This window comes from Zootoca vivipara, chromosome 3, assembly GCF_965207765.1.
Source record: "Zootoca vivipara chromosome 3, rZooViv2.hap1.1, whole genome shotgun sequence".
In the NCBI taxonomy this organism is placed as follows: Eukaryota; Metazoa; Chordata; class Lepidosauria; order Squamata; family Lacertidae; genus Zootoca; species Zootoca vivipara.
The window spans coordinates 116718572-116857847 of record NC_142586.1 but is presented as its reverse complement, the minus strand read 5'-3'; the positions used below and the strand labels follow the sequence as shown (position 1 = coordinate 116857847).

Genomic DNA, 139276 nt, shown 5'->3' with positions numbered 1-139276 from the left:
TATATTACACGGCTGAATTTAGCTTAATGCTGCTCGCGTTTTCACTTGCTTGGAGTTATTTTCCAAATACTCCCACAAAGTTTTTCTTTACATACTTGGTCAAACTGTGTTCCCGTGATGTTGGAGAATAAGCTTCTCCTAAAGGAGAATCGACATAATGTGCCTCTCCTAATTTGCTACCTCCAGTCATTTGTGGCTGCAGTTCCCATCAGCCCTAGCCAGTGGTCTATGTTTATTTTAAAAATCACCTCCTGGGTGTTTGTGAGGATAACTCCAATGCCCTCCTACCACCCACTAGCCTTTTAGCGGCTGCAAGCCAAGGCAGTGTGTCTAGAGGTCCTAGGCTGCCTAGATGACAAGAACTCCCATCTCTGCCTTGCCGATGAGATTCAAAGGAAAGCAGAGCCATATGTTTTTCACCAACTTGGCTTCAGGAGTTGCTGTAAAGAGGTGTTACAAGAATTTAAGGTCTCAAATATATACACTAACCAAACATACCAAACAATCCATTGTATATAGCCAGGCCCTACGTTACAGCCGCATCTGTTCCAACTCTACAGACAGAGACTCTCACCTAAGAGATCTACAGCAAGCCTTTTTAGAACTAAAATATCCACCCGATGAAATTAAACAACAGATCAACAGAGCCAGACTGATACCCAGAGAGAACTTGCTGCAAGACAGACCCAGAAAAGAAAATAACAGAACACCACTAGTAATCACATACAGCTCCCAAGTTAAAACAGTACAACGCATCATCAGAGATCTACAACCTCTCCTAGACAATGACAGCTCCCTTTCTCAAGCTCTGGGAGGAAGACCTTTTATTGCCTACAGACAGCCACCCAATCTTAAACAACTCCTCACCCACAATAATACCACCACCAGACTTAACATGGACACTGGTACCAGAGCCTGCAATAAACCCAGATGCCAACTTTGCTGCCACATACACCCGGACAACACCATTACTGGCCCCAACAACATCCAACATACCATCTCAGGACTATTTAATTGCTCATCTTCTAACATTGTGTATGCCATGAAATGCCAACAGTGCCCTTCAGCTCTCTATATTGGACAAACAGGCCAAAACATAAATCTGAAATCAGGAATTACAAGACAGAGAAACCAGTAGGAGAACACTTCAATCTCCCAGGACATTCTATACAAGATCTCAAAGTAGCTGTCTTATTACAGAAAATTTTCAGAAAGAGAAGTTGCTGAATTACAACTCATTACCAAGCTTAAAACCATGGATAGACCTGGTCTGAATAAGGACATTGGATTCCTATCTCATTATACATGATAAAGCTTTCTTTAGCCATCTCACCCCTTGCTTTTTCCTGCAAGACCAATTGCAGTCGTTAACAGTCGTCAACAGGTTTACTACTCCTATCAGCCAATCACCCATTCCCACCACCCTTCTTAGTAATACCCCTCCCCACCCTCTGACTATACATAAGGGTCTGGTGACTTCTGTTTCAGTGTATCTGAAGAAGTGTGCATGCACACGAAAGCGCATACCAATGACAAACTTAGTTGGTCTCTAAGGTGCTACTGGAAGGAATTTTTTTATTTTTTGTTTCGACTACGTCAGACCAACACGGCTACCTACCTGTAACATACATAAGTATGTAAACCATGTGTCTGAAATGGTACAGGAGAACAATCCTGAAACCATTTTGACTCTCCCAAATGTCACTGGAGAGAACGAAGAGAACGAGACTTCAAATGCCACTGGAGAGAACGAAGTTGTATTCCCTGCCTCTAAGCTTTGCACCCCAGTACCTCTCTGAGTGTATTTATTACACAAGGAGAGGCTGAAGCTTTGAAAATGGACAGTGGGGTGTGACCGTGGGGGGTGCCGGTAGTGCTGGCGGAAGACGTTGACAATCTCTGGGTCACACTGGACCAAGGCGAGGGTGGGCCCCATCTGCAACTCCCCCCCCCCCAAATGTCTCGATGCTTGGGACCAATCTGCACCAGGGATGTTTATGGCGAAGAAGAAACTGAGCCAGAATCAACACTCTCCTGAGCCTTTCGAGTTGGAGATTCCAACCCCGGTTTTGCATTTTGCAAGCCAGCCTCCTGCCTGAAGCAGATGGGGACAGGCAGCGCCCTCACAATTTCACACTCAAGGGGGACAGTCTGGATGGCAGAAGGCAGCCTTCCCCACCCCAGAGTTTTCAGTTTAGAGAGGTCCTGCCTCGCCCTGCGGCTGGCTGAGGTGTTGGCGGCCGCGGAGGAGGACAGAGGCGATGCTGATGGAACCCAAATCATCAGTGGCGTTGCAAAATGCGGCTTGAGGCTGACATCTTCACCCCTTCCGACTCCAGAGCGCCCTGTTCACACATGCGTGCTCGATTGGTTTTCAGTGGAAAGCGAGGAGCTGCCTCCAGGGCCTTCACACTTTCAGAGCACTAAAGGCTGAAGTTTGCTAGTGCTGGACGTCACATTGAACACAATGCTTTTTCAGGGAGCGACGAGCGAAGAAGCATCAAAGGAAGCGCATCATGTGTCAGTCGACCTCGCTCTTTATAGACAAAAGCACCAGGCTTTGTTGCAAGTTTAAACTCCTGTATGACCACCCTGTTCAAAGCATTGACAGTCTTTGCTGCGAGTCTCCTCCACTTCCCCTACTCCAAAGGAGAAGAGGCGAGTAAAGATAAGCTACTCAGCATTAGACTGCAGGCAGGCAGAGAGGTTTTTTAAAGCCTTCTCCTTATAAATCACCATTATATTTCTCATGAAAAAGGAATTGAATTAATACCGAGAGAGAAACTGCTCAGGAGCTAATTCTCCCCACCTCCACAGCAACTCCTCACCCCGGCTGCCAAAGCTATAAAGCGGTTGGTGGCAGGTTTATGCAGACTAAATCGCGCTTGACAGAGCTGGTGGCCTTTTCTTTTTATAGGATTGCACACAAAATGCGCAGTAAGGTGGGATTTATTTGGAAGGGTGTTAACAAAAGTGTTTGATACAACAGTTAGAGGGATCCGTCTTTGGGAATGAATTCAATTTGGCTCCGACCGAAGCACGCAGCCTCCAAGGGGTGGGAAAGAAGCAGGCGACTTGGGGACTTGGTTGGTGGGTCCAATCCATCGACATTGCCTCTCGCCTGCCTTTTCTCTGAACTTCCAGGAGGCAAGAAGGAACGGCCGCTTCATTGGGATGGGGCTGGATTTCCTAGCAAGACGGCGAGGCCATAAAGGGGAGATGAAACTGGAGCAGAGAGTCCATTTGAGAGCGGCACGTCCATTTTTATGCTCGTGAAAACCTAGCAAGAAGCCCCTAAGTACATAAGAATGGCCTGCTGGATCAGGCCAATGGCCCATAGAATCATAGAATAGAATAGAATCATAGAGTTGGAAGAGACCACAAGGGCCATCCAATCCAACCCCCTGCCGAGCAGGAAACACCACCAAAGCATTCTTGACATATGCCTGTCAAGCCTCTGCTTAAAGACCTCCAAAGAAGGAGACTCCACCACACTCCTTGGTAGCAAATTCCACTGCCGAATAGCTCTTACTATCAGGAAGTTCTTTCTAATGTTGAGGTGGAATCTTCTTTCTTGTAGTTTGAATCCATTGCTCCGTGTCCGCTTCTCTGGAGCAGCAGAAAACAACCTTTTCCCCTCCTCTATATGACATCCTTTTATATATTTGAACATGGCTATCATATCACCCCTTAACCTTCTCTTCTCCAGGCTAAACATACCCAGCTCCCTAAGCCGTTCCTCATAAGGCATCGTTTCCAGGCCTTTGACCATTTTGGTTGCCCTCTTCTGAACACGTTCCAGCTTGTCAGTATCCTCCTTGAACTGTGGTGCCCAGAACTGGACACAGTACAGATGCTGGGCCCATTTTGCCCAGCATCCTTTGCTCCCAGGGGAATCCCAGAAGCAGGATTCAAGCACAAAAGCCCTTTCCCCTTTCCCCTTTCCAGCAACTGGTATTGAAAAGCATCGCTACCTCCGACCGTGGAAGCAGAGCCTAGCCATCAAGGCTAGTAGCCAGCAATAGCCCTCCTGTCCAGGAATTTCTCTGATCCTCTTTTAACGCCATCCAAGTCGGTGGCTTTCGCTGCCTCCTGTGGGAGGGAGTTCCATAGTTTGATCATGTGCCGCATGAAAAAGGACTTCCTTTTATCTGCCCTACCATTTTGTGGGTGGATATTCCGTGTGCATATATTTGCAGGGGTTATGGAAGTGTGTAATCACAGAATCATAGCTCTGGAAGAGATCCCCAAGTTTCATCTAGTCCAGGCATCCCCAAACTCGGTCCTCCAGATGTTTGGGGACTACAACTCCCACCATCCCTAGCTAACAGGACCAGTGGTCAGGGATGATGGGAATTGTAGTCCCAAAACATCTGGAGGGCCGAGTTTGGGGGTGCCTGATCTAGTCCAGCCCCCTGCAGGGCAGGAATCACAGCTATCCTGCCCTTGCCCTCTTCCACTGCCCTTGACTCCACCCCCTTCCCCACCTCAGCAGCCTCCACCCCCCACTTCTCTGGGTCACATTCCCCTCCGTCTCATGCCAGGCCTTGATAGAGAAGATAATTTGAGCTCATTCCCCCCTTTGTAAATCTGACGTACAGCTATCGACTTCACTGAGGCTGTGGTTTTCAAATTTTATATCTGTGTGGGGATGTGACTGAAACAGATGACGGCCCTCCTCCATAAAATTTGCCTCTTACGCACTGGCCTGGGATAGCCATAAAAGAAAAAGAATAAAAACCGTCTCTTTCATCTGATGTATCTCAAAAGGCCTCGCCTCCAACAGTTCTCTCCTCTATCTTTGTACAGTTTAAATAAGCTGGAGGGTAATAAATCTGAACTCAATTCCTGGAAAAATGGAGCAATTTAATGAGCCTCGGAACCTGTTGTAACGTCACGCTGTAGCATTGATTCAGCCCGGACTTTTCACAGAGGATAAGTCTGTCAATGGCTATTGGCCACAGTTACTATGTCCGGTGAGCCTCTGAATATCAGGTGCTGGGAATCTCAAGTGCAGAAAGTTGTAGCTGACCTCAGATCCTGCCTTGCAGGCTTCCCACAGCCATCTGGTTGGCCAGTGTGAAAACAAATGTGAGGTTCTGCACTGAAGCAGGAATAAACAGGTGCACAAATATAGGATGGGGGACACCTGGCTTACTAGCAGTACATGTGAAAAGGACCTAGGGGTCTTGGTGGACCACAAGCTGAACATGAGTCAACAGTGTGATGCAGCAGCAAAAAAGGCTAGTGCTATTCTAGACTGTAACAACAGAAGTATAGTGTCCGGATCTAGGGAAGTCATAGTATCACTGTTCTGCCCTGGTCAGACCCGACCTGGAATACTGTGTCCAGTTCTGATCACCACAATTTAAGAAGGCTGTTGACCAGCTGGAAGGTGTGCAAAAGAGGGCGACCAAGATGATCAAGGGTCTGGAAACCAAGCCTTATGAGGAATGGTTGAAGGAGCTGGGGATGTTTAGCCTGGAAAAGAGGAGATATGAGAGCCATCTTCAAATATCTCAAGGGCTGTCATATGGAAGATGCAGCAAGCTTGTTTTCTTCTGCTCTGGAGGGAAGGACCTGAGAGGGCGCTTCTTAGCTGCCAAGTATCCCGTTTTTCGCGGGAAACCCCCAGATTTTAATTCGTTTCCCGCTGTTCTCCTGAATGGAGAAAATTCCCGGAAATCCCCCGGATTTCCTACCTGCCAGGGAGCCTCCATTTTGGGTGCCGCTCTGCCCATGTGTGGGCACCGGAAATTGGGCAGAGCAGCACCGGAAGTCGCTTCTACACATGCCTGGTGGCCATCTTGGTGGTGGCCGCCGCCATGCAGCCACCACCAAGGTGGCCACCGGGCATGTGTAGAAGCGACTTGCGGTGCCCACACATGGGCAGAGCGGCCCCGGAAGTTGCTTCTACGCAACTTGCGGTGCCGTGCTGCTGCTGATCCCACATTTTTCAGTGGGAGACTTGGCAGGTAAGGGGCGCTTCAAAACCTGTTTAACTCCACATACCAACGAGCCACCAGGGAATCTGCTGAGAGGCCATCGACATGGGATAAGACATCCCCTACCACTCTCTAGAAGCCATTTGGATCCATTAAAGTGGCAGGGGCAGACCATTTCAACAGGTCCCACCTCCCTGCGGAGGGGAAGGGTCACAGAGACGTCTAGTTGTACCAGGAAGTGCTCTGACCCCATGGCACTTTGTTTCACTACCCATAGAGGTGAACACCAGGTCTAAGACATGTCCACAGCTATGAGTCAGGCCAAACTTATTCAGGGACAGCCCCATGGAGGCCATGCTTTCTACGAAATCCCAAGCAGCTCCTTGTAAGGTTGTGTTGTCATGGATGTTAAAATCCCCTGGGACAACCAAACTAGGTGTCTCCAGGAGAACATCTGCCATGACCTGAAGCAGCTCGGGCAGGGAATCCTTGGTGCAGCGGGGAGGTCGTTACACCCAAAGGAATCCTGTACCGCTCCTATTGCCCAACTTCCAGAACTTGCACTCAGAAAACTGGGCCTCCCCCATCATCTGGTGAAAACTAATGATTTCCTTAAACCCCGCTCCCTCCCCACCCAGACGCCCTGGGTTGCTGTGCATAAGAGAAACTTGGCAGACAAGCAGTGGCAAGAACAGGCCAAATGTGTCCTTCGGCTCTGATCTCCCTCTTGTTAGGTTTCTGACAAGGTAAATGCATGCAAACACAGACCCATCCTCCTTTGTTGCTAGGGATATCTTCGAGCCACTTTCCTTCCTGCCCTAATTACATTCCTGTTCAATGTGGATCTCCTCCGTCGGCCAACTGGGGCTCCAGGTTTAACATAATTATTTTTCACTGATGGGTGGGCAGAGAACAAAAGACTCTGAGCACGGGCGAATGATTGAATCTGTCCGGTGAGAATGCAGAACAGTCCATTAGACACCTGTTTGACTGGCTGTCAGCCAGAACCTCCTAGAAGCTAACCTGGGCGATGGAAGCAGCCTGTGGGAAGCCAGGAGATAACCTTGCTTTGGGCTTTTAATCACATTAGAAGCTAATGCCCTGGCCCTGCATGCTTTCCATCTGTTTTACAAGGAGAGAAAATTAAGCAAACATGATGGCGAGGAAAGGATTGTCTGCCCTCCGGTCTGACACAGCAAGGTGTGAAGGAGGGGAGGGGGGGAAGCAGGATAGATTCTCTGCTCTGCGGAAGGGAAGGACTGGCTGCAATGTTGACTCTGCTTACCTGGATGTTTTCTGCAGTCATTAATCGAGGACAACTACGGCACCCCCCCCCCTGATTCTGCACTCGGGATCACAAGCGTTCGCAGAAGTTTGTCCTGCAGGAAAAGGACAGCAGCAGTTGACACTTGTGCCATCCCGATACAGGAGGGAGCTTAATAGGAATCTATGTCTTAAAAAGCAGAGACATCACCTTGCCGACAAAGGTCCGTATAGTTAAAGCTATGGTTTTCCCAGTAGTGATGTATGGAAGTGAGAGCTGGACCATAAAGAAGGCTGATCGCTGAAGAATTGATGCTTTTGAATTATGGTGCTGGAGGAGACTCTTGAGAGTCCCATGGACTGCAAGAAGATCAAACCTATCCATTCTGAAGGAAATCAGCCCTGAGTGCTCCCTGGAAGGACAGATCGTGAAGCTGAGGCTCCAATACTTTGGCCACCTCATGAGAAGAGAAGACTCCCTGGAAAAGACCCTGATGTTGGGAAAGATTGAGGGCACAAGGAGAAGGGGACGAGAGAGGACAAGATGGTTGGACAGTGTTCTCGAAGCTACGAACATGAGTTTGACCAAACTGTGGGAGGCAGTGGAAGACAGGAGTGCCTGGCGTGCTCTGGTCCATGGGGTCACGAAGAGTCGGACACGACTAAACGACTAAACAACAACATGTTGGAAGATTGGGGACAGAGAAAAGGAAGGCCATTTTCGCAGTGTTAAGCTGTGGAACTCACCCCCGCAGGAAGCAGTGATGGGCACCAGTCTGGATGGCTTTGAAAGAGGGTTAGACAGAGTCATGGAGGAGGAGAGGGCAATCGGTGGCTACTAGCCAGGATGTCCGTGCTCTGCCTCCACTGTCGGAGGCTGAGATGCTTCGGGATCCCAGTTTCTGGAAACCACAGGTGGGGAGAGTGCTGGTCTTGTGCTCCGGTCCGTCTCACTGGTTTCCCACAGGCATCTGGTTGGCCACTGTGAGAAGAGGATGCTGGACAAGATGGGCCCACTGAGGGACTGATCCTGCAGCGGAAGTTGGGGGTGGAGTGCTCCAACCAAAGTCCTGGCAGTCTTTTCAGCCAATTCCAAGGGCAGAGAAAGAAGACCTTCTGCCTCCTTTTCCTAAGGCCATTTTCCAGGATGGGCGAGGAAGGAGAAACTCTGTCCCATCTCAGTGTTGTTGTTTTTTAGCTCAGAGCATATAAACCAAAGAAGGATGTTCTTCTCATTACAGGGGATTGGAATGCTAAAGTAGGGAATCAAGAGATAAAAGGAACAACTGGCAAGTTTGGCCTTGGAGTTCAAAATGAAGCAGGGCAAAGGCTAATAGAGTTCTGTCAAGAGAACAAGCTGGTCATCACAAACACTCTCTTCCAACAACACAAGAGACGACTCTACACATGGATATCACCAAATGGACAGCATCGAAATCAGATTGATTATATTCTCTGCAGCCAAAGATGGAGAAGCTCTATACAGTCAGCAAAAAGAAGACCTGGAGCTGACTGTAACTCAGATCATCAGCTTCTTATAGCAAAATTCCAGCTTAAACTGAAGAAAGTAGGAAAAACCACTGGGCCAGTAAGATACAATCTAAATCAAATCCCTTATGAATACACAGTGGAAGTGAGGAACAGGTTTAAGGATTTAGATTTGGTGGACAGAGTGCCTGAAGAACTATGGATGGAGGCTCGTAACATTATACAGGAGGCAGCAACGAAAACCATCCCAAGGAAAAGGAAATGCAAGAAAACAAAATGGCTGTCCAACGAGGCCTTACAAATAGCGGAGGAGAGGAGGCAAGCAAAATGCAAGGGAGATAGGGAAAGATACAGGAAACTGAATGCAGATTTCCAAAAAATAGCAAGGAGAGACAAGAGGGTCTTCTTAAATGAGCAATGCAAAGAAATAGAGGAAAACAATAGAATGGGGAAAACCAGAGATCTGTTCAAGAAAATTGGAGATATGAAAGGAACATTTCGTACAAAGATTACCATAATCAAGGACAAAAGTGGTAAGGACCTAACAGAAGCAGAAGACATCAAGAAGAGGTGGCAAGAATACACAGAGGAATTATAATGGCATCTGTTGTCCAAAACAGCTGGAGCGGATGGCAACAGATTGGGGAAAACTCTTATGAATCATCAGGCTACTTCTTTTCAACTTAACATTCTGGTTATTTTCTCCCCATCTTTCCCCGACTTGTATGTTTTCCCAGAAGAAAAAGGGGATGGGCACGTAATTTCTGCCCTTCCACCCTCCCAAATTTCTGAGAATCGCATCTCTCTTTCCCGGAGAATCAGAGCGTCGCCGCCGTGTCATTTATTGGGTGTCGCGCTCCAGCTCCTCGTTGCTGCGTTTGTTCAGCTCATTTGCATACAATTTCTCAAAGGTCAGTGAGGCATAAATTGAGGAGGTTTGATCTCTTCTCTCCCCACCAAACTGCCCGATTAAATGTGCCGAGATTGCACGAAACAGCTGGCAATGAGCGCCCGGCAGTTAATTCTCCCGGCGCGGAGGTGGAACTCGGGCGACAGCGCGGAGCGGAACAGAAGATTTATCCTGGCACTAAACCTCGTATGCGGGAATAAACAGCTTCATTTGCCCCTTTATTCATTCTCCAATTTAGTTCATTGTTTAAAGCGGGGCAGAACGCAGGAGCTGTAAGCACTTGCAAAAAAAAAAAAGGGCAGTAAAAAGACGGAGTCCACCCCACTGGTTTCATAATTGCGTGGGTCTCTCCATCCCCTGTCTTGAAAAATGCCCCCAGACTGGAGGTTACATAAGGCAGCATGAAATGCAGCCACCGGGTCTTGTGGGCAAATAGGACACTCAGATTTCGGATTGATTGGGCTCCAGGATATTTATCATTTTTAAGACTCTTTCCCTCCCCTAAAAAAAAAAAGTTACATTGGTAATCAACAGCCCTTGCACCAGAGACCTAGTTCTCCCTTGGAGTGGGGCAGAGAACTCCCAATGCCAAAAAACCATAAATGTGAATGGGGAAGGAACTGTGAACATAGATGGCAGACAGTGCCTTTTCTGTGGTGGCTCCCTGTTTGTGGAAGGCTCTCTCCAGGCAGGCTCACTTGGCACAATCTCTAGGCATCAGGCAAAATCTTTCCACCCTAAACAGGCCTTTGGCCTTTAACTATCTGTGACCTTTCAGAAGTGCTTGGGATGGTTTAATGTATTCCGCTCACCCAGGACCGTCTTTACCCAGGTGGTGGAAGGGGTGTGGTGCACCCGGGCACAGAATTCTGGGGGGTGCCTGCCACTGAATCCACCTAAGCTCTTAATCGCGATCCCCGGGTGATTGCGGTCGATGGGTCATTTCTGCAGAATCAACGTATCCAGCGGTGCCCCCTAGTGGGTCTCATTTTCTCATGATTGCAAAACGGAAGGACGGAGTTATCACTGCCACTTTTTATTTCTTTTCATGCTCCCCTCCTTAAAAGCTCAACAACTTTGACCTCCCCCCCCCAAAAAATGGGGGGGCGCCGAGCGGATCTTTGCACCCTCCCGCCACATATGCTAAAGACGGCCCTGCCCTCACCCCCTGGTTTTAATGTCTCTATGGGGGGAGGTTGGGGGGGTGTAAGTTGCTTTGGGTTGCCCTGGACGACTAACAAATTGAATACATAATAATATATTGGCTGTGAGTCCCGGAAGACCTGTACCCTGCCTTGCAGGCTTTTCCTACCTGAGGTGGGAGGGTGGAGCCCGGACTGACTCCAGCTACAAAAACTGTTCAGCAAGCTCTTGGGGTATTGTTTAGGGGAGGTGGTTGGGGGCGGGGTTGTCGCCGTTACTGATATTATTATGATTATTTGCATTCCTAACCACGTTGTTGTCCTAGATTTGAAACTGGGCTGCACCTGACTTCATTCCTCAACCAAAACAAGGCTTTTATAGGATGCTCCTGGCAAGCCCAAACTGGCCTTATTTTCACAATGACGATGCTTCTTTAAATTCTCGGCTACTCTCTCTACAAATCATTAAGATGCCTTTTGGGGGGAGGGGGGTCAGGGTAAGGAGGATGCAGTTTGCCAAGGGAGAGAAGGCAGGTGAAGATGAACCCAATGCATACTGACAGGCGGGAGCCTCCGATCAGCGGAAGAGCCCGCTCGCAATTACTCCAATTTGTTCGAGCACCGCTGGCCGTGCCTCGTCCCCTTGTTTGTGTTTACTCTCCAACAAACAATGTTCAAATCCACAAAAGGAATCGGGCAACCTTGGACCTACTCTGGTCATGAGATGATCAAAGCAATTAAGCACATCAGAAGTGCCTGCTGGAACCAAGCTGGTCAGATGGGTGAGGTACAAATAATAAAAAATATTATTATAAAGGTAAAGGACCCCTGGACGGTTAAGTCCAACCAAAGGGGACTATGGGCTCATCTCGCTTTCAGGCAAGGGAGCCGGCGTTTGTCCACAGACAGCTTTCCAGGTCATGGGGCCAACAGGACTTAACCGCTTCTGGTACACAGAGGACTGTGACAAGTGCCAGAGCACATGGAAATGCTGTATACCTTCCCACCACAGTGGTACCTATTTATCTACTTGCACTGGTGTGCTTTCGAACTGCTACAGTAGGTTGGCAGAAGCTGGGACAGAGCAACAGGAGCTCACCCCGTTGCAGGGATTCGAACTGCCGACCTTCTGATCAGCAAGCCCAAGAGGCTCAGTGGTTTAGACCGCAGCGCCCCCCACGTCCCCATCATCATCATCATCATCATTATTATTATCTAGTCCAGCATCCTCTTCTCGCAGTGGCCAACCAGATTCCCCCAATGTTACATGACGAAATCCTTCCTTTTGACTGTCCTGGGTCTTCCAGCATTCAGCTGCATTGCATGTCCACGAGTTCTAGTGTTAGAGGGAGGAAAACTTTTCTTTAGCCCCTCTCTCCTTGCCATGCATGATTTTAAACACTTCTCTCATGTCGCCTCTTCCTCAACTTGCTCCGAAACTAAAAAGCCAGAAACGTTGCAACCTTCCTTCATAAGAGAACTGCTCCATCCCCTTGGTCATTTGAAATCATTTTTATTTGGTTTTACAAATTAGTGTTTGCATTCAAAATCACAAGTGATAACAAGTACACAAGGTTCTTCCAAATCTCTAGATTTGCCTCCACCCCTCCATGGGTTCTTTACTTAGCCTTTTTAGCTGCATACTATAATAAGTCGCTCTGATCTTTCAGTTCTCTGTTATGTCCAAAGTCTTGGTTGCATTACAAGAGATATTTAAGACCTGCTAAAGAGTTCAAATGTTTACAATGGTATCTCAGATCAGTTTCCTCCATTCTTTATTGAAGTTTTGATCCTCCTGATTTCTGATTTCCCCAATCATTTCTGCCATCTCTGCATAGTCCAACAGCATAGTCTGCCATTCCTTGTTGTCTTTCCAGCTCTGGGCTACCCACATCCTTGCAGCTCTCATATCTCCTCCGTCATTTGGGTTCACAGAACCTTTCCCAAGTCTGCAATATCCTTGCAGGCGACCAGAACTGGGCACAGTGTCCATTCCATTCTTATCACCCCAGTTCCTTCCTCCACGCTACAGCTATATAGACTCTTATCCGCAGATCGAACAGATTAATTTGGACTCACTTAACGAGGACAAACCTGCCTGATAGTCAGCCAGAGCTATTGCCTGTTTCCCTGCTGAGATAGAAGGGGCTTCCTTTGCAACAGAGTATTTAGCAAATGGTCCTTCGGCTATGGTATCAATAACTGCATTTAAACAACAACAGCCTGCAAGGTCTGAGGAGGCTCCAAGTTCAGACAAACAGCAGGTTATGCTCGGCCAACAAGTTGCGCGTAAACTTATCTTCCACTATGTGAAAGCCTCTGCTATTGAAGTTTCCCATATTGAAAGACACACACACACACTTTAGCAGCAGACATAATAGGCTGTTTGTAAAGATGCAAGACTTGCTTTCTGAAGATGGTTTATTTGAGCACTTTTGCTGCTCTGAAAACACAGGTGCAATGGGACAAGCTCTAGAAAGATGGGGGGGGGTCTATGCCTTTTCAGCCTGTTGAACAAAAGCTGGGTGTGGTTGGTACCTACTGGATAGTGCCTGTGACAGCACCCACCTCTCCTCTTCACTCCCACCTCTCATTTCCATTAAAAGAAGCACCTACAGTGCTTTTGGGGGGGAATGTTGAGGGGTACTTTCATTTTCCTAATCATACTGAAATTTTGTTGTTGTTGTTTAGTCGTTTAGTCGTGTCCGACTCTTCGTGACCCCATGGACCAGAGCACGCCAGGCACTCCTGTCTTTCACTGCCTCCCACAGTTTGGTCAGACTCATGTTCGTAGCTTCGAGAACACTGTCCAACCATCTCATCCTCTGTCGTCCCCTTCTCCTAGTGCCCTCCATCTTTCCCAACATCAGGGTCTTTTCCAGGGAGTCTTCTCTTCTCATGAGGTGGCCAAAGTATTGGAGCCTCAGCTTCAGGATCTGTCCTTCCAGTGAGCACTCGGGGCTGATTTCCTTCAGAATGGAGAGGTTTGATCTTCTTGCAGTCCATGGGACTCCATGGGATTGGTCCATGGGACCAATCATACTGAAATACTGCCCCTGAATGAGGCCAAACTTAAGATTCACAAGGAAAGATCGGGATTTTGAAGCATGGGAAGTAAAAAAATTTATGATTTGGTATAATATTCGGTTTAATAGATATGTATTTGTATAATTTGGAATAATTGATATGATATGATTGGTTTGTAAGTGAAAAATTTAATAAAATTGATTTTAAAAAAAACACCTTAAGATCACAAAATGTTTAGGGGTATGCGTACTCCCCCCCCCAGAAAAAAAGCACTGAGCACCTACATGTTAGCAACAACAATAAAGCGTAGAATGGAGTCAGCCCATTGCATCCTGACTCAGAAGCAGACGTCTCAGCATTCAATGTGAATAGCGTGGCTGGAACATCTACAGGTGGAGACAAGGATGCTCACAGTCAGGAGGGACTAGATCAGGCATCGGCAACCTCTGGCCCATGGGCCGGATGCGACCCACAGAGGCCATTTATCAGGCCCACGAGCCGCCCGGTCACCGAGCCACCCGCTCAGCAAGTCCCCGCACCGCACCACACTAAACCGGCGGAACGCAGCGCAGAGACTCACAGAGTGGTGCCAAAAACAGCATCTGGGCATGCCCAGACGCCAGAAATCACTTCTGCGCATGTCCAGGCATGCGCAGAAGCGATTTCCGGTGCCGCACTGCCCATGCCCAGAAGCTGGAAATCGTTTCTGCACAAGTCCGGAGTGTGTCCGGCCCACGGATCAGCATCAGTGGCGTTGCCGACGCCTGGACTAGATTTTGTCCCAGAATTCACAGCTGGGGATTATTAATAATAATATTGTATTACCATGAAATCACCCTTACTTAACGCTGTGGCATCTCTGGGTCCCCTTGTCCCCAAGTTAATGCACAATGTTACATGTCCCTGTGTGCATCCATGTATCAAATTGTGCATATTTTAGTTTTTAATCTGAACAAACAAGGCATTGTGCCATTTGCATCTTCTTCTGGGGACAGAGATGAGCCTGCTCGGTGTGCAATTAACAGATAATTTGTTGCAAATAACAAGAGCGATAACCTGAAGGTGCTCTGCAATTAGCGGGTTTAATTTCATCCTCTCCAACGAAAGCAGCACTTCTGGCATCTGTGTGTGTGTATGTGTGTATGATTGAGACAATTTGAGCCTTAGATGAACCAGAAGGGAAAAAATGTACAGACAACATGGGAAATGTTATTACGTGACGTGCAAAGTCCCAATCACACAATGCGATTAAGCTACCTTGGCATTGCCAAACCCCTTGTTGAATAAAGGAAGCTTGTTTCAAGTTGTAATCACAGTGCTGAGCCAAAATGGGGTGCATGTGAGCAGTTTGCAGAGATGTTTATCACAGATGAAAGAAGAAACAAGAGAATAGTAGAGTTGGATGGGACCCCAGAGGTCATTTGGTCCAGCTCCCTGAAATGCAGGAATCTCAGCTAAAGCATCCATGACAGATGGCCACAGTCCGCCATCTTGCGAAGGGAGTCTGTTCCACTGGCAAACAGCTCTTACTCTCAGAAAGTTCTTCCTAAGGTTTTGTCAGAATCTGCCTTCTTGACATGTGAATCCATTGGTTCAGATCTTACTCTCCAGAGCAGGAGAAAACAAGCTTGCTCCATCCTCCGTGAGATAGCCGTTGAGATATTTGAACTCCCTCAACCATTCCTCATAAGGTTTAGTAACCAGACCACAGTGGTACCTCGCAAGACGAAATTAATTCATTCCACGAGTCGTTTCGTGTTGCGATAATTTCCTCTTGCGAAGTGTGGTTTCCCATAGGAATGCATTGAAATTTAATCAATGCGTTCCTATGGGGGGGGGTGCAAAAAAGGCGCCGACTCACCCGCCATGGCCGCTCTGGAAGTTTTTAAGGCTCTGGGGAGGGGGAAGCAGGAGGAGGGCCAGGGAGAGGCTCCCTCCCTCCTTCCCCAGCAGCCGGGCAGGCAGGCTTAAGGTGAGTGAGGGGAGATCCGGCTGCTGCGGAAGCCGGGCGATGGCGGGCGGCGGAAGTGTGAGACGGCCGGGCTCCGGGTGATGGCGGGCAGCGGAAGCGCGAAGCGGCTGGGCTCAGGGCGATGGTGGGTGGCGGAAGCGAGAGGCGGCTGGGCTCCGGGTGATGGCGGGCAGCGGAAGCACGAGGCAGCCAGGACTTTCGTCTTGCGAAGTTTTCTATGGCATGGCCATAGAAAACTTCATCTTCTGAGTCTGCCAAAAAATCGCAAAACGTTGTCGTCTTGTGATTATTTCGTGCTGCGAGGCGTTCGTCTAGCGAGGTACCACTGCATCTTGATTGCTGTTCCCAGCTTGTCAATATCCTTCCTAAACGGTGGTGCCCAGAACTAGACACAGGACTCCAGTTACCCCACTACCAGTAATAATTAGATCCCTTGGGACGGGGGTAGCGCTGTGGTCTAAACCACTGAGCCTCTTGGGCTTGCCAATCAGAAAGTCGACAGTACGAATCCCCATGACGGAGTGAGCTCCCATTGCTCTGTCACAGCTCCTCCCAACCTAGCTGTTCGAAAGCATGCCAGTGCAAGTAGATAAATAGGTACTGTTGTGGCGGGAAGGTAAACAGCATTTCCGTGCGCTCTGGTTTCCATCACAGTGTCCCGTTGCACCAAAGGCGGTTTAGTCCTGCTGGCCACATGACCCGGAAAGTTGCCTGTGGACAAACGTCGGCTCCCTCGGCCTGAAAGCGAGATGAGCGCTGCAACTCCATAGTCGCCTTTGACTGGACTTAACCATCCAGGGGTCCTTTACCTTTACTTTTTACTAATTAAATGACCAGTTCTGTCCCATCCATGCATTCAAAACTACTGCAACAGCCAAGGGAGAGTCTTCCAGTATCAAACTATCCTCTGTCTAGACAGACACCTGCCTTTCTCTGCCTCTAGAGAGGAAGGTCTTCAAAATTAATTGAAAAAGATGTTTAAATCAGTCTTTCCCACATACAAAAATATTGAAGCATTTCTTTGGGGAATAGGGGCAGAGGTCCCCCCCCCAAAGTCGGTTAAATTGTTTATGGATGCTACCAGCCAGAAATATTGCATGTACAGAAATCAAAAGCCGTTCCAACGAAAGAGGAGTAGACTTCAAAGCTATTGGACTATGTGGAGATGGTGAAATTGATGGCGAAAAGAAGAGACCCAAAGGACGAAATGTTTGTGGGTGAGTGGAGACCCTTTTCAGATTATCTGAAAAAGTATTATAGGCAAATGAAATCGCAGGCAAGGCTGGAAATATAAGCAAAGGAATGTGAATGATAAAGGAATGTAATGTAGTATATATGTTATAGAAATAAGTATTAAAAGGTTTTTAAGAATTGCTAGATGGTTCCGTCCAGTCAAATTCGTCTATGGGGTGTGGCACTCATCTCCGCTTTCATGCCGAGGGAGTCAGAAATAAGGATTATATTTAAGGCCGTCGATAAAAGGTTTTGCACAGAAACATCATGGAAGTAAGGATGGGAAGTTGAAATGCTAAGGGAATATTGTATGGAAACTGAAGAGAGTTTGTTAAATTGTATAAAAATCAATTATAAAATTATGAGACTGATTAATTTTTCAGGTATCCAGTAGAAATCCCATTCATTTTTATTTTTAAAGATAAATTAATAACTCATCAAAGAGGGGGCGTTTGCCCTTCTTTGCACAAAAGGTCCAGACGTGTGGACCTGGCACATATATCCCTTTTGGAAATTGGAAGCGGAAAAAAAGGGGGCCAGGCCTCCAAAGAGATGTGCCATTTCAGAAACACACAGAGGTTCTGCCGCCGCGTCCTTGTACTGCACACAGCGGGGCATCGTGACATTTCCTTATCTTCAAGGCCGCTCTATCCCTGAGCAAATCATGTTTGTTTTATTTATTTATTTTCCCTGAGAGTGAGATGCCGAGAACCAAGCGAGATAAAAGGAGGAGGATGTTGCAAGGGGGGGGGAGAGGAGGAGGGGGCTTCATGATAGGGCCGGATTCCGCCGCTTCGGGTTAGCTAATAAATCCAGGGTGCCATCCACGGAGCATGATGCCCTTTCGTGCTGCCTCTTATCTGACGGATGGCGACACTCCTTAATTAGCGGGGGGGGGGCACCAGAGCCCTTTCTATTAGCCCGACAACTCTGCTGCTGCAGGGGACCAAAAAAAAATCTACCCACTGACATTTGTCTCCCAAGTCTTTTGCAATATGATCGGTGGCCTGGTTTAATAAGACGCCTCCTTTGTTAGCAAAACCAGGGCCATCAAAGAGAGATGGCATGGGCTAGTTCTCCAGGTGGCATCGCCTTCAACAAAGCAGTGGTATGAACAGATTCTCAAAGTTCAGAATCTCTCTCTTTCTGCCAACTTGGGGGGGGGAGAGCTGGATCACTCTGTCACTCACACCTGTGTGTGCCTGAAGTCTTTAAAGGAGTCAGGGGATATCACCTGACCTAGGCTATGGGTCAGGTGTAGAATATACTTCTGTGGGTGCAGTTCCTTCCTTTGTCCAGAGTTTGGCGGCAGCGCTGAATTCCTACCTCTCATCCCCTAGGTTACCTGTCCAAGACCTGCAGTGGGCTTCAGACTAAGGACAGCCAATGTAGCAACCGCCATAATCCCAGATCATTGGGCATGTGGGAAGGCTGACTGTCCTCACTGTTCTTTCTTCTTCTTTGGCGATCCCTCGTAGCCGAGTAAGATTGTCTTCCATGAACAAGGTCTTAACAGTGTGTCCATAAGTGACTGTGGAGGCCAATTCTGGATCCACACGTCCTTCCACAGTGGGGACATAGATTTCTGGGTGGGAGTTGATCATGGTGAGGGTTTGCCAAGCGTGCCTTCCTCTTAGCACGTTTCTCCCTTGCATCCTGAGTTTGAGTGTCCTCAAAGCCCGTGACACCTTTGGTAGAAGCTGTTCTCCAACTGGAGCGCTCACAGGCCAGTGTTTCCCAATTGTTGGTGTTTATACTACTGTACATTCTTTTAGATTTGCCTTGAGTCTTTAAACCTCTAAACCTTTAAACCTCTTTTGTTGACCATTACGCTTGGTTACGCATTACGCTTTCTACTTCCCCTCCCTGAATCCCAAAATGGTTTTAGACCTTCTAGGCAGAAAGTAGACATAGAATCATAGAATCATAGAGTTGGAAGAGACCACAAGGGCCATCCAGTCCAACCCCCTGCCAAGCAGGAAACCCCATCACAGCATTCTTGACATATGCCTGTCAAGCCTCTGCTTAAAGACCTCCAAAGAAGGAGACTCCACCACACTCCTTGGTAGCAAATTCCACTGCCGAACAGCTCTTACTGTCAGGATTGTCACTGTCCAGGTCTGTCCTTGCTGTACCAGACGAGGCACATGACAACTTTGTGAGGTTTTCTAAAACCATTTAGCCAACGAATGCAAGATTTTATTTCATGATTATCTCAAGGCTAATCCACCACAATGGGAAGGCAACGCGTCTTGTAAATAAGAACAGGAAAAGAGCCCGGTGGCTCAGGCCAGAGGCCCACCTGGCTCAGCATCCTGGGCTCACAGTGGACAACCAGAGCACCACAGCAACTCTCCCCTCCTGCAGTTTGCAGCAGCTGGTATTCAGAGGCTAGCCATTGGGGCAGTCGTCGTGTGGAGGTTTGCACAGCCATCTCTAGGTAAAAAAAGGTAAAAGGTAAAGGACCCCTGGATGGTTAAGTCCAGTCAAAGGGGACTATGGGGTTGTGGTGCTCGTCTCGCTTTCAGGCCGAGGGAGCCGGCGTTTGTTCACAGACAGCTTTCCGGGTCATGTCGCCAGCAAAACTAAACTGTTTCTGGTGCAATGGGACACTGTGACAGAAGCCACAGAGGTACCTGTTTATCTACTTGCACTGATGTGCTTTTGAACTGGTAGGTTACTACAATTAATCCAGAATGCAGCAGCTAGACTGGTGACTGGGAGCGGCCACTGAGACCACATAACACCAGTCTTGAAAGACCTACATTGGCTCCCAGTACATTTCCGAGCACAATTCAAAGTGTTGGTGTTGAGCTTTAAAGCCCTAAACGGCCTCGGTCCAGTATACCTGAAGGAGCGTCTCCTTCCCCATCGTTCTGCCCAGACACTGAGGTCCAGCTCCGAGGGCCTTCTGGCGGTTCCCTCATTGCGAGAAGTGAGGTTACAGGGAACCAGGCAGTGGGCCTTCTCGGTAGTGGCACCCACCCTGTGAAACGCCCTCCCATCAGATGTCAAAGAGAAAAACAACTACCAGATTTTTAGAAGACATCTGAAGGCAGCCCTATTTAGGGACCTTTTAATGTTTAATACATTATTGTATTTTAATATTATGTTGGAAGCCGCCCAGGGTGGCTGGGGAAACCCAGCCAGATGGGTGGGGTATAAATATATTATTATTATTATTATTATTATTATTATTATTATTATTATTATTACTAGTAGTAGTAGTAGTAGTAGTATTACTGTTATCATTATTATTAGGAGCTGGGACAGAGCAACGGGAGCTCACCCCGTCGCGGGGATTTGAACCGCTGACCTTCTGATCGGCAAGCCAAAGAGGCTCAGTGGTTTAGACCACAGCGCCACCCGCATCCCATCTCTTGATAGTACTTAGTGTTATAGAGTTGTATACAAACTTAATAAACAAACAAAACAAAATTAATGAAATTAACTAACTGTGTTTCCGCGCGCTGCTCTGGTTTCAGTGTTCCGTTGTGCCAGAAGCGGCTTAGTCATGCTGGCCACATGACCCGGAAAAACTGTCTGTGGACAAACATCGGCTCCCTCGGCCAGTAAAGCGAGATGAGCGGCGCAACCCCCGAGTCGTTCGTGACTGGACTTAACTGTCAGGGATCCTTTTACCTTTACCTTAAATATATACTCTTATGAAACTGCAGGTTATTACAACAATGTTGCTAATGTTTTCATCTGTTTGCAATTGTAAATATTCAGTAAAACATTTCCATTCTTACATTAAAATTTTTGTTATCTTGATTTCTTATTCTTCCGGTAAATTTTGCCATTTCTGCATATTCCATAAGTTTTTGTATCTATTCTTCCTTTGCTGGGACTTCTGCTTCTTTCACTTTGGGGCAAAAAGCGCCCAAGAGATTCTGCTCTCCTTGATGTCTTTGGGCTGCCCTCGCTTCAAGCCATAGCTGTCAAGTTCTCCCTTTTTTAAAGGGAAATTCCCTTATGCTGAATAGGCTTCCTCACGAGAAAAGGGAAAACTTGACAGCTATGCTTCAAGACAAGTCTGACATCTGAGGACTGTAGGAATATTCAGCAGCAGTCATGGCCCTCCCCAAATATATGCAAGTTGCTTACTTTGCATTGATTCAATCAATCAGTATCTCGTGCTTCTAATTGTCATTTGCATTCAAAACTCGCAGCCATCAGATCACTGACATCACTGTGCATTGGCAATCACTTGGTTGCGATCGCAACTGCCTCCTCAAAATTCCCATGTATTCTCATGCAAATTTGCATTTGCAGCCTGCGCCATGCATTATTCAGCTGCATAAAAATGCATCGCATTTTCATGCTCCTGACCTAAACCGATAATGGCAGGCCTGTCCGCTGTACCTGTTGAGCAGACACAATGGCCTTACAGATGCTGAGCACCAATCTTGCCTATTAGTCCAAGGTGATTGGTGGTGTCTCATCAATGAGGGCGAATGACAGAATACAGGCTCCTGGGAGCTGGGATTCTATCCAAAAACTTTGGAATGAGACACTCAGCATAGTTTGGAGAAGTTCATATTGCTGAAGCAGAGTGGGGGGTGGGGAAAGAGGGAGCAAAAGGTGATTAAATTGGGTCACAAGAGCTAAGAGTTTTCTAGCTAGAGTTGATTGGAAAGTAGATGGAACCTTGGAGGATGCTTAATATAATATAATATAATATAATATAATATAATATAATATAATATAATATAATATAATATAATATAATGGGTCTCCTTCATGGATCACTGAGGAAGAGTGGAGGACAAGTACAAGTAGATTCAAAGCTGATGAAGCGGCTGGGCCAAAGCCGAAAGGTCGCTCAGTTGCGGATATGCCTGGAAGCGAAAGGAAAGACTGAACGACTAAACAACAACAAAATATAATGGGTATAATAAAAGGAGAATTCCCTGGATGGCAAGATCCAGGTTTGGGGCAAGAACTCTTTGGTGAGAGAACCCCAGCAGAAATTTACAATCGCAAAATAGGCATCAAAGTAAAGCAAGGAAATATACTGTAAAACCTTTAAAATATCCCCTTCTAGGTAAAGGTAAAGGGGCCCCTGACCATGAGGTCCAGTCGTGTCCGACTCTGAGGTTGCGGCACTCATCTCGCTCATAGGCTGAGGGAGCCGGCATTTGTCCGCAGACAGCTTCCGGGTCATGTGGCCAGCATGACAAAGCTGCTTCTGGCGAACCAGAGCAGCGCACGGAAACGCCGTTTACCTTCCCGCCGGAGCGGTCCCTATTTATCTACTTGCACTTTGATGTACTTTCAAACTGCTAGGTTGACAGGAGCAGCGACTGAGCAATGGGAGCTCACCCCGTTGCAGGGATTCGAACCACCGACCTTCTGATCAGCAAGCCCTAGACTCTGTGGTTTAACCCACAGCGCCACCTGGGTCCCATCCCCTTCTAAGTTGCTTCCAAAGTTCCCTACTCTCCTTAGCATAGAAAAATACCACTCGTTTGGTGAGTTGAACATGCTTTCTTTACAAACTCTTCAAAGGTCAGATTCATGTGCTTTTCCATACAGCAGTCAGAAAACACAGACCATAAAACTTAGGTTCCAAAGTGGTGAGTGTATCTAAATTATTTGTATGGTAGGACAGCCTACTCTATGGCCTTAACCCCTTTCATGCATTAATGAGGCTTAAGCATGTATGAGGCTGCTTATCCCGCAGCTTCTGAACCCCAGTTGCTGGAAACCACAGGAGTGGAAGAGGACTCTTGAGCTCCAATGCTGCTTGAGAGCTTCCCATTGAGGCATCTGGTTGGCCACTGTGAGAACAGGATGCTGGACTAGATGGGCTGTTGCCCGGCCTGCTCCAACAGGCTCTTCTCATGTTCCTACGCTTGTTAAGCCACTTGTAGTCCCTTTGCATTTCCCAGTAAGACTCCTGTAAGCACTTGGGGGGCTGTAAGTCCTTGGGGGGCGGGCAGGGGCCTGCCTTGTTCTGCCTAAGGAGGACTGCCAGTGAGCTGTGTGCATAAAACAGAGGGCCACACACACACACACACATACAGAGCCAGGGCCAGTGCTAGGGTTTTTTGGTGCCCTAGGCGAGATCACCTTCTGGTGCACCCCCCCCCCCGGCCAATCATATTTCAAACATGAGTGAAATATGGTCTGAGTGAGCGGGGGGGGGGGGGAAGGAATATGAAATATGGTCTGAGTGAGTGGGGGAGAAGGAAGGAGAGAGCAAGAAGAGGACCGAGGGCCCCGCAGAGCCTCGGGGTGGCCGCCAAGAGCTACGGCGAGGCTCCCGTCCCTCGCCCGGTGGCCGGGAGGCGGCGGCTCTGAGGCGCCCTCCGCTTCACAGCTGGGGCAGGAGAAGAGGGGAGGAACTCCCGCCAGCCAGAGCCCAAACTTTCCCCGGCATGTGTCCTTGGGCGAGGCATGCGACCAGCAGCAGGAGCGCGGAGGAGAAGAGAGCCGCCCGCTCACCCTGGACCCGCCGGCGCCCGCTCTCGCCCCTGACAGCAGCATGAGCCGGTGGCGCTGCGCGGCCAAGGAGAGGCAGCCAGGGAAGGGCTGCACGCTGCGCCTCTCTCTGCTCTCCGCCACCCTCCTCCTCTGCCTGCTGCAACTGGGGCTCCGGCGCTCCTGGCTGGGACGCCGCCGAGCCCGAGCCCGCCAAGGAGGCGCGCAAGCCGCCTCTCCTGCCGTGGCAGGTGGTGGGTGGCGGGGGCAGGCCGGGGGCAGGCTAGCCAGCGCCCCCTCCATTTCGGCGCCCTAGGCGGCTGCCTAGTTCGCCTAAATGGACGCACCCGCCCTGTACAGAGCTACAAAATTAATCATCACAAAGTCTGGTCTGTAGCTAGATTCGCCTTCTCTTCTCCAGAGTCTCCTGTGAGCAGTATATTTTGATGACTAGCAGTAAATTCTTTTAAAAGGAAAATACTCAAATGTGCCCAGAAGCGTTTTGGGGAATTTATGGGGACTCTGAACCAGTGCAGGCAATAGTTAACTTATTGGCTGCCGCAATGGCTATGTTAACCATTCTGTGATTAACAGGATAATTATCTTAGCTGAACTTTGGCCTGCAGCTGGAGAAAGGGGACAAAAATGCATTCCCCTGCCTGCTTCTTAAGAGTCTGGGATTTAAGACTTGGGGAGGGGATGCCCGCCCCAACGATACAGACACTACTATTTATTTATTTGAAATACCATTCTGGTGCTATTCATTCCCCCAAGTCCCATGGTGCTTTGCACCAGTTAGAACAGCAATAAAAGCGACAGTAAGGGGGCAAGGCTGCAAACAACAGGAGAAAGAGCAGTGGTTGCTTCCAAGAAGCCAGACGAAACTTCTCTTCTGCAGAAAGCGGGCAGGAGGTGATTAAATGTTAGGAACGAAGCACCTTTAGGAAAAGGTCTGCTCCGATCGGCTAAAATGGGAAAGGGTGTGGCTCAGAGGAGAGCATTTGCCTTGCACTCAGAAGGTCCCGGGTTCAAACCATGACATCGCCAATTTATTGTTGTTTAGTCATGTCCGACTCTTTATGACGCCATGGACCATAGCACGCCAGGCACTCCTGTCTTGCACTGCCTCCCGCAGTTTGGTCAAACTCATGTTGGTGGCTTCGAGAACACTGTCCAACCATCTCGTCCTCTGTCGTCCCCTTCTCCTTGTGCCCTCCATCTTTCCCAACATCAGGATCTTTTCCAGGGAGTCTTCTCTTCTCATGAGGTGGCCAAAGTATTGGAGCCTCAGCTTCACGATCTGTCCTTCCAGTGAGCACTCAGAGCTGATTTCCTTAAGAATGGATAGGTTTGATCTTCTTGCAGTCCATGGGACTCTCAAGAGTCTCCTCCAGCACCAAAATTCAAAAGCATCAATTATTCGGCGATCAGCCTTCTTTATGGTCCAGCTCTCACTTCCATACATCACTACTGGGAAAACCATAGCTTTAACTATACGGACTTTTAACTATACAGACTTTTTAAGATGCTGTCTAGGTTTGTCATTGCTTTTCTCCCAAGAAGCAGGCGTTGATGGCAAAGTCTCCCTACTTGAAACTTTTTCCTCTGGTCCTGCCTACCGCTAGCAAGCTGTCCCTGGAACATTATTTATTTTAAAAATTGTAAAATAAAACGAAACCCTCAGAGCAGTTTACAAAAAAAGAAGAAGAAAGGTAATAAAGTAGTCGCTAAAACAATTAACAATAATTGCACACATGCAGGAAAAAAAGCAAGAAGCAGATTAAAACACCCACCCACATACCTGGGTAGGATAGGCTATGCTTTTTTTTTTTTTTTTTTTGCAGCTGTTGGACACAGTACAGTGACAGCACCTGCCTGATATCAATAGGCAGGGAGTTCCGCAGTCTAGGTGCTGCCGCAGAATGTGGAATTATGTGGCACTTTTTAACAGTGCCCCTTCCATAGATTGATATGGCCACGTGGGCATGTAAGGGGTAAGGCGATCTCACAGTTAACCAGAATGCGGCTCTCTGGATTCAGAAAGTCCGCTGTCCTTCCTAGAATGCTATCCAGGCTCATTTGTTCTGCTCGCAGACTTTCAGCCGAGGAGGTGTGTCAGCAGGAAACAGATGAAGAGGAGAAATGGATGGAGTCACAGTTTGAGGAGGTTCAAAAAAGCAGATTCTCGGGGAGAGTCTGAGCTGTGGTGCTCACCTCAAGGACATCGGAAGGAACATCTCCAGCTCAGCAGATGGGAAAGAGAGATACGGGGACACTGAAGTGTTTGGTGCAGAAGGGGACTGTGCCGACCCTTTCATTCATTCCAGAGACAACATATCTGTTCTTGGCGAAAGCCCCAAAGTGGGTGCCCAGAAACTATCTGGCCATCATTCCGGAAGCTGCCTCCTTCCCTGGGGACGCTGGTTCTGGAAACAGGGGGCTCTGCCAACTTTTGATTTCACAAATACCAACAATCTGGTATTTTTAAGTTGAACCTGGCAAGTCATGAGGACTTTGCAAGAGAATCATAGAACTGTGAAGTTGGAAAGGACCCCCAAGGGTCATCTAGTCCAACCCCATGCAATGCAGGAATCCCAGCTAAAGCATCCCTGGCAGATGGCCATCCACCCTCTGCTTAAAAACCTCCAAGGAAGGAGAGTCCACCACCTCCTGAGGGAGTCCTTTTCACCGTCAAAGGGCTCTTTCTGATGTTTAGTCAGAATCTCCTTTATTGTAATCTGAAGCCATTGGTTCGAGTCCTACCCTCCAGAGCGGGAGAAAACCAGCTTGCTCCATCTTCCCTGTGACACCCCTTGAGATATTTGAAGATAGTTATCATCCTATCTCCTCTCAGTCTCCTCTTTTCCGGGCTAAACATACCCAGCTCCTTCAACCATTCCTCATCAGGCTTGGTTTCTTGACCCCTCGTCGTCTACGTCCCCCTCCTCTGTGCAGTCTCCAGCTTGTCAATATCCATCCTTCTTAAATTCTGGCGCCCGGAACTGGACACTGGATTCCAGCTGTGGTCTGACCAAGACAGAATAGGGCAACACAAATTACTTCCCTTCATCAATGGCAGAACCTACCCCAGACCCTGTTTAGAAACCCGCTTGCCTAGGGGCCAAGGATTTTGATTGTCCCTGAGCCACAGCCCTTCCCCGATACATATCAAGTTTCCTCTGCTTTCAACGCCTCATCCTTCCTTCAGCACCAATTGCCACGATCATCATTAAAGTTTGCTTTAAAGCAGGGGTCAGCAAACTTTTTCAGCAGGGGGCCGGTCCACTGTCCCTCAGACCTTGTGGGGGGCCAGACTATATTTTGAAAAAATAATAATGAACGAATTCCTATGCGCCACGAATAACCCAGAGATGCATTTTAAATAAAAGGACACATCCTACTCATGTAAAAACATGCTGATTCCCAGACTTTCTGTGGGCCAGATTGAGAAGGCAATTGGGCCGGATCCGGCCCCAGGGCCTTAGTTTGCCTACCCATGCTTTAAAGAATCTCTACCTGCTGTCTGTCAACTGTCTCAAATTAACCACAAGCCAGCATTGCAGAAGTTACTCATTAATCCTTCTTATTCTGGAAAGTGGCCCTCTTTGCCCTCTCCCAATCTGGCAGCTGCTGTTCTGAGATCCGCTGTAGACCCCACCCGCCTTGTCTCGGAGGAAGACCCTCCGTCTCCTGCTAAGCTTTCCTTTGGATATTCAAAGAAGCCACAAACACAATGGTAAGAAATAACTCTTTTAAAAATCTATCTCATGGAGAGGAACTTGTTCTTCATTTTGAAGCTGGTGGGTGGGTGGAGCAGAGGGAGAACCAGACAGGATGGCATAAAATGCACTTAGAATCACAGAATCGTAGAGTTGGGAGGGACACCAAAGGATCATCTAGTCCACCCCCTGCAATGAAGGAGTCACAGCTCTCCATTAAACATTGGGAATGGAGTGTACAGAATGAAACTGTTCCCTTAAATTGGCTTGGAATGTCTTGTCACCTAAAGCAGTGCGAATGTGAAAGGGTTTTCTTTTTAAAAAATAAAATTTATTTACTTAGTTTTTCAGATTAAAATGTTTCCGTCCCATATCCAACATGCAACATAAAAACAAGATTCCAAGGAATCTCTTGGACTTCCCTTCTCCCCTGTTGTTAATCATTTCCTCCTGCGTCTTTTATGATAATCCAAATCTTTTACCTCTCCATAGTGTCCAAAATTCAGCATTAAATTGCAAGTGATATTCCAATCCTACTAACAATTCTAGCTGTTTACAATGGTCTTTAAGAGAAGGTATAAATTTCCCCCATTCCTTATTAAAATTTTGGTCGTCCTGATTTCTGATTCTTCCGGTCATTTTAGCCGTTTTGCCATAATCCCTCCACTTGATCTGCCCTTCTTCTCTGCTTGGGACTTTATCTTCTTTCCATCTCTGGGCCAATAAAATCTGCGCAGCCGTGGTCACATACATAAATAGTCTTTTCTGCTCCCTTGGGATTTCGGCACCTGAATGTGAAAAGGTTTTAACTTCAACTGATGTCAATGCCTTACCCAGTACTTTCCAATGGAAGAAATCCACACCTTGGAGCAATTTCATCAGCAAGACAAGCAGAGTTAAAAGATCAAGGGATGTCTGTATGTGGCCATATAATGGGCAATAGGTGTCCATGAGGATGTCCCAGCGCTGAAACCATCCTGAATGGTGATGTAAACAAAATCTGCTCCTTTTCCCTTATGGGGTATCCAAGAGCCTGTATAGAGTCCTTAAGTGGGTTCCCTATCGGTAGGAGAAAATAACAGAGGCCAACCAGAGAATATTGAGAAGCAAAGCAGCTAGTAAGCCTGATCTTTATTAAACTGTTGCAACAGGGTGCTCACTCACCACATGTAGGAGGGAGGAGAACCCAGAACAATGGTGTGAATGCCCTTATATAGACTTTTGAAATTGCCCACTCTGTAGCCCAAGACCATGTTGGATTTTTGGAATAGTCAAGTTGCTTTAGAGCCGGTCTAATGTAAATACTGTCTGTTTAAGAGAAACAGGTGTCTGTGTTTCTGTTAATTGCTCCCAGGCGTGGGCTCTGCTTCTTGTATATAAGGCTCTGCCAGAAAGCCTTCTGCATCTCTTAGTTAGATCTTTCAGTTTGATTCATCTCTAAGTAGATCACTCTCTCTGTTGTTCTCAGTTTAAGAGATTCCCAGTTGAATCTTAGTATGAGAGTTGCTTAGTTATAAAGCTAGTTTGCTGTTAATTCTTGGGTAGTTTAATGGGAGTTATGTGGGATTTTGTGGGAAGATTGGAAAGTGGGTAGATAACATTGCTAAGAGAGAAAGCATTTATCTTTAGTTTAAAGTCTCTTTAGAGTCAGTTTGTTTTTCAGTTAAAGAAACCCAACCATTTGTATTTTCATTTGCATACTTTTACAAGTGTGCAGCTAGTAAGGCGTTTCATATAAGGGAGATAATACCCTACGCTCTTGGTGGTGTTTTCTGAGCCAGGTCAACTTCTGACTGCATATACTCTGCGTGAAGCGTACTTTAAAGGGCCGCTGTAAAACTGGGATATATGATTTAGGTTAAGCAGGTTTCAATATCCATTTTTCTCCAATATTATTCTTATCATATATATATTATTATCCAATAGACCACCCCCCAAAACATCATACATACATCACAGGAGGAGGCGGTCTACAGCAGAACTCCTGCCTGTCAGGATACCTGATAATGGTCACTGATTGCATTGCCTGGCCAGCCCGGCCATTCTTTTGTGATGATTAATACTTTAATTCCTGAATCCAGGTCACAGGCTCACCCTATTCATACACATGTATGCCCTTAAGACAGGTAAGCGAAAGACAATGGAGAGTCTTTCCCATTTCCTTCCTCCTTGCAGAGAAACATTTGAAGTCAATTTGGGAGAGTCAAAATAGTTTCAGGATTTTTCTCCTGTACTATTTCAGACAGTGGTTTACATACTTTGTTGTTGTTTAGTCGTTTAGTCGTGTCCGACTCTTCGTGACCCCATGGACCAGAGCATGCCAGGCACTCCTGTCTTGCACTGCCTCCCGCAGTTTGGTCAAACTCATGTTCGTAGCTTCGAGAACACTGTCCAACCATCTTGTCCTCTGACGTCCAACTGAATTCGCCCATTCCCTTCCATTTTAGTTCACTGATGCCCAGGATGTCGATATTTATTCTTGTCATCTCATTTTTGACCACATCCAGCTTACCTCCATTCATGGTTCTTACATTCCAGGTTCCTATGCAATATTTTTCTTTACAGCATCGGACTTTCCTTTCGCTTCCAGGCATATCTGCAACTGAGCGTCCTTTCGGCTTTGGCCCAGCCGCTTCATCAGCTCTGAATCTACTTGTACTTGTCCTCCGCTCTTCCTCAGTAGCATGTTGGACGCCTTCCGACCTGAGGGGCTCATCTTCCAGCGTCATAACTTTTATATGCCTGTTGTCTTTGTCCATGGAGTTTTCTTGGCAGGGATACTGGAGTGGCTTGCCAGTTCCTTCTCCAGGTGGATCACGTTTAGTCAAAACTCTCCACTATGACCTGTCCATCTTGGGTGGCCCTGCATGGCATAGCTCATAGCTTCTCTGAGTTATTCAAGCCCCTTCGCCACGACAAGGCATTGATCCATGAAGGGGTTTACATACTTATATACTGCTTTGTGTTTGCCTTGTAAATTTATGAACATTTAGTTTATATATTTGAGACCTTAAATTCTTATAACAATGGTGTCTGTTTTGTCTCTGGGCGTTAGGTCCATGGCCAAGGTGGCGTCAGATTCCAGAACTGGGCTAAGACTTACGGCTCCTCTCCGGAGATGTATTTTCAGCCAACCACGGTGGATGAGATCAAGGAGGTAAGCGGAGGAGGTTCCAGTCGGTGTGACTTTCCCAACTTCCCCTTGATACCGGTATCAGGTGTAGGGCAGCAAGCGGACAGACAAACAAAGCCCACCCTTCTAGTTCTCCATCTTTATGGTCTTGGAAGACCAGGGAAAGGATGCTGTCGCCACAAGCTCAGTGGGGAGCCAGGGTCACCAAGGGTTAAAGTCACATGGGAAAAGTGGACACATCGCTGAGATATGACTCCAAAAGGGTAGAGCAAGAAAAAAAGAGAATGATGATTTCGCTCAAGGCTTTTGGTCAGTGGCCTTCGTTTTTTCCTACAATTTACCCAACGTGAGCGCCAGATAAACCATGCACAATTGAAATCTCATCTGAACAATCTCCATTAGTTCAATCAGTGTGACATCAAGGATTTTGAAACAGGGTCTTTGTGACCAGAATATGCAAACGCTTGTTTTTAACTTGGGTTCATCCGAGGGAGCATCGTTGCCAGTGGGGGCTGGTACGGCAGAAAGTGGGAGGCCAATGGTGGGCGGGGCAAGAGGTGGGCGGGGCCAGCCACTGGTGGGCGGGGCCCACTCATGCTAGGCTGGTCCCCATCCTCCTGCCCCCCTGTTCAATTCTGTAAGGGCAAAATGGGAACTAAGGAGGAACAGGAAGCTGGCAGTAAGAGGGCAGGGCAAGTGAGGGCTGGGTGAGGTTGGCGGGGAAGTACCCCATTTGTTCCAATGAATCGGCCTCTACAGATTCTTCTCCTTCCTTCCTTCCTTCCTTCCTTCCTATGGAAATGCCTTCCACCGGAGGCAGCGATGGCCACCAATCTGGATGGCTTTAAAAGAGGATTAGACAAATTCCTGGAGGAGAGGGATATTGAGGGCTACTGCCCTGCGCTCCACAGTCAGAGGCAGCAATGCTTCTGAATCCCAGTTGCTGGAAACCCCAGGAGGGGAGAGTGATGCTCTTGAGCTCAAATTCTGCTGTAGGTTTCCCATTGGGGCATCTGGTTGGCTGCTGTGAAAACAGGATGCTGGACTAGTTGGGCCATTGGTATAATAATAATAGTAATACATTTTAATCTTTGTTGGAAGCTGCCCAGGTGGGCAGGGAACAAATAAATTATTATTATTATTATTATTTATTTGATGGGTTACCCCAGCCATTCTGGGCAGCTTCCAACAAAATACAGTGGTACCTTGGTTCTCAAACGCCTTGGTACTCAAACAACTTGGAACCCAAACACTGCAAACCCGGAAGTAAGTGTTCCAGTTTGCGAACTTTTTTTGAAGCCAAACGTGCTCTGTTTTGAGTGCCACACTTCCATTTTGAGTGTTACGCTTCCATTTTGAGTGTTACGCTGAGGTCGGTCTGTTTTTGCTATTTATTTTGCATTTTTGTTTTTGCGGCTCTTTTTGTTTTTGTTTTTGTGACTGTGTGGAACCCAGTTCAGCTACTGATTGATTGATTGATTGATTGAGTGACTGCAGTACATTGTTTATTGCTTTCATTTTATGAATAAGTGGTCTCGTTAGATAGTGAAATTCATGTTAAATTGCTGTTTTAGGGGTTGTTTTCAAAAGTCTGGAACGGATTAATCCATTTTGAATTACTTTCTATGGGAAAGCGTGCCTTGGTTTTGGAACACTTTGGGTTTGGAATGGACTTCCGGAATGGATTAAGTTTGAGAACCAAGGTACCACTGTAGAAAAATGAAAGGAAGGGAAAAACACATCAAGCATTAAAAGCTTCCTGAAACAGGGCTGACTTCAGATGTCTGTGAAAAGTCATACAGTTGTTAAATCCGACGCTCCACAGGGCAGGTGCGACTACCAAGAAGGCCCTTCTGAAGTTTTGCCTTGCCCTCCTTTCTTGAGATTCAGGGATGCTCACCACTCCCCAGTCCTGCTCCTGTGATTCTTTTAGCAGTGGGAAAACACTCCCTGCTTTGCCTTATGCCCAGCATGGCCTCCGGATTTCCACCAGCCAAAGGCTTAGATCGTGACCATGGAATGGCAAACGGGGAGAAATAGCCTCCTGAACACTCAGAAGCAAAGAGGAAGGGAGGCTGAAATCATGCAGGATGCTGTGTAGACAGACCCTCAAGGCCTCAGGGTACGGATGTGGAACCTGCTGTAGCGCTGTGTGCCAGACTCCAAAATTAACCAGAATAACTTCAGGCAGCTTTGTAGAACAGGATCTTTTTATTGGTTGTCAGACAAACAACAAGATGCAGGAGAATAACAGCTTCTCTATGTGCAGAGTATTATATACATTTTCCAAACAGCCAAACTCAGCCCATTCCCACCCCTTTGCAGTATTTCTTTAGCCAATCAGAATGGTGTCTGACTTATTAATTTCAAGCTACAAAGCCCATTGCCTACTCCACTAGGTGGTGATGTATAACTATTATTGCATCTAAGTAATTGGCAGTTTCCAGCTGTACATCGCTTTGCATATCTCTAAATTTGGTATCTTTGCAGTCAAGCCAGTTTCGTTTTGGTCAAGGGGTTTTCCAACCGATAACACAACAACAGGTGTTTCGGCTTGTGTGCAATGAGAACTTTGCATATTCTAAAAATTGCATTTACAGACAAGATGAGAGATGCATCAAGACAAAGTGATTCCACCTAAACATTAGGAAGAACTTCGTGACAGTAAGAGCTGTTCGGCAGTGGAATTTGCTACCAAGGAGTGTGGTGGAGTCTCCTTCTTTGGAGGTCTTTAAGCAGAGGCTTGACAGGCATATGTCAAGAATGCTTTGATGGTGCTTCCTGCTTGGCAGGGGGTTGGACTGGATGGCCCTTGTGGTCTCTTCCAACTCTATGATTCTAAGTGGAGTTTTAAAGTTAAAATGGAGTTTGACCAAACTTTGGTCAAGAGTCCAGCCATCCAGTCAGATGCCTCACTGTGACCCTCAAGACTCCAGTTCCCATCATCCCTGACCATTGGCCATTCTGGCTGGGGCTGTTGAGAGTTGGAATCCAGCAACATCCAGAGGACCACGGCTACCACTTCCTTGAGCTCGGGGGTCACCTCTGTATCAATGTCTGGTTGCCCTCCCTGCAGATCTTGGATCTGGCCAGGCAGAAGAGCAAGAAGGTGAAAGTGGTCGGAGGTGGACATTCCCCTTCGGACATTGCCTGCACGGATGACTACATGATCGAGATGGGAAGAATGAACAAGGTGCTCAAGGTAAGAGAGTGGGATTCTCCCTTTCTGGGTCCTTCTCATTGCCCACCTAGCTCAGATTCCACCTCACAGTACCTGGACAGAGAGATGACTTGGGAGCAGAGCTCGTCCATGGGGTGACCTCCAGAACGTATTAGGAGACATTTTGGGAGAGGATGAAATTAAATAAGACAAACGCAGGATACAAGAGAGCCAGGACTATAATTCGCCAGCGTATCTGGGACGTAGAATTACAATGCCACATGAGCGAAATGATCAAACATTCAGCAATAAGGGACTATGGGAGAGGTTTCTCTCCAGCTAACTATCTGTCAGGACTTCAGATACCCAAATACAGACGGTCTTTTACCCTCGTCAGATTTAATGTTCTCCCTTCTGCCTTACTACAGGGCAGATTTGAGGGTAAACCATATACAGCACGGGTCTGCCCTTGTGGCTCAATGGAAGTAGAAACTGCTTCACATGTACTATTACGTTGTCGTTTTCATAAGGATATACGTTTGACTTTTATTACACCTGTTTTGCAAAAGTCCATGAAAGAATCCGAACACCATAGTTTAAAACTACTGCTAGAGGACAAGAATCCCAAGACTACATTAAATGTAGCCAAATTCTGTATGTCTGCAATCAGTCGCAGGAAGCAAGTGGTATCCCATGATGATCAAACCCCTAAATGCTAACTACAGGGGGTAAGCTAATAATTAATTTTAATTTTTATATTTAAATCCTTGTTATACTCACACTGTCCTTTGTATTTTTGATATGTTTTATGATCTGTGATATTGTGCGTGTTGATGCTGGTCTGCGACCGTATTAATAATAAATTCAAATAAGACAAACCTTAATCCGCAATTGTGTGCAATTTGGGTTATAAACAGCAATGTTGGGTGAGCAGGAAGTCACTAGTTGCGTTGAACTGGAATATAATTGTCGAGTAACAAATGTAACTTCCTATATGGTAAAAAGAATAAAATATTATTATATATAGAAACAGATAAAAGAGCCAATCTTATCACTTGCAGGTGGACAAAGAGAAGAAGCAAGTGACAGCCGAGGCTGGGATCCTTCTCTCTGATTTGAACGCTGAGTTGAGCAAACACGGCTTGGCTTTGCCCATGTAAGTAAGACAACTTTGCACGTGCTGAAATGCCACCAGGATCAAACCTTAGGCATGGTCTCTGTCCTGAAGCAGAAGAGTGCCTGGGGAAACCCAGCTGGGTGGGCGGGGTATAAATAATAAATTATTATTATTATTATTATTATTATTATTATTATTATTATTATTATTAGAACAGCATCTTTCAAAATGCTTCCGATATAAAAAGCTTCAGTTCTGCATTTGAACCAGTGGTTCTCAAACTTTTTTCTTTGGACCACACTTTCAGAATAAAAATGTGCTCGTGCCACACCGATTTTTTTTTTATTGATAAGAAATACATTGGAAAACACAACTAGGGATAGCTTAGTGGGTATAGCAGGGTCATGGGTTCAAGACCCGCGATGGGCAAAAGATTCTTGCATTGCAGGGGGTTGGACTGGATTGCCCTCCGGGTCCCATCCAACTCTCCAATTCAATGATTGTCCTCAGTTTCACTTAATGCACTCGCTCCTATTTTGGAAAAAAAGTTATCCATATTCTGTAAAAAAACCAAATATATACTTTACTGCACTGAAATATTTAAATGTTTGATTGTCCTCTCCTGCCACACCAGTATGATGCACCACACCCTTTGAGAACCGCTCTTTTAAACACGCAAAGTGGATACTATCACCTGCACTTTGACCCTAAGACAGACCATAATAATAAAGGAAGGACTTCTTCATGCAGTGCATAGTTAATTGATGGCCACCAATTTGGGTGGCTTTAAAAGAGGATTAGACAAATTCATGGAGGAGGAGAGGTGTTGGTGGCTGCTAGCATGGTCCTAGGCAGCAATGCTTCTGAATACCAGTTGCTGTAAAACCGCTGGGGGGGGGAGAGAAGAACTCGTGTTCGAATCCTGCTTGCATCTGGCTGGCCACTGTGAGAACAGGATGCTGGACTCGATGGGCCCTTGTTGAGATCCAGCAGGTCTCTCCTCAAGTTCTAATGTTGCTTGTGCAGAGTCAGGCCACTTTTCAGATTCCACTGCGAACAGAGGAGTCAGCCTAGTGGCTCTCCTGCAGCCGCCTCTGGAGATCCTTTGCTGCACACAACAGGCTTCACCAACCTGGGCTGTAGCTCTGTGGCAGAGCATACGCCTTGGGTACAGGAGGTCGCTGGTTCAATCCCCAGCTTCTTCTGATGTGATGCCTGTCTGAATCCTTGGACAGCCACTGCTGCCAGTCAGTGTTGTGGTGGTGGTTGTTTAATAATAATAATAATAATAATAATAATAATAATATAATATATTTATACCCCACCCATCTGGCTAGGTTTACCCAGCAACTCTGGGCGGCTCCCAACAGAATATTAAAAACACAATAAAAGATCAAACATTAAAAACTTCCCTAAACAGGGCTGCCTTCAGATGTCTTCTAAAAGTCAGATAGTTGTTTATTTCCTTGACATCTGCTGGGAGGGCGTTCCACAGGGCGGGCGCCACCACAAAGAAAGCCCTCTGCCTGGTTCCCTGTAACCTCACTTCTCACAGGGAGGGAACCACCAGAAGGCCCTTGGAGCTGGATCTCAGTGTCCGGGCTGAATGGTGGGGGGGGGGAGACACTCCTTTTGTGAGGACTAACATCCACACGAAAGATTAGAAGTCCCACTGATCCCTTTAAAATCCCATTTATGCTGTGCAGATGAGGAAATGTGAGCAGTTGGGCCAAATGAACATGCATGATCCTAATACGCTGGAGATAATTAAGTAAGAGCTGTTCGACAGTGGAATTTGCTGCCAAGGAGTGTGGTGGAGTCTCCTTCGTTGGAGGTCTTTAAGCAGAGGCTTGACAGGCATATGTCAGGAATGCTTTGATGGTGTTTCCTGCTTGGCAGGGGTTTTGGACTGGATGGCCCTTGTGGTCTCTTCCAACTCTATGATTCTATGATTCTAATTGGAACTGGACCTCAGTGTCCGGGCTGGACGATGGGGGTGGAGACGCTCCTTCAGGTCTACTGGGCCGAGACCATTTAGGGCTTTAAAGGTCAGAACCAACACTTTGAATTGTGCTTGGAAACACACTGGGAGCCAATGTAGGTCTTTCAAGACCAGTGTTCTATGGTTTCGGCTGTCAATCCCAGTCACCAGTCTAGCTGCTGCACAAGCACACAAACAAATGAGGAAACAGATAAGCACACAAACTTTATCACCCCCCCCCAAAAGACAAATCCACAAAAACTACAGAGTGTCCCCCAAACTCAGCTCACCTTGTGCTCCCTCCTCAGTCGCCGGACTCCAGGCATTTAATGGAAGAATTTTAATTATAAAGAAAGAGCATGATGCAGAGGAAAGGGGGAAAGTTGGGGGGTGGGGAGAACAATGGTGTGCAATGTAATAAAGGTAAAGGTAAAGGGACCCCTGACCATTAGGTCCAGTTGTGACCGACTCTGGGCTTGCGCACTCATCTCGCGTTATTGGCCGAGGGAGCCAGCGTACATGACAAAGCCGCTTCTGGCAAACCAGAGCAGCACATGGAAACGCCGTTTACCTTCCCGCTGTAGCGGTTCCTATTTATCTACTTGCATTTTGATGTGCTTTCGAACTGCTAGGTTGGCAGGAGCTGGGACCTAGCAACGGGAGCTCACCCCGTCACAGGGATTCGAACCGCCGACCTTCTGATCGGCAAGCCCTAGGCTCAGTGGTTTTAACCACAGCGCCACCTGGGTCCCACAGCACCACCTGGGTGCCCATATATTGTTGACAATGCTGAGCTGGCTGGGCCTTTGGTTTGAGTCAGTGTCAGGCAACTCCCTCTATCCCCAGATCACAACCCCCACTGAGCCAGCATCATAGAGCTGTGCTAGCTGAAGCCCATGAGGTTGCAGTCCCAAACATCTGTAGGGGGGCACCGGGTTGGCAAAGGCTGCTGTGAGTCAAAGGACCCAGCTGGGATCTTTCACCCTCCGATGCCCTCTCTTTAGCCGAGACGGCACTCAGAAGCCTTGGTGGCAAATGAGTTCTTTTGAGGAGTGACCTGCGGAAGGCAATGGGCTCGCAGCATCGCCTGCAAATTTGCTCAGATGCCCTGACATCAGGGCCAAAGGAGCCTTTTAATCACAGGAGGGCTGGATAAGATTGACTCCTCTTTCTTTGTCCTTACATCTGCAGAATAATTGCAGGCTCTCTGCAATTCAGGACTGTTGTTCTGCTGGAGTTTGGGCGAAACGGTTAGTTGGAAGGAAAGGTTCGCGTTGGAGGGGAAATGTTGAAAAGACAGGTTTGCCTGCTAATTTGGGGCACGCTGGAGTGCTCTTTCAGTCACACCAAGCTACACACACACACACCACTCTCGAATACATTGCTCCCCCTCTCAAAGGAATATCTGTATTGTCAGAAATCCCGATCAACAGCCAAGGCTCCTTCCTACTTCAATGCGCTTGTTCTGCGACTTGATGTTCCGTGACAAGCGTGTCTCATTTCATTTTGGCGTGTTCGGGATCCGGAGCAGGTGGCAATTAATTACCTTTTGTGCCAAACGTCACGTTCATTAATATCATTGTCTCAACAGCCGCCTTGGGGAATAAACAATAGAGAAAGCCTCTGCCTTCTTGCCTACAGCTCACCTTCCCCATTTCCCCTGTATTCAGTCTAGGAGCCGTTTCGGATGTGACAGCCGCTGGCGTCGTTGGCACAGGAACTCACAACACGGGGCTCAGGCATGGCATTTTGGCGACACAGGTAAGAACCCCACGGGCTGTAGCCGGAGGAGTCCGGGTGACTGGCAAGCGAGCAGGTCAGGCGGCAACTTGTCAAGTAACACAAAAGTAGATGCTGCTGCTGAGCAGGACTTGGAAGAGCGAAAGCTTTCTCCTAATATTTTCTCCAAAAAAAGAGAGCTTATCGGGAGAGCCTGCTGGATCATCCCCAAACATCCACGTCCTAAGACATATTTACAGATATACCATATGCCATAAGAACATACAAGAGAATAGCCTGTTGCAATTGGCTATTGAGCGCATGAGGACTAGCTGCTGCAGCGCTCCCTCCAAAATGTCCTACCTTCAGCCACAGTAACTCTAGAGGCCCTATAACTCTTGTTCCCCATATAAGCATGCAAGAAGCGCCTGCTGGATCAGGCCAAAGTCCCATCTAGTCCTGCATCCTGTTCTCACAGTGACCCACCAGATGCCTCTATGGGAACACCCCCCCCCCCGAAGGATTTCAGAAACATTATTCACATTGACTATGGAGGCACAACCTTGGCTAGTAGCCACCAATAGACCTCTCCTCTTCCATGAATTTGTCCAATCCTCTTTTAAAGCCTTCTAGGTTGGGCGCCACCCCTGCCTCCTGCGGCAGGGAGTTCCATAGTTTATCTAGTCGCTATATGAATAAATACTTTTTTGTGCCCACAGGCCTCTGGCTGGCCACTGTGAGAGCAGATTGCTGGACTAGAACCACAGAACTGCGCAGTTGGAAGCAGGGCCGTCTTTACCCGGGGTTGCAAGGGGTGTGGGGCACCCGGGAGCCGAATTCTGGGGGGTGCCAGGCACCTGTCACTAAAAACGCCTAAGCTCTTAACTGTCTACCTGTTACGAAATAATAAATAATTTTGATCATACATATATACCTAGGTATTACTGAAATGTATACCTACTGTTTCACTAAAGGGCTTTCAAATTTGTGCGCTCATTTACCAAAGATGCGCTGTGGCGCTTGTGATTCACAATGGCGGCGCTTGTTAGACTTGAGAGTTCTGGGCGGATCTTTGCACCCCGGCAGCGCATATGCTAAAGACTCCCCTGGTCCCCCCAAGGTACCCCCAAGGGTCATCTAGTCCAACCCCTGCAATGTGGGAATCTTTTTGCCCAACGTTGGACTTGAACTCATGACCCAGAGATCAAGAGTCTCATGCTCTACCGACTGAGCCATCCTAGTACCTAGATGGGCCATTGGCCTCATCCACCAGACTATTCTTACGTTCTTACTTTCATTTCTCTGATCTCAATCTTCCAACTTTCGGATGTTCACAAGATCTTGTGTTATGAGAGAGAAACTTTCCTCTATCTACTTTCTCTCATGTCGCCTTTAACTTGCCTTTTTGTTAAGCTGAAAAGTCCCAAATGCCACAAGATTTCTTCGTATGGGAGTCACTTCTAGTTTAGGAAAACATTTTCCTAAACAGATTTTCCCCGTGGGCAGATGTATCCTTTCTCGCTTTCATAATAAAATATAGGAGGGGAATTGCTATAAGATCAATGATGTGAGAACAGGAATGGAACTAAACCAGATGGCAATTTGACAGGCAGTGAGATCATTAGAAGGTTTCCCCTAGATTTAAGGTGACAGGAAACGCCGAGAAAAATTGGGCATTTTAAAAATCGTTTGTCTTGCTCCAAGCACCCACAGCGAAACGCTTCCTCAAGATATGCAGAGTGCGAGCTGCCATATTTCACACAGCAGCAGCCAGGTCTCCCCAGAAATAAAGTAAGGTGAGCGGAAAAGGTACAGCGCGATGCAGACTCAGCTGACGGCACCTGAGCACCCAACTGCTTACGTTCAGAAATGATGGAAGTTTGTAAGGTTCCCTGAGCGCCACAACAGCATTGAGGCAGAAAGGAAGCCTGCAAAAGAGATTATTATTAATTCAAGGTATGCAATTATTTATAGCCCACTGTTTAGCCAAGACCAACCCCCAAAACAGATTAGTTACCACTGAGCTATTTACCGTACTTGCTTGGAGCAACAATCACTGATAAAACGCCCACAGACATCATGCATCACTGTTAGGCTCAGCTCAGTACGCTGTCTTCCAGCCTCCGATAGCCAAGTGCTCTCTGAACATTTTGGACTACAACTCCCATCAGCCACAAGCAGCATGGCTGATGGGAGTTGTAGTCCATGATAACTGCATGGTGCCAGGATGACGAAGGCTGCTGTAGTCATTTATTTTGCAACCGCCTGTTGTCTGATTTAGAAGCCAGGAGGGTCTTTGCCCATCAGATTATCTATTTCAATTATCTATAGCATTTATATGCCACCTTTCTTTCCAAGGAGTTCAAAGTGGTGTACATGGTTCGCCTCCTCCCTTGTTCATCCTCACAACAACCCTGTGAGGTAGGTTAAGAGATAGTGACTGGCCCAAGGTCCCCCCGGTGAGCTTCATGTCTGAGTGGGGATTCGAACCCTGGTCTCCCAGGTCCAACACTCTAACCGTTAATGCCACACTGGCTTATATACACATGAGAAAGATGTAAGAAGTGACATGATAGCTGTCTTCAAGTATCTGAAGGGCTATTGTCATGTAGAAGATGGAGCAAGCTTGTTCAAGGCTCTGGAAACTAAGCCTGATGAGGAACTGTTGAAGGAACTGGGTATGCTTAGCCTGGAAAAGAGGAGACTGAGAGGAGATAAGATTTGTTGTTGTTGTTGTTTAGGTCGTTTAGTCGTGTCCGACTCTTCATAACCCCATGGACCACAGCACGCCAGGCACTCCTGGCTTCCATTGCCTCCCACAGTTTGGTCAGACTCATGTTGGTAGCTTCGAGAACACTGTCCAACCATCTCATCCTCTGTCGTCCCCTTCTCCTTGTGCCCTCCATCTTTCCCAACATCAGGGTCTTTTCCAGGGAGTCTTCTCTTCTCATGAGGTGGCCAAAGTATTGGAGCCTCAGCTTCAGGGTCTGTCCTTCCAATGAACACTCAGGGCTGATTTTCTTCAGAATGGATAGGTTTGATCTTCTCACAGTCCATGAGTTCTGGGCACCACAGTTCAAGAAGGATACTGACAAGCTTGAACGTGTCCAGAAGAGGGCAACCAAAATGGTCAAAGGCCTGGAAACTATGCCTTATGAGGACCGGCTTAGGGAGCTGGGTATGTTTAGCCTGGAGAAGGTTAACGGGTGATATGATAGCCATGTTCAAATATAAAATAAAAAAATTCCTTCAGTAGCACCTTAAAGACCAACTAAGTTTTTATTTTGGTATGAGCTTTCGTGTGCATGCACACTTCTTCAGATACAGTGAAATGGAAGTTTCCAGGCACTTATGTAGAGAAGGGGTGGGGAGGGGTGGGGATGGGGAGGGGGGATCACTCAGAAGGGTGGTGGAAATGGGTGATTGACTGACTGATAGCTGTTGATGACCGCAAACGACTGCAAATGGATGAAACCATTTGCAGTCGTTTGCGGTCATCAACAGCTATCAGTCAGTCAATCACCCATTTCCACCACCCTTCTGAGTGATCCCCCCTCCCCATCCCCACCCCTCCCCACCCCTTCTCTACATAAGTGCCTGGAAACTTCCATTTCACTGTATCTGAAGAAGTGTGCATGCACACGAAAGCTCATACCAAAATAAAAACTTAGTTGGTCTTTAAGGTGCTACTGAAGGAATTTTTTTATTTTACTTCGATCCAGACCAACACGGCTACCTACCTGTAACCATGTTCAAATATATGAAAGGATGTCATATAGAGGAGGGAGAAAGATTGTTTTCTGCTGCTCCAGAGAAGCGGACACGGAACAATGGATTCAAACTTCAAGAAAGAAGATTCCACCTAAACATTAGGAAGAACTTCCTGACAGTAAGAGCTGTTCGGCAGTGGAATTTGCTACCAAGGAGTGTGGTGGAGTCTCCTTCTTTGGAGGTCTTTAAGAGGAGGCTTCACAGCCATCTGTCAGGAATGCTTTGATGGTGTTTCCTGCTTGGCAGGGGGTTGGACTGGATGGCCCTTGTGGTCTCTTCCAACTCTATGATTCTATGACTCTCAAGAGTCTCCTCCAGCACCAGAATTCAAAAGCATTGATTCTTCGGCGATCAGCCTTCTTTATGGCCCAGCTCTCACTTCCATACATCACTACTGGGAAAACCATAGCTTTCACTATACAGACCTTTGTCAGCAACAGGGGCGTAGGAAGATAGGGGCGGTAGGGGTGGGCCGCCCCGAGCGGCGGGCTCCAAGGGGCGCCATCGCGGGCGCCCGCCCCGCCCCCAAAACGCGCACCCTGCCCCCGGAACGTGTGTCAAGCCCCCAGAACAGGCGCCAGCCCCACCCCCACCCCTGGTGCCAGAGCATGAAGCTCTGCCATTGTTCGGCAAGGTGATGTCTCTCTTCAGATATCTCAAGGCCTGTCACATGGAGGAGTGAAGAAGCTTGTTTTCTCTGCTCTGGAGGAAAGGATCCAAACCAATGGCTTCAAGTTATGAGAAAGGAGATTCTGACTCAATATGAGGAAGATCTTTCTGACAGTAAGAGCTGCTCGACAGTGGAACAGTCTCCTTCGGGAGGTGGTCGACTCTCCAAATTACAAGAAAGGAGTTCCTGGCTAAAACCTTGGGGAGAGCTGCCTAATGGTAAGAGCTGTTCAGTGGTGGAACAGACTCCTTAGGAAGGCGGTGGACTCTCCAAGGTCACCCAGTGGTCTTTATGGTCTAGTGAGGACTTGAACCCTGATCTCTCAGGTCCTAGTCTGACACTCACTAACCACTTTACCATACTGGCTCTCATTGACATGTGCCAATAAAATCGAGGAAGAGTTTTGCTGCACCTTGGAGACAAACACATTATTTTTTAACAGCGTCATAAGCTTTTGTGCACTTGAGTCCGCTGCATCAGGTGCAGGAGAAAAACGATGCCAGAAACTCACCCTAACAAAATTAATTGGCATTAATTTCCAAGAGGCAATAATTTATCAGGGATTGGCAAGAAATGTGAAACTCTCAATGATAAAAACGGGAGCATGTGCCATTGCATTTATGAATCCCACCCCGCCCTCCTCTCTCACATGCACACAGAAAAGCAAATTCACCTAATCTGTAAATCTCATACTTCTCATAGTTTTTTGGTGGGGGTGTTATGTGGGAGCTGTGGGCTTTGTGTTTTAGGGGAGCACAGAGCTCCCCCCCCCACTTCCTCATTATTTGTGATATCATTACCATCATCCCAAGGCTCTTTGCAAGATGAATGGCTGTTCCCGGCTCGGATTTTGCAGTGACGGGATGGATTTTCCGGCTCCCAGCGCAATTGATAGATTCCATGCACCTTGCAAAAAAATCAGTGCCTTATAAGAAATGACGGAGAGGCGGGGGTGGGGGGGCGGAGAAGGGAGGGAAGGAGAGAGGAAGCTAATAAAAGGGGGCAGGCGATCGATAGGAAGACAAAAGAGGCAGGGCAGCGGCTGCCGTTCGGGAATCAACATGAGTTAAAATTCATGAGCAGCCATCAGAAACAAGTCCGTAAAATAACTAAAGGAGAAAATTCTAAGAAATGAGAGGAGGGTTGGTGGCTTGGCAATGGAAAGAGGAGGCTGTCAATCTGCAATTGCCACAGGAACCCCAGATATCTTGCCAAGGGCTTAGAAATAAGAGGGCGAGGCCCACACTTCTCCCACAACCCGACATTTCTCCTTTGAAATTAGCCGTAGTTGCTGCCGCGCTCTCTCAAAAACACCCTACTTTCAGCCACAGTAACTACAGAGGCCCTATAACTCTTGTTCCCCATATAAGCTTGTAAGAAGAGTCTTTTAGCTGGATCAGGCCAAAGGGGGCCCATCTAGTCCTGCATCCTGTTCTCACAGTCACCGACTAGATGCCCCATTGGGAAACTTGCAAGCAGGACCCGAGTGCAAGAGACCCTCCGATTCTGAGTCCCTTGGTGGCTTTGGGGCAACAACATCCCAGTGAAGCAACTCTGATTCTATGGGGCCCTTGGCCTCTCTCCCAGGATGTAGTCAAGCTCAGGACCGTCACTGCCTCCCCCCCCCCCCCGTCTCTTGCTTTCTCGGCGCTCCAGGATTCAAATACATTTGCAGTAATTGGTGTCTCACATCCACCTCTAACGGGTCCCATTTTTCGGGGCTTTAGACTGCATTTGCTAGGATTAAGATGGCCTGCGCTCCCTGGATGATGCAGGATAACCGAAACCAGCTCTTTGTGGCAGGTACCAAGCTGTGTGGGACGCGGGTGGCGCTGCGGTCTAAACCACTGAGCCTAGGGCTTGCCGATCGGATGGTCGGTGGTTCAAATACCTGCGACGGGGTGAGCTCCCATTGCTCGGTCCCTGCTCCTGCCCACCTAGCAGTTCAAAAGCACGTCAAAGTGCAAGTAGATAAATAGGTACCACTGCGGCAGGAAGGTAAACGGTGTTTCCGTGCGCTGCTCTGGTTTCGCCAGAAGCGGTTTAATCATGCTGGCCACATGACCCGGAAAAACTGTCTGCGGACAAACGTCAGCTCCCTTGGCCAGTAAAGCGAGATGAGCGCTGCAACCCCAGAGTCGTCCGTGACTGGACTTAACTGTCAGGGGTCCTTTACCTTTTAAGATGTGTGCCATTATAGGAATCTGTAATGTGCCCAACAAGTGTGTACGGTTCAGATTGCATCTTATCTGTGAAAGCAAAGAAAGTAAATGAAGCTTGGGTAAACAGCAGGAGTAACTAATGACTCCCATATGACCCGTTATCTGTGGGAGTTATATTAATAAGGATATAATGTTTTCTCCCTCCCTCCCTCCCTTACAAGACTAGAACTCAGGGGCATCCAATGAAGCTGAATGCTAAACATATTAAACTGCGGAACTCCCACCCACAAGAGGCAGTGATGGTCACCAACTTGGATGGCTTTAAAAGAGGATGAGACAAATTCCTGGAGGAAGAGGAGGTTGGAAACGGCTGCTAGCCAGGATGGCTGTGCTTTGCCTCCACACTCAGAAGCAGTGATGCTTCTGAAAACCAACTGTAGGAAACCAGAGGAAGGGAGAGTTTTGATCTTGCGCTCAGGTCCTGCTTGTGGGTTTCTACAGGCACTTGGTTGGCCACTGTGAGAACAGGAGGCTGGATTAGATGGGCCATTAACCTGATCCAGCAGATTCTTCCTATGTTCTAGTGTTGAGAGTTCTAGCTCAGCATAAGGCAGCTTCCTATGGGAGCAGTGCGCTTGGCAAAGTCATATTGCTCTATTAATAAAAATAGGCAAGCCCCTGAGTTATACAGGACTCCGTAGTGAGCAGAAACCTGGAATGAGGATATTGGCTTACCAGTTCTGCCACTCTCTCTCTCTCTCTCTCTCTCTAATGGAAAAACAAAGAAAACACTGTAGCAAAGAGCATGATGTGCAAATGGCAAAACCTCAGCTGCAAACTTTGCAGAGTGATAGGCAGGCCACTTTCAATTGCTTTTCCGTGTGATTTCCCTGGAGCATGTTTTCTCCTCCGGACCTCTTTGACCTCACAAGATTACCTATATGGAGAAAAGTCTGGGCAACAGAGCCATGCTTTGCTCAGGGTCCCTCTGGGACTCTTAATTCTGCACTCCTCTCATTCTGCGGCTTCCCTGCGCGAGGTTAAGCACAGTCGGAGCTGTCATTGTTAAGGAGGAATTCAGTCAAACTGACAGTGCCGTGCGGTTTCACCTTGAGCAGGCAAACTCTGCAATCAGGACAGCAGAAAACAATTGCCAGCCAAGCTGGACCACGAAGGAAGAGCAAACAGGAGCCAGGAGGAAATTTGCTGCGCAGAGAGGTTGGTACAAAGGCTGGAGCTAAAGGCAGCTCACTTGCACCGCCTGCTGGAGCAAAGGCTCAGGAGCTCGGAGGAGAGTTAAAGAGATGAGCTTTGGGTTCCCAGAAGTTGCTGAACTACACAGCGCATCATCCCCAGCCACCTTAGCCAATGCAGAAAGCTTGCAGCGTTTGGGACTTTTCCATATTAAAGAAAAGGCGAACGAGCGGCAAGATGGTAGGAGTTTATAAAATTATACACGGCATGGAGAAAGTTTACTGTGTCCAATTCTGGGTGCCACAATTTAGGAAGGATGTTGACAAGCTGGAAGGTGTGCAGAAGAGGGCAAGAGAGATGAACAAAGGCCTGGAAACCAAGCCTTATGAGGAATGGTTGAAGGAGCTGGGAATGTTTAGCCTGGAAAAGAGGAGACTGAGAGGGGAAAGGATAGCTATTTTCAAATATCTCAAGGGCTGTCACATGGAAGCAAGCTTGTTTTCTGCTGCTCTGGAGGGTAAGAATCGAATCAGTGGCTTCAAGTTACAAGAAAGGAGATTCTATCTAAACTGCAGGAAGAACCTCCAGTAAGAGCTGTTCAGCAGTTGAATTGTCTCCCTCCAGAGGTCGTGGACTCTCCTTCCTTGGAGGTTTTTAAGCAGAGGTTGAATGACCATCTGTCTTGGATGCTTTAGTTGAGATTCCTGCATTGCAGAGGATTGGACTAGACGACACCAAGGGCTCCCATCCAATTCTATGATTGTGTGAATTTGAACACTTCTTCCAAGCGAAATCTCAGCGGTGGGGGATGGATGGAGAGGGGGCCCTTCAGGCACGAGGGAAGAACTCTGTAGGCAGCTGTGCACCCGTGCGTCCCACCTGCCGGACCTGACTACAGGCAATCGAATGTGAGAACCAGCTCCAGCAGGGAGTGCCCTGTTTGTGTCACTATGAAAAACTCCCCCTGCAGTAAAATAAAAAAATTCCTTCAGTAGCACCTTAAAGACCAACTAAGTTTTTATTTTTTTGGTATGAGCTTTCGTGTGCATGCACACTTCATCAGATACACTGAAACAGAAGCGTCAGACCCTTATGTGTATACAGAGGGTGGGGGTGATGGGAATGGGTGATGGGCTGATGGGAGTGGTAAACCTGTAGATGGCTGTTAACGACTGCTGATGGCTGCAATTGGTCCTGGGGGGAAAAGCAAGGGCTGAGGCGCTAAAGAAAGCTTGATCATGCATAATGAGATAAGAATCCAATGTCTTCATTCATCCCAGGTGGCTCCATGGTTTTAAGCTTGGTAATGAGTTCCAACTCAGCAACTTCTCTTTCCAGTCTGTTCCTGAAATTTTTCTGTAATAAAACAGCTGCTTTGAGATCTCGTATAGAATGTCCTGGGAGACTGAAGTGTTCTCCTACTGGTTTCTCTGTCTTCTGGTTCCTGATGTCAGATTTATGTCCATTTATCCTTTGGCGTAGGGTTTGGCCTGTTTGTCCAATATAGAGAGCTGAAGGGCACTGTTGGCATTTGATGGCATACACAATGTTAGAAGATGAGCAATTAAATAGTCCTGAGATGGTATGTTGGATGTTGTTGAGGCCAGTAATGGTGTTGTCCGGGTGTATGTGGCAGCAAAGTTGGCATCTGGGTTTATTGCAGGCTCTGGTACCAGTGTCCATGTTAAGTCTGGTAGTTGTATTATTGTGGGTGAGGAGTTGTTTAAGATTGGGTGGCTGTCTGTAGGCAATGACAGGTCTTCCTCCCAGAGCTTGAGAAAGGGAGCTGTCATTGTCCAGGAGAGGCTGTAGATCTCTGCCAGTGCACAAACGATCCCGCGGCTGAACCCAAGTGACACCTGAGATAGAAGTTGCCGTGGCCCCAAAGACCCCAGACTAAAGCATGTCTCCCTTTCCTCTGACTTCCCCGGCAGGTGGTAGCCTTGACGCTGTTGACGGCTTCTGGGGAAACGCTGGAGTGCTCCGAATCTGTGAATACTGAGCTGTACCGGGCAGCCTGCGTCCACCTGGGCTGTTTGGGCATCATCCTGACCATCACCTTCCAGTGCGTGCCAGAGTTCTACCTGCAAGAGACGAACTTCCCATCAACGCTCAAAGAGGTAAAATATCTGTGTTAGGGAAACATTAGGAAGAACTTTCTGGTGGTAGAAGCCTTTGGACAGTGGAAGGGACTCCATTGGAAGGTGGTGGCTCTCCTTCATTGGAGGTTTTTAAGCAGAGCTTAGGTGACCATCGGTCACGGATGCTTTAGCTGAGATTCCTGCATTGCAGGGGGTTGGACTAGATGACCCCTGGGGGTCCCTTCACCCTCTACAGTTTTATGATTCTGTGAATCAAACTAACACTTTTTTTTGAGGTGTGTGTGTGTTATATAAATGCAGACTCCAAGAACATCTCTTGGCAGGACAAATGATCCTAGAACACTTCAGCCAGCCTGCAGTTGCAATTAGTTAATGAATATTCTTCCCACACGCCCACCGTCTTCGAGTGTCTCATTTGTTAGAAAATCTTTTAAGCTGAGGACTTTAACTAGGAAGATTAAGTGACTTGCAAGGAGTATCTATTCTTTGGAAATAGATTTTTCATTGTCTACTGTGTTTGTGTGTCTTTTCCCATGCAACCAGAATTCTTAACCATTCTTTTGCCACGCAAATATTTCTACGTTGGCCTGCACCTCCCTCCCCCACACCCTTTTAAAATTTCTCCTAAACAATGTTGTGTACCATTTTGGCTCATATACACACTTTTGCAAGCCGTTCCCACTAAGGCAAAGCATTTTAAAATCCTGTTCTCACTAAAATATCCCTTTTTGTGCACATTTTCTTTTAACGTAGTCATTTTTCTGAACATTGTTTTTTGCTGACGAGCCCTATCAGGGAAGGGTGATTTCTCGAGGCATAGCTGTATGCTATGATTTGTGCATGATTTCAGGAAGCCATGAATAGAATTGTAGAGTCACAGAATTGTAGAGTTGGGTTAGGTGAGGGGTTGCATTAAAATGTGAAGCGAACCCAGATTTTGCCCCGTAGCCTCTCTCCGAGGTCTGAGGCTGAAATAAGCCTTTTCTTTTCCTCACCTTCCTAGCTGAGGTCTCCTTGAGCTGCGCTGAAGCCAGGACATTTTGCATGCACTCTGCTGCTTTGCTGGGGATATCGCCGTCCACTCACTACAGTACCACAGAAGGGACACCTTTGGGTTGACAGTGATGAATTGGGTTTGCTTTGCGGTTAACCTCTGGGGGTTCACGGCCAGGCAGTGCAGAACAGGAGCATTTGGGAACATGCAGGCGGTGGCTGCAAGGGAACTGAAGGGGCATCAGGAGGACTGAGGTTAGCACAGTTCCTCCCCAGCCAGCCTGCCTCAAAAAGGATATTGCGGAGCTCAGAAAGGTGCCGAAAATGAACACCCAAACCAGCCAAAGAGATGGAGCACAAGGAAGCAGACGGAGCTGCCTTGATACCATAGAATCATAGAATCGCAGAGTTGGAAGAGACCACAAGGGCCATCCAGTCCAACCCCCTGCCAAGCCGGAAACACCATCAAAGCATTCTTGACATATGCCTGTCAAGCCTCTGCTTAAAGACCTCCAAAGAAGGAGACTCCACCACACTCCTTGGTAGCAAATTCCACTGCCGAACAGCTCTTACTGTCAGGAAGTTCTTTCTAATGTTTAGGTGGAATCTTCTTTCTTGTAGTTTGAATCCATTGCTCCGTGTCCGCTTCTCTAGAGCAGCAGAAAACAACCTTTATCCCTCCTCTATTATGACATCCTTTTATATATTTGAACATGGCTATCATATCGCCCCTTAACCTTCTCTTCTCCAGGCTAAACATACCCAGCTCCCTAAGTCGTTCCTCATAAGGCATCGTTTCCAGGCCTTTGACCATTTTGGTTGCCCTCTTCTGGACACGTTCCAGCTTGTCAGTATCCTTCTTGAACTGTGGTGCCCAGAACTGGACACAGTACTCCAGGTGAGGTCTGACCAGAGCAGAATACAGTGGTACTATTACAGTACTTCCCTTGATCTAGATGTTTTGGGACTGCAACTCCCATGATCCCTAGCTAACAGGACCAGTGGTCAGGGATGATGGGACTTGTAGTCCCAAAACATCTGGATGGCAGAGTTTGCCTATGCCTGAGCTACAGCCTTTCTCCTAAATGGAACCCCTTCCCAAAGGAGGCAGTGATGCGCCACTTCAGGCTGCAGGAGAAGAACAGCATATTGTATATTAAATGCTCCCGATGTAAAAAAAAACCCCTTCCGTTCTGCATTTAAACATGCAGAGCTGATACTGTTGCATGCACATTGGCATAATAATAATAATAATAATAATAATAATAATAATAATAATAATAATGGTTTCCCCAGCCATTCTGGGCAGCTCCCAACAGAATATTAAAAACACAATAAAACATCAAACATTAAAAGCTTCCCTATACAGGGCTGCCTTCAGATGTCTTCTAAAAGTTGGATAGTTGTTTATTTCCTTGACATCTGATGGGAGGGTGTTCCACAGGGTGGGCGCCACCACCGAGAAGGCCCTCTGCCTGGTTCCCTGTAACTTGGCTTCTTGCAGGGAGGGAACCGCCAGAAGGCCCTCGGTGCTGGACCTCAGTGTCCGGGCTGAACGATGCGGGTGGAAACCCTCCCTCAGGTCTACTGGGCCGAGGCCGTTATCGTTATATGGTCTCTGCGGCCACTCCAACACAAGATAATAAATAAATAAAGGGAGGACTTTGTCATACAACATATGAAACTCACTCCCTCAGGAGGACCACTGATGTCCACCAATTTGAAAGGTGCTGAGAGAGTTAATGGAGGGATTCTGTCTCCCTTACAATACTGCCAGGCAGAGTCATGCAATGAAGCTCACCCGGTGATTCTGGGCCAGTCACCACCTCTCAGCACAGCCTACCTGTGTTGTTGTTGAAGGGTTGTTGTGAAGAAGGAAAAACGATCTCCTCCTGCCACCTTGCTCTTGTGGTGAAGTTTTGGAGAGATTGTCCCTGCCAGGCCTATATCTGGATAGGCAGAGACCAAAATAAATTTTTAAAAGAGCTGCGTTTAATTATGTAATTAGATAATCAAATTAATTTGCTGAATTTCTTGAGAGGTCGTGTCTTGAGAGCAAAAGTGCAGAGCATCAAGGCTTCTAAATATATCTCGTGTTTGGAACAAGGGTAGTTTCTGAAGATGGCAAAAGTCAGGGGGAAATCTGTATATTGGGGAAAAAGAGATGAACCATTAAGATAACCAAAAGTCTGCTTTTAAAGTCGCTGTCTAAAGCGCTCAGAGGCTTGGTGATTTCTGTCGGTGGTTACTAGCCACAATGCCTCCACGTTTGGAGGGGAGAGTTGGTCTTGTGTTCAAATCCTACTTGTTGGTTTCCCATAATGGACATCTGGTTGGCCTTTGTGAGAGCAGGGTGCTGAGCCAGATGGGGCCCCCCTTTGGTCCAATCCAGCAGGCTCTTCTGACATTCACACTCTGTGCTCCTTATGTCTCCCCTGGCTCTTTGGGTCAACCTCAGTTCAAAGGTAAAAAAAACAGCCGACTCTCTCCCCTGGGCGTTGCGCCGCAAGGAGGGTGCTCTCCATCGGCCAGAGAAACAAGCCAACCTCGGCCGTGATCAATGTTCAAGCAGGCGTTTGATGAAGGCAGAATCTGCCCAGGAAGGGTCTATTTTGGGGGCCGGCCTGTCCTCTGAAATCAAGCTCTCTCATAAACAGGACAGCAAGCACTGACAAAACACAACCCAAAACCCCCCCCAAGGAAATGCAGTCACACATGATATGTGGCCCCCGCAAATCTTATTAAGAAAAGCTGCACTCTTGTGACATTTTGACGTCTCTGGGCTCCCATTTGCATCCCAGCAGGAAGTTTGGGTGGATGCACACACCGTCCACCTTACACCGAGTCAAGCAATTGGTCCATCTAGCTCAGTATTGTCTGCACTGACTGGCAGCATTTCCCCAAGATTTCAGGCAGCCCTAGTTGGAGATGCCAAGGCTTGAACTTGGGGCCTTCTGTATGTGGAAAAAGGTAGTCTTCCACCAAGCTGTGCTGGTTCCTACCTGGAGAATTGATTGATTTAATTTGCACACAGGTCTTGTCCAGAAAGTGTTTCTCCTGATGACATCAGTAACTAATCTGTTTCACAGGTGGACACAAATGGATAACTAGCCTTGCCTAGAACATAAGAGCAAGAGAGCTCTGCTGCTGGATCCGGCCCAGTCCAGCATCCTGTTCTCACAGTGGCCAACCAGATGCCCATTATGGGAAACCAGCAAGCAGGATTCGAACACAAGAGCACTCGTGTCCTTCTGTCCTAAACCACTTGTTCCCATTTTACAGTTGGGGGTGGGCTGGAGGGAGAGGGTGCCTTTCTCGAGGCAGAGCGGTCTTTCCGTGGAGAAGCTGGAACTGAAATCCAGGTCGGGTGCTGATCCCACACAGCCATGCCCCAGCCGTCCTTTCCACGCTCTCCACCAGCTTGTCCCCCAGGCTTTCTCTGCCTGCTTCCCACCAGTTGCATAAATGCTCTTAAATATTAAATCGCTTTCCCCCAAAGCTTTGCCTCTTTTCCTGTGCAGCTGAATGGCGCAGAGTTAGGAGGAGGAAGGGTGGCAATGGCTGTTTGTTTCCTTGTGCCTCCCACTGCTGCCGCCGTGAACAATTCCCTTTGGCCCTCGCGCATTATGCGTCTCATTGCTCCTGGTTTTGCCCCTGAGCCTCAGGAATGGGCTGCGCAAGCAGATGTGGCTTTTATGTCCAGCAGAACGGCCGGGCTCTGCCGCCTCTCCCTGGGCCATTGAGGTCCCATGTCGTCCCCTTCTTCATTTGCCATGTCCAATTTGTGCTCATTAGCTCTCCTAGTCTCTTTGCCTCGAGCGCATCATGATGAGGGCAGTAATGAGGTTTCTTGGAACTCCCTCTGGCTTATCGCATCCTTCAGCTGATACCCTCCTTCCCTTTATTTTTAAATAAAAAGCTCCAGTGTGAGCGAGTTACAAAAGCCAGCCCAAATGGTATTTGAAGGTTACTTTTTAATTTTTGGACTTCTTCTTATTATTATTATCATAGAATCATAGAGTTGGAAGGGACCCCAATGGTCCTCTAGTCCAACCCCCTGCAATGCAGGAATCTCAGCTAAACCATCCATGAGTGCGCCGCCTACCAAGGGAGTCCTTTCCACTGTCAGAAAGTTCTTCGTGATGTTTAGTCGGAATCTCCTTTCTTGTGACTTGAAGCCATGGGTTCGAGTCCTACCCTCCAGAGCAGGAGAAAACAAGCTGGTCCCCTTTAGATATTTGAAGATGGCTACCATATCTTCTCCTGCCAACCTAGCAGTTCGAAAGCATGTCAAAATGCAAGTAGATAAATAGGAACCGCTACAGCGGGAAGGTAAACGGCATTTCCGTGTGCTGCTCTGGTTTGCCAGAAGCGGCTTTGTCATGCTGGCCACATGACCTGGAAGCTGTACGCCGGCTCCCTCGGCCAATAATGCGAGATGATCGCTGCAACCCCAGAGTTGGTCACGACTGGACCTAATGGTCAGGGGTCCCTTTACCTTTACCATATCTTCTCTCGGTCTCCACTTTTCCAGGCTCCTCCTCCTCCTCCTCCTTATTCTTCTTCCAAAGAGGATTGATTCCAATCCTTGCCATAACTCCACCCTCTCTGAATTGAATGAGAATCCAAGGCTGTGTCTCTCTAGAAGAGGCTCTGCAGGTTTGGGGTGCAAAATCATAGTTGGCTCGACCAAATACCGATCGAGATTTGGTGAGACATTTAGCTCGCGGCTTTGCTTGTAAATGAAAGGAGAACCACTGGCAGTGAGGGAGCTTCATGCTCCGGCACCGGGGGGAGGAAGCAGGCGCGGGCAGGACTGGCGCGGGGGTGGGGGGCGCCATCCGCAGGGGCGGGGTGCACATCCTGGGGGTGGAGCACGCCTTCTGCAGGGGCGCAGCGCCCAGCGTGGGCGGGGGGGGATGGCCACGATGGCACCCCATTGGGATCGCACTGCAGTGCGGCAGACAATAAATAGCCAGATGAGCGAGAAGCAGTTTCTCAATGCTACATCATCCTGGCCTCTGGCCTCTTCAGTGTTGCCCTAAGACCAACATTGCCTTTGCTTTCAAAACATTGTTATGGGCCAAGAGTGGATAACTTTGAGGAATGCGCCGAGTCTGCAGACGGTGCCCAGACCTTTGTTTCCCGAGTCATCAGAATTTATTCTTGTCCTCCTCATGGTCAAAGTCCTCTTCGCATTGCCACTAAGACTCAGCACCCCAGCTTACATTCCTGGCAGGAGCCTCCCTTTTTATCTCTTTACGTATTTCTAAATCCACCTCAAAACAATCCTGGGACAGTTTCCAATGTTTGCTGTTGGCATCTGTCTGTCTCAAGACGTAATGGAGTGAGCCTCCGGGGGTGAAGTCCAAAAACTGTGTTTGCAGCACCGAAGTGACCTCTCTGAAGCACGAGCCTGAGCCGTGTGTCTGGAGGTCCTGGGATGCTTGGCAACAAGACACCCCCTCTCGGCCTCGCTGATGTCATCCATAGGAAAGTAGAGCAAGACATTGGGCACCAGCTTGGCGGCAGGAGTTGTTGGAAGGAGGCGTACAAGGCTTCACCAAGACAGAAGTACTGTTTGTGGGGGACAGGAGGTGGGCAGGTGTGGAGGACTCCCTGGTCCTGAATGGGGTAACTGTGTCCCTGAAGGACCAGGTGCGCAGCCTGGGAGTCATTCTGGACTCACAGCTGTCCATGGAGGGGCAGGTCAATTCTGTGTCCAGGGCAGCTGTTTATCAGCTCCATCTGGTACGCAGGCTGAGACCCTACCTGCCTGTGGACTGTCTTGCCAGAGTGGTGCATGCTCTAGTTATCTCCCGCTTGGACTACTGCAATGCGCTCTACGTGGGGCTACCTTTGAAGGTGACCTTCAACTACAACTAATCGATAATGCGGCAGCTAGACTGGTGACTGGGAGCGGCCGCCGAGACCACATAACACCGGTCTTGAAAGATCTACATTGGCTCCCATTACGTTTCCGAGCACAGTTCAAAGTGTTGGTGCTGACCTTTAAAGCCCTAAGTGGCCTCGGTCCTGTATACCTGAAGGAGCGTCTCCACCCCCATCGTTCTGCCCAGACACTGAGGTCCAGTGCTGAGGGCCTTCTGGCGGTTCCCTCGTTGCGAGAAGCCAAGTTACAGGGAACCAGGCAGAGGGCCTTCTTGGTAGTGGCACCCACCCTGTGGAACACCCTCCCACCAGATGTCAAAGAGTAAAACAGCTACCAGATTTTTAGAAGACATCTGAAGACAGCCCTGTTTAGGGAGGCTTTTAATGTTTAATAGATTGTTGTATTTTATTTTTCTGTTGGAAGCTGCCAAGAGTGACTGGGGAAACCCAGCCAGATGTTGTTTAGTTGTTTAGTCGTGTTCGATTTCCTTCAGAATGGATAGGTTTGATCTTCTTGCAGTCCATGGGTCTCTCAAGAGTCTCCTCCAGCACCATAATTCAAAAGCATCAATTCTTCGGCGATCAGCCTTCTTTATGGTCCAGCTCTCACTTCCATACATCACTACTAGGAAAACCAAAGCTTTAACTATACAGACCTTTGTCGGCAACAGGGGCAAAGGAAGATAGGGGCGGGACTGGATGACCCATGGGTTTTCTTCTAACCGTGCACTTCTATGATTCTATTCCATGTGCGCAGACGAATAGCAATTGAGGCTTGTTATGGTACTGGAGGAGACTCTTGAGAGTCCCATGGACTGCAAGAAGATCAAACCTATCCATTCTGAAGGAAATCAGCCCTGAGTGCTCACTGGAAGGACAGATCGTGAAGCTGAGGCTCCAATACTTTGGCGACCTCATGAGAAGAGAAGACTCCCTGGAAAAGACCCTGATGTTGGGAAAGATTGAGGGCACTAGGAGAAGGGGACGACAGAGGACGAGATGGATGGACAGTGTTCTCGAAGCTATGAACATGAGTTTGACCAAACTGCGGGAGGCAGTGCAAGACAGGAGTGCCTGGCGTGCTCTGGTCCATGGGGTCACGAAGAGTCGGACACGACTAAACCACTAAACAACAACAACAATTTTAAAATCCCTGTCTTCCTGGGGAGGCGAAAACCAAATTGCCACTCTACCCACTTGCCATAACCCTGGATGAATCTGCTTGGACTCAAGAAGGTTAAGGGGTGATATGATAGCCATGTTCAAACATATAAAAGGATGTCATATAGAGGAGGGAGAAAGGTTGTTTTCTGCTGCTCCAGAGAAGCGGACACGGAGCAATGGATTCAAACTTCAAGAAAGAAGATTCCACCTAAACATTAGGAAGAACTTCCTGACAGTAAGAGCTGTTCGGCAGTGGAATTTGCTACCAAGGAGTGTGGTGGAGTCTCCTTCTTTGGAGGTCTTTAAGCAGAGGCTTGACAGCCATTTGTCAAGAATGCTTTGATGGTGTTTCCTGCTTGGCAGGGGGGTTGGACTGGATGGCCCTTGTGGTCTCTTCCAACTCTATGATTCTATGACTCCTGTGCTGGACCTGGAGGAGAAAACAGAAGCCAGGCTAGTCATGTGGCTCGCACCCGTCTCAGGAGGCGGCCATGAGGCAAGTCGGCCATGAGCACCGCCTGCTTCTCCACATTCACTGCTACTTTCCTTTTCAACCTTCAAGCAGAGAAGGAACATCCATTTCCTCAGATAGCGTCCGCATGATAAATGGGCGCAGTAATTGTCCAATTCATCTTCCTTAGGAGCAGCTTAGCTCTCAAGTGTTCTGCGTCGCCAGGGACATCCCTGACTCAAACCTTCCTTCCTTTCTTTCTAAAGTTCATTATCTCTGCGATGCCAGGAGCTCCAGGACTCTGTTCGCAACCAGCAGCCTTCGGTACTTCCTCTGAGATTCGAGGCGTCTTCCCAAACCCCAGCCTCTAACCAGCGTCAAAGCGGCTGCAGAGAACGCAGGCCTCTCTGGCTCAGGAGGGGGGGGAGCGTGTAAACACCGAGGAGCAGATCTAGATTTGTCTGGAGAAGGGAAGCACCATGTAAAGGCTAATCTCCCCATTAATCCTGCCTGTCAGGCCCCATTTCCCAGTCTCTGTGTCGGTGGGCCCAGCGAAGTGGAAGGGAGCAAGCGAGCGAGCGCAGAGAGGCTTGAAATATTCATGCCAAGGCAAGAGATTTCCTCAGCTCTGGCACCGGATATGCGTTGTGGAAAGAAGCCTCGGTCTAGTCTCTGCTACAAATTAGTGCTTAAATAAGGCTACCCTCCTTCTCTCTCTCCCCCATGGCTACTTTTTTCTTAAAGGTAAAGGTAAAGGGACCCCTGACCATTAGGTCCAGTTGTGACCGAATCTGGGGTTGCGCGCTCATCTCGCATTATTGGCCGAGGGAGCCGGCGTATAGCTTCCGGGTCATGTGGCCAGCATGACAAAGCCGCTTCTGGCGAACCAGAGCAGTGCATGGAAATGCCGTTTACCTTCCCGCTGTAGCGGTTCCTATTTATCTACTTGCATTTTGACGTGTTTTCGAACTGCTGGGTTGGCAGGAGCTGGGACCGAGCAACGGGAGCTCACCCCCGTCGCAGGGATTCGAACCGCCGACCTTCTGATCAGCAAGCCCTAGGCTCAGTGGTTTAACCCACAGCGCCACCTGGGTCCCTTTTTTCTTAGAGGTTACCAAAACAATATTTGGCGATGAAGGATCCTGGCAGCTGCAACAGCAAAAGCCGTTCTCCTGGGAAGGATTTCTGCATCCAGTCAGAGGGAGGTGGTTCCCCCCCCCCCTTAGAAGATAAGAGGCTGCTGGATCAGGCCAATGGTCCATCTAGTCCAGCATCCTGTTTTCACAGGTGCCTGTGGGCAGGATTCGCACACAAAGCCATCCATCTCCCCTCCTGTGGTTTCCAGCAACTGAGATTCAGAAGCATTGCTGTCTCCAGCTGTAGAGGTCGTCCTGGCTAGTAGCCACCGATAGCCCTCTCTTCCTCCATGAATTTGCTTGCAAAGGGCACACCTGGAGCAGAACAACTCCTGGAACCTCAAGAGAACCCCCATCTTTTACTCGACAGCCTTCGCTCGTACGTTCCAGCCTGAGAATCATGGCAACGATTCCTTTTGGCACTCGGTCCCTGTGCCAGCACCTGTGGTTTTTCAAAATCACTATTTCTGCTTGCCTTCCAAAGCACTTTTCTTGAAAAGGTGCAAATCAATGGCGCCACGGGGTTTTAGATGGTACATTTCATTTCGCCAATTGAATTTCATAATCCCGCTATTCACTCCCGGAGGAGCTGTGTAGGCGAGCAAGGACGGCGATCCTCCCCCCCAAAAAAAAAACTCGTTCAGAGCCACCCCGCAAGGTAAGTTAGGCTCAGAAGGAATGTTTGTGATTTTTCAAAATATACATTTAAAGTGGCAGAGGGTTGGGAGCGTGCCAATTACTGTTGGTTTGATGCACCTGGTGGGAATGCAAACCACAGCTGCTAGAACAGCTGCGGAGCCTGCTATCCAATTGTAATCCACTTAACTGCGAGACAATCTGTGCCTCTCCTCTTCCTTCCCGTTATGACGGCCAAGTTCCATGTCAGCCCGTCTCAATTCCTTACCTACTTCTCCATGAGTTTCCTCACTTGCCATCCCCCTTTAAATAAGAAACACAGATTAAATAAGAACCACTGTATTCTGCTCTGGTCAGACCTCACCTGGAGTACTGTGTCCAGTTCTGGGCACCACAGTTCAAGAAGGATACTGACAAGCTGGAACGTGTCCAGAAGAGGGCAACCAAAATGGTCAAAGGCCTGGAAACGATGCCTTATGAGGAACGGCTTAGGGAGCTGGGTATGTTTAGCCTGGAGAAGAGAAGGTTAAGGGGTGATATGATAGCCATGTTCAAATATATGAAAGGATGTCATATGGAGGAGGGAGAAAGATTGTTTTCTGCTGCTCCAGAGAAGCGGACACGGAGCAATGGATTCAAACTTCAAGAAAGAAGATTCCACCTAAACATTAGGAAGAACTTCCTGACAGTAAGAGCTGTTCGACAGTGGAACTTGCTGCCAAGGAGTGTGGTGGAGTCTCCTTCTTTGGAGGTCTTTAAGCAGAGGCTTGACAGCCATCTGTCAGGAATGCTTTGATGGTGTTTCCTGCTTGGCAGGGGGTTGGACTGGATGGCCCTTGTGGTCTCTTCCAACTCTATGCTTCTATGATTTACATAAGAGCACAAGAATAGCCCTGCTGTGGCCCATCTAGTCCTTCATCCTGTGCTCACAGGGGCCAACCAGATTCTCCAAAGGTAAACCCGCAAGCAGGATTCGAGCAGAAGAGCCTTGTCCGCTCCTTTGGTTCTCAAAAGCTCTGCTACCTCCAACTGTGGAGGCAGAACCTAGTCATTGTGGCTAGTAACCATCAATAGCCCCACCCCTTCCATGGCTTTGTCTAATCTTTCAAAGCCATCTACGTAGGTTGGTGACCTTCCCTGCCTCCTGTGGCAGGGAGTTCCACAGTTCAACTATGCGCCACATGAAGAGGTCGGACATCCAGCTTCATTGCACGCCCACAAGTCTTAGTGATATGAGGAGAGGGACAAAAGCTCCACCTAAATTTCATCCAAGACGGGTTTTTTTTTAAGATGTGTACTCTGCACCGCCAGCAAAAGTGAAGCCATGATTGGCGCGTGTCAATCCATTAGTTCTTCAGAGGACAGAGCGTGGCTGCAAAGGAGCCTGGATAATGAAGTGACTGGGAGCAGGAGCCTGTGCTGGGGCAACGTTGGCCTTCCTTAATTAGGTGGATCTGCCGCTAATTTGCCACATTTAACTGCATTAAATTCATTAGCACAGACCATTGCACCGATGTGCACTGATGTTTTGCTTTCTTCCCTGAACGTAACTTTTTAAGATGGAGCCGCTGTATACAGCGGCTCCGTGCTGAGAGAGAGAAATGGCTTCACTCTCGGCAAAGTGAGAGCAATTCCGGACTCGGGGCTCCGAGCACCAGCCAGCTGTTGCTCTTCTGCTCAGCTTAGGGCTGGATCAGGCGATGCCTTCATTGCTTACGACATGCACCTTCTGTGGACTGTCCTGGCAATGGCCAAATATACAGATGAATGTCAAGCGAGAAATGAGTGATGATGGAGGATGAATCGCAGCAGCTGCCGTGGCTCCTGGGTGCTTTTCATTCAGGCCCGCAGATCTTGCTGTTCCCCACGCCCCACCCCAATAAAAGACAGGGCTGGACTCCTGCCTTATGAGAGCACTCAGGGCGCCAGGTTGGGGAAGGCTGAGCAAGAGAACTGAGCAGTAAAGCCTCTGGATCACAACAAAACCAGCTGATCCACCAAGGAGCCTGTGGGCTACATCTCAAGGTGGTGCTTGGAAGATGGAGAGAGCAAGCTTTAAGCAGTTCCATCTTCTTAATGATGCTGCTAAGTCAGGCAGTGGCAGTCGAGAATAACCATCACCACCCTGCAAGGGATAATTCCTCAGAATGAAAAAGCTCCATTGCCTCTACCAACCCTGTCCTCCCCCCAACCGATAAATGGAGGCTAGAAATCAGAACTTTTGAATTAGAGCTTTCTGATTAGAAATCAGAGCTTTTGAATTCTGGTGCTGGAGGAGACTCTTGAGAGTCCCATGGACTGCAAGAAGATCAAACCTATCCATTTTGAAGGAAATCAGCCCTGAGTTCTCACTGGAAGGACAGATCGTGAAGCTGAGGCTCCAATACTTTGGCCACCTCATGAGAAGAGAAGACTCCCTGGAAAAGACCCTGATGTTGGGAAAGATGGAGGGCACTAGGAGAAGGGGACGACAGAGGACGAGATGGATGGACAGTGTTCTCGAAGCTACGAACATGAGTTTGACCAAACTGCGGGAGGCAGTGCAAGACAGGAGTGCCTGGCGTGCTCTGGTCCATGGGGTCACGAAGAGTCGGACACGACTAAACGACTAAACAACAACAAAGAAATTAGAACATTTCAGCTACTGACATTGGACTTTGGGACTCTGCAGATGCTCTGTGCAAGGTGAGAACCTAGAAGGAAATGTTCCATAATCAGATGCCTTCATGTCGCTGAGTTTGGGTCCCCACCTGTAACCTATTAAGAGCTAGGAGGGTTGTGTTGCATCTCCAATCACTGCTACTCTGAATTCTGAATCGGTGTGTCTTCAAAAACATTTAAGCTTTGCGCAGAATTGCCGCAGACTGAAGGTTTTGCATTTTGTGACCGTTTGGCCCCATCGTCTACCATTGCCATGCCTGTCAACTGAGGATAATCCCTCATGCATCTGATGAAATGGATGTTAGTTCACAAAGGTTTGCGCCACGATAAATCAGAAAGGTGTTTTCGCTGCATCAGGCTTCTTCTTCAAACCTCCCCCCACCCTCATCTTCCTTCTCCTTGTTATGTTACCACCTTTCACGTAAATTTCAAGGCCATGCCCTAAAAACAACTAAAAATAGGTATAACCAGAATGCCCCCCCCAAAAAAAAACACTAAGGATAGATTTAAACAGGGGCAGACTTTGTCCTTTCAAATTTAAGTGGCGCTCCTTATGAGGTGAAAATTCGGCTCCTCTCTACTTCTCACCTTCTGTTCTGCTCAATTCACTACGTCATCGTTGCCCAGGGCGGGGGGACCACTCATGCTGCCCCCTAAATCCACCTCTGGTTTAAAAACAATGCCAATAAAAAGCCCCAAGGCCTCAGAGACCTAACTCTCTCTTTTCATCCTTCTGGAAAAGCTTGCCAAACAAAGATGACTTCCGTTGTTTCCAAAAAACTGCACCAAGCGGGTGCCTCTCTTATTTCGGCATGGATGCTGTTCTGCAGAACGGGGTCAGCCAGACTGAAAGCCCCCAATGTGGCCATTACACTGGGAATCATTTTCTCTCGAGGTGCTGCAACTTTCCCTCAGGATGCTCCCTTACGCTCTTTGGTCCATCTGCATCCCCAAACTTTGGCCCTCCAGATGTTTTGGACTACAATTCCCATCTCCCCCGACCACTGTTGATCATGGGAGTTGTAGGCCAAAACATCTGGAGGGCCGCAGTTTGGAGATGCCTGATCTAGGTCAGTGTTGTCTACACTGGCTGGCAGCAGCTTGCCAGGGTTTCAAAAAGGGACTGTTTCCCTGCCATACTTGGAGATTAGGGTGGGTCATAAAAAACTTTTTTTGGAAAATGTTTCCTCCCTTGATCTTATATCAGGCATATGGTATAAACATAGTCAAATTTCAAATTTGGGACAAATCGGTTAATATTTAGGCCCTGCTCCTACAGATTGAAATTTTGCCTCACTACGAGTGATGAAAACATAGGAATTTGACTCGTTTATTCTCAGTATGTTAAATTGTGAACTAATAAACATAAATTTTAGATTTTATGTAGAGCAATAATAGTTGCATACTATTATTTTCTGCAATATTTATTTATTTAAGATAAAACATGTTGATAATTTAGATGAAAAACCAATGGCTTTGAACAAATAATATTGAACAATTAAGCAAACGGTGTACTAAACAAGTAAACATAAACATTTAACAATAAAACACCACTCATATTATGTGTTGTGTCAAAACACCACATTATACTTAATTACTTAGGTATAAATTGTACTAAATGCTTACATTTTGTGTAAATAATAAAATTTAACAGAGGAGCATATTTCAATTGTTTCATTCCCTGATGGAAATTACATTGGTGGTCATGTTACAACGGTTGATAGCAAGGTGAAATCTATTGCAAATTCTCTTATCTCATTTCTCAGGGAAAAATACCTAGTGTGAGTCAACTTGACCCACCCTATTGGAGATACTCTGAATGTGGGACCTTTTGCATGCAAAGCAGATGCTCTTGGGCGGAGCAATGTGCCTGGACAGGAAACAACCTGAGCAGTGCTTTCCTCCATTCAGCTTCCAGCCCATCCCCTCTTGCCGTCTCTTTTCCCTCTGCCAGGTCCTGGACAACCTAGACAGCCACCTGAAGAAATCCGAGTATTTCCGTTTCCTTTGGTTCCCTCACACGGAGAACGTGAGCATCATCTACCAGGACCACACCAACAAGGTAAGTCGACACTCTGGTGGCCAAGGGAAAGGGCCGGAAAGTCTCTTTTTGGAGGGTGGAAGGAATTGGAAGAAGGGATTATGACTCCACCTGTCGCTATGCTCCATCAAATGTCAAGGAGATAAAGGACTACACGACTTTTAGAAGACATCTGAAGGCAGCCCTGTATCGGGAAGTTTGGGGTTTTGTTAATGTTTGACATTTTATTATGCATTATCTTCTGCTGGAAGCTGCCCAGAGTGGCATTTAATAATAATAATAATAATAATAATAATAATAATAATAATAATAATAATAATAATAGGCATAAACTGAGCCATTGTGCAGGGGTGGGCAACCTCCAGCCCACAGGCCAAAATTGCCTCACCAGGCCTCTCCGTTTGGCCTGCAAGGCTGTTTTACCCAGACCATCCCCACCTGTCCTGCACCTCACATTATATGTCACACCAGGTGTTTGGTAGGTAGAGAGGTGGCTGCTTTCTCTGCAGAAATCAGGATCGAAACATGCACAGCCGTCCGTCAGGTGATGTGTTGGAGTTGAACCCTGCTCGGTGAGCGTCTCCCTGCCAAACCTGAGATGCAGCTTTAACAGCTGGATGGGATGGTATCAAGTGATCAACAGGTGGATAGGACCACCCACCTGTCAATCAGCTGATGTCATAGTGATGCCAGGTGACAGACAGGTCGTTGCTCCAAGCTGTTTGACAGTGGAATTTGCTGCCAAGGAGTGTGGTGGAGTCTCCTTCTTTGGGGGTCTTTAAGCGGAGGCTTGACAGCCATCTGTCAGGAATGCTTTGATGGTGTTTCCTGCTTGGCAGGAGGTTGGACCAGATGGCCCTTGTGGTCTCTTCCAACTCTATGATTCTATGGAGTAAATATCTGCCCCCACCCACCCATCTCCGGGCCTAAGAAGGATCCCTACTCCTGGCCAGGGGGTCCTTCTGGAGCTGCCTGACCACTCTAGGAAAACAAAAAATGTTGAACTTGACTGCCTCTCATGGATCACATCCCACACCCTCCCCATTGCTAGGTCTGTGTTGTGTGTGTGTGTTTCACCGTCACCACCCAAATCAGTGGAGTCGCAGGGCAGGGAGGATGAAAACTATGTGGCTGGGGGATGATCTGGGCCAAAGTTTTGAAGACCGCATCTTCCCTGCTGGGCAATGTCTGTAGCCTGACCCTCCCATTTTGCATGCCTTTGCAGCCTCCCACTTCCTCTGCCAGCTGGTTTTGGGACTACGTGATTGGATACTACCTGCTAGAGTTCCTCTTTTGGGTCAGGTGAGATTCAGCTTGCCTTGGCAAGGCATTCGTGTGGCATGGTGGGAGCTTGAAGGCCAAAGGTTGGCAAATGAAGCTTCCTGACTTACAAGCACACCCTACGCTCTCAAATCTCAACCTTGGTCTGAAACTCTTGTCTGGTCCTTCCTTTATTCCAGAGCAAGTTAGTGGGGCAATGTGTGCAGTTGTTCTGCCATCTTGTGGGCAGCAGCTGAAAGGACACTCTCTTTGGGGTTGGTTTGGCAGAGAAAGCCACAAATCCAGAAGCCATTGACCCCAGTGGCCTTATAACTCTTGGCTGGTGGTGGTGGTTTCTGCAAGATGCACCTACAGATTGGCTTAATAGGAAGGGGCACCAGGAACCAGCAAGTCAAACTCCTGTGGCATTTTATTGTATGCATTAAATGTGGGCTGTTTAAACACAGATGCTGCTTCAAGCATTGTACTGAGGCAAGAAGGAGCAAGAAGGAGAAGTGTCATTGTTTTGAAGACGTTGATTTTTATGCATTACTCTGTCGGGGGTCTTTGAACATAATAATATAAGAAGAACCAGCTGGATCAGGCCAATGGCCCATCTAATCCAACATCCTTTTCTCACCAGATGCTTCTGAAAAACTAGCAAACAGGATCCGAGCACGAGGGCAACTCTCCCCTCCTGTGGTTTTCAGCAACTGGGTAGTAGCCACCGATAGCCCTCTCCTCCTCCTCCATGGATTTGTCTAATCCTCTTTTTAAGCCATCTAGGTTGGTGGCCATCACTGCCTCCTGCGGGAGGGAGTTCCATAGGTTAACTATGCTAGATGGTTACAGGTAGGTAGCCGTGTTGGTCTGGATCGAAGTAAAATAAAAAAATTCCTTCAGTAGCACCTTAAAGACCAACTAAGTTTTTATTTTGGTATGAGCTTTCGTGTGCATGCACACTTCTTCAGATACAGTAAAATAAAAAAATTCCTTCAGTAGCACCTTAAAGACCAACTAAGTTTTTATTTTGGTATGAGCTTTCGTGTGCATGCACACTTCTTCAGATACAGTGAAATGGAAGTTTCCAGGCACTTATGTAGAGAAGGGGTGGGGAGGGGTGGGGATGGGGAGGGGGGATCACTCAGAAGGGTGGTGGAAATGGGTGATTGACTGACTGATAGCTGTTGATGACCACAAACGACTGCAAATGGTTTTGCATGAAAAAGCAAGGGTTGAGATGGCTGAAGATCGCTTATCATGTATAATGAGATAAGAACCCGATATCTCTGTTCAAACCAGGTCCCTCCATGGTTTTGAGCTTGGTGATAAGTTGCAATTCAGCAACTTCTCTTTCCAGTCTATTTCTGAAATTCTTTTGTAGTAAGACAGCTACTTTGAGATCTTGTATAGAATGTCCTGGGAGATTGAAGTGTTCTCCTACTGGTTTTTCTGTCTTCTGGTTCCTGATGTCAGATTTATGTCCATTTATCCTTTGGCGTAGGGTTTGGCCTGTTTGTCCAATATAGAGAGCTGAAGGGCACTGTTGGCATTTGATGGCATACACAATGTTAGAGGATGAGCAATTAAATAGTCCTGAGATGGTATGTTGGATGTTGTTGGGGCCAGTAATGGTGTTGTCTGGGTGTATGTGGCAGCAAAGTTGGCATCTGGGTTTATTGCAGGCTCTGGTACCAGTGTCCATGTTAAGTCTGGTGGTTGTATTATTGTGGGTGAGGAGTTGTTTAAGATTGGGTGGCTGTCTGTAGGCAATGAAAGGTCTTCCTCCCAGAGCTTGAGAAAGGGAGCGGTCATTGTCCAGGAGAGGCTGTAGATCTCTGATGATGCGTTGTACTGTTTTAGCTTGGGAGCTGTATGTGATGACTAGTGGTGTTCTGTTATTTTCTTTTTTGGGTCTGTCTTGCAGCAGGTTCTCTCTAGGTATCTGTCTGGCTCTGTTGATCTGTTGTTTAACTTCATCAGGTGGATATTTTAGTTCTAAAAAGGTTTGCTGTAGATCTCTTAGGTGAGATTCTCTGTCTGTAGAGTTGGAACAGATGCGGTTGTAACGTAAGGCCTGGCTGTATACGATGGATTGTTTGGTATGTTTGGGATGGTAGCTAGAAGCATGTAGATATGTTTGTCGGTCAGTTGGTTTTCTGTATAAGGTGGTGTCTATACGTCCATCCTGTATTTTTATAGTAGTGTCCAAAAAATGTATTTCTTGCATAGATTGGTTCATTGTTAGGTTGATGGTGGGGTGAAAGTCATTGAATGTCTGGTGGAAGGTTTCCAGGGTCTGTTGTCCATGTGTCCAGATAATAAAAATATCGTCAATGTATCGCAGGTACAGGAGAGGTTTGAGTGGGTAGGAGTTAAGGAAACGTTGTTCTAAATCTGCCATGAAGATGTTGGCATACTGTGGGGCCATGCGGGTGCCCATGGCTGTGCCGCTGATCTGGAGGAACAGGTCATCACCAAATTTGAAGTGGTTGTGGGTAAGGACAAAGTGGCAGAGTTTGGTAGCAAAGTCCGCTGTGGTTTTATCTGAAATGGTGTTCCTTATGGCTTGTAAACCATCATTGTGTGGGATGTTGGTATATAGAGATTCCACATCCATAGTGGCTAGTATAGTATTGTTAGGAAGATTGTTCAAATATTGTATTTTCCTCAGAAAATCTGTGGTGTCACGTACGTAGCTGGGAGCACTGATAGCATATGGTTTCAGAACAGAGTCCATATAGCCGGAAACACCCACTGTAATGGTGCCAATACCTGAGATGATGGGGCGTCCTGGGTTTCCTGGTTTGTGTATTTTGGGTAGAAGATAGAAAGTTCCTGGCCGAGGTTCCGCTGGTGTGTTTGTGAGGATCTGTTCTTGGATGTGTAGGGGTAGCTCCTTAATAATCAGATACAGTGAAATGGAAGTTTCCAGGCACTTATGTAGAGAAGGGGTGGGGAGGGGTGGGGATGGGGAGGGGGGATCACTCAGAAGGGTGGTGGAAATGGGTGATTGACTGACTGATAGCTGTTGATGACCGCAAACGACTGCAAATGGTTTTGCATGAAAAAGCAAGGGTTGAGATGGCTGAAGATCGCTTATCATGTATAATGAGATAAGAACCCGATATCTCTGTTCAAACCAGGTCCCTCCATGGTTTTGAGCTTGGTGATAAGTTGCAATTCAGCAACTTCTCTTTCCAGTCTATTTCTGAAATTCTTTTGTAGTAAGACAGCTACTTTGAGATCTTGTATAGAATGTCCTGGGAGATTGAAGTGTTCTCCTACTGGTTTTTCTGTCTTCTGGTTCCTGATGTCAGATTTATGTCCATTTATCCTTTGGCGTAGGGTTTGGCCTGTTTGTCCAATATAGAGAGCTGAAGGGCACTGTTGGCATTTGATGGCATACACAATGTTAGAGGATGAGCAATTAAATAGTCCTGAGATGGTATGTTGGATGTTGTTGGGGCCAGTAATGGTGTTGTCTGGGTGTATGTGGCAGCAAAGTTGGCATCTGGGTTTATTGCAGGCTCTGGTACCAGTGTCCATGTTAAGTCTGGTGGTTGTATTATTGTGGGTGAGGAGTTGTTTAAGATTGGGTGGCTGTCTGTAGGCAATGAAAGGTCTTCCTCCCTATGCTAGATGGTCCAAGATTATTGCAGCAGTGTGCGCAAAATCTACTAGATAAGCAACTGAAAGCATCTCTCTCTGAGCTGCAGCGGCAACAACCTAGAATTCATTCTGCTGGACAAGCTGTGTGCAAGCAAAGGCCTTGCTTTGGTATCAACGGCGTCTTAGCAGGGCCGCCTGTGTCCATGCAAAGAGGTTGCTGCTGTAGCTGACTCACCTCCCTAGTTCCTGAGGGAAAAGCTGCCTTTGGTCTCGTCCTTGCGAGGGGGCTTCTTCAAGGGGAGGCGGGATGCACCTGAGGCCCCTCCTCATCCTAGAGGGCACTGCTCCCATCAAAGCACATAGTTAAACTATGGAACTCCCTGCCACAGGAGTCAGTGATGGCCACCAACCTAGATGGCTTTAAAAGAGGATAGGACAAATTTGTGGAGGAGGAGAGCGCTATCGGTGGCCACTAGCCATTCTGGCCATGCTCTGCCTCCACAGTCAGAGGCAGAAATGCTTTTGAATACCAATTGCTGGAAACTGCAGGAGGGGAGAAGGTTTTTGTGCATGAATCCTGCTTGTGGGTTTTCCCACAGGCATCTGGCTGGCTAATGGCCTGATCCAGGAAGCTCTTCTTAGTTTCTTATATTCAGCCACAATCCATAGCCTACCATCCCAGCTACTCTCGAAGGGGGAAGAAGGAAGGGTCAGCCCATGTTCCCTGTATCTGAATTCCCACTGACCTGGGATTGCTGCCCACCTGACTTCCACCTTGTCCTCTCCTCTTCCTCCTCCTCCACCAGCACATTCCTGCCCTGCCTGGTTCCCTGGATCAACCGCTTCTTCTTCTGGCTCCTCTTCTCCGGCAAAGTGGAGAACGTCAACTTGAGCTACAAGATATTCAACTACGAGTGCCGCTTCAAACAGCATGTGCAGGATTGGGCCATCCCCATGTAAGCTGATTTGACCTCGTGTACAGAGGGTTGAAAGAGTAGGGCTGATTCCAGGATAATTGGGGGTGGGATGGGTTTTCACATGTGAAATTCAGGTTGCAGTCGCCTGTCCAATTGTTGTGGGTTTGGGGTGCCAGTCTGGATGATGCCCTGGGTGTCTTCCAATCCTTTGGGGTCCTGTACCCAGAGAGTGTTGGAATCTAAGAAAGGAGGTTGCGGTTTCTTTGTTAGGCAACGACCTTAGCTGACCACTCAAATGCCCTCATTGGAATCCCAAAAGGATGAGCCAGGTTGCTATAACAAAGTGATGGGGCCCTTTTGGATAATGGGGGTGGCTTTCCTCCACCTCCTCACCTAGCTGCTAGGTAGGACAACATGAACCAGAGTTTTGGCGTGTGAGATGAACTGGAAGCTGGAAACACAGAGACTTGCTTGCTTAGTGTTGGAGTCATAGCTGTGTCCAATGGAGAAGCAAGATCTGTTGGGGTGTCAATGCTGTGAGCCCCTCCATCTTTGGCTCAGCTAGTATGTATGGGTAAAGGTAAAGGTAATTTTATCTACAGTACCTATTTATCTACTTGCACTTTGACATGCTTTCGAACTGCTAGGTTGGCAGGAGATGTATGGGTAGATAAAACCAAATATTCTAAAGACACCACTGTGCTGACCAAGGGAACAGAACCTGAGTAAGCACCGGGAACCCCTGGAGTCTCTCACCACTTGGAGATTGGGGTTGGCGTGCAACAATATATTTAACTAACTCGGTAGTCAGGGTCTTGCTCTTAATATGTGGGGGCAAGACAGTGAGCAATGCTGGAAGGGGGCTGATCTGGAGCAAGGAAAGGGGCTAATCTCTGCTTCTGATGGGAGGACCATGGCCTGGCTCCTTCAGGACCTTGGAGAGTTCCCAAGGGAAGACAGGGGTGTTCCAAAAAAAAAAAAAAATGATCAAAGCCCATTTGAGCCGGGGTCAGCAAACGTTTTCAGCAGGGGGCCGGTCCACTGTCCCTCAGACCTTGTGGGGGGCTGGACTATATTTTGGGGGGGGGAGAATGAATTCCTATGCCCCACAAATAACCCAGAGATGCATTTTAAATAAAAGCACACATTCTACTTATGTAAAAACACCAGGCAGGCCTCACAAATAACCCAGAGATGCATTTCAAATAAAAGGACACATTCTACTCATGTAAAAACACGCTGATTCCCGGACAGTCTGTGGGCCGGATTTAGAAGGGGATTGGGCCGCATCCAGCCCCCGGGCCTTAGTTTGGGGACCCCTGCCATTTGAGTGTCTTAAGTCAGGGATGGAGAACCTTCATCCTGGGGGCCACAAATCTCCAGGCCGGCAGTTACCGCCGTTCCTTGTGAAAGGGAGGGAGGCATTGACCGTTACACCCACTTGGGTGTAATCCCCTTGCACAAGATCTCCACGGCGTTGGGTCTTTTCGTACAATCTCCTCACAGTGAGAAAACAAAGGAGGCTCTCCTGGAGCTGAAGGGGGTTCTGGAAAGCAACCCCAAAGTGGTGGCCCACTACCCAGTGGAAGTGCGCTTCACCCGGGGAGACGACATCTTGCTGAGCCCCTGCTTCCAGAGGGACAGTTGCTACATGAATATCATCATGTACAGGTAAGACGAGTCGGGTCCAGACGGGTCCATTTTGGTTGCCTGGTGGGTATTGGGATGATAAGCCTACTGGTGGCCTCTAGCCGTGGTGGCCGTCTTCTGCCTTCACGGTCAGAGACAATAGCGCTTCTGAATACCAGCAGCAAGAGGAGAGAGGTCTCTTGTGCCAGGTTCCTGCTTGTGGGCATCCCACAGGCACCTGATTGGTGGCTGTGAGGATCAGATCCTGGACTAGAGGAGCCTAACAGTGGATCAACGAGGCAGAAGATAAATATTAGTGATTGGGCAGCCAGCGTCCTCCGGCTTAACATCTAAAAGGCACGACCCCAAAAGGAAAAGGGCTTGGCAAGGAGGAGGAAAAACTGCTTAGGCACTGTTCCTTGGTTGACATTCCTGTAATGGCCAGCGAGAATGGAAGCATTTGGAGACAAACTATGGAACTCCCATTCAGCGCCAATCAGAACTGAAGCTCAGCTATGCTGTTCCACAATGGAAAGTTTGGCTTAATTTTTTTTTAATCCCACATCCTAATTCAGGCCCTATGGGAAAGATGTCCCGCGCCTTGACTACTGGCTCGCCTACGAGAGCATCATGAAGAAGGTTGGAGGGAGACCTCACTGGGCAAAGGTACGAAGGGGGGGGCAGTCTTCACAGAATCACAGAATTGTAGAGTTGGAAGGGACCCCCAAGGGTCATCCAGTCCAACCCGCTGCAGTGCAGGAATCACAGCTTAAGGAATCCCTGGCAAATGGTCATCCAATTTCTGTTTAGAAAGCTCCCAGTGAAGTCCGCCACCTTCTGAGGAAGTCTGTTCCACCATTGAACAGAAGTTACCATCAGAAAGTTCTTCCTAATGTTTAGCCAGAATCTCCTTTCATGTATTTTGAATCTGTTGCAAGAAAGGAGGTTCTGACTAAACATTAGGAATAAGTCCCGTCAGTGCAAGGATTTCCACCTGCAATGGGACTTTCTCCCCCCTCATCCTGTGCACATCCTACACCCTCCCCAAAAATGCTCTGGAGGGTTGGGGAAACCAGTTAGGCCTGCCTCACTAGTTCTGATCTGGGGGAAAGGAGGGATATAAATAATGATGGTAATAATTAGTATTATTATTATACAGAAGGGTGGGGACAGGGGGAGATTGTGTGCCTTTTTATGGATGGAAATTTTTGCACTTTTCTTCAGTGAGGTGTCTTAATTTTGGGGTGTGAGGAATTCAAACCAGCTATTTTTGTGCTTGGACAACATTTAATTGGTACATTTACATTTGATGAAGAAGCACATAAACTGCTTTCAGAACTTATCCCCAAGCTTCGGCCCTCCAGATGTTTGGGACTACAATTCCCATCATCCCCAACCACTGGTCCTGTTAGCTAGGGATCATGGGAGTTGTAGGCCAAAACATCTGGAGCGCCGCAGTTTGGGGGTGCCTGTTCTAAACATTTCAGGTGATGCTAAATAATAACACGACAACTGCAAGTACTTGGCAATCATTTTTAATGATTTCTATGCAATTTCACACACATTTTACTTACCAGGCAAAACTTAATTATGTTAATTTAACCGAAATATCCTTTTTCTTCCCAAGTTATGCTACAACTTTTTAGCAACCCTCATTTGAGGAAGTTGAAAGTTGCAAAATTCAACACTCCCTAGAGGAGATTGCGTCTGGGGAAGGAATACCGTCTTTCCCACATTTTAAGACACCGTCTTATCACTTTTTTTCCTCAAAAAAACACTGGGTGGCTTATTTTCAGGGAATGTCTTACCGGTATTTTTATTACATCAGGAGCAGTGCCCCTCTTGCTCCCTGTCTCCCTGCGGGGCAGGACTCTTGACTGAAAGAAAATGACGGGCAACAGCCACCACCAAGCTCCATGAGAGGGAGTCTGAGGGAAGGGAGGTGTGTGCATCGCTGGCCCAGCCCTCTCTCCCCGGCCCTGGGATGTTCGTGAGGGAGGGAAGGAGCTCCTCCGAAGGGCTGCTCTCTCTCTCTCCCCTCCCAGGTGGGGACTCACTTAATAGCAATCTGCTACACTGGAGCTTCTTAAATTTAAACCAGTACAGTATAATGGAATCTATCTGTGTGATGCAGTCGTAGCAGTAGCCTATACTAAAGCAAATAAGGATCTCTACCAGCCAGCCAACTGCCCAAGACTTAAGAGCGAAAGTTCCAACAATGTAGCACTTTGTAGCACTGATAGCAAAGAGGCTACCGGCTGAGATACTGTAGAAAACAAAGCAGCCAGCTGAGCAGCAATTAAGATGGTAAATGGTAGCAATTAAGTAGCAATTGAGCCAGCAGAAAGCGGGGTGAGATAATCTGCTGGTCCTAACAACCCGTCCGTGTTTCTCTTACCCACAAAATGTTAACTTTTGTGTAGGGTGTAGGGCAGTGTTTAGCAGCTCCTAAACAGCGAGAAGGGGAAAGTCCTTAATCCCCAAGGCAAGGACTGCGCCACCGGCAGCGATCCCGGTACTGGTACAAATCCTTAAAGGGTAAGCTCTACAGACAAGCAATGGAAAGAAAAAAGAATCCTCACTTTTTAAAAGGCTATTAAAAGGGGGAAAGGTGGGGGGAAACGAGAGGTGGGCTGTGTGTGTGTGTGAGAGAGAGAGAGAGGGGGGGGGGGAGAGAGAGAGACGCGCACACAGAGTCTCTCCCTAAAGGGGAAGGCAGCGTCTTCAATCGCCCCTCTTTTTTCCCTCGTGCTTTCATCTTCTCCCCACCGCAAATGCCACTTTTCTCCTCTTCACCAAGCAAGCAGAGCTCACACAGCCTAGCTAAAAAAAAATATTTTGGAATCCTTTTACAGGTATTTTAAAAAATGCTTACAGAAACAGGAGGGGGAATCACGAGGCTGCAGGAACGGCTCTACGGTGCATTTTTACAAGCTTTTAAAAGAAATACGTGTCTTTGGAGCGACAGTAAAATGGGGAGAGATTTTTATGGGGGAGAGTTGGCTGGCGGGAGGGGGGAAGGGTCTATCACTATGTCTTATTTTCGGGTTATGGCTTATATCGCGCAACTGCTTAGAAATCCTGCTATGTCTTATATTATGGCTACGTCTTAAAAAGGGGGAAACACGGTAGTCAAACTTCCTTGTTCGCTGTGGCCACATACACAGACAATTTTTTTTAAAAAAAATCACCATCCCACAGCAACTAGGCTTTGTAATAAACCTCTGTGGGTGCCAATGGGATTCTTTTTAAAACCCCAGTGCTGCATGGGAGGCAGGACAAAAGAGGGGAGGCAGATGGGCAGAGGAGGGAGTTGAGGGCATGGAATAGGCGTGTCTGTGAAGCGGCTCTGCCCCACCCACTCTCGATATAGGCCCCACCCACCACTGACATGCTGGCCCTGGAAGGCTTCTGACCAGGGAACATGCCTCTCAGGCTGAGAAGTCTCAACCCACCCGATACAGACCCAGGGAGGGAGGGAGGGCGCTTTCGTAAAACTTTTTCTCCACCTGCAGGCCCACACGTGCACTCGGAGGGACTTTGAGAAGATGTACCCTGGCTTTCAGGAGTTCTGCTCCATCCGGGAGAAGCTGGACCCCAGAGGAATGTTCCTGAATGCCTACCTGGAGAAGGTCTTCTACTGAGAAGTTGCTGGCGGTGGAAGAACCTCTTGTATGGGCAGTGCTTCCTAAAGTGGTTGGTAGTAGCACCCTCTTGGGGGTGGTGGGATTATCTGGGGGGCACTAAGAGGTAAGGGGGCAGAAGGGGGCACTGGAGGTGACTATCTGGAAAGCTGCTGTTGCTGGATCAAGTCCCTCCATTTCTATTGCATTATTTTCAATTGGATTTTGAATAAATGCGCAGCTAACTGTTACTGTTTGGAATTTTATACTGTGTTATCATCTTCCTTAGAAGGTTGTGCAAACCACTATTCTGAATAATGCTGTCTAGAGGTTAGGGGGCACTGGAGTCTATGGAACCAAGGGGGCAGTGACCCCAAAAAGTTTGGGAATAATTGCATCAGGGGATTCTCCAGCGGTTGGTGTCATGATGAATGTGGGGGGGGGGAGCTCCTTCCCCGAGATCCAGGCAGCCAAATGAAGCTACCCAAAAGGATAGTTAATTTCCAGGACTGCCAAGTGCATTTAAATGTTCTTTTGTTTCCCAGATTAGAAGGCTTAATTATACAGCATAGTCCCACGCCTGCTCAGAAGGTTTGAGTCATGTTGAATTCAATGGGGCCAACTTCCAGGTAGAGTTAGGACTGCAGTCTAAGAGAGGAAATAAAATCCAAATGTAACAAGAGGGAAATGGATTTATTAGGACCAAGTGAAAGGCTACAAAGAAGTGAGCAAGCCTTTGAGACCGTCAAATCTCTCCATCTGGCTATACAATAAGCTTAAAGGGGGCAGAGAGAAACAGATGTTGCTGAGCGCATATAGAGTCATAGAATTTTAGTGCTGGAAGGGACCACCAAAGGTGCACAAGCTATTTCCGCTGCTTTTCAGGTCGGGAGTGTGCCAGAAATAGTGTTTGCGCATGTGCATGGGCGCACACAGCCGCGTCCTCCCCTGCGCCCGCGCCCGCTCCCCCGCCCTCCGGCCCACCACACGATCAGTGCGGTGGGCATCTGGCCCGAAGCCGAGTAAGTTTGGGGACCCCTGCTATAAATGCTTACCAAGGGAGTAATTGTGAAGAATATCAGAGCTTAAAGAGTTAATGGCTCTGCTATGACGCTCTGGCCACTGGGTGGGGCTGTTCACATACCAGAATCTTTCTTTGTGTGTGAACCTCTTCTACTTTCGTTTTCAAGCCAGGAGGAAGCAATGGGAGAAAGCTCTCCTGGAGTTTATTATTTTATTATTAAATGTTAACAGTTTGGAAGAAACTGTCAGCATTTTATTGCTGAGAGCTTTACACACAGAAGGGCTGCAAACCACTACGTTTAAAAGTTGCGCAGAAAGGAGAAACTCTGCTACGTTTCATGAGCCAGCAAAACAGGGAGGTGCGGGAGAAGCGTGAGGGCGCCATTTTGCAGGTTTCCGTTTTAAATATTCATTAAAAACTTTCACAGTAAGTCCCCTTGAATTCGGTGGGACGTACTTCTGAGTAGATATGGATAGCACTGCACTGTTGCCGACCATCAATTCCACAACAACTCGATGAGGTAGACCACCACCATTCCCATTTTACAGCTTGGAAACTAAGGCTGAGAAATAGTGCCTTGTCTAAGGCCATGTGCAAAGTTCCTATCTGAACAGTTTTGGTGTTGTTTTTTTAATCCAGGTTGTCCCAACAGTCCATTGGTTAATCATTGGTTTGTCCACCATAGAAATGCAGACATGATAAATCCACATGATTCTTAATCCTCGTCCAAAGAGCCCCTTTTCAGAAAGCCAGGCTCATAGCTCTGGGAACACGATTGTAACCTGCAACAACATCTGTCTTTCCCTTGGGGAGATTAATTCAAGTGTGTTGCTTTGAAAAGTCTCTTTTCTCCATCCTCCTGTTCTGCATCAGATCCCATGTCTGATGGGGGAAGTTCCCAGGGCAGGCTTTCAAAGAGTGGAGATGCTGGAACAGGTAGAGAAGATGAAGTACTGTAGTTAACATCAACAGCGAGAAACTAAAAGGAAACAGCCCCTTGCAAAATTAAACCTGACCGACATTCTTTCAACATATCTGCATTGCAATGGAGGCTTGTCTTAAGATATGGGGGTGGGGTGGGGGTACCTGGATACATCCAGCAGTGCCTTCTCTCCCCCCAAACCTGTTCAGATGATAGCAATAGCAATAATAATTAATGACTTTGTAATGTTTGCTAATGTCCTAGAACATCAGTGATCTGCTCCAAAAGCGCATAGCAGACTGTTGCTCCAGCCTTTTAAACAAACCCTCTAACCTACGATACAAAAAGAGAAGGGAATATATTAGCCTTCTTTCTTACCAGCTACATTGGTTATCAGTCATAAGTTACCGATGGCAATGAAGCTGCGAAGTCTTGGTGTCGTTTTTAATTCTAATTTTGCTTTGCCTATGGTTAAGACTGTTGCTTGTCACAGCTTTATTATTTCATCCAACTTATGATGGATGTAGTTTTGGTTCCCTTTTTCATTGAAAAGCTCTCTTTAAAATTGCTTAGCTAGTGTTCTTGTCACGGCCAAATTTGTGCGTGGCGAGAGATACTGAACTTTTGTCTACAATCTCAAAAACTCAGTAGTAATAATAAAATAACAAAATGATGATATGACTTGTTATGAAAAATGTACCCCAAAATGCGTTGCCTTTTAAGAAGGACAGACGCGGGTCGGAAGCTCCAAAATTTGCACTAAGTTCAGCTCCGCCGGGAAAATGACAGAGACCACACGATGCTGTCAGGAAAAACAAACTGATCCCTTTATTGCAGAATGCAAAGCTACAGCTGTAGGGTCCCTGCCTCTGGAAAGAAGGAAGGAACCCCGGGAAATGGTGAAGTCCCCCTATATACCCTCCTGTTCATGCATGGAAATCTCTGGACTAGGAGGGAGGGGGAGACAAGGGCGACGGGTGGGAGATCGGATTAGCTGGGTGCGGAGATGACTTCTCCTTTCAGATGGAGAGATGTCAATCTCTCTTCTCCTGTCGTTGATGGTGCTCCCTGTTGTTTGGCAGGAAGGGCAATCAGTCGAGATGGGTGCAGAGGTGGGGCAGTTCCTGGCGATTTCCATGGGGTGGAAGTCCGCCCGGCAGTGTTTTCCTCCAGGCCATGGAAGGGTGGGCTACGTTGAGGATGGCAATTTATTTGAATAAAGTTGTTCCAGCTAATCCCTCTATTGTCCGTGTGTCCTTGAATGGGTATAGGGTGGTAGTAGGGCAAGGTTCAGGTGGGTTGGGATCATACAGGGTTCATACAGAAAATATACCTGGAAAACATACCTAATGCAGGGATTTCTAATTAAAAGGTAGCAGTCCTGACATATACAGTTCTAAGATATAAAACAGCAATTCTAATACAGAGGCAGCGGATAGAGATTTCATGGTAAGAGAACATATAATAGGCTGTATTATTAACTTGAGTAGAAAAGTTTAACTTTGGATTTGGGCGGTTTCCCCCCCCCCTTCTTCTGGAAACATTGTTTTGTTCTGGGCGGAGGGGAGGTGGAGAGGGGAAATGTGTGAGTTTATGCTAACTGTTGTGCATATGCAGATCCTTAAGCCTTCCTTCAGGCAGGGTCGCGTCCTAGCTGGAGGGGTGGGGAGACAGGGAAGATGGCATTGAACAGGATTCTGGGTATTGCAGCTGTCAAATTCTGTCACCCCTCTCTGTTCATTAATAATGGTGTCCTGCAAACCCCCCTCCCCAATATGATTTTATAACAATTTTATAACAGCCCCCTCTCTGAGGCAATATTGTTGTTTAACAACCAATCATTGCCTCACATAATCGACAGTGACGTATTCTCCATTTCCCAGGTGGTACATTGGCACAACCTAGGGGTATGTGGTGGCGGCTCAAAGGGGGGCTTGGGAGAAGCATTTTATAAGAAATGGTATATGCCTTACATTTACCGGAAGGTCCACCAATGACTGAAAAATGCAGTTTCCTTGGAGTTTGCCTTTTGTGTGTTCTCAGGTGTAAAAGTTAGCTTTCTGGTCCCACACCTCCATCATGGCACAGCAGCAACAATCCCTGGTGAATCCCTTTAGGGCTTTCATATCGACCATGTCACCTGGCACTCACCATAGCTGCCACAGGTTTGGACATGTCATGAGAGAGATGCCTTTGCCTTGGGCTTTCTATGGGATTTTTTTATTATAGGCTCTGGTCTTGCACTGTAGTAGGGAGTTGCTCAGTTACTCTTAAAGGGAGAAAGCTACTTGCACCTTGGATTCACTTGCCCAATTAGAACTGACCCAATTATAATTTATACAGCCCCATAAAAACCATTCTGAAAAGGGCACATGTCCAAATTGGTCAATTTAATTCTATAAGGAATCATTCCAGGTAAATCAAGGCATATACACCTTCTTGTATCTGCTGGTTTCATGAATCCTGAAACTGCTTCTTGGTAAAAAGAAGGCTGGCACACTACAAAGTGCCAGGTGAGATAAGGAAATGTGGTCATAAATTGATCTAAATCTCAACAATGGACTATGCAATAGCCTGATCTTTTAGAAAACATGAGTCCTCCATTGGGCGAGTCCTCCATTGGGCGTATAAGGAATAATACCACCATTGGGTGCATAAGGAATGTTACACTATACAATAACTAACTATACATAAAACATGAAAGCAATTACACACAAAAATGCCCCCCCCCTTTTGTGGAAATAACATATACTTGTCAGACATAGGTCAAGGTTTCTGCAGAATATCACGTAACATAAAACATAATTATATATCAGTTGCACAATCTTGAGGGCACAGTCTAAAATAAAAAAAGAAATATCCTTGTAACTCATTCCCCCCCCCTTGTCCGTCCCATTTGACACATTTCAGCATTCCTACATAATAACACATAATGCATAAAACCTTCACATTGTTAAGTCTACACCATTTGTATATCTTGAGGCAATTGGGTGAACTTGAGATAATTCTTGCTGCTTTTGCATGTATTTCCAACCTTGGGCACAAGGGCTTTTCTTGTCTGCCTTTGAGTCACTGGGAGGAAGTTAACAGCACTTCTAAACCTTGCTGAAACATTATAGCTAAGAGATAAAATGCCCTTCATAATTCAATTACTTAGTTTCTCAAGTCTTTTATGGGAATAAATTGTTGCGGCCACTGTGATGCATTGGCAGGTTGGTAAGGTGGTGAGGGGATGGTATTAGCATTTGATTTCCTGTAAAACATCCTTTTGAAAATAGGCCTGTAGGGGGTTGGGGCCTGAAGATATAATTAGTTAAATAATAATAATAATAAAGGGGGAAATATTCTATAAAGTTCTTCTTGGGAAGCTGCAAATAATATGTGATCATAGTTAAGCATTTTATTCATTTAAATATTATTATTATCATTCATATTTAATTACTGCTGTTATTGTCTACTCAGTCTGTTTAATTTACTTCACCTAGTTTGGCTGTGGAGGACAACAATTTTGTTAATTAGGACACAATTGATAAGTTATTAACATTTTCCATGTGTGGTTCTGAATTCTCTTGGAGGTTCGCGTATCCTGTTTGAAAGGGATTATTATTACTATTATTATTTACAGGAAAGAATGACTTAGATGCTACATTCGTATGTACAGGAAGAAAAAGTAGAAATAGAAAAAATGCATAAATAAAAACAAAATGATATTTAGATTACCACTCAAACAACAATTTTTTTTTTTTAAGAAGGACTTGACACAAAAATCTCAGATTTAAAAAAAATTATTATCAAATAATATGAAGACATTATAAAGACCATACAGGTTAATATTGGCATTCCATGTGATGGACTGATGGACATGCCCCAAAATATAACAAAACAAAACACTGACATATGAGGAACCAAAATAAATAAATAAATGCTAAAACACACAATTTCTAATAATGAGCATCTCAAATGAAAATAAAGAGTAGCAATCTAAAGTTGTACAAGTATGGTTAGATTAATTTCATAGACATAATGGAAAAACTGATTTAATAAATGAAAGCAGATTATTTGCAACCTAAAGAGAAGCATCAAAGTAAAGGAAATATATAAAACTATAGCGGGAAGTAAACTAATACAGCAGGGATTTAAGCTCGTTTTGCAGACTGTAAGGAAAGAAATTACTGTTTGTATCTCTTCACTACCCCCCCCTTTTTTTTTTGCTGTGGGAGAAAGGAAAAAATAAACACTTGTTACTGGGGTTTAGTCTTCTTAAAGGTTCACATATCCTTTAGAAATGTTCTTCCTGGGAAAGCTGTGAGAATAATTTTTGCATGTTAGGTTGGAACTTTGCAAGGGGGGAGGTTATGCAGGAGTTAATGCTTGGGGTGAAATGCAAATGCGAGATAAGTATCTGAAGGTGCTTCCTGAATACCCATTGGAAAGGGGGAGCAGACCCTTGGTTTGCATAGTCTGGAGTTTTTTTTCTAAGCCCTTGACTAAAATCACAATCAGTATCCTGTTGAAAGGGGAAACAAACAGCAACAAAAAGTACTCAAGCGATGAAAGTACTCAAGCGATGAACTCAAAGTGGGAGTGCTGAGATATTTACCTCTGGAAAGAATTTTGCATATTAGATTTGGAATGATGGTCCAACACTTGACCCTTTTGTTTTCTCAAGTGACCCCCTGGAGTCAAAGACACATAAGGAAATTTAAACAAATTTTCCCCTGCATGGCACAGGCCCTTCAGCATTTGGTTGCTGTTTTTGTTTTGTTTTGTTTTTAACCTCCTTTTTCTCTCTATTTTTTCTCTTCAAGCTGGCATAGCCTCTGTGCATGTACAAAGTTCATGATTCAGAAATCCATTGTACCATTTGAAAGTGTTGCTGGTGTTGGCTAAATTACCATTTGAATAGAGGAAGGGAAGGGTGAATAGGTTAGATTTTACACAGAAACCCAACAATTTACACTTCCACCAAACCAGCAACAAAAAGTGGTCAAATTAAATTATTTTTGGTCAGTTTAAATCCATTTCTATAGCTTTTGTGTCCTGAGATATTTCTGACACCTCTTACTTCCTGTTCCTTGCTGCTTAGGAAGCAGGCTTATAAATCTTAAACTTTAAATATATAAAACTTCAACATCCAGACAACCCAATATTTTCACAGACAACCCAACCCAATATTTTCACAAGAAAGCTGCAATAAAAGTTTGGTCAAATTAAACTCCTTAATGAAGTCATGGCACTAATTAGCCATGTTTACTGTACTATATAAACATCTCATACCCCAGGCAAAATAAATCTTGATTTGCCCCCTTTATCTACAGGGTTCGGGGTGAATTCGTGATTGCAAATGTTTTCGTTTGTTTTTAATTAATTTATTACAGCCATGGCAGACTAAATTCTCTGCCCCCTTATCTATGGGTGATATGGCCAGAGCAGACTTAATGATATTCAACATTCTCACTCATCTCAGCCTCACCATCTTCCAGACTAATTCTTCTGGCCTTTATGTACAGGGATGGTCAAGGCTCATTCTGCTTGATTATGAATTTGTATGTGCTTGAACTGTTGGGTGGAGTTTTGCAGTTAAAAAATAGCTGACAATATGGTGGGGGGGGGGAAAAACACCAGACATTCATTTCCAATGTATGATATACCATCTCTACCTCTTTCTAAGTGGCACCTCAAACTCTTCATGCCAAACTTTAAAAATCTGTCTTTCCATCCTTCTCCACCAAAGAGTAAAGCTTGACTGAATTCAGGCCATTTCACTAAGCCACCAGAGTTTAAACTCACTTTTCAGTGCTTGAGTAATCTAGTCCACCCCTTCTGAAATATGGGGATCTCAACACTATCACCGCCCTTAGGATACACATACATTTGAGTACAGATGCCTGACTGGGAAGGAAACACGGGCTATGCCCTATCACGGAAGCACACGTGTGTACTAAGGGAAAAATAAGGAAGGGGAAGATTAAAAGTACCAACGTTATATAGAAGCCTTTAGCAAATCTTAAGATTGGATAAAGATTGGGAAATGTTCAAGACTTTCATATGTGCTTAAACTTTAAACCTTAATAGAGAAAGTGATAAAAACTTATATAATCACTCCATAACAACAATGACACTCTTGTTCCAACTCTGAAAACCAATAATCTTTCCTTGCCAGAAAGCAGAGCTGGGCTGAATTTCAACCCATCACCACATCAGACACATTGCCTTTCACATAGCTCTAAAATGGAAGTTAGAAGGGACCCTGAGGTCATTTAGTCTAACCCTCTAAGATACAGGATTCACAAGATTTGAATGAAAATACCAACTTTATACAGAACCCTTTAGCAGATGAGTTTTTTTCCTTAAGAGACTGATATCAGGAGCCCGACAATAACCCTTCTGTCCAACACAATCAAAGTTAAAACTAGACTCAGATAGACAATTCCTGGCTATGGAAGCTCTACTTTTGACAAACAAATCGCCTTTATAGGAATAGCTGTTCAATTTTCCTTTAGTCAATATTCCTCTAGTCACTTGGAGGAAGACTCCCCTTTGTAGCCTCTCTCAATAACAACATTTGCACACCTCATTCTCATATTTATCATGTTTAAGATTGATTGGTTCAACATTGTTTCTTTATACTAGAAATTTAAAACAAGTTGGCAGTTTTAACTATGCACACTTAAGAAGGCAGTCTATGGATGTTGTGGCCAATTTATACACAACCCCATAACATTTCTAAACATTGAGTACATCTCTTATCCACTTATAGCTGGAGTTTATGAAGTGAACATTTTCAAGTTTCGAAATATTTTCAAAGCATTGAGCAAGCATTTTCAAAGTTACAACTCTTTATTTTCCTTCATCCTGCCCCTCTTTTTACTTTTGGAGAGGAAAAAATGGCCTTCTACAGCCTCTTTAAAATAAACCTTTACACACTACGTCCACTCTTTTTAATATTTGCCATGTTTTTTTGGGTTGATCAAGCCCTTACATAAAAATTATTTAAGCAAGCTTGCATTTTGTTTTGGTTTTTTTCTTTTGTTTTTTTAGACCCTGAAACATTTCTTAAATACAATTGGAGGCGTCTATCAGAGTTCAGACGGGAAGTAAGCTCTCCTTGGGCTTATTTCTCCCCTGAAGCCTGCAGAGTTGTCTCTTTGGACAGGGGTGCACCCATTTTTGCCCTGGTCAGTCTCCGAAGGGGCACTTGCGCAAGTTCTAGCCCTGGGCAGTCTCCGACGGGGCTTTGGGGTCTCTCGGGGTTCTGGGGACTCCTGGGGAACCTGGGGCACGTCTAAGGAAAGTGGACAGACTCCGATAGGAAAGTGGACCGACTCCGATAGGAAAGTGGGTTTGGGAAGGTTTGCTAAAGGGCTCTCTAAGGGAAAATGGGGTTTGGAAAGTCTCCTTAGGAAAACGTTCTAGGAAAGTGGACACACTCCGAGGAGGACTCCTTATTCCCACCCACAATTTAATAGTGCCACAGCAATCTCCCTGCCTCTTGCTCTCTAGACTCAGGTCCTACTGAACGCTTGCCTACGCAATGCCAGATCGGACCTGAGGAATGCAAAGTAGGAAAAGGGAACGGGCGCACTTGCAATCTCTGGTCATGGGTCATACCTAACAAAAGGTCGCCATGGCAGAGGGGCGTCTTCACCCGGGATAGCTAAGCGAGAGAAGGAAGAGTTGCCAAGGCTCGCTATCTGGGCAAAACTCCGACGGACAACAAGCCTTGGGGAGGGAAAGGGCAGCCGCAAAACCTTCCAGCCTGGGCAGACTCCGACGGGCTTTGGGTTTTTTGGCTATGGAAAACAGGAAAGAGTTGATTGCTGTGACAATTCCCACCCCGAAAAGCCAATTTCCCTATTGATACTCACGTCGCAGCGCGCTGCCTTCTTTTCCTGAAGCTTGATCACCTCGCGACAACAGGAGAAGAAAATCTTGCCAAATCAGCCCCCACGGCCGTCTGGATCCTGTTTGTTTTCCCTGTGTGGTCCCGCTAAGGATCCCAGTTAGGCCAGAGCTCCAGGGACAGTCGGGGAAGGGGATCCCCCCTGCAAATGGCTGGGTGCGCTTGGGCTCCCCAACCACGGCGCCCCAAGAGTACGGCTAAACGGAGTCTCCTGGCTGGCTCGCCATATTGTTATGAAAAATGTACCCCAAAATGCGTTGCCTTTTAAGAAGGACAGACGCGGGTCGGAAGCTCCAAAATTTGCACTAAGTTCAGCTCCGCCGGGAAAATGACAGAGACCACACGATGCTGTCAGGAAAAACAAACTGATCCCTTTATTGCAGAATGCAAAGCTACAGCTGTAGGGTCCCTGCCTCTGGAAAGAAGGAAGGAACCCCGGGAAATGGTGAAGTCCCCCTATATACCCTCCTGTTCATGCATGGAAATCTCTGGACTAGGAGGGAGGGGGAGACAAGGGCGACGGGTGGGAGATCGGATTAGCTGGGTGCGGAGATGACTTCTCCTTTCAGATGGAGAGATGTCAATCTCTCTTCTCCTGTCGTTGATGGTGCTCCCTGTTGTTTGGCAGGAAGGGCAATCAGTCGAGATGGGTGCAGAGGTGGGGCAGTTCCTGGCGATTTCCATGGGGTGGAAGTCCGCCCGGCAGTGTTTTCCTCCAGGCCATGGAAGGGTGGGCTACGTTGAGGATGGCAATTTATTTGAATAAAGTTGTTCCAGCTAATCCCTCTATTGTCCGTGTGTCCTTGAATGGGTATAGGGTGGTAGTAGGGCAAGGTTCAGGTGGGTTGGGATCATACAGGGTTCATACAGAAAATATACCTGGAAAACATACCTAATGCAGGGATTTCTAATTAAAAGGTAGCAGTCCTGACATATACAGTTCTAAGATATAAAACAGCAATTCTAATACAGAGGCAGCGGATAGAGATTTCATGGTAAGAGAACATATAATAGGCTGTATTATTAACTTGAGTAGAAAAGTTTAACTTTGGATTTGGGCGGTTTCCCCCCCCCCTTCTTCTGGAAACATTGTTTTGTTCTGGGCGGAGGGGAGGTGGAGAGGGGAAATGTGTGAGTTTATGCTAACTGTTGTGCATATGCAGATCCTTAAGCCTTCCTTCAGGCAGGGTCGCGTCCTAGCTGGAGGGGTGGGGAGACAGGGAAGATGGCATTGAACAGGATTCTGGGTATTGCAGCTGTCAAATTCTGTCACCCCTCTCTGTTCATTAATAATGGTGTCCTGCAAACCCCCCTCCCCAATATGATTTTATAACAATTTTATAACAGACTGAAAGGGGGTTGACATTTTCAATGCTCACCCCCCCACCCCACCCTTATGTGAAATGAACCATCCCCAGTTTTACTGACTTGGAGAGCTTCTGCTTGTCCGTGCAAAGGCCTTCTTCCCCTTCTCGCTCAGCTGTGGGACTGGACCCTGGGCAGGTGCCGGCCGTATCCCAGCATTCCACTGGGTGCTCTGGGCAAGGATCTTGGCCATTGCTTTGGTGGCAGGATAGCCCACAGAGTGATAAGTAGCCCAGTTGGGGCGAGCGGGGGCCTTTGGCTGTGAGCCAAGGTCTGCAGAGAGGGACACCTGAGGGACGAGGCAGAAACAAAGCAAGAAATGTAGTTTCTCTTGGAGCTTGTGGACATCCGATGGAGGTGAATGATGGAAGATTCAAGGCAGGCAAAAGAAAGTCATTCACACAGCAAATGGGACTCGCTCCACCAGGAAGGTGTGATGGCCCCCAACCTTGGTGGCTTAGACAAATGGAGGAGGAGAAGGCCTTTGACGGCTCCTAGCCAGGATGGCTCTGCAGTTCCTCCACAGTCTGCGGCAGCAATGCTTCTGAATACCGGTTCTTGGAAACGGCAGGAGGGGAGATATACTCTTGTGCTCGGATCCTGCTTGTGGGTTTCCCACAGGCAAGGAGTTGGCTACTGTGAGGACAGGATGCTGGCCTAGATGGTCTAGCAGACTTTGGCCTGATCCATCAGGCTTTTCTCATGCCTTTATGAGATTTAGAGGGCTACGAATCTCCTGTGGTTTTGAATCTGTCAGCCAAACCAGGAATTGCGATCACAGTCCCTGACCTAAAACCACACACACACACAATGACTTGAGTCATAACTTGAGTCACCACCCAAACTTTGCTGTTATCTAAATTCTGAGCAGGTAGGAAATGTGCAGGAAGAGAAAGGCCACAGTCCTACACACATATACTTGGGGAAAGTCCATGAAACTCAGCGGGGGACTCACTTTCAAGTAAATATCTTTTGTTCTGTTTGGCTCATGTAATTACAGTCAAACCTCGGTTTTCGAATGTCTCGGCTTCCAAGCGCCGAGAACCCAGAAGTGAATCCTTCCATTTTCGAACACGCCTCGGAAGTCGAGCGGCTGCTAAAGCGCATTTCTCAATTTCCCCCATTGAACTTGGGGACAGCCCTTTGATCCTCGGTTTTCGAACGTTTTGGAAGTTGAACAGACTTCCGGAACGGATTACGCTCGAAAACCGAGGTTCCACTGTACTTTCTTTAGTAAATTATTTATCACCTGCATTGTGGCATTCAATTAGGAGAATTCAAACAAAGCAATAAGATACAGTAAATCACACTTATAAAAGCACATAGATAGCAGCAACATGGATTGACGAGAACTAAAAGCAGTATATGAGATGATGGAATGTCTGGGTGGCTTTTTAAAAAACAAAACAAAACAGTATTTGCCTGGTGTCAAGGAGATATCAGAGGAGGCACCAGGCAGGCTTCTCTGGGGAGGATAATCCAAACACGGGACACCCCAATCCCCAAAGGTGGAATCAAGTAGCCTTTTGGTTTAAGTTGCAGAAACTGAGTTACTTTAGGAAAGGAGCAGTGTGTGAGCAGGCCTGACAGCCAGCTGGGAGACACACATACACTGGCCAGCTGTTTCAGGTGCCCTGGGTTAGCTGCGAGTGAAGAATTTTAGAACTATTTTCTTGCCACGGCTGAGCAATAAATAACAAACCTGGAAGCGAGCGGGTGAGGACTTTTTACCCTGGAAAAAGGATTAGGGGTTGCATTTTAACCAAGCCCTCCTCAATGGTAGACCCAATGAAAGCATTTGGGGAATATTTTTGTGTGCCAGAGCACTTTCATGGTGTGCTGAGTCCACACCCAAAATCCAAACGGAGGGATAACTAGGCCTTTGCTCTTTAACATAGAAAAACAGCTCTTCAAACTTACTCAGAAATAGGTTCCACTATGTCTATTTCCAGAACTTATAGGCAGCTTAATAATAAACATTTTCTGAAGTGATGTACAACAAATAGAAAAATATGAACAGTAAAATACGAATTCTGTTTAGAACATTGGGATGCCTGTTCAAAAATATGGCTAGGTCACTAACCCAGAAATGACTTGGGAAAATAAGGAAGTATTTTAACATGTGTTCAAAAATCAAAATGGAGAACTGCTCCAGATCACGGCAGAGCTTGGGAGCACATGGCATCACCAGAAAGCCTTCATCAGATGACCACAATGACCTTGCAGGCCTATAAGGGACCAGCTCCCACCCTGGTCCATGTTAATAGGCCACTGCCAGGAAGCCAAATCCAGTGTGTTCTCTCCCTCCCCCCCAACCCAGCTACAGTGGTGCCTCGCAAGATGAATTTAATTCGTTCCACAAGTCAATTCGTTTTGCGAATAATTCATCTTGCGAATTGTGGTTTCCCATAGGAATGCATTGAAATTTCTTTTTTTGCCCATAGGAACGCATTAATTAAATTTCAATGCATTCCTATGGGAAACCGCGATTCGCAAGACAAATTTTTCGCAAAACGAATTTGTCTTGCGAGTCACCATCAGATCGCAAGACGCATTCGTCTTGCGAAAAATTCGTCTTGCAGGGCATTCGTCTTGCGAGGTACCACTGTACTTACTCCCAGGAAGTGTGCATAAGCGTACAGCTTCAATCTGTTTGTTTAATCTATTGTTTAGGGTGTTGGGAAAAGCCAGGAGCAATAAAGCACATACTTAGAAATCCATTCAGGCAATAAAGGCAGATAAGGGCACAGCAGTCAACACTTCAACTGCTGAGCGTGAAAAGAATTTGTTTCTTGGCTACAGTCTCCAAAATTAAAACTGAAGAAGAAAGTCTGGTCCCTCTGGCACATGAAGGAGCGCTGTTGCTTAAGGCAGTAGTAGATCCTCTATCTATGCAAAACTTCCATTAAAATCAAGCTTCTGCACAAAGAGCAACAAACTCTTTGTTTTTTTAGGACAAGCCAAGCCACAATCATTAATCTTTAAATACTACCTTCACATATTTTTTAAAAAAGGGTGTGTGTGAATTAATACGGGCATTTTGCTAGCATCTGAATGATGAGACCGGGACAGGAGACGCAGACAGTGTGTGAAAGGCAGACATTAATTTTAAGTGGCTTAAAAAGAAGCAACGTAATGATTCGCGGGGATCAACCTAAAGAGAAGCAGGTGAGTGTGGGTCGCGGATGCTGTGTGATGGGACAGGCAGGGTCAGAGTCTTCCACCCCACCAGGAATGAGTGCAGCACACAAAGCAAGGCTTTGACAGGCTCCATATACCTGATTCCTGCACTCCGGGGTCCTTGGCAGCTCAGCCCCAGGCTGCTGGAGGACAAGGAAGCAAAGCACGTTGAGTCACAAAGTCCTTCCCAAAGTGGAAGAAATATGCAGCCAAAGACACTCAGTCTGCAGTCGGATGTAGCCTCAAGGCACGCAAGGGAGCTCCACAAAGCTCAAAACGCAGCAACCCACCTAAGGAACTGCTGGGAAGCTGCCTTGGACCAGGTCGGGCCACTATTGTCTGTTCTGACTGGTGGCACCTCTCCGAGGAGAGAGGCCAGAGACTGAACCTGGCACCTTCCGCATGCAAAGTGTGAGCTCTGCATCAAGACTGCACACCAGGACTGCAGAAGCACGAGGGCAACAACCATAACTGATGCTCCAAGATTTAACGCCAGCTTTGCTCAAGTTGCAGCCCTTAAGTGGTGGACTTAGGCAGCTAAGGACTCAAAAGGGAACGCAAGGCAGTGGGGCTTTGGGGAGGGGGCCACCGCCATCAAGCGCTCCCTTCCTCACCAAAGGCTTTGCACCTCACCAAGTTTGCTGCTTAGCCCAGAAGGCTGACCACTTGGGATACTTGCCAGGGACTTTGCTTTTCGGAGTTTGTACGAAGCACTGCTTGGTTTCCTTTTCTTCAGGAAGGCTGACTGGCTGAGGTCTGGGGTGAGCCCTCCTCCTTTCTTCCTACTGCAAGAATGGGGAGGAAAGATGTATTAAACGAAGTTAAAATGATTTCCCAGGACAGGGCGGGTAGAGGCAAATTCTTTTTTGAAATACAAAAAAAAAAAATGCACAAGCCTGAAGCTTGTTCTGCCACCTCTGATTTCAGAGATTGGAGCTGCAACCCTAAGCACAGCTACCTGGGAGTGAGTCCCAGGGGCTTAGGACTGAAGTCCCAGGCTCCAATACAAGAGTGGCCTGGACTCAGCAGAATTTATTTCTGAATCAATATTCACATGATTGTGCTTCAGTGGGGCTAGTGCCCAGGTATGCAGATATTTCAGCACTCATAGATCCACAGAACTGTTGAGTTGGGAACCCAAGGGCCATCTAGTCCAACCTCCTGCAATCCAGCAATGACAGCTAAATCACTCAAAGGTTTCTGTAGATATGCATCGGTGTTTCTCAAACTTTTGGACTACAACTCCCAGCATCCCTAGCTAGCAGTGGTCAGGGGTGATGGGGGTTGTAGTCCAACCATAGCTTGAGACCCAAGTTTGAGAAACACTGATTTACATGAAAGCCACTATGGTATCATGGCCAGGGAGACGTGGGTTTGATTCTCCTTTCTGCCACCAAACTCAGTGGGTGACCTTGGGCCAGTAACTCTCTTAGCCTAACGTTGTAACTCACAGGCAGGTTTCTTGTGACAAAAAAGTGTGAGAGGGAAAACAGCTGATACTGCCCTAAGATCCCCGGAAGGAAGAGTAAGCTAATTCTACTCCGGGAGCTCCCTATGCACGTCACATCAGTCTTGTGAAAAGTGAATGTCTTTCTGCCTGGGATCGTATCTGTGCTCCTGGCAACAGGTTACTTTCCCAAAACAACAGGCAGAAAAATGCTTGGCACTGTCATCTGCTCTCGTGAAAAATAATCTTCCTCCTATCAGCCCACAAAATAAAACCGCCACTATGAGAGACTTTTTCATCTCACTGGAGGTCGACCTGGCTTGCGTGACTGAGACCTGGGTGCGTGAGGGCGAAGTAGTTGCCCTGCATGAAATAACACCCCCGGGCTTCTCCGTCCTCCACCAGTCGCGGACTGTGGGTCGGGGGGGAGGGGTAGCGCTGTTAATCCGGGAGGATTGCTCTTTCAGGGCTCTGCCATCACCATCAATCACCGGCATTGAATGTGTTGGCCTAGTGTGGGGCACCAAGGGGGGCTTGGCTGTCTGGCTGGTGTACCGACCACCTAGCGCACCAGCAGCCACCCTGTCGGACCTGCTGGAGGTGGTGGCAGGCTGGGCCTTGGAGTTCCCTAACCTACTGGTTTTGGGGGACTTCAACGTCCATGCAGATGCCACCCCCTCCTCACGGGTTCCGGATCTGGTGTCTTCCATGGCGACACTAGGGCTCTCCCAGTTTGTTTTGGGTCCCACACATCAAGCAGGCCACACGCTGGATTTGATCTTTGGTGCGGGTATAGACGTGATCATGTCCCCAACTGTGGAAGTGCCATGGTCTGATCACTACGCTCTGAAAGCCAGGATTGACTTCCCGCCCCTCCCCTGCTTGGGTGGCGAGCCTATTTGGGCTCGCCCGCATAGGCTGATGGATCCTGATGGATTCCGTCAGGCCTTGCGGGACCCTGCTCCCCCTGGCGGCTCATTAGAAGAGCTGGTCGAGAACTGGAACAACCGGCTCTTGGCGGCCATCGATGAGATCGCACCTAAGCGCCCTCTGCGACCCCGCCGAAACCGGGCCCCTTGGTTTACCGAGGAGCTTCGGAAAATGAAGCGGGACCTTAGACGGCTAGAGCGAGTATGGCGGCGTGCTCACGACGGAGCCTCAAGAACATCTTACAGGAAACTTATGAAAGCCTATGAGATGGCGGTGAAAGCTGCAAAAAAGTCCTACTTCTCAGCTTCCATTGCATCCGCTAGCTCTCGCCCAGCACAACTTTTTAGAATAATCAGGTCTTTAACAACCCTAGAGGAACAGCCAAATTTAAATACGAATTTGACCCATAGCTGTGAGGCATTTGCGAGCTTTTTTGCGGAGAAAGTCTTGACACTCCGCCGTGACCTCCCTGCCAATTTGGATACAATAACGGAACTGGAGGCCCCTCGACTGTCTTCGAGTTCAGTATTGGACCAATTCGATCAGATACTCCCTGCCGATGTAGACAGATTCCTCCGGGCTGGAAGGCCCACCACTTGCTCCCTGGACCCGTGCCCGTCTTGGCTGATTAGAGCGTGTCCAGATGAGGTACGGGCCCCCCTGGGTGAGATCATCAACTTGTCCCTGGGCACAGGGACTTTCCCAGAGGAGTTGAAGGAGGCAGTGGTGCGTCCACTCTTAAAGAAAACATCTCTAGATCCTTTAGATCTATCCAATTATCGCCCGGTTTCGAATCTTCCATACCTGGGTAAGATAATTGAGAGAGTGGTTGCCGAACAGCTTGGTAGGTTTCTGGATGAAACATCAGCTCTAGATCCATTTCAGTCCGGCTTTCGCCCTGGTCATGGGACCGAGACAGCTCTGGTAGCCTTAACAGATGATCTCCGTAGACAGCTGGATCGAGGTGGGTCGGGACTGCTGATTCTTTTAGACCTGTCAGCAGCCTTCGATATGGTCGATCATGACCTTTTAGACCACCGCCTTGCCGACGTGGGGATTCAGGGCACAGTCCAACAATGGCTGCGTTCCTTCATCTCAGGTCGGGGACAGAGAGTGGCGCTAGGGAGGGAGTTGTCGCCGCGGCACCCCTTGGTGTGTGGAGTCCCGCAAGGCGCAATCCTTTCCCCAATGCTTTTTAATATCTTTATGCGCCCCCTTGCCCAGATTGTCCGGAGTTTTGGGCTGGGTTGTCATCAATATGCTGATGACACCCAGATCTATCTGTTGATGGACGGCTGCCCTGCCTCGGCCCCGGACACACTCACCAGGTGCTTGGAAGCTGTGGCTGGATGGCTACGTGGGAGCCGACTGAAGTTAAATCCTTCGAAGACAGAGGTCCTCTGGCTAGGTCGGGGCGACATGGGGTTGGGGGGCCAACTCCCATCTTTTGCAGGGGCTCAATTGGTACCAGCGCCTTCTGTCAAGAGTTTGGGTGTAACCTTTGACGCCTCCCTTTCCATGGAGGCGCAGGTTGCATCCACAGCAAAGGTGGCATTTTTCCATCTCCGCCGCATCAAGCAGTTGGTCCCTTACCTCTCTCGCCCCGATCTGGCCACAGTGATCCATGCGACGATCACCTCCAGGCTTGACTATTGTAACTCGCTCTACGCAGGGTTGCCCTTAAAGCTGACCCAGAAACTCCAGCGGGTGCAGAATGCCGCGGCGAGGCTCCTTACAGGGTCCCGGCCGTGGGATCACATTCATCCAGTGCTTTACCAGCTGCACTGGCTCCCGGTGGAGTACAGGATCAGGTTTAAGGTGCTGGTTTTGACCTTTAAAGCCCTATGCGACTTGGGACCCTCGTACCTACGGGACCGCCTCTCCTGGTATGCCCCGCGGAGGACCTTAAGGTCCACAAACAATAATATTCTGGAGATCCCGAGTCATAAGATGGCTAGATTGGCCTCTACTAGAGCCAGGGCCTTTTCAGTACTGGCCCCAACCTGGTGGAACGCTCTTTCCCAGGAGACCAGGGCCCTGCGGGATTTGTCATCTTTCCGCAGGGCCTGCAAGACAGAGCTGTTCCGCCTGGCCTTTGGGTTAGACTCAGCCTGACCCCTGTGTTTTTCTCCCTCATGGCTTGGATTTATGGCCTACTTGAAATGAGGCTGCACGTTAAATTTTAATACTGTATTTTAATCTGTATTTTAACTAATTGTTTTTATGTTTTATTGTGGTTCTGTTGGTGGCAGCCACTCATGGCCTACTTGAAATGAGGCTGCACTTTAAATTTTAATACTGTATTTTAATCTGTATTTTAATTAATTGTTTTTATGTTTTATTGTGGTTCTGTTGGTGTCAGCCGCCCTGAGCCCGGTTTTTGACTGGGGAGGGCGGGGTATAAATAAAAATTTATTATTATTATTATTATTAAAACTTGCCCCCACGCCCCTCTAATGCAGCTGAACTGTTGCTCTGGGCTACGTTAGGTGGGCTGGGTTTTGAGAGACGAGAGGTGTTCTGTTATTAAGGAAGAAACTGGGACTACTGAACACGTAGACCGCAGGACAGTTGGCATGTGTGTTGGATCTCTGCCCAAGACTTTATGCCAAGAGTAAGAGCAACAACTATTCATCCTAGCATTGGAGATGCAACGCGTTGAAACTAAGGGTGGACGCATTTACTGTGACTGCAAGGAAGCATCCTGATCTAGATTACAAGGGCAATGAGAAAAGAACCAGGCATCTAAAGATGTCTAAAGAACCAGGCATCTAAAGATGTCGTGGAGGTGTAAGGTGTTAAGAAGACTTCTCCAGGGGACTGTCATGGAACAGGGTATGGGCTGCAGCAGATGAACCTATTAAGTAGCTTTACACCAAGTCAGGTAACCTTGGTCAAGAGAGCTCAGTACAGTCTACATTGACTGGCAGCAGCTCCCCTAGATCTTAAGAAGGAGAAAGCTCCCCCCCCCCATGATCTGCTGACTTTCTCGGCATTATGCCTCTGAACACCTGCTGGTGGGTATCCCAAATGGGCAGAGTGCTGTTGCACCCAGGTCCACCTTGTGGGTTTCCCACAATGAGCATCTGGGTGGCCACTGTGAGAACAGGATACTCAGCTTGATGGACCATTGGCCTGATCCAGCAGGCTCTTCTAACATTCTTATGTTCTACAGTACTTCAAACATCCAAACACAGAAATAGTTGAAGGGATTGAGAGCAGTACATGTGAAAAGGATCTAGGAGTCTTGGTAGACCACAGACTTGACATGAGTCAGCAGTGTGATGCAGCAGCTAAAAAAGCCAATGCAATTCTGGGCTGCATCAATAGGAGTATAACATCTAGATCAAGGGAAGTAATAGTACCACTGTATTCTGCTCTGGTCAGACCTCACCTGGAGTACTGTGTCCAGTTCTGGGCACCACAGTTCAAGAAGGATACTGACAAACTGGAACGTGTCCAGATGAGGGCAACCAAAATGGTCAAAGGCCTGGAAACGATGCCTTATGAGGAGCGGCTTAGGGAGCTGGGCATGTTTAGCCTGGAGAAGAGAAGGTTAAGGGGTGATATGATAGCCATGTTCAAATATATGAAAGGATGTCATATACAGGAGGGAGAAAGGTTGTTTTCCGCTGCTCCAGAGAAGCGGACACAGAGCAATGGATTCAAACTACAAGAAAGAAGATTCCACCTCAACATTAGGAAGAACTTCCTGACAGTAAGAGCTGTTCGGCAGTGGAATTTGCTACCAAGGAGTGTGGTGGAGTCTCCTTCTTTGGAGGTCTTTAAGCAGAGGCTTGACAGGCATATGTCAAGAATGCTTTGATGGTGTTTCCTGCTCGGCAGGGGGTTGGACTGGATGGCCCTTGTGGTCTCTTCCAACTCTACGATTCTATTCTATGATTCTAGGATGGCACACCAAAGAGAATTTGAGCTGGCAATCCAGTCATTGTAGAATGATTTTTTGGACCACACTCAGGCCTACTGCGTTTCAGCTGGTCTGGCAATAATGTGGAAGGAGAGGCTTAGCAGTTCCTGGGGATACCCCTGGGGTGTTCTACACCCTGCTTCACACACATTGTTGACCCTTTCCTATGCTGGGCACCAGGGGCATGTACAGGCAGGGCTAATGTTGCCTGGGGTTTCTCCTTCGTTTTCTGACATGCTCTGTGCATGCCCAAAATGGACTGCAGAATCAACCCCAACATGCACTCCAGAATTCTGCTGGGGCAGGATCAATCCATTCTGGGCTTGGTCAAAACTTTATGGAGCAGAACCAAGAGGCCCTATTAATTTCCTACCTGACTGAAATTGGAATCCGTCTTGGATGCACCATTAATTAGAAAGAGACTCACACAGAGGTTTTAAATTTGCAGTCTCAGCTCTCCTCCGCAAATATTAGAAAACTTGAGAACAACAACTCTTCTCCTGAATATGGAAGGGTTGTCACCTACCCCGGGGGGGAGAGAGAGCAGCTGAACATCAAATTAGTTTTGTTTGACAGAGAAAAGAAGAAGACAGGCGTGAGGGTGTGCCTTACGCCTGCCTCGCTTGCTCGATGGGATCAAAGTTGTCCAGGTAATTGAATCTGATTGTGTCTGTAGGATGCTTATCTGAAGAACGCCAGGGAGGGAGATCTTGCTTCTCCTTGTTCATCCTCTTTCCAAGCGGAGATGCTGATTGGAGGACTGATGGTGACAGGGACTGTTTCACCTCCAGGCCCTCTTTCGTTATAGGCTGAACATCAACAACCACAAAGGCCTCTTTTGGAGGGCTCTAAAGGGATGGGAAACAAGTAGGCAAAATCAATTGTGTGCTTATGAGGAGGAGGGAAGCCCTTGGATAGTATTACAGTCAAACCTCGGTTGTTGAACGTAATCCGTTCCGGAAGTCCGTTCGACTTCCAAAATGTTCGACAACTGAGGTACGGCTTCTGGCTGGTTACAGGAGCTTCCGGCACTCAAGCAGAAGCAGCATCGGACATTCGGCTTCCGAAAAATGTTTGAAAACTGGAGCGTTTACTTCTGGGTTTTCGGCATTCGGGAACGAAGGTTTGACTATATTATTAATTACATTTCTATACCACCCTTCATCTGAGGATCACGGGGCAGTTTGCAATATAAACAAAAACACATAACATAGCAACAAACAAAAAACAATACCCCCACCCAATTTAAACGCTGTAGATTGTTTAATCAGCTAAAAGTCTGGTTACGGAGGAATGTTTTTCCCTGGCACCTAAACATGTGTAATGATGGTGCCAGGCAAGCCTCCCTGGGGAGAGCATACCACAAGCGGGGAGCCACTGAAGGCCCATTCTTGTGTTGTGGCTCTCCAGGCCTCATGTGGAGGAGGCACACAAAGAAGGGCCTCAGGTGATGATCACAGGGTCCTGTTTGGTTCATATGGGGACAGGCAGTCCTTGAGGTACGTTGGACTGGTCGTGTGTGGGGATGCCTGGTGATCGTCTTCCGAAGCAACTCCTCTATTCCGAACTTAAAAATGGAAAGTGTCATGCTGGTGGTCAACAAAAGAGTTTTAAAGACTGTCTCAAGGCAAATCTTAAAAAAAATGACAACTGGGAAACACTGGCCTGTGAGCGCTCCAGCTGGAGAACAGCCTTTATCAAAGGTGTTGTGGGCTTTGAAGACACTCGAACTCAGGACGCAAGGGAGAAACGTGCTAAGAGGAAGGCAGGCTTGGCAAATCCACACCATGAGCAACTCCCACCCGGGAATCAAGGTGCCCACTGTGGAAGGATGTGTGGATCCAGAATTGGCCTCCACAGTCACTTACAGACTCACTGTTAAAACTGTGTTCATGGAAGACAATCTTACTCGGCTACGAGTGATCGCCAAAGAAGAAGACGGTGCTGAGCCATTTAAGACTTCATAGGTCAAAATCAGAACTTTGAATTGGGCCCGGAAACTAATTGACAGCATGTATAACATGTTGCAGTAATTAATAGATGACAGAATTTAGGCTATCCCTGCTCAGATAGGTATGCAGCTGGGCCACCAGCTGAAGGTGATGGAAGGAACTCCATGGCACCAAGGCCACCTGAACCTCAAGCGACAAGAGGATGATGGGTCTTTTCATCACAGGCCACTACTGAGCTGGGAAACTGTGGAGGACTGGCTTAAGAAGAGCCTGCTGGATCAGACCCATGGCCCATCTGCATCCTATTCTCACAGTGGCCTTTATATGGACTCTTTTAAGGTTCATATCAGAAGGAAGGTGTGTGTGCACTAGGCTTTTAGGGGAACTAGGTACCTCAAGAGCCAACTTACACTTTCAGGGAAAGCCCATGGTACAATTCTACTGGGACTGCTCCACTTCAGAATGCAGGTCAGTTTACAAGGCTAAATGTCAAAAAGTTCCTGCATAGGGAAAAGGCAGCACATTCAAGACAAGGCTAAACTAGAGGTTTTCAGCTCAGCTCCAAAAACCATTTGTCTCTCAGGGACTGCAGAGGTACCTTAGGGCTGGTGACCCAGAACTCATTCACCACCTCAATGTAGTGTCTCTTCCAGATTCCTTGCTCAAACGGGGTTGGAGAGAAATTGAGATACCACCCAAAGCGCAGGCATTTTGGCATCCAGAGCTGATCTAGTTCTGCCAAGTTCTTCCAGTGCCAGCTTACCTGAGAATGACAAAGGTGCCATTATTTTGAGGGACCTATCAGGGCAAAAATCAGGAACAGGGGGGGGGGGGAGACGACACATAACCCAGACGCAAAAACTATTTCAATATCTTCAGAAAACAATAGAGTGCTTTTTTAAAAAAAAAGTGAGTTGGCAACTGCAGTTTTTCCTTGTCTAACCTAGATGGTTCTAACTCCTGGTTCATGCACGCAGGAGAGGAGTTGAATTTCAAACAGGTATATCCCTCGGGCATGTGCTTTCCCTCATTTCCATGGGCAAAACTGCAACTCCAACTGCTGTGCTTGCGCTGCTCAAAAGAGGGTGGCTGGCACTACAGGAAGAGGAACAACTGCATGTTGCTGGGCCCCCCCCAACTCTTTTCTGGTTCATATACTGCATCAACATACCACTCCTGGAATTCTGTGTCCAGTCCTGGACGCCGCCATTTAAGGAGGATATTGACAAGCTAGGTGGTGTGCAGAGGTGGGTGACCAAAATGATCAGGGGTCTGTAAGCCAAACCTTATGAGGAGCGTTTGAAGGAGCTGGGTCTGTTTAGCCTGAGGAGACTGAGAGGTGATATGATAGCCATCTTCAAATATCAAAAGGACTGTCACATGGAAGATGGAGTAAGAGTGTTTTCTCCTGCCCCAGAGGGTAGAACTTGAACCAATGGCTTCAAGTTACAGGAAAGGAGATTCCAGCTAAACATCATGAAGGACTTTCTGAAGGAGAGAGATGTTCAACAGTGAAACTGTCTCCCTCAGGAGGTGGTGGACTCTCCTTCCTTGGAGGTTTTTAAGCAGAGGCTGGATGGCCATCTGTCATTGATGCTTTAGTTGAGATTCCTGCAGTGCAGGGGGCTGGACTAGATGAGCCTCAAGGTCCCACCCAATTCTATGATTCTATGCTCTATGTTTCTAAGCTAAACATATCCAGCGCCTCAAACTTTGTTCTCTCCCCTCTGCATCCTTCCCAACACACTGAGCTTTACCTGAGCACATCGGGAGAGACTACGAGGGTCCAGGAAAGAAAAGATGTACAGGGACAAAACCCTGGGGAGCTTGGTGGTGAAATCCAGGGCTTCCACTGGAACTCGAGCCTGCAGCTGCTTGACGCAGAACCTGAGCTGCAAGAGGGAGCAGCGCTCTAGGAAGTCCAGCAGGATCCTTCGCCTCTGGTTGTCTGTCCATTTGTCAAACTGTGGAGGCAGGAGGGGAGAAGAGGTGAGCTGAGGGTTTTGTGGCACCTGGACACGGCACCACAGAAGTGACTTCCCCACCAGGAAACACTTTGCAAACAAAGACATGGACCACAAGACCCATATTGCACCATCTTTGTGATGAGGAGCCCCCAACCCCCAGGTATTTTGTTTTCTGGCTGCTAAAGAGCACAGGAACGGTTGGTTCGGGTCCATCTAGACCAGCGTCCAGGGAGTGGTCTCCAGCACGGCTTGAAAGGGGTAAAGGCCTACTTCTGCCTGATAAGGAGAGAGATTCTACTGCATCTGCTCACAGAGATAGAGATCTGTTCTGTTCAAGTAGAAGAGCTAATGATATGTACTGCATAAGGCAACCTTATAGTAAAAATGTTATCGCTTGTATCCCGCCCATCTGACTGGGTTGCCCCAGCCACTCTGGGAGACTTCCAACAAATATACAAGGCTTCTCCAACCAGGTGCCCTCCATCTAGCACTGACGGAAAGCACCAGGTTGGAGAAGGGTGACATAAATAGCTTCCTTGCTGGACCCCAGGTCCAACTATTGCAAAATCCTGTTTCCAGCAGCAGTCAGTGGCCTCTGGGGATCTGGCAGAAAGGATGCGATGTAATCACTAAGGGACACGACCACACATGGGGCAAACCATCCTTTTTGGGAAGAGGCACATACTTGACATGCTCTAGGACAAAACATACCTCTCTAAACAGATTAATTGCATGCAGACTTCCACCCCCACCCCCACCCTGTACATTTTCAACTACAAGTTTTTTTTAAATCCAAACATTGCATGGAGTGCAGCTCCTTCATAACCCTCACAATGGCTGTGTGCATTACACAACAAGGTTGACTTGTTGCTTGCATGTCCTACTACAGCCTGATCACCTCAAAATAAGCAGTGAAGCACATGCAGAAGAGGGAAGAAAATATCATTACCCATTTCCCCAACAGGTTTCTTCTTTCTTCAAATACCTTAAAAACATTTAAATAAAACACAGTTAAATATTGAACACAGGACTGAATGAGAAATGAGGGAGAAACCATTAGGCATGACCCAATAAGTGACTCCCCAGACTACTAAAGGGCATGGGGGACTTAAAAAGAAATTCAAATTTATAAATCATACTCACATCTCACGGGTATGTTCTGGGGCTGGCACGTGTGTAGATTCAAACTACCTCCTTAGAACTGCCCCACACTTGGCTATCCTTGCCTTCTGGAGCCACTGCACTGAATGGGTCTTACCCCCCCCCCCAAGCAAGGCAGAGAGTTTTTAAGCTCTCTGCCATGCTTACTGGCCTCCGGGAGGCTCTCACAGGGCCATCTGAGATCTCGCAAGAGCCTCCAAGAACTCAGCAAGCAAGGCAGAGAGCTTAAAAGCTATTTCTACACTGGGAAAACCCTGCACTAAAAGAGCTTTTAAGCTCCCTGCCTTCTGCGCATTTAATTTGTGTGATTTCAACCGGCCAGCCGCCCACTCCGTAAAGTTGAAATCACATCACTCACTACTTAGATGCATTTTGTCACCTGTGTACTGTTCAACACAAGGCCTTGTTTGAAGGGCCAGCTGCACCCATTATCAACTGGCCTAGCCTAGAACTTGAAACTGAACTCAAGGGACCTGCCTGTGGCCCCTTCATTGAGATCCAAGAGACTGGCAGGCACAAGAGAGAGCTGCTCCCTGCTTGTACAGCTCCTCCCTAGAGCATTCCCTATTCTGCTGTCTTTTTAATTTAAATTTGCTTTTTAGTATGTAGCGTTTTAACTGCTGCTGATTAAATGTTGTTTTATTTTTCAATCCCTTTCTTAATGACCCTGGGCATGGAATTTGACATTTTCACAGCTGCCACACACTGAGTCGGCACCTTCATCAAGCTACAAGCCCAAGGTCTCGTTTTGGGTCAGATGCTACCAGTTCAGACCCTGTGAACTGTGAAATTAAGATTTTCTTGTCCTGACATGAATCACTTTACAATTGTTTACACTGAATTGCATTTGCCATTTTACCACCCAGTCACTCTGTTTGGAGAGATCCTTTGGAACTCTTCATCATCATCATCTCTCTCTCTGTGCCATTTGCCATTTTACCACCCAGTCACTCTGTTTGGAGAGATCCTTTGGAACTCTTCATCATCATCATCTCTCTCTCTGTTTTATTTATTTATTAAATCATTTTCATTAATTTTCCAATAAAAACAGCCAATTAACATATCCATCAAATCATAATCATAATTCAATTAAAAACAATAAAATAAAAGTAAAATAAAAACCAAATTACAATCCAAATTATTATTTTTCCGGGCACCCCATAGTCTGGACCTCTTGAAGTATATCTCCAATATCTTCATTCCTGCCTTCTTCTTGTTGTTCTCATATTTTCCACATTCCGATCTTAACGCTTTAAAGTTCTCCATCCCTGGCTATGTGATTCTCAATCATGTCAGAAATCATATACAGTGGTACCTCGACTTACGAAGACGATCCGTTCTGCGGCCATCTTCATAAGTCGAGGTTTTTGGATGTCGAAGCGCTGCTTCGGTGCATGCGCAATTTTGCACTTCTGCGCATGCGGCAGAGCGGCGCGCGGCGAAAAGACTTCCGGGGTTGTCGACTTCGGGAGTCGAAGCATTCGGATGTTGAGGTATGACTGTATCGAATACAGCTTTATTTGTATACAGTGGTGCCTCGCAAGACGAAATTAATTAGTTCTGCGAGTCGCTTCGCCCATCTGGCCGGGTCGTCCCCCCCCCCCCCACTCTGGGCGGCTTCCAGCACACATTAAAATATCACAGATTAAAAACTTCCCTAAACAGGGCTGCCTTTAGGTATTTTCTAAATAGTTGTTTATAGTTGTTTATCTCTCTGACCTCTGATGGGAGGGCATTCCACAGGGCGGGTGCCACTACCGAGAAGGCTCTCTGCCTGGTTCCCTGTGGCTTTTGCTTCTCACAACGAGGGAACCACCAGAAGGCAGTCGGCGCTGGATCTCAGTGTCCGGGCAGAATGATGGGGGTGGAGACGCTCCTTCAGGTATACAGGACCGAGGCCGTTTAGGGCTTTAAAGGTCAGCACCAACACTTTGAATTGTGCTCGGAAACGTACTGGGAGATCTCTCAGGACCGGTGTTATGTGGTCCCGGTGGCCGCTCCCAGTCACCAGTCTGGCTGCCGCATTCTGGATTAATTGCAATTTCCGGGTCACCTTCAAAGGTGTTTCTGGAAACCACAGGAAGTGAGAGTGCTTTAGTGATCGGATCCTGCTTGCAGGTTTCCCACAGGCATCTGGTTGGCCACCATGGGAACAGGATGCTGAGCTAGATGGGCCATTGGCCGGATCCAGCAGGCTCTTCTAACATTCTTATGTTCTATCCTTGCTCACTTTGTTGTTTCCACATATATGGTTGGCTTCATTTAAGATGAAACAAGAAGCACCTGCCCGTGCCAACCCTTTGGTGGGGGGTGTTTCATTATTGTCACAAGGAAATGATAAACAGATCTTGGATCACATTTTGGTTCAGGGGCCTAAAGGGGGAGGACAGGAGGCTGTTTGCATTACTCAGTGAGCCTTATAGGCTTTGATCACGGAAACATACAATGTTTGCTTTCCAAGCTCTTATGCGTCCACCTTAGCCGACTCTTGACACGCTCCATTAGAAAACAAAGCATGTATTTGTTAATCCCTTATGAAATCATCAGGCGCCGGTGTGACCATCCCAACGCTTCTTTTTTTCTCATAATAGATCTGAGCATTCAAGTATTGCCAGGTTAGAGGAGGGTCAAGGCTGGCCGACTGAAAGCTTAGCTGTTTTTTATGGAGAATTTGTTGTTACTGCTCACCCAAATGTCCCCTCTGATTGTGTCTCCAACATAATGTCTGGGGGAAGACCCATACATAAACTGGCTGAATGATACTCACCTTGTCGTTCATCAACTGGTGATTCAGGGGTGTCCATGTGCTCATCTTGGTTTGCATCTTCGGGCCATCCAGGTTTCTGGGAGGTGCAAATGCCATTGCTTTCCTGAAGGCAGATGCCAATTAATTAGTTTCAAGGATCAAAATAATTATTTGAGGCATTTCTGCAAATGCTAGAGCTGTGTACAAAGGCAAAAGTACTATTGTCCTAGACCTGGCCCTTCTGCCAATCCCACTGACGTTAGAAACAGGTAACTACTCTACTCCGAACTTAAAAATAGAAAGCATAATGCTGGTGGTCAACAAAAGAGGTTTAAAGACTGTCTCAAGGCAAATCTTTAAAAATGTAGTATAAACACTGACAACTGGGAAATACTGGCCTGCGAGCGCTCCAGTTGGAGAACAAACTTTCCCAAAGGTGTCATAGGCTTTGAAGACACTCGAACTCAAGACGCAAGGGAGAAACGTGTTAAGAGGAAGGCACACTTGGCAAATCCACACCGTGATCAACTCCCACCTGGAAACCTATGTCTCCACTGTGGAAGGAAGTGTGGATCCAGAATTGGCCTCCACAGTCAAACTGTGTTTATGGAAGACAATCTTACTCGGCTACAAGTGATCGCCAGAGAAGAAGAAGAAGAAGAAGAAGAAGAAGAAGAAGAAGAAGAAGAAGAAGAAGAAGAAGAAGAAGAAGAAACATAAACATTCTTTTTACAGTTGTGCTTTTTCTGAACACAGAGCAGCCTTGGCCAACCCAATGCTCTTCCAGGTGTTTTGGGCTGTAATTCCCATCAGCACCAGCAGAGCATAGCCATGCTCCAATCAGCAGCATCATGCTAGCTGGGACTGATGGGAGATGTAGTCCAAAGCATCTGGAGGGCACTAGGTTGAGGAAGGCCAGGCTATGACTATTCAAAATTGTGAGGCATAGTATGACACAGCTGGACTTGCTGGTCTCAAAGGATGTGATTATTCAGCTCAGGCAACAAATGTGGTTCATGCCATAGACTGTGACTAAATCACAGTGTGGTGTCAGAATGCCCACACTAGGGTGGCACCCTGCATGATTTGTTATGGGATCTTTTGGCTTCACCCACCACCCAATGAGTAAGCTATTGCTAAATAAGAGGGTGCAGGGTGACAGCGTTGCCTCAATGTTTTTTCAGAGGAATTGCTTGCCTATGGCAAAAGACTTCGATTTAAAGTATGTCCCAATTCCTAACAAATCCTGTGAAAGGAAAGACAGAAGAACAGGCCAGCTGTTAACTCAAAAGCCATAATTTGATAATGTTTAAGAAAGATTAATGCACTGTAATGCGCATATCATATTAGCTAAGGGCATTAGACTGATTTCCTGGATTGTGTTAATCCCGGTTTAACCCTGCAAAAATGCTAAACCAAAGTCCGTCAACAAAAGCAGGCCTGTTTTGTGAATGCCTTGTGTCAACATTACTAGGAATATAAATTCAATTAGGTATTGTTTGGTAAAGCTTTTTTATCTCACTCACTCATTCACACCCGCACACTTCTCTAGGGAGGGGGAAGTGCTGCATCTCAGATTACAGAAATGTTAACTCAACGGAAATTAATCAAAACACATGTCTAGAGCATCTGTGCACCAGGACTTAAAACTAAGGTCACCTATAAAGTTACTCTTGGCAGTTGCCCTGCAACCTATGGAAGCCTCTTCCACTAGACATTTATGAGTATACCGTATTCTGTAAGAATGTAAGGAGAAAGTGCTGGATCAGGCCAACAGCTCACCCACAGCATCGCCTTCTCACAGTAGCCAATGAGATGCTTGTGGGAAACCTGCAAGCGGGATTTGAGCACAAGAACGACTCTTCCTTCCTGTGGTTTCCAGGAACTGGTATTCAGAAACATTGCACAGGCGTCCTGGTTAGTAGCCTGGTTAGTAGCCCTTTCCGCCATGAATTTGTCTGCAATATTCTTTTTTTAACCCACAAACTTGGCCAGGTGGCCACATTCCTTCTGTTGGGGTGTTGGTGGGGAAACGCTGAAATTTAAATTACTTCTAAATGTTAACTGGCTGGAAATTAATCAAGGGACCTGTCTGGATTGCAGCGCCTATACAGGCACCAAGTTTGGGCACTATAGAGCTTTTCCAACTCCAGGCAGTTGCTCCGCAGCTTATGGAAGCCTCTTCCACTAGTCATCCATGAGTATTTTCAGTGGGTCTGCAATTTTCGTTTTAAAATCCATTTAAGGAGACAGTGCTTCATTCTAGGAAAGTCACAGGTGTGTCATATACATATACTGTACATATACATACAAACACACACACACACACACACACACACACACATATATATATACACACGCAGGGATAGAACATAAGAACATAGGTAGGCCATGGAAGGAGAAAGGCAGCATTTGAATGCAATAAATAAATAGAAAATTCAAAGTTTCCTTTCCAATAGCTGTCTGAGTGAAATGGCAAAAATGACAAGGGCCTCTGCAGGACTCGAAAAGCCTGAGCCCTATTGGGCCCGTGAATTAAAAAGCTCCTCGCAGTCAACGAACCACCTCCCCGTCTGCCCCTCCTTGACCGGGCTCAAGGGCCGCAGCGACACGCGCACACGCATTCACACGTGCCTTCCCCCCCTCCCGACCCGCGTGCGCCGCGCAGGCCCCTCACCTGAACTCTCGCCGCTTCTCTCCGCCCACCCTCCCCAGCCGGCGCGCTCGACACGTGTCTGCCTCCTGCTTGCTGCTTCTTCCCACCTGAGGCGACGCGAGTTGACAAGGCCGCCGCCTCCTCCTGCGAGTCGGTCCCGTTTGCCATGGAAACCGTTGCTTGGCAGCGGCGGCGGCCAATTGGAAGCCGCCCTCCCGCTCTCGGCGTTCACCTTCTACCTAGCAACCGGGCGGGGGCGGCGTCGGAGGCTGGGGCGCGATTGGCTGCCTTTTCCGAGAGCGGTCTCTCGGCGCCCCGCCCTCCCTGCTAGGGGGCGGGGCAGAAGGCAGCGGCGGCCTCGGAGGAGGAGGAGGCGGCGGCTCCTTCATTCGGGCCCCTTCAGCCGCCGCGCCGAGGAAGGGCCGGCCAGCGCCGCCTGAGGGACGCACTCAGGTAACCGGAGGGGGGGGGCAAAGAAGGGCCGGGATTACAGCTAACCCCCCTCTCGCCTTCGCCACCGATAAATAAAGGAGGCTCTAATCACCTCAATGAATCGGGGGGAGGGGCGCCCCCACTTCTTTTCTTGGGGGGGGTAAATTCCTGTCAGGGACCGACCCCCCCACAGAGGACTGGCTTCCTCACACCTGCAGGCGCACGCGCGCACGCGACCCCTTCCCCTCCCACCCACATAAAAATACAATGAAAGGAGGGGGGTTGTTTCAGGCAGGATTTCCTTATAGGAGCGCCCCCCCTCCTTTTTTCTTGTTTCTTCTCAAAGGCTCCCGCGATGAGGTTTGTTTTTTGATGGGGGGATTCCCAGGGGCCTTCGGCCTCCCCTCAATAAAATATTTGAGGGGTCTGCCCATCCCCCAAAGTTGAGGGGCATTGCGATTCAAATTTTTGTGTGTGCGTAATGTCATGTGATCAATTATGTGGGGCTGTGCTTACCTGCCCCCAGACCGCACAATATTTTATTCAAGTTGGCAACCCTGCCTCCCTCCTGGTATTGTGTCCAGGTCAAAGTGGGGTGGTTGGGTGGGTGGGCGGACTTTGAGGGTTGGAAAGGGTTAAAACAGAGAAACTGGGTGGGTGTTTTTCAGGCCATGTCTTTTTAGCAGGGGGGAAGGGGGTTGGTGTGTAGGAGGAAGACCCCCCCTCCTCACCCAAAGAAGGATTAGGGAAGGGAGGGTCTCCCTCCTCCTCCTCTGCATTGTGCCCTCTTCCCCCTGCATTGCATAGGTTTGGGCCGGGTAGGTGGCCTCCTGAAACTGCATCTGATAATTATGTTATAATTAAACATTATTTATATCCTGCTTCCCCTCCCCTCCCCTTTTCTTCTTCTGTCGGATCGAGGGCCTGCAAGGCAGCTTTGCCGTAAGTTAATATAGACTAATGAGCATAATAAGGTTGAAACAAAACTAAAAGGTTGTGATGACTGATTAAGACTCAGGCCCTCGTTATTAGTAATTAATGTGCTTTAGCTTGCCCTGCTGCTTTCTCATCAGCCAGAGAGAGAGAAGTGTTTTCATAATTTCCTCCTTATTTTCTGACCAACTCTTCCCCCCCCCCATACATGTGCAGGCACTGAAACAGTAGTTATGAGGGGCTTGCTTTCATAGCCATGGCATTGTTTTTGGCAATTAAAGGACCCTGTTGAGAAGTAGGGGTTTTAAACCACCTTTATGCATGAGGGGGGAAACAGGAGGAAACCAGAATGGATGGATAGATGCTCAGGGGACACGGTTTTCTACCTCCTTTCCCCCAAAAGAAAGGAGATGGGTGATGGCAGCAGAAGAGAGCCTCTACTGCTTTCATTGCATCCTGGGCTTCCCTTTGAGCTGATTACTGCTGCAAACTGAATGCTGGTCTAGGCAGAAACCTAAGCCTTTCCGCCAACCATGCACCCTCCAGATATGTTGGATTACAACACCTATGATGTCTGAGGCTGGCGGAAGTTATAGTCTCTAAAACATTCATCAGTATATTTAGAAAGATGCATAATGTTGCTTAATCAAAGAGCTGTGTACATCATAAAATTGTAATAAAACACAGCTAAAATCTGCAGTACTATTGAACAGCTATTCATGAAATGGTTATCATTAAGGCACAGAAAATATCAGCCAAAAATGTAAAACATATATAGTTAACTAAAGGATATTTACTTGCTGAGGTAAGTGTTCAGAAAGTGTCTAAAACAATAGTTAGGGTGCCTGTCAAGTGTCAGTAGGCAGGGAGTTCCAAAGCACAGGTACTTCCATACTAGAAGTTGAGCTCACAAATGCAGAACCGACATTACATAGCATTTGTGAAAGTTCCAAGGAGTAAAGTGGTCAGATGGGCACCAATGGGGCCCTTAAGTAAAGGAGGGCACTGAGTTGAGAAAGGCCAGGATAGTCTGATCCAACAGGGAAATTTTTATATGTTTAAGACTCCTTAAAAGGTGTCCCAATTTTGCTGATATCAACTCTGCCTCTCCTGCATCCTCACTGCTCCCTATGAGGGTCCCAGAAGCAAAGGGGTTTTGTTAATGTGTTTTCTCCATGCTTCACCACCTCCCCTGCAACAATGGAGGCAAAATGTTTCTCTCTAAGGGAACTGAAGTACAGTACTAAATATCCAGAGTGTTGTGTTGATGGGGGAGGGATGATGGAGAACCTCTCCACTTCAATGCATGGCAGTATAGGGAGTGAATCTCCTTCCAGTATACCGGAAAAATATTTCCCTGGAGAGGTAAGAGTAGCCTACTCCGTTGCAGCAATGACAGTTTTGTGTGGATTTCTTTTTCCCTTGTTGGTGCAGCTGGGGTGAAAAAATGCCTACCATTTGCATTCCTTGCAAAAGATTGTGCTCTCCTTGCTTCCATGTTCCATGCTTTTCTTTCCTCTTAGAAGGGCCTAAAGGATAGAATAAAGTCTGCAGTTGTTGTGTTACCCCCTCCCTGGACACAGTAGGGATCAGAAGGATGGTGGGGGGACAGTATGAACCTTCAGGGTAGGATGGTTTAAAAATTGGAATATGGCTACAGTATAATCATTGGAATAGATTCAGAGGGATTGTTTTATTTTGTACCAAAACCGCCATTGGAATAATTACTGCAGATAGCACTTTGCCATTGAGCTGCTAAAATCCTGCAGCAGTTAAGGATTGGGTTGAGTGAGCACATCTTTCTGGGAGGTAAATAAATTCTCTTCAAAAATTCTTTGACATGATTGTTATTTATTCATCTTTGTTAGTCACCTCTGTTTACACTTGCAATAATTCTTTATGTAACTTTAGGAAAGTGGCAGGCTTGCATTCGATTGGTTGAAAATGCAAGTGTATAGGAACTAGTTAGCTTTTTCTCTTGTTATAATTTAAGTGTCATAAATGACCTAGGTTAGTATATATAGGATGATTAAGATTTTGGTATGGTAAATCTTTATTTGCATAAGATGGTTTGTTCATGGTTGCTATATTGTGTTTAAAAACAGTACAAAAGTCAAGTGAGAAGAAACTGAGTTAGCACCCAAGGAAACTAAAATTGGGGTGTTTTAGCCTGTCAGTACCCATGGATCACCAGCATTTATTAATTGAATTTAAGATATCTGTGTGGTCAGGCTCAATCCAAATATTTCTTGGATTGCCTCCGTATTGCCACTGCCTCCTGTGTTCTTTTCTTCTTGTCAAACTACTTTTAATATGGGTTTTTAAAAATCTTTGACAGTGATGAATTGCTTGTGTTGTCCAAAATAGCCAAACTTTGCCAAAATAACCAAGTCTTGAAAGCCCTTGAAGCATATTCAGAGAAAAGTGACTAGGTTGGTGAGGGGCTTGGAAACCCAAGTCCCACGAGGTATTGGTTGAAAGAGCTGGCTTTGTTTAGCTGGAGAAGAAGAGGTTAAGGGGAGGCGTTATAGCTGTCTTCATTTATCTGAAGGGCAGCCATGCGAAAGAAGAAACAGACTTGTTCCCAGTTGCTTCAGAAGGAACAACTGGAGCCCATGAGTGGAAACGGCAGGGAAGTACAGTAGATTTTGGCTAAACGTTAGGAGAAACTGCCCAATAGTAAGAGCTGGAGGTGATGGGCTTTCCTTTGCTAGAAGGGTTTAAGCAGAGGCTGCATGGCTATCTGTCAGGGATGTTGCAGTTTCATCCTGCATTGCAGATCTGCATTGAACAGAGGGCTGAACTTCAAGGTCCCTTATAGCTACAGTACAGTATATGATTTGTTTCATAAGGAAACGTTTTCACAGTCTGTGACCCTGGTGATATGAGTCCTTTGCCTTCAATAGACTGCAGCTATCAACTAGAGATTTTGCTCTGAAATAGCCATGTAGTAGTTTACCCTAAGTGTAACCAATAAATCATAATTTATTTAGAAAAAAATGGAGGTAGTAGTAAAGCTAAAGCCAAAAACATCAAGCCTCTTGAGACATGATGAGCAGTTGCAGCTTCAGACTATGATCTGTAAAATGTCTGGTGTACTTGCACACATGATCAGTAGAAAACGCTGTCAGTGGGGTTTGCCTTTGGATTTTATTATTTGTTTACTATATTTATACAGTACCTTTCTGCTTGGGAGAGGAGAAGGCAAGTGCTGGTTGATCAGGCTGTGGTGGTCTCTTTTTCATTTTCTCCCAAAGTTATATGAGAGCCCATGAGTCATAACTAACAACTTTCTTTGAATTGTTAGCAATACAGTTTTAACACTTTTATTATTTTGTCTTTAGAGCGCTTAATGAAAGAAGAGAGCCTGTCAACATGGGGTCTGTTTGGGAGTGCGGTTAGACAGCCTGGCAATATGAAGCAAAAGGCCAAGATGAAGTACCTTATTAGTGCTTTGGGAATGAAAGCCTTCTGTGGGACTCAGCTAAGTTGCATCAATGCAAACAAACAACCTTTCTCTGAAGGATCTTAAAATGAAGACCTGAAATGCGGACGAAGCAAGGAGTCTTTTGGTCTCTGAAGAACCTGGCAGTGGTGCACAGGTACCCAGCAAAGTCTACTAAATAATCTGGAGAATCTCATGATTGCTGCAGAAAGATGGCTGCAACCCGGGTGCTCCATTGTCTGTGGCTTTTGGCTGTTCTGATAGGATGCGCAGGTGGCCACAGCCAGTTCTCATGTGAGCCCATCATCTTGAGGATGTGCCAGGATCTTCCTTACAACACCACTTTTATGCCTAACCTTTTGAACCATTATGATCAGCAAACAGCAGCTCTAGCAATGGAGGTAAGAGTTAACTTCCCCCTAAAATTAAATGTATGATAGCATTCACAGTGGTGGAATTGCCTTGGGTACTGGAGAATTGCCAAAAATTATTGAAAAGCTTCCCTACGTCTGCTTGCAGTAATAATGCACAGAACAACAGAGGTGCATTGGTGCTCTTGAGGACGCTTTACACATTATGAACAACCTACATGGCAAAACGGCATAAAACGTGGTATTAGGTGGCTACATGGATATGCAGTTCGAACTGCTGCTCTTTTACACAGAAGGGCTTTCCATTTAAAATAAATGGTATTTGAAGCAGTACCTTAAGATAAAAAAGTGAGTTCTTTGCATGGTATAGATCAGGAATTGTCAACCTCCGGCCCATGGGCCAGATACGGCCCATGGAGGCCGTTTATCCAGCCCACGGGCCGCCCGTGAACCGAGCCGCCTGCTCGGCAAGTCCCCCATGCACTGCGGTAAACTGGTGCAGCACGGCCGGGGACTCGCTGAGCGGTGCAAGAAATCGTGCCTACACAGCCACAGAAGCGATTTCTGGTGCTGCAGACATTTTGGAAATGAGCAGCCAGCACCGAAAATCGCTTCTGCGCAGCCGCGGACATGCACAGAAGCAATTTATGGTGCTGTGCTGCCCATTTCCAGCGCCAGAAATTGCTTCTTCACAGCCGCGGACATGTGCAGAAGCCATTTCCTGTGTTCCGGACATGGGCAGCGAGGCACCAGAAATCGCTTCTGCGCCTGTGTGGCCCATGTCCGGCCCACGGACGATAGTCAGTGGGAATCCTCCAGCCCACGGGCAGAAAACGTTGCCGACGCCTGGTATAGATAAATACAGCCATCATGGATCATCATTGCAGCCCTGAGTCTGGGACTAGTTTTGTGGCATGTTTATATCTGGGGGGCATTCAGAAAAAAATTATGCTGAGGTGGTAGTTCATCCAGGATTTTTGATCCTGAAAATTGGTGGTGGGTTGATTGAGAAGCGATTCCCCATGCTTTTGTGTACAAAGTGTTGTGGCAAAATCTGCTCCCCTCCCTGCTTGGCAGGGTTGCAATAAACGCCAAAAGGAGTGTTTGTTTATGAAGAGTGGAGGATTCTGCTACAGCGGAATCTTTGCCTCTTGTTTTTTGCCAAATGCCTGAGCTCTCCTTAGCTCTAGGGCAGGATTGGCTAATAATGTATGGCTCTCCAGCTACTGTTGTGCTGCAGTTCCCATTACCCCTGGCCATTGGCCATGCTGGCTGGGACTTGTGGGAGTTGGAATCAAATAACACCTGGAGGGTCACAGGTTAGCCAACCGAACTGTGGTACCTCGACTTACGAAGACGATCCGTTCCGTAGCGCTCTTCGTAAGTCGAGGCTTTTGGATGTCGAAGCGCCTATTCTGCGCATGCGCGAAGCGCGATTTTGCGCTTCTGCACATGCACGGCGAAAAGACTTCCGGGGTTGTCAACTTCGTAAGTCGAAACCTTCAGAAGTCGAAGCATTCGTATGTCGAGGTACCACTGTACTTTAGAGCGACTTCAGTAGCAGGGGGTTCCCCTTTCTCCAAGTACACCTAGAGATGAAGAACCAGTGAGGAGAGTGCTCCTACCATGAGTTGGGAAGGATTGCACACGTCATCTATTCCAACCCTCTAGTACAGGCACCCCCAAACTTCGGCCCTCCAGATGTTTTGGACTACAATTCCCATCATCCCTGACCACTGGTCCTGTTAGCTAGGGATCATGGGAGTTGTAGGCCAAAACATCTGGAGGGCCGCAGTTTGGGGATGCCTGCTCTAGTAGGCCTTGGCATTTTTCAAAGTACTGTACATTACTTGTATCTTACAGAGACCTAATTTGTATATACTAACAATACTGTGACGATATCTCTCCACATCTTTGTAATTTCTCTCTGGTTTAATGTCTGTGCTTAAAAGTTACTAAAGTCTCTGTAAAGGTTGGGCAGGCTTTTATTTTCTATTCTTTTGATTCCCACTCCGTGTGGCATCTGTCCTAGTAGTTGGATGAGCTGTTGTGATACCATAATTAGGGAGGTTTCATTTCCAGGATAAAATAGTTAACATCCATTAACTTAGTTTGGGAAGTAAGGTATGTCCTTTTCTGCCCTTGAATTTCTGTCTACATCGGATACATTAGTGTATGGCTTATAGTAACAGTGTCTTCTTACTCTCAAGAGTTACCAAAAGCTGCTGTAGTGAAATCTGGTCATCAGTGGAAGTGGAATGTTGACAATTACAGAGGCCTCCCATCTGCCTTGTTTCTTTGTCCATTTTGTTGTCCTGTCATCATATTAAACTGGTATTTCGTTGTTTAACCTAAGGTTATCAGTTTCTTGTATTCCAATGTTCCCCTATAATATGTTGGCAGCCTCAAATAGTTTCAGGTGATTCCTGCATTGCAAGGGGTTGGACTAGATGACCCTTAGGTCCCTTCCAACTCTACGATTTTATGATTCAGATGTGGGCTTAAGCTTGTACTTTGACTTATATCAATGCCAAATATGGTTTGCTGGAGAATTTGAGGTGGGACCCACCCACCCCCCCGTGCACCTCCAAGTCTGATCCTGATTCGCACAGAGTAACACTGTCTCTTGGAGCTACTGAAAGGAACTTTTTCCTAAGGAGAGGCACAGTTCTGTTTGACCAGTTTCTTTAAATTCTGGTGTATTGGTCAGATTGAGCTGTCCAAATTGTAGAAGCAGAGCAACTAGGAGCTGTCCAACATTGATCAGGGAGCTAAGAAGATACACATTTACTTACAAATTAAAAAAAAACCCTGTACTGTATGTTTCAGCATTCACTCGTCTCTTGAAATATGTGATAAATTTGCTGATGGTCTCACTGAAAATTGCCCTGCTCCACCATGATCCCTCTGTGGAAGAGCTTATCATACAAAAAACCTCATTTAGCTAACGTTGTACCTATGTCATTGAATTAAGTTTATCTTTCTAACTACCTATTCAGCTGTTGACAAAAATATGGAGAGGGGAGCTGTGATAGAGTTCATACAGTGAAAGTTTGTAGTAGGAACCAGGGTTTAACCTAGAAAAAAGAAAATGTGTAGGTTTTTCTGTTTTCAAATATTTACAGTGTTACCCATTTAAAAGTAATAGCTCAGTATTTTCATTTCATGAGCCGCATGAAATGGAAGTCCATCAACCTCCACACTTTATCCAAGACCTGTAACTAGCTCAGTATTAAGTAGCTATGGATTCTGCTTAAGCAGAATGATCCGCAGCATAGAATCAACTGAATATGGGCCTTTTACAGGGCCGTGCCTTTGGGTAGAATAAATGTTATTTCACATAACACACGTGGGGTAGGGGAGTCAGGGCTGGGACAGGGCATTGGGGAAATGATTGTGTACAAAATAAACGGGTCATAGGGATAACCGGGGGGGGGGGGGGTTGGACGGAAGAGAGAAGGGAAATCACAGGGGTAAGTGGGGGGGTAGGGGGAGGAGAGGGGAGAAATCACAGGGATAAGCCTTGGGTGGGGGGAAGAGGGGGCATAATAGGTCATGGATCAGGACAGAGTTGGGGGATTCACAGGGATGAGGGAGGGGGGTATCACAGGGATAAGCCAGGGGGGTGAGGGGAGGAGTGGGGGAATCACAGGGATACTTCATGGATCGGCACAGGGTAGGGGAAATCACACAAATAACCCACAGCAATGCGTGGCAGGGCCAGCTAGTGTACAATAAAACATTTAGACATTTTGCTAAACGTTTTTAAAGACTGCGCTTTGGGGGATTTTACTTCTAGAATGTGTGGGTTTGTTGCCATTTTTGCCTTTTAATTTATGCATACTGACTTTGTTTTTTGGGGTCACCCAGGCAGATGGCTTGGTATTATGGCTACTTCAAATGTCTAGGAGAGGCTTAACAGCAGGGAAATTATGGTGTGTTAGAAAAGATGAACATAAGAGCCTGCTGGATCAGGCCAGTGGCCCATCTAGTCCAGCGTCTTGTTCTCACAGTGAGCAACCAGAGGCCTTTACAAAACCCGCAAAGAGGGCCCAAGCGTAGGAGCACTGTTGCGGTTTCACAGACTATAAATGCACCAGTAAAAAACCTTCCACGGATGAATGGAGGCAATGCAATACTTTCTTTTTGGTTGTGACCAGGCTTCCCCCCTCTCTCTCTCTCTCTCTCTCTCTCTCTCTCCAGCAATGGCAGTTTTGCATTTTGAAATATATAGTTATTGCCACTGTGACAGGTGAGGAGCTGTATTCTATGCCAGGTGAAGCATCCAAGTTTTCATTAGCCCCAGGTAGAACTGGACTCTAGTCTTTGGCTGACAAAAACCACTTACTATTATTGTTCTTCATAATGGCCTTTCAGTTTTTCTGAGCCACTCCTTGATTAGGAAGGTGAGCTGAATGCAGGGGGGTGTGGGCACCCCCCCCATTAAACTTAGATCTACATCCCACCCACACCTTTCAGCCCAACAGTGATCCTTGCTTTGCTTCCAAACAGCTTGCCTCTCCAATAGCTGGTTGATTTACATACAGCGTGTGTGCGCTCTCTCTCTCTATATGATTTGCTGAAATGGCTGAAAAAGCAATGGTCTCCTAGAATAAAATTCATGGGACGGGCGTATCTGCACGCCTGTGCCTTCCCTGGCACCTTTGCCTCTGTTTCCCATATCATGTCTCTGGCCATGATATTAGCAGACCCCTTTCTCTGCTGGCAAAGGATTGTTCCTATGGATTCCAGCCTTTTGTGCCTGGACAAAGGTTGGCATTCTGATTCCCCCGAGCCAAATTGTGCCCTTTGACTCTCTCCCCTTTTCACACTCCTCGCTGAGCTTGGCCTGTTGCTATGCTTCAAAGCCTGTGGGTGTAGGGTTGCCATGGCAATGGGGATGAAACTCCCGAGAGAGGAGGGGCCACAGTGTGAATAGAACACACAGGCCTTGTTAATCTGAATGTGAATGAGGAAGGAAGGCTCCTTTGTACTTCATCTCCATGTTGCCCAAACCTACAATTTATCAGCGGGGAAGCAACTTTCTCATTTGCTAACTTGTTTATATATGCTGTTTCTTGAGACTTCTGGAACAAAAGTGGTCATGTCAGAGGCAGCGAACAGCAAACATCTTGGGTTTTAATAAAAAAATGTTTCTTTGACTTTATAGAGGCTTTTGTTCCTTTTGCAGCCAGAACACTGCTCCCCCCAGATACTACCTCATAGCTTTCCTTTTTAGATCACAGCTCACCCTTCTGTATTTACAAAGAGGTTTTCCCCTGAAGTTCAGAATCCATAGATCCAGTGCAGGAGGGGGCCGTGGGTGAGTGCAGCACCAGATTTAGGGTGGTTCAGGCAGTTCTCCTGCACAGGGTGCTAAGCCAAGGGGGTGCAAAATCCATAATTGAGAAGATCCATTTTGGGGTGCCAAATTTTGGCCTTGTACAAGGCGCCATATTACGAAAGGTTACCAAATCCGTCCATGGTAGGTACAGGGAAAATATCCTCCTTAATCTATACCCCCTAATTCCTTGCTACTTATCAGCTCTGCTTGTCTAGACATGAGCAGTTGTGTGTAGATAAACTTAATGTTGATCACGTATAGTTAAGCCTAAATAAATAGGTTCATCCCATGAGAAAAATACTGTAGGTGGTAGGGGGTTCCTGGATGCTTGACTTGTCTATCCTGAGTCTTTTTCTTCACTCATTGTGGAAGGAAATATGAGGGCTGGCGAAAGGAGGAGGCTACATACAACCTCTGGAGACCATCGTAGTTCTATTGTAGAGTGTAAGACAAAGGAATGCTAGGCTCAGCTCCTGATCAGAACTCTTTTCCCTCCCCCTTTACAAATTCAAATAGTTACTAGGGTAACATAGAGGCAACAGTTCTGTTCTAAAGTGCAGACACCATGTTCATTAGAATAACAAAATGAGACATGAATTCCACCTGTCACTAATAGTAAGGGAGAATGTGAATTAAAAATGTAGGAGGAAAGCTCTTTTGCCTGGCTTAGTCCCCTCAGTATGCTTTTCCTGATTGCTGCTTTGGTAGCTATGCGTCTGCTTTTAATTCTCTCTTTAAGCTGATAGAAGACTATTCTGTCTTTCTTTCTCTACCCTGTGCCCAGCCTTGCATGTTACCCCCCCCACACACACACAAGAGAGAAATCATGGGGGTTATGGACCAAGGCTATTTCAGTTAAGCACGTCTGCCGTAGTTACAAGGGTTAGCACCACATGGTCATTCATTTGTCATCTCTGAGAAGTAAAATTTCCCCATCCATGCTGAATTAGTTTCTGGTTCTTGAAGAGTTAGTAGTGGGAGGCAGCTCAATGCAGGGCCTCCATAATGCAGCTCCCTTTAATACAGTGTCTTTGCCAAGTTGGGGAGGAATTTAAGGTTGTTTTCTTTCAACAGAAGCGTTTTGGCTTGTTCAGTAGAGTGGCCTTCCCCTCTCCTCCTGCACACAGTTTTGGGTTTTTCCCTGATTCCCCAAAGCCAATGGGGGGGGGCGGTGCATGGGGGAGAGTGCAGGAGTCTGGTTGTGCTAATAGGAGGCCTTGTGCTGGTTGCAGCTAATGGAACTATGTAGTCGAGCCTGGATTACAATTTCCATCACCCCAGCCAGGACTGCTCTCTGGTGCTGTGGCTGATGGGAGTTGTAGTCTGTGACATCTGTAGAAAGGCTATTCTAGAGGCTATGTATGAAATTTTCCCTCTTCCAGCTTTGGAGCTAGAATGACATTAAGTGGAAGAGCAGTCTTGCCATCAGAGATTTCGAAGGGGGGTGTTGTCCAAAGGGAGAGAGTGATCAAATGGCTTCCTGGTGCTTGCTTTCATAGGTGGCTGCCAACTAAAAATCTGCATATACTAATATCATGTACTCATTTGCATATGTTCGCTTCCTCTTGGGACACTAGCAATCATAGCAGTCGCTGACAGCATGTGTGTCTCATTACTTTTTATGTCTAGACAGCTTATGGTAATATTGGGGTGCGGGAACTGACTTATTGCATCATATTTGTATCACACCCTTCCTTCAGGGAGTTCAGGGTGGTATACATTGGCTTATCTCATCACATCCTCCCAGCCACTCCGTGAAGAGGTAGGATAGGATTAATGTAGGAGATAGTGACTTGCTCAAGGCCACCCTGTGATTTCCTTGGCCGAGTGAGGATTTTAACCCAAGTCTTTCCCAATCCAAACCAAAGAGGTTAAAATCTACTACAGTACTCTAACTATGTATTACTTAGAATCACCGAATCTTAGAGTTGGAAGGGACCCCAAGGGTCCTCTAGTCTAACCCCCTGCAATACAGGAATCTCAACTAAGGCATCCATGGCAGACAGCCATCTAACCTCTGTTTAAAAACATGCTTTATAGCATCTGTTTCTTTATAGTATTGTATCTGGTTTTTATACAGCAAACTGTAGCATAGCAGTGTTAACTTCAAGCATGTATTGTTGATTTGGTCTCTTTTTACACCCCTGCTCTCATCTCTTGAATTCATAAAGAATGTACCATATTTTTCTGCTCCTATCTAAAAATTGAATACTTGGCAGCTTAATGTCTAGAATAGCCTCAGGGTGAACTCAGATTTACTACCTACATTGCCTACATTGTACCACCAAGGAAGGGTAGCACCTTAGAAAATATTTTAACATAGAACTGATCTATAAATTTCTAGCTGGCTGAACGTGTATGTCTAGCACGATATGGTGAACAGTGTTGTGTATATGTGGTGCTTTTGCCATAGTAATAGGTCAGGGATCACCAAAACAGTGCCCATGGGCACCAGTGTACCTACCAGATCTGCCCTGTGAATGGACGTTTCTTATTAAACTAGGCCAGTATAACGTGTGCCTTGCTAAACAACATGCAGCTCATCAGCCATGTCTGGTGGCCATCAGGGGCTTGATAAATTCTAGGTTTTGCCACATGTAAAGGGCTACTAATGGGTGGGGTGAGGATGTGGTTTCAAGCAATTGCCTTTGGGCTTATTCAGCTCAGTGACCCATGATTTGTGTGGTGACCTCTGAAGGTGCAAGTCCACCAAGCAAAGTGAAAGTGTGTTATGATGGCATTGAGCAAATATTTATGTTGGCATTCCATGCAGTCTGTTGCCAGAATTATCTGTCATATTTGATCTGTTCCTCCCCACCCTGAAAAAGCTGGGCAAAGATTCTGAGATCTTAGATTATGATAACCACCCAGGCTGCTTCACAAGACTGAATCTGCAGTGGTGGCTTGGAGCTATTTAATTTTGTTTTCTCTTCATAGCCATTCCACCCAATGGTGAACCTTGAATGTTCCCGGGACTTTCGACCATTCCTGTGTGCTCTCTATGCTCCTGTTTGCATGGAGTATGGCAGAGTCTCCCTCCCATGTCGCAGAATTTGCCAGCGAGCGTACAGTGAGTGTTCAAAACTCATGGAGATGTTTGGTGTCTCTTGGTCAGAGGATATGGAGTGCAGCAGGTGAGAAATCCTCTGGATTTGTGTGTGTTTTTAAACGGCCACCTACAGATTTTAACACGTTCCAGGAATTATAAAATGACTTTGTTTTCTAGCCTTAGTGCTGTAATAATAATAATAATAATTTATTATTTATACCCCGCCCATCTGGCCGGGTTCCCCCAGCCACTCTGTACCTCCCTTCCCTCCCTTTTCCGGATACTAAACCAAGAAAGTGACCCACAGCAACTCTCCTGCTTTGACTGGGTTCCTACCCAGCAGGCAGAGGCTATTACATCTCAGAGTCTCGTCAAACACTTGAAAATTCCTGTTCCAATCACCCTTTGCATTTTTTCCTCCCCACAAACCAACTTGCCCCTTTCAGACAAAAAGGTGGTGGCATGCTGAATGGCAAAACAACTGTTCAGTCTTCAAACCAGCTGTGCATGTTCCCCACTTTGATTGAGTAATCTCAAATCTTTTTTTGCTTTCGTTCAAAAAGGAGAATATGCCAAGTGAAGGCTTCATGGCACATAAAGAACACAAACAATGCATACACAGGGCAGCCAAGACAGACTAGAAAGGCTTTACTGGCTTAATAAAGGCATTATAGTGAGAATAATCACTCCAGCCACAAGGACAACTTGGCTTTTTGTGTAATTTTTGCATCTCTCCTTTTTCTCTTTCTTCATTTGGCTAAGCTGCAAGAAAAGGCTCATAGTTTGTGTTCAAAAGGTCAAGAAAGCTGGTCATATTCTACAGGAGACCAGACAACCAATGTTCTGTTCTGCTTTGCAGTGAACTTGAGTCATCTTTTGTCATTTGCCCTAAGCATGGCTCCAGTTTCTTAAGAGAGACGTAAAGCCTCTCAGTCCATTCTGCCCACTTCTCTTCAAGTCCAGCATGAAGTTTCACTGTCTATTTCTGTCCTACACTCTTCCTCTTGTTCACATGCAGGCTGGTGCCACCCAGTGGGCAAAGTGCTGGTCTAAGGCCCGGGAAACCTGATGGAGATCATCTAATAGATAGGAGAGATACTTGTAGTAAGGAGACAGAGGATTGAAGGTCATATGTATTGGTAAAAACAGCCAAGTGTGCTAAATAAAAGTTGGTCAAAGTGACTGATTTGATTTATTTTAATTAACAAAATGTATATACTGCTTAATTTTAAATAAGACCTCTAAGCAGTAGAAATCAAAGTTTAAAAACAAGTTTAAAAGCGATGTCTAAAACTCCCAGACTACAGTGTCAGGATGTTACTTTGATTATTAGGTATACAGCCTGTCTCAAAACCTTGAGGCGACAACATCTCCTCCTCTCCATCCAACATTTTGTTACTCCTCCAAGGCTCTTCTGGTTTAGGGCCAAGGAAGCCGCATGATTATTTTGTTGACATTAGTAGAATGTGTGTGTCCAACAGCAGGTTCTCCTTTCTTGCCATTCTAGGTTCCCAGATTGTGACGAGCCTTACCCTCGCCTTGTCGATCTCAATGTAGTTGGGGAAGCGACGGAAGAAGCGCCGGTGGCAGTGCAAAGAGATTACGGCTTCTGGTGCCCCCGAGAGTTGAAAATCGACCCAGATCTGGGCTACACATTCCTGCGGGTACGGGACTGCTCCCCTCCTTGCCCGAATATGTATTTCAGGCGCGAAGAGCTCTCTTTCGCACGATACTTCATTGGTGTGATCTCCATTGTCTGCCTTTCGGCCACCTTGTTTACTTTCTTGACTTTCTTGATTGACGTCACGAGGTTTCGCTACCCAGAAAGGCCCATCATCTTTTATGCCGTCTGTTACATGATGGTGTCACTCATTTTCTTCGTTGGCTTTCTGCTAGAGGACCGGGTTGCCTGCAATGCCTCCAGCCCCACCACGTACAAGGCTTCCACAGTGACTCAGGGCTCCCACAACAAGGCGTGCACGATGCTTTTCATGGTGCTCTATTTCTTTACCATGGCTGGGAGCGTCTGGTGGGTGATCCTTACCATTACTTGGTTCCTGGCAGCTGTGCCAAAGTGGGGCAGCGAAGCCATTGAGAAGAAAGCCCTCCTCTTCCACGCCAGTGCGTGGGGCATCCCAGGAACCCTCACCATCATCCTCCTAGCGATGAACAAAATCGAAGGCGACAACATCAGCGGCGTGTGCTTTGTTGGCCTCTATGACGTGGATGCCTTGAGGTACTTTGTCCTTGCTCCCCTCTGCCTGTATGTGGTGGTTGGGGTTTCTCTGCTACTCGCCGGCATCATCTCTTTAAATCGGGTCCGTATTGAAATTCCTCTAGAGAAGGAGAACCAGGACAAGCTGGTGAAATTCATGATCCGGATCGGCGTCTTCAGCATCCTCTACCTCGTGCCACTCTTGGTTGTGATTGGCTGCTATTTTTATGAGCAAGCTTACCGGGGTGTGTGGGAGACGACGTGGATACAGGAACGGTGCAAAGAGTATCACATACCCTGCCCTTATCAGGTGAGCAAGCATCTTTCTCTCTGCAAGGTATTTGGACATGGTCCTCTCCCATTTATTCCCAGGTTTATAAATCTTGCATTGCTTTCCTGCCGCCTTGTAGGAGCATGCTGCGATGGCATAATCATATAGACAACTGGAAAGTATGAGCTGGGGAAGAAAGCCGGTGGAAAAATGAAATGAAATAGGAACAGGAGTTGGAACCATCAGAACCTTTTTACCGGTGGATTATTTTTGTCCCTGAAGGTAGAAAGGCCAGGCTTATAAAGTGAAGAGGAGGGCAGGAGAAATTGGGTTGGTGGTTGGGTGAGATGAATAAGGCAGGCAAGTGTGCAGTCACTCCTATCTCTGTTGCCAAAAGCACAAGTGAGCAACAAGGCAGTCCCTCCTCTTTCACCCCAAAACAGCCCCCCCCAAGTCCTCATTGCTAATATTACAACCGCCATAAAGCAGGTGAGCTGACAACCCCCTCCTCCCCTGTCCAAAACCACCTGCTTCATAACAGGGCACCAAATCAAAGGGCCAACTGGCCCGGCATTCCTTCTGCTGCCTCCATCACCAGCACAAAACAGTCTTGCAATTTCACCTGTCCCTGGGTCTTTGCTGCTTTCTTCCTCCCGTAACTTGTTCTAGCACAATGAGATTAAAATCTTTCTCATTACTGCGACATATGGCTGCACCAGCAAATATCAAATTTCTTTCAGTAATATTAAGGGTGGGTGTGGTTAACGTGCATAGCTGTGTAGCAATATACAGAATGGCTGCTTCCCAACTGCTCAGAGTTGAGAATTTAATCAGTAAGCTTATCTTGAAAAGAACAGATTAATTATATTTATTGGGCTACTGAAAGCTTAATGAGGAGAACATAAAATTCACAATGCTGCTTGATAGTTAAAGGGGGGGGGTGCATGGAGGAAAAGTGTAAATCTGCCAACTGCTATTTTGATATGAGAATGGAAGATACGCCATTTTCCAGTGACGGGCTTTATACCTTTTGCATCTTACGCTTAAGATGCTTAAAAAGGCTCCAAAGTTTTAACAACCATGTTCAAGCTTCTAGAAACTCTAACCCAACCAGAGGTTCTTGGACCCCTGTGTTGCATGCCTGTTTCATCCTCCTGGCGCCCTGTCAGCCCCATGTGGCTTTGCCAGGCTGGGATCAGACTCGCAAAGCAGTGTGGGGCTGGCAGGGGCAGCATGAGGAGCAAAATGCACCCTCAAAAAAAATGTGACCGGGGCAACAGCCCCCCTCGCCCAACACCCACACTGCACCTCTGCTAAGATCTCATGTAGTGGGAGTGAGCCAGTTGGGTTGGACTTTAGGACCCACCAGCAGAGAAGGCAGGACAAATATCTTAGGAAGGAGGCAGAGCTCCCAGCATTTCTCGGTCTGTCCTGCCTTCACAGCAAACAGCACACATCTTCCTTCAGCTCCTGTGTTTGTCACTGGAGGTCTGTTGCCCTGCCAGCCTTCCCCCTCGCTTCTGTGGCTTCTACCCATGAACCGTGTACACACTTTGGTTGTAGCGCCAAAGGTTGTTGGCAGACTCCTTTCCGTCTCTGGAGTTTCCCCAGCAGGACCTGGTGCCCTCCATTTCTGATTCTCAGCTTAGTCGAGATGGGAGCAGATCAGTTATCTGTCTTTCAAATCACCACAACCCTGTTTTATTTTTGGAGTTCTGTTCCAAGGAAAGTGCTTTTCTGCTCCCCAGGTAGCCGCAGGCCTAGCTCTGAGCAGTGACTGGAAGTAATTTGTTATATAAGGGAGCAAGAGTGTGCTAGCTCTTAATTGCAGCTGGCTGTTCTCCAGAGTCAAACCTAATCTATGTGAGCAAACGGCGGGAAAGGAAAGATGTGCACAGCTCTCAGGCTGGTCCAAAGTGTGATGACGTTGGGCCTGTCCACCACCAGACCAGGAGTGAGATGCCACCTCCTCTGAAGCAGTGAGCAGCTGGTTGAGGATCCTGCAGCTATTTGAAGCTTGAGGATCTTGCAGCTCTTTGAAATCTCATTTGAGAGAGAAATTCTCAAGTGTTCAGATAATCGGAGGATCTCCCAGTTTGGATTCTTTACTTCACCTTGTGATGAGAGGGAGAGAGAACAGGCAGTGCTGACTATGTGAGCCAAAGACCTGCACCTGGTCTCTCCTTGAGGGTAGTCCCAGGGGTGAAATGTTGAAAGAGGTTTGGGCTGCTCTTAGCTTTCCCTCAGGAGTGAAATTGCCCAGAACAGAAGCTACTTGCCATCTGGTCTAGTCAGATTCCCCATCTGAATTATAGCTTTGAAACTAGCAGAAGCAGCTGCTATTTGGAATTGGGAAGATCTTGAATTCTCAACACCCTGTCCTAGTTGTTCTTTGCCCTGTGCACAGTATCAATTAAGGGAGTACAGGGCACAGACTCAGACTGCAGCTCCATGGCATTTCCCCCCCAGCTTTGTATCGCTTCCTGTCAAGTGGGATCAACTGCCACTTCATTGTCCAGCCACCGCTTGGCATCTCTCATAATACGTTTTTCTGCCTCAGAGCCATAACAGAAGCTGATAGTATTTGACAGGCACTATAAATGCCTCCAGATTCAGCTGCTCTGAAAGTGTCCTGGGTGGCATTTGCAGGGGCTTCAGCTCCACTCTATTTCAAGAATAGGATTGATACTTGTTGAGAAACAGCCAGTACTGCAGAAGGAGAAGAGCAGTGCTTCGTAAGTTAGCTTTCAGTGAGTGTATGCAGGCAGTCCTTTCTGAATCTGCAATGGAACAACTGCTTTCTCGCCCCTATTGTGCTATCAGCCCCAATTAGCTATGGTAGCTTTATAGCTCTACAAATTAATGGAGCAGATGTGTGAGTCCCATTGCAGGAGCAGAAAAGGCCTTTTCCCTTATGCGTCGCAGTGCCAAGCTAGAGATGACGCTAAGCATGCTTTGTTGTTGTTTAGTCGTTTAGTCGTGTCCGACTCTTCGTGACCCCATTGACCAAAGCACGCCAGGCACTCCTGTCTTCCACTGCCTCCCGCAGTTTGGTCAAACTCATGTTAGTAGCTTCAAGAACACTGTCCAACCATCTCGTCCTCTGCCGCCAGGTAGTGTGGTTACTGACCTTGAGCCAGATATCCTGGAGAGTGAAGTCAAATGGGCCTTAGAAAGCACTGCTAATAACAAGGCCAGTGGAAGTGATGATATTCCAGCTGAACTATTTAAAATTTTAAAAGATGATGCTGTTAAGGTGCTGCACTCAATATGCCAGCATGTTTGGAAAACTCAGCAGTGGCCAGAGGACTGGAGAAAATCAGTATACATCCCAATCCCAAAGATGAGCAGTGCCAAAGAATGCTCCAACTACCGCACAATTGCGCTCATTTCACACGCTAGCAAGGTTATGCTTAAAATGCAGCTACTGCCAAAAGCAGCACCCCAACATTTTGCTCTCCCACAATCCTCCTAGTAAATTTTACAGACCTTGTTGTGTTTGACATTTCCCTGCCCCTTGCCAGCCGTTAGCCCATGGAATATTGCAAAATCGGGATGCTTACAAATTACACCAGATACTATGGAGAAGGACCAGGGTGGTTTCAATTGCCAGCTTCACAGTTAGCATGCACTCTGCCCTGGCTCATAGCTGTACCATGCGTAATTGAGCCTGATTCTCCACAACTCATTACACTTGTGTTTATAAAATTTCATATATGCAAGTAAGAGACAGTTGCTGTCTTGGGGCTGTTAATCTGAGACAGTGACTCTCCACATTTAGTGAGGACTTTCAAAGCATTTCCACTGAACACAGTGGTACCTTGGTTTACAACCATAATCCGTTCCGGAGGTCCGTTTGTAAACCAAAACAGGTTGTAACCCAAGGTGCGCTTTCGCCAATGGGGCCTCCAAAAACATTTGTTCATAATCCAAAAAAATGGGTTGTAATCCAAAAAAAGGTTGCAAACCAGGACACACACTTCCGGGTTTGGCGTGTTTGTAATCCAAAACGTATGCAAACCAAGGTACCACTGTAGTTGGTCGGCAAAGGCGATATCTTGTGGTGCTCACATTTCAGAGTGCTTTCCCCCCACGGTCTTGTGAATTCAGTCCAGTGCAAGTGAAAGCATTGCCATTATGATCCATACGTACTTCAGCTAAACAGAGCAGGAGTTAATTCCATGTGAATACTTCACATGCTTCTCCAGGAAAATCTATTGAAATCAATTGCTTGGGTGTGATTTGTGGCTATTTTGCTTGCCAACGTTGTCTCTCTGTTTTAATGGTTATGCATTGACAGGTTCTCTGTCTTTGGAAATACTTAAGGTACATGAGGAATTGAAATTGGAATTTTGATTGAAATGATTTTCTGTGTGACTGAAATACTTCAGATAAATTGCCTTGATCTATCTGGATTCTGCGGGCTCATTCTATAGATGGGAAATGGAGGGACTCGACTGATCTCTCTGCTAATGAGTTAGAGAGATGGAGTTGTGGATCTGCAGCAGTGTCTCATGTTTGCCCTTGTCTGCTCTTTCCAGGTCACGCAGATGAGTCGTCCAGACTTGATCCTCTTTCTGATGAAGTATCTGATGGCTCTGGTGGTTGGGATTCCATCTGTCTTCTGGGTTGGAAGTAAAAAGACCTGCTTTGAGTGGGCCAGCTTCTTCCACGGGCGCAAGAAAAAAGAGTGAGTTGTGATACATAAAAGATGGCATGGAACAGGTGGGAACGGCTATAACTCAGGAACATTCAGATTTTACTCAAAGCAGTTCTTAAGCAAGAGGCAGGTTTTCTTCCCTCATTTTCCCCTGCTTGCCTTTTTTTTCAAGCTTTCTTTGACAGGGGCAAAAACAACAGCTCCAAACTGTTATTTTATTATTTTATTTTACATTCTCAAAGGGGAATGCGGAAAGAGTAGATTAAGCAATCCCTACGCCAGCTCCCACAAACTCTTAAACTCCTTTCCCCAATTGTACATGGCAATGGGGGGAGCAAAGTTCCCATCCACTCTTAATATCTCTCACTACCCCATGCAGTATTCTGCATGCCAGAAAGAGGGAGAGAAGGGCCTGCTGGGTAGCAGGGAAGAGACTTTGCTGCCACCATTGCTCCTGTCTTGCTGCTGAGGGAGAATGAGGCCACCAAATTGCTGACAGGTTCAATCTTCATCTGAGATCCTTTCACATTTCTCGGTCCCTCTTTAACAAAGGCCAGCCATCAGGCCAACCAAGACTGTTTCTGTGCCAAACTGGGCTGAACCTGGGTTGAAATGGACCCAGATAGTCTGCTTAATTCAGCTGTGCTTGTTGTTGAGCCGCCCACCACCTTCTCAAGCATTTTGCCCCCAAAGGGGATATTGGCAACTGAGCGATGGTTGTTAGTAGTTGCTGGGTCCAAAAAAAAGGCTTGTTAAGGAGAGGCCACTGCCTCACACAATGAAGAGTTCATCTTAGTCAGGGGTGCAGAATAGGATCTGGCCAGCAGGCTTCTTTACCTCTGAGGGAGGCATCTTACAAGGCCACCTTCTATAGAGTCAGATCAGCTACACTGACTGGCAGTGGCTCCCCAGAGTTTCGCAGGTGGGTCATTCATTCCCAGCTTTAGCTTGAAATGTCAAGGGTTGAACCTGGAACCTTCTGTGCTCTGATACTAAGCTGTGGCCCAGCCAGACTGTCTTAACCTATGCAGCATAGATGCTGAAGGTAAGACATGCTGAGAGGAGTCACCGGTGGGAAGAGGGCTTTTGCACCGAGGCCCTTCTTCTACAGGCAACTGCGAGAACAGGATGCTGGATTAGGTGGTCTCCCTTCAGCCTGGTCCAGCAGCGGGGCTCTGCAGCTACTAATAAAACCGATGCTAGCCCCTCCTCCAAAAATTATTGCCGGCTACAACAGTGGTGAACACCATTTCCAGGTCTGAATGATACAGATACAGTAAGAACAGACACCTCCCATTCACACTGGGTATTCAGTAGATTTTTTTGCCACCTATCCTCTGCATGGTTTTTAAAAAATAATTTTTTATTTATTCTTAATAAATGATACAAAAAATGAAAATGAAATAAACTAACATATACTGATACAAAAAGAAAAAATACACATACCCCCTATACTACAAACACAAACCCTACATACCCCCGTGACTTCCCCCCACCATGTGGCTTCCCTCTAGCACTACTCAACTTCCTTTGGTTCAAATTTGAATATTGTCATTGCATTCTTTGGATAATGCGTCTCTTATAATCCTTCCAAATTATTGTTTTCATTTATACTTTACATACTTAATCCATGCCTATCAACATAATCTTTTTAGAGCAGTGCTTTTCCATATATTCCTCGAAACATTGGGTAAACACTGCTCTAAAAAGAATATGTTGATATCCTCTGCATGTTGTTGCCACCTGTCTTTCTGGAGTCAAACTGACTGGGCTTTACTGTTGTAAACAGGGTTGTCAACGAGAGCCGGCAAGTGCTTCAGGAGCCTGATTTTGCTCAGTCGCTCCTGAGAGACCCCAACACACCCATAATCCGCAAGTCTAGAGGCACCTCCACCCAAGGGACGTCGACCCATGCTTCCTCTACCCAGCTGGCTATGATGGACGACCAGCGAAGCAAAGCAGGCAGCGTCCATAGCAAAGTCAGTAGCTACCACGGCAGCTTGCATAGGTCACGGGATGGCAGGTGAGAAGACTGAAATGGCTGTGTAAACGCAACACACTTAGGCAGAGAACACGCTGCCATTTAAACAGGGGGTTGCCAGTTGCCGGATGAATTTGTGGGAGCTGATAGCCTTTCCCCCATCCCTTAGTGGTCTGTTTCAAGTTCTGTCAATAGAGGCGTGAGCTCCTTTTTCTCTCCCACACTGTCCACATAGAAAACAGCATTAAACGGAGTTAGACCCTGGCCGTTCTTGCCTACCCGGGCTGGCAGCAGTTCTCCAGGGTTTCAGAGTGGGTTCTCTCCTGGCCATAGAATCACAGAGTCGGAAGGGATCCACCCCCACCAGGGTCATATGGTCCAGCCCCCTGCAGTGCAGGAATCACAGCTAAAGACTCCCTGACAGATGAGTATCCAACCTCTGTTTAAAAACCTGCAACAAAGAAAAGCTTGCCTTTGTCTAAATTCTCAGACTTAGGGAGGCCTGGGACTGAGACCGAGCTCTGCTGAATCTGATCTGTGTTATGCATTGTGTGGGTTGGGAGGGGAGGTCCTGCACCTATCTGAATGGGAAGCCCATTCTTGTCTGCGTTACTGAAACCGATGAGTCTTTATGAATTAGGTATACCCCCTGCAGTTTCCGCGGGATTGAAGATCGGCTACCTCACGGTAGCATGTCCCGACTGACGGACCACTCCAGGCACAGCAGTTCCCACCGGCTCAACGACCAGTCGCGTCACAGCAGCACCAGGGACCTCAGTGGCAATCCAGTGACCCACATCACGCACGGCACCAGCATGAACCGGGTGATCGAAGAAGACGGTACTAGCGCTTGATCCACGCTTCTCTTTGTTCCGTGAGCAGCGCTCATTCAATTTCAGTTCAACAGCACTCAGTGTTAGCCCTTTCTCTTAAGTGCTAAGCTTGCCCAGTGGAACCTAACCAGCTGCTGCCTTTCCCCCCTAGCCAGCAATTTCTCAGAAACATTTTCTCTCAGCAAAGGTATGCTGCTTGATCGAGTCTACAAGCTAAACAGTTTCTGGTACTTGACTCCTCGATACAAACTTTATTTATTATGCTTGACAACTGGAATTTCTTAGCGCTGTTTTTAAATTGTCCATATGCTTCTCTAAGAGAGATTTACTATGAAGATCCTGCGAAAGAAAGAAAAAAAACCCAGGCAGAAGACTGGCTTTTTGTTTGAAAAAAATTCCACCCCTGCAGTCTTTTTCTTGCTGTCTCTGATTAGATAATAAACTGGTTAGTTGTTCTCATGCAGCACAGAGGGTGGGCTGCATGGTTTTTTTATTAAAAAAAACTGCACAAAGGACATCTGTAGGGGATCAGCAGGAGATTTTAAGCGGTTACACTGGAAATGCAGCAGAAGGATAATGAGCAGAGAAGGCTCTGCATAAGGTTGTCTGCTCTTAACTGAAATTGCTAGTCTCTAGGAGGGAGGGAGGGTGGGTATGAACAATTGGTACTTAGCTTCTTGTATGTCTGTGCTTTTGTAGAAAATGTTCCAATTTCCTACTTGTTTACAGTTTTTACGCAGGGAAGAAGGGAAGTGGGTGTTCGTTCCCAAACTGTATCCGTCGCCTCCCAAGCCCAGCATGGATGCGAGAGGGAAATGGATTTTGAAAATTTAGCTACCTTTTGTTCTCCTGACGAATATTGTGTAAATACCCCCATCCCTGACCCCTTTCAGCCTCAGTGCCTTGAACAGCTCCTGCTGTATCTAGGGCATTCTATGGTGGGGGGGGGGTTAATGACCTCTATTAAGACATAATGGGAACTGGGGTGCTGTTTGAGAGGGGAAGGGCAAGTGGACCCATTCATACACTTGCTAAACTGTTGGCTTGTTTAATGAAGTGTGTTTTTGCCAAGGCCTGAGAACAGTCATTAAGGAGAAAAGTTTGAATTTGCTCGCCGCTTCGCATGCCAGGCTCAAGAAAGGGAGGTGGAAGACATGCAGAGCAAATGAGGCTTCCTCCACCCGGTTCCTTAAATCAGGTTCATAACAGGGCTGAGGGAATTCTTTGTGGAGCGCGCTTAGCTTCCTTTTTCAAATGTTGTTGTTAGGATAACTTCAACGGTGCGGGGGCTGAAGGCAGGCATATTTGAACCACGCATTTAGTTCAGGGGTAGCTGATGACAGCCCAAGCACTTCTTAGTCAGGATTTCCATGTGGGCAGGGCCGTCTTAAACGCCCCTGCCGCTGTGGTGCGCCGGATCTCTCCGGCGCCCTCCCGCCCCGTTTCCCAGCGCAGCGGCGGGCGGGCAGGCACAGCGCGATCTCTCTGGCGTCCTCCCGCCCCGTTTCCCAGCGCGGTGGGCGGGTGGGCGCAGCGCGCAGCGTGGCTCCCACAGGCGCAGCTGCGCGGCGGACCGGCCGGCTAGCGGGCGGGCGCAGCTCGCGGCGCCTTTCTGGCGGGCCGGCACCATGGTGCCCTGCGCCACCGGGGGTCTACCTAGAGCCGGGCCTGCATGTGGGTTATTTGAGGGAGGGGGGGGTTCTCAGGCTGGACCTTAGTCCATACAGCTGTGGCGATGGTGACCTTCCTGGATTCAAGACTCCATCAATGCACCGAAGACTCTGATGTGAGAAGCAGGTCACAGGGGCTGAGATCCCAAAACCTGCACTTCCCTGCAGCCAAGGGGACCTGGGGCTTGTTCTTCCTGCAGAAGCAGCCCTCCCACAGAGCATGCCAAACAGTTCTGGAAATAAGGGGACTTTCTCACAGCAATTTGGGATACAACAAGGGGGGCTGCTGTTAAGGGGCAACGGTCCTCAATCCTATGGGTGAACCTCAAGTGGCATTTTGAATCCCAGCCCAAATGTGAAGCTGGCTTCAACTCCCCCCCCCTTTTTTTATTTGAAAAACTCAAGATTCAAGGGGCAACTTAAGGTTCCCAACCTTGGGGTTTGCGCTTTCAAAACAGGGGTATCTGATTAAGATTGCCATCTTAAACATACAAGCTAGTAAATCCCACTGGACAGAGTGGGCCTTGCTTCTGAGTAAATGTGCATGGGGTCTGGTTTTAAATATGTCTTGTCCACCAGCTTTGGCCGTGTACTGGTGCACTCCTGTGAATGATATGCAAATGAGTAATTCATATATGCAAATTAACAGTCCTTGCTGAAAACGTTGCCCACACCGCTTTTGGGAAGTAGACTTGGTTTTTCTAAGGCAGCTATTGGCAAGTGTTTGAATTGTTGCCACAAGGAAGCACTGGTTTGCGTTCGAACCTACCTCACCTATTGCTCTATAACACTATTGCTGGGAAATGTACATTTGCTTTCTCTTAATATGCTTCACCCATCTGATCTGTGTCTGCTATATAATGTGCAGGAAACATGCCAAACACCTACACTTTGATGCTAGTGCTTAAGGATTGTGACAAAGCATTGTTTCGTTTTTATAGAATTTGTGGTTCCTAACATTGGATAGTATTTCAAGAAAATGGGTGTGGGTGGAAGGTGGGGGGACCTCACTCCCGCAGTGAATGCACCCGGAGGGGGGGGACCTTGAAGAATCTGGGATTTAAATGCTGCCCCATAAGAAACCAACCACCCCACTGCTACTTTCGGAAAATCTGAAATTGCTTGAGCTTCTCATTTCCTCAAATGAAATGGGTAGCCCAACTAAGGCTGGATGCTGGGCAACTGGGCAAACAGCAGCAGGTGCAAGTTTATCTGATGCAATGAAACTTCTTTCCACCTCCCTTTCTCCTCAAATAACACATATACACGTATACTAGTTTTCTCATCTTCTCTCTCTCCCCCCCCCCGCCCCCATTTTTCTACTAATAGTTTAACCTATTTCAACAAAATAAGTTGCTAATCCAGTATGGGGGTAGAAAATGTGATGTTATAAGCCCCTAACCCATGGGTAGGCAAACTAAGGCCTGGGGGCTGGATCCAGCCCAATCGCCTTCTAAGTCCAGCCTGCGGACAGTCTGGGAATCAGCGTGTTTTCACATGAGTAGAATGTGGCCTTTTATTTAAAATGCATCTCTGGGTTATTTGTGGGGCATAGGAGTTCGTTCAATTTTTTCCCCCAAAATAAAGTCCGGCCCACCCCATGGTCTGAGGGAAAGTGGACCAGCCCCCTGCTGAAAAGGTTTGCTGACCCCTGCCCCCTAACCTGTCGGAGCTTCCCACCACCTCTTCTGCCCTTCTCCTAAGCCTGATGCTACTAAAAAGACGACACGTGGTGTGGGGCCGGGTGGCGGTGCACTTCCACAGTTGATGCACCCCTCTACATAAATCCACATCTGGGGTGCAACCTAAGCTTGCACCAGCTCCCAAGTAAATTTTTGGGGGGTGCTGCTCTGTTTATATCACAATGCACATAGAGGCTTGGATTCCTGTGGCATCCACTGCAGAAATGGCCTCGGGTAGAATATACACGCATTTTAAACATGTTCTGAAAATGCTTTTTTAAAAAAGCATTTTTAAAAATACAATAGATTTTCCATGAGGCTTACTATCGCCACCTGGTGTCACATTGTATATTTGAAACAAAATTTTAAAAATCCTTCCAGCAGCACCTTAAAGACCAACTAAGGTTTTTTGTGTTTTTTTTTTGTATGAGCTTTCATGTGCATGCACAATTCTTCAGATACCATATATTTGAAACACACTTAAAACATTTTATTTGTGACTGTATAGTTGAGTCATTGGACTGCATGCCTAAAATACAAGGTAAAGGTAAAGGGGCCCCTGACCATTAGGTCCAGTCGTGACTGACTCTGGGGTTGCGCGCTCATCTCGCATTATTGGCCGAGGGAGCCGGCGTATAGCTTCCAGGTCATTTTGACGTGCTTTCGAACTGCTAGGTTGGCAGGAGCTGGGACCGAGCAACGGGAGCTCACCCCGTCGCAGGGATTCGAACCGCTGACCTTCTGATCAGCAAGCCCTAGACTCTGTGGTTTAACCCACAGTGCCACCTGGGTCCCTAAAATACAAGGTAAAAGCCATCAATTGCTTGAAATGCCTCTGCCACATTGTTCTGCTCTGGCTGTGGGGAAGTGGATAGATCAGGGGTTCCCAACAAAATTTTCTCGAGGACCCCTCATCGAGCCGCTATTGTGACAAGGACCCCCATTAATTCCTAATCCTAAAATTAAAAAGTGAGAGCCAAATTAAGAGTCTTTTTATATTTTATATCTACAGAGTACTCCATCAGTATACAGTTAGTTTTAATTTTCAGTTCTTAATGTGATGAACCACTTTTTAACCAACGGTCCATTTTTAACTACGCGAACTGTAGCTTCCGCGAAAAAAAATGCTTTGTTTACAAACACTACTGTTTTGCAAAGAGGCAGCGCGCGCCAGGGAGGAGGGAGGGGAATGGAGAAGACAGGGTACCTGCGCAGTAGCGCACAAATGAAGCCGACGCGCGCAAAGCATCTTGGGGAGGTGAGCGTTAGTAGAATGCGCGCGCTGCCTCTTTGCAAAACAGCAGTGTTTGTAAAGCGCCACCTAATGGCATACAGCAGAACTACTGCCTTTAGCTAATTCTAGTTTTGCGCTAGACTCTGCTCATGCAGGAAGCGGCCAAAACAAAAAATCTGTTATCATACGAAATATATTTAATATATTTTTTAGCATCTTGCGGACCCCTCTGGCATAGCTGGCGGACCCCTGGGGGTCCGTGGACCACCTGTTGGGAACCACTGGGATAGATTGTTAGGCCAGCTCTGCAGCCTGTACCACTTCCTGGTTCGCCAGAGAAGCTGCTGTGCTTTAGCTACACAGGCTCATAAAAAGCCAAACCCTCTACTGCTTGAGGCAGGGATTAAAGTAAATCAGAATAGGAGAGGGGTGTTTTTTTTTGTAACAGCAAAGGGATTATGTTTATTGATACTTAGTTTTGCACAGCCCCCCCCCCCGGCTTTTGCAAAATGCCATTGGAGTGTAACTAGATTTGGCTTAAATGGGTATAGCTTCAGGCATCAGCAATAATTCTTCTGTCAAGTGTGATGAGAGGTACAATAGAGCAGGGCTTTTAATGTAAGCTCTGTTATTTTCAATCCTTGGCTGTAGTCAGGGGTATAAAAGGGGCACACTGCCGTGAAGAAGATTGCTGTCGTTTTTCTTCTCTCCTCCCCTAAAATCAAAGAATCTAGACTTGGAAGGGACTCCAAAAGTCGATCCAATCACTACTTACAAACCTCCAATGAAGGAGAGAGCCCACCACTTCCAAGGTAGCCAAAAATATATTCCTAATGCTTAGTCGGAATCTCCCTTCTTGCAGTTTTGAAATCATTGGTTTGGATCCTACTCCTTGGATCAGCAGAAAACAAGATTGCTTCATCTTTCATGTTGCAGCCCTTCAGATATGTGAGGGTGGCTATCATACCTCTTCTCACTCTTCTCTTCTCCTGGCTAAACGTCCCCAATCGTTCCTCCTAAGGCTGGGTTTCCCATCTTAGTCACCCTCCTCTGCACACATTCCAGCTTTTTGATATCTTTAAACTGTGGTGCCCAGAACTGGACACAGGACTCTAGGTGTGGTCTGACCAAGGCAGAATAGAATGGTACTATTACTTCCCTTGATTGGGACACTAGACTTCTGTTGATGCAGCCTAGAATAGCATTAGATTTATTTTGTTTTTTTCTGGTACATCACACTGTTGACTCGTGTTAACCTTATGATCTGCTAAGACCCCTGGATCCTTCTTGCATGTACTGCTGTCAAGCCAGGTGTCCCCCATCCTATATTTGTGCATCTGATCATTCGTGCCTGATGGAGAACCTTACATTTGTCCCTATTGAAAGTCCAGTTCTCGAGTCATAGAATGATAGAATTGTAATCTGTTGAGGTCTTCCTGGATCCTAATTTCTATCATTTCAGCAGAATGGCACCATGTTTCCTCTTCATTGCCACCAGGGTGGCTGAGAGAGCCTCAAATCCCATTTTATTTTGAATTCATTCGATTTTGTGGAGGGCACAGTTCATTCTTCCTAGCGGACTTAAAAATCGCCTTGCTTCAGCTCTCATGGAGTTCAGAACAGTACAGTGGTACCTCGGGTTACAGACGCTTCAGGTTACAGACACTTCAGGTTACAAATGCTTCAGGTTACAGACTCCACTAACCCAGAAATAGTACCTCGGGTTGAGAACTTTGCTTCAGGAGGAGAACAGAAATCGTGGTACCTCAGGTTAACAGTTTCAGGTTAAGAACAGACCTCTGGAACGAATTAAGTTCTTAAGCCGAGGTACCACTGTATATATAGCCAAGCCATCTAAATCAGTCTTCGCCAACCCTGTTGACCTCCAGATATTGGACTACATCATCCCTGACCACTGGCCATTCTGGGTGGAGCTGGTGGGGGCTTTTGCCCAAAGCATCTGAAAAGCACCAGGTTGGTGAAGACAGATCCACGTTCCTTCTTATATTCCATGCAGGTAGCAAAATCCATCCACTGTATGCCTCAAAGAAAACTACTAGATCTGACCTCTAAGCACAAGTTCAGTGCTGTATTTTTCAGTACTGCCTTGGATGTCACGAGCTAGTGGATGTGGGCTCTCTCCTGGTCAGTGAAGGATCCAACTGCGGGGTAAGAGGTCAAAATGGCAGAGAACCCTGACAGATGTGGGCTGGTTCCCCTTTCCTCTTTCATATTAATGGGATTTTCTGCTCTTAACAGCTGTATTTAGGGAACCAGAACCTCTGGTCATCTCCATCCCTCCCTTTCCCATTATTGCTTGGATTGATTCATGTCTCTTGTTTCAGGTTTTCTGGTTTGCTATCTCTCTGAAATACGAAAAACACTTCTGTGTTTGTGCAAGGTTCACCTGTAGCAGAAACACTTGCATTGCTAGCATGGGTTCCTGACCTCTACTGCTAACTGGTTCAACTTGCACTAAGCTCCTCGTATATTTGATCTCCTCGTTTACAGTGACCCCGTGTCCTACTTGGTTTTGTTGTTTTAGCACCTTAACTGTGAGTGTACAAATGGATTACATAGCATCAATTTAAGTATTTTGGGGTATGTTTTTGTTTTTTTAATTTTTAATAAAACTGCTAAAACGAAAACTTAACAGTTTCCGGTGTTTCTTAGTTTGGTTACTACTTTTAAAAAAAGACACTGAAAAAATGGACTACAACAAGTAATACCTTAGCAGCTGTTACAAAAGAAAATACAGCCTCGCTGGATGTGCATCATGCTGTACTGTCCAAGGACATACATAAGCTGGTCAGCTAGTGCTACACAGCCCAGCCATCTTGCCTGCTTCATTAGAAGTGGTGTTCAATAAAATTTGAAATTTCAGGCTCATCCCACCACCAAAGAAAGAAAATTTCCCTTCCAGCACCTTGTAGACATGTTCCCATGGTCCCAGTGACTTTGCCTGCAGTTCAAGAGCAAGGATAGCCAAACAGGCGCATTGCAGATGGACTCCCAACACCCATCACTGTCAGCTAGCATGACCAGTGCTCAGATATGATGGAAGCCATGGTCCAATAACATTCAGAGGGCACCACCTTAGCTCCCTAAGAATTCCTTTTTTCCTAGAATCATGTAATTGTAGAGTTGAAAGAGACTCCAAGGGTCATCTAGTCCAACCCCCTGCAATGAGGGCACTGCAACTAAAGCATCCATGACAAGATGGCCACCCAACCTCTGCTTAAAAGCCTCCAAGGAAGGAGAGTCCACCACCTCCTGAGGGAGACTGTTCCATTGTCAAACAGCTCTTAGCGTCTTTCCAGTTCATTTCCACAATTTCCCCAGCTTTAAAGACATTTTCACTTTCTGTGCATTGTCAGGGCAATTGAAAGGGGACAGTGTTACTTTATTTGATAAAAATAAATTGGTGGGTTTTTCATCTTTTTTTCCTACACGAGTGCCTTGTGGCAAGTTCCCGCTCAGCTAACTGAGAGCAAATAAGGCTTCTGCTCTGTGTGTGAGTGGGCACACTAAAGTCAGAAAGGAATTATTTTCACTTGCTTGTCAGCCATCTAGGCTGTCTAGAAGGAGGTATTCCATTAGGTGCAAAGGTCTGAAGCTCTGTAGAGTTTTATAGGGGAAAACCAGCACCTTGAATTGGAAGCTGGTGCAAGCAAGCAATAACTGATGTGATGGGTTCATAGAATGCCTAGTCCCAGCTGTTGCCATATCTTCCATCACCTGCGGTTTCTGAACCATCTCTCCAAGGCAGGCTCACTTGTAAAGCATGATGGTAGCCCAAGGCAGAGGCTGCTCTGGATTGGATCATTGCAGCTTGATTTTCCACCTTGTGGCCTTGGACTGGCTGGACGAGGAGTGGTGGGAGACACCAACCAGGGAACCCCCAAGGGAAATCCCAGAGGAGGAAGGCTCAGAGCCCAGGGAATGATGGTGGGTCACAAAGGAGAGGTCAGAGGGGAAGATTGGGAGGAGCATGGGTGTACCCAGCATGGGGCAGGGGGGTGCAGCTGCCCCTCCCTAGAGAAGCAAAAAAGGGGGGGGAAGCTCCCACACAGCAAAAAAAACAGCCGGCAGCGGAGAGCGGAGTTGCAGTGTTCATCCTCAGTGTGGACCATTCCCTGGGACAGGGAAGGATTGCTGGGTCACCTCTGTTGGTTTTTGTACCGTAAAGGTTCCCTCTAAGTCCCTTTCTAGCCAGCAGCTAAATCACTCTAATCCTAGTTTCTTTGTTTCCCTGATCGCTGTGCAGTCCTGTGTTGGGCTGAACTGCTGCTTAAGGGCTTGGCAGTTTGTAGCCAGCAGCTAAATTACCCTAATCCTACCCTACCCTACCCCCTCTTTGTGCATAGCCTCGGGCCCCTTTTATCAGATTTGTTTTGGCAATTGCTCTTTCACCATATGAGAAAGCTGCATATTATTGCGGTACAGGGGGTTGGACTAGATGACCCCCAGGGTCCCATCAAAACTTTGAGGTACTATTCCTGGGTTGACAGGATAATAGTGCTGATAACCCCTATGATGCAGGTTCAATCCCCGTTTGGGCAAGCTGCATATTATTGGTTGGCAGGATAGTAGTGCTGATAAAGCCAAATTTTTGCAGGCCCAATCCCCATATGGGATAGGTGCATGTTCTTGCATTACAGGGGGCGGGACTAGATGACCACCAGGAGGAGATGTAGCTTGGGGGTCGCTTAACACCATAATCTTCAACATTTTCCAGTGAGAGTACTCCTTAATTTCCCTACATCTTTAAAAGATGTGGTTATTGATTTCAGTTTTGTTCCCGGTGAAGAGTTTGTGTAGCACAGTAGTCTGCTTTAACCAGTGTACATGGTGGCAGGACTGTATATGCATTACTATACCACACAACTGCCGGTTTGTTTAGTCCAGGTACGTAAAAAGGCCGCACCAAACAAACCTCAACATTTTCTTCAAACCCAAGAAAAATCATATTAGTACAGTATAAGACATGTAATTAGAATAGAAATTTAAAAAAATCAAGCAAATAATTGTAATAACTACCGTAATAAAACACTGCTATAATTATATATAATAAAATTTTGGTTTCATTTGCCTTTTCCGTGCTGAAATGTCACAACCTGGATGACCATGGCTTGCCCCCCCCCCTAGATTTGTTCCTGGGTACGCCCATGGGGAGGAGGGACGATATTGAAGCGACAACAGGATTTGGTGAGCAGGAGGAACCTGTGATGGAGCAGTTCAGACTCCGAGGCTGAAGCACAGGATGGAGGTCAAGAGACTGCTGAAGAATCCTGGGAATCTCCCTCTCCAGCTCCAGAATAATGAGGAGAACCGAACAAAGGCCAAAGGTGTGCAGGCACAGTTTGAAGCTGCTTGGGAAACATCTGGGAGAGAAGGAGCCTTAGAAAGGGTGGAAGGCAGGGACAACTTGCTCCATAAGGGCAAGATCTACTAGCAACTGTTGCTGAGTTGTATGCTGTTTCCTTGAAAAAACTTTGCTGCCACATACACCTGGACAACATCATTACTGGCCCCAACAACATCCAACATACCATCTCAGGACTATTTAATTGCTCATCTTCTAACATTGTGTATGCCATCAAATGCCAACAGTGCCCTTCAGCTCTCTATATTGGACAAACAGGCCAAACCCTACACCAAAGGATAAATGGACATAAATCTGACATCAGGAACCATAAGACTGAAAAACCAGTAGGAGAACACTTCAATCTCCCAGGACATTCTATACAAGATCTCAAAGCAGCTGTTTTATTACAGAGAAATTTCAGGAACAGACTGGAAAGAGAAGTTGCTGAATTGGAAATC

At 46.9% G+C, this 139276-nt stretch overlaps 3 protein-coding genes across 7 annotated transcripts; 2 read left to right on the top strand and 1 right to left on the bottom strand.

The window, feature by feature from the left end:
- Positions 1-27000: 27000 nt before the first annotated feature.
- LOC118082815 (L-gulonolactone oxidase) lies at positions 27001-74399 on the top strand. The gene is made up of 12 exons (XM_035110643.3): positions 27001-27142; positions 30181-30282; positions 33335-33460; positions 34480-34574; positions 38187-38277; positions 47967-48152; positions 63022-63129; positions 64334-64410; positions 68787-68936; positions 70404-70568; positions 71102-71192; positions 74042-74399. Exons 1-12 carry the CDS (start codon positions 27140-27142, stop codon positions 74168-74170), a joined length of 1323 nt encoding a protein of 440 aa, XP_034966534.3. The 5' UTR covers positions 27001-27139; the 3' UTR covers positions 74171-74399.
- A 424-nt stretch (positions 74400-74823) lies between these two features.
- FBXO16 (F-box protein 16) lies at positions 74824-105480 on the bottom strand. 3 transcript variants are annotated; one of them, XM_088666967.1, is made up of 10 exons: positions 105438-105480; positions 102696-102798; positions 99717-99752; positions 98558-98764; positions 97399-97563; positions 95461-95696; positions 89223-89328; positions 88642-88686; positions 85427-85652; positions 74824-76100 (listed from the first exon to the last, which is right to left on the bottom strand). In XM_088666967.1, exons 2-10 carry the CDS (start codon positions 102789-102791, stop codon positions 75988-75990), a joined length of 1230 nt encoding a protein of 409 aa, XP_088523093.1. In that variant the 5' UTR covers positions 102792-102798; positions 105438-105480; the 3' UTR covers positions 74824-75987. The 3 variants fall into 3 exon arrangements, with proteins under 3 accessions (XP_088523093.1, XP_034966722.3, XP_060129174.2); XM_035110831.3 differs by having other exon boundaries at positions 105352-105478; XM_060273191.2 differs by lacking the exon at positions 88642-88686 and having other exon boundaries at positions 105352-105478.
- A 176-nt stretch (positions 105481-105656) lies between these two features.
- FZD3 (frizzled class receptor 3) lies at positions 105657-129331 on the top strand. 3 transcript variants are annotated; one of them, XM_035110829.3, is made up of 7 exons: positions 105657-105783; positions 110040-110541; positions 118793-118989; positions 120412-121429; positions 125932-126080; positions 127840-128073; positions 128687-129331. In XM_035110829.3, exons 2-7 carry the CDS (start codon positions 110353-110355, stop codon positions 128883-128885), a joined length of 1986 nt encoding a protein of 661 aa, XP_034966720.3. In that variant the 5' UTR covers positions 105657-105783; positions 110040-110352; the 3' UTR covers positions 128886-129331. The 3 variants fall into 3 exon arrangements, with proteins under 3 accessions (XP_034966720.3, XP_034966718.3, XP_088523078.1); XM_035110827.3 differs by having other exon boundaries at positions 105666-105783; positions 128672-129331; XM_088666952.1 differs by lacking the exon at positions 105657-105783 and adding an exon at positions 106598-106704 and having other exon boundaries at positions 128672-129252.
- Positions 129332-139276: the final 9945 nt, after the last annotated feature.

What these genes read in the sequence shown, in the direction of transcription:
- LOC118082815 (XM_035110643.3), top strand. An exon ending in CGGTGGATGAGATCAAGGAG is followed by an intron (nt 30,283 to 33,334) that starts GTAAGCGGAGGA and finishes CCCTCCCTGCAG; the next exon opens with ATCTTGGATCTGGCCAGGCA. An exon ending in ATGGCATTTTGGCGACACAG is followed by an intron (nt 38,278 to 47,966) that starts GTAAGAACCCCA and finishes CTTCCCCGGCAG; the next exon opens with GTGGTAGCCTTGACGCTGTT.
- FBXO16 (XM_088666967.1), bottom strand. Translation starts at nt 102,791, where the DNA reads ATGGCATTTGCACCTCCCAGAAACCTGGATGGCCCGAAGATGCAAACC. An exon ending in TCTGGGTCACCAGCCCTAAG is followed by an intron (nt 95,697 to 97,398) that starts GTACCTCTGCAG and finishes CCATCCCTTTAG; the next exon opens with AGCCCTCCAAAAGAGGCCTT. An exon ending in CCCCGGAGTGCAGGAATCAG is followed by an intron (nt 85,653 to 88,641) that starts GTATATGGAGCC and finishes CTCGTCCCTCAG; the next exon opens with GTGTCCCTCTCTGCAGACCT.
- FZD3 (XM_035110827.3), top strand. Translation starts at nt 110,353, where the DNA reads ATGGCTGCAACCCGGGTGCTCCATTGTCTGTGGCTTTTGGCTGTTCTG. An exon ending in GAGGATATGGAGTGCAGCAG is followed by an intron (nt 118,990 to 120,411) that starts GTGAGAAATCCT and finishes TTGCCATTCTAG; the next exon opens with GTTCCCAGATTGTGACGAGC. An exon ending in CACGGGCGCAAGAAAAAAGA is followed by an intron (nt 126,081 to 127,839) that starts GTGAGTTGTGAT and finishes TGTTGTAAACAG; the next exon opens with GGTTGTCAACGAGAGCCGGC.